General features: G+C 43.5%; 6 protein-coding genes and 1 long non-coding RNA gene across 7 annotated transcripts; 5 read left to right on the plus strand and 2 right to left on the minus strand.

The window, feature by feature from the left end:
* The first annotated feature begins 6,267 nt into the window (after nucleotides 1–6,267).
* On the plus strand, nucleotides 6,268–34,028 carry mxd4 (MAX dimerization protein 4). The gene is made up of 6 exons (XM_076294733.1): nucleotides 6,268–6,494; nucleotides 7,167–7,266; nucleotides 11,500–11,529; nucleotides 26,811–26,925; nucleotides 28,088–28,247; nucleotides 29,659–34,028. Exons 1-6 carry the CDS (start codon nucleotides 6,431–6,433, stop codon nucleotides 29,805–29,807), a joined length of 618 nt encoding a protein of 205 aa, XP_076150848.1. The 5' UTR covers nucleotides 6,268–6,430; the 3' UTR covers nucleotides 29,808–34,028.
* A 69-nt stretch (nucleotides 34,029–34,097) lies between these two features.
* Nucleotides 34,098–45,903, minus strand: LOC143134375 (PRELI domain-containing protein 1, mitochondrial-like). The gene is made up of 6 exons (XM_076294732.1): nucleotides 45,786–45,903; nucleotides 44,747–44,929; nucleotides 44,178–44,403; nucleotides 41,040–41,153; nucleotides 40,224–40,302; nucleotides 34,098–35,600 (listed from the first exon to the last, which is right to left on the minus strand). The coding sequence occupies exons 2-6, from the start codon at nucleotides 44,836–44,838 to the stop codon at nucleotides 35,461–35,463; spliced, it is 651 nt and encodes a 216-aa protein (XP_076150847.1). The 5' UTR covers nucleotides 44,839–44,929; nucleotides 45,786–45,903; the 3' UTR covers nucleotides 34,098–35,460.
* A 4,943-nt stretch (nucleotides 45,904–50,846) lies between these two features.
* On the plus strand, nucleotides 50,847–52,891 carry LOC143135249 (uncharacterized). Its single transcript, XR_012988863.1, has 3 exons — nucleotides 50,847–51,082; nucleotides 51,989–52,078; nucleotides 52,248–52,891. It is a non-coding gene; the product is annotated as an uncharacterized LOC143135249 (long non-coding RNA).
* Nucleotides 52,892–53,976: 1,085 nt separating this feature from the next.
* Nucleotides 53,977–55,463, plus strand: ndufb6 (NADH:ubiquinone oxidoreductase subunit B). The gene is made up of 4 exons (XM_076295969.1): nucleotides 53,977–54,269; nucleotides 54,615–54,707; nucleotides 54,815–54,859; nucleotides 55,295–55,463. Exons 1-4 carry the CDS (start codon nucleotides 54,090–54,092, stop codon nucleotides 55,364–55,366), a joined length of 390 nt encoding a protein of 129 aa, XP_076152084.1. The 5' UTR covers nucleotides 53,977–54,089; the 3' UTR covers nucleotides 55,367–55,463.
* A 1,537-nt stretch (nucleotides 55,464–57,000) lies between these two features.
* toporsa (topoisomerase I binding, arginine/serine-rich a) lies at nucleotides 57,001–61,607 on the plus strand. The gene is made up of 2 exons (XM_076294734.1): nucleotides 57,001–57,490; nucleotides 58,010–61,607. Exon 2 carries the CDS (start codon nucleotides 58,013–58,015, stop codon nucleotides 61,055–61,057), a length of 3,045 nt encoding a protein of 1,014 aa, XP_076150849.1. The 5' UTR covers nucleotides 57,001–57,490; nucleotides 58,010–58,012; the 3' UTR covers nucleotides 61,058–61,607.
* A 470-nt stretch (nucleotides 61,608–62,077) lies between these two features.
* mtap (methylthioadenosine phosphorylase) lies at nucleotides 62,078–84,595 on the plus strand. The gene is made up of 8 exons (XM_076294736.1): nucleotides 62,078–62,148; nucleotides 73,880–73,966; nucleotides 74,095–74,153; nucleotides 74,307–74,474; nucleotides 79,358–79,460; nucleotides 80,266–80,505; nucleotides 83,109–83,231; nucleotides 83,676–84,595. Exons 1-8 carry the CDS (start codon nucleotides 62,125–62,127, stop codon nucleotides 83,712–83,714), a joined length of 843 nt encoding a protein of 280 aa, XP_076150851.1. The 5' UTR covers nucleotides 62,078–62,124; the 3' UTR covers nucleotides 83,715–84,595.
* A 1,349-nt stretch (nucleotides 84,596–85,944) lies between these two features.
* Nucleotides 85,945–87,224, minus strand: cdkn2a/b (cyclin-dependent kinase inhibitor 2A/B (p15, inhibits CDK4)). The gene is made up of 2 exons (XM_076294737.1): nucleotides 86,847–87,224; nucleotides 85,945–86,196 (listed from the first exon to the last, which is right to left on the minus strand). The coding sequence occupies exons 1-2, from the start codon at nucleotides 86,967–86,969 to the stop codon at nucleotides 85,945–85,947; spliced, it is 375 nt and encodes a 124-aa protein (XP_076150852.1). The 5' UTR covers nucleotides 86,970–87,224.
* Nucleotides 87,225–102,500: the final 15,276 nt, after the last annotated feature.

Consider the following 102,500-nt stretch of genomic DNA (forward strand, 5'->3'; position numbering starts at 1 on the left):
GACTTTAGGTATTGCAAACTCTGTTGCATGTGAAACACCATGTCTGCCTTATAACATGATGTATTACACCAGTGCATTAGCAGCATATAGGCTGCTAATGCACTGGTGTAACAGTTACATCATGTTATAAGGCAGACATGGTGTCTCACATGCAACAGAGAGTTTCGAAATACCTAAATATATACAGTACCATGTTTTATTACACGGCTCTTCCCTGTGCTGCAGAAAGTTCCATTCACATGAATGGGCCTTCCCAACGTTCGGAGGTCTGTTCAATCTATATAATTACTGCTGCAAAGTATATAATGACCGGTGTCAATGGCAATGGGGTTTGTGCTTTTGATTCACGTCTTTCATATCATTCTGCAAGAAGTCTGTTTTTCATTGAAAGTGAGAGAAACTGTCAAGTTCTATCTGTGTGGAACTATTTATTTTGTCAGCGGAAGCCACGAAACAAAATAATTTTTAGCCATTGTGCAAGTAGCTGTATAATAAGCGGGATAATGTATTGTCTGCTGGTAATTACCGTAAAATAAGTCCCTTCAGATCAAAGCAAAACCCATCGGTTCTGTTCACACTGTCGGGACTTATTTTTTGATAATTACCAACGGACAATACATTATCCCTTATATATATACACACACACAACACACATACACACACACACACACACACACACACACACACACACACACACACATACACATACAGTATACATATGTGTACGTATATGTTGAGGCTTTCCAATGAGATTTAAAGATATCCTCCCTTCACTAAAATCCGATATGATACGATAAAAGACATTCTCCTTTTTTCTTCAACTATTCGTGCTTGTAGGCAGACATCACATTTTCACAATTATAATCTGGTGAGCAACACATCTGGACATTTTTGGGCTCTTTGCAGATAATATGCTTGGGTGTTGCGGGATTAGCAAACCTAATCCCGATTTAACAGGAAAGCAAAGTGCAATATTGGTACTGGCAAGAGAGCGGCCCACAATGACTTAGGCCACACAAGCATGTCATCGTCGTCACTCAGAGATAGAAAAAGATGGTTGGAGTTGGGGCAGTGGATTAAAGACTAGATAATGATGAGAGAAAGTCACGTCTGGAAATGCAGCAATAGTGAGAAGACAGTGTATCTTCCGAAGCAATTTGCTCCAAGGTTTAATTGATACCCATTTAAGGCCTAATTTCAAGTGTTTACAGGAAATGTTCAGACATTTACCCCACAGCCACAACACTAGGCCTTCATTTCATATTGTTATGTTCAGCTCTAAACCCGCAAAAAAGGAGAAAAAAAGCTCTGGGAAGAGTGTTCTACATATGTTTTTTATGGAAAGAATAAAGATGTGGAAATTCTCATGCAACAAAGAGGGGCACCAAGTTCAGCAGGCCACGAGAGACAGCCAACGTCCTTGTCACCATTTGCATATTAGATTGAATAAACAGACAGCGATTCCCTCAGCGGAATGAAAGTGCCTCTCCCGGACTCTGGCACCTCTGGCTGCTCTCCAACGCAGTGATTGCACTGGCTGGCTCCAGTGCCTCAGCCTATTTAATGTAGAAAACAGTTTTACGAGCCACAAACACGACTGTTAAATGCAGTGAGACTGAGGACTCCCTTGTGACAGTAACCTCAAATAGCTCCCAGCCACACATTCGTGGCTGCTTTCTGCAGAGTTCACTCTCAAAGTGGCTGATGATTTGAAACTCTATCATTGTAGCACCTCCTACCTCCTTCTTCATGTGGAGGAAATAAGTGGAGACTAGTTGGAAAGTCCTGCTTACGCACAAGTTATAAGTTAAATTTACTTCACATGATCATTTGAGATTTATAGTAATGTAACATGTTTAAACAAATGGACTTTAATGCCTGTAATCCATTGTTACAGATGATGTTTCCTTGATGCTGACAAGCAATATGAGTTGCATTAAAAGTGGTAAGCCTGCACTTTTCACCAACAGCTGTTAAAAAGAAATTAAGTCTGGCTTTGCTGATACATCAGGCTGTGCTCATGCTGATTAGTTTTGGATGGGCTGAATACGTTTTGGCCCTGGTGCTCAGACATGTGTGTATGTAAGTGTTTTTCTGTGTGTGTATTTATGTCATGCTGAAAATCCACCCACGGTCCACCCAATGCAACATAAGTAAACAGGAGTGAGAGAGTGGCTGCATGCATGTACACACACACATGCACGCACACACGCACAAACGTACAAACTGACATGATTATATCGTTCTTTTAGGAAATGTACAATAACGTTATACAATACCTTGACACAATTCGCTGCAAGGAAAATGGACTAAAAAATGTACTTAAACACGACCTCATTAATAACATCCTCCCTATATTCGTGAGGAACTCTTCTTTGTGCTGCTGTTGCAGTGTTCAAATACCATCTCCCCAGTGTCCTGCATGGCTTCAGCCCTTAGGCCTCGGTCTCCCCTGCACTGCCTCTTGATGCTGCTGCCGGCTGGTTGGTGACACAGAGTGGGCAATGATGCCCACGAAACACAAGGACACAACGGGGAAACAGGAGGGCCAGCCGGCTGCCAGGGCCGTAAGCGAGAGGAGAGAAAGGAAGAGAGGAGAGGAGGATAGGGCAAGCCTATCTGAGAGCATGCAGATGATTACTATATAAATAGAAACAAGCAGAGAGCAGAAAAGAGGTGGGGGAGGGGGGAGGAAAGAGGAAAAAACAGCTTTTTTTGCATCTGGTGTGGAATTTTCACTGGGCGCTGGGCTGCTTTCATGGGTGCCACAGATGACTCTTTTTTGCATGCACATGCCATGTTCTCCATACAATAAGTGTAGGGTACACAGCAACACATACAGGATACAATACAGACTAAAACACATATTCAGTTCATGCCCTTTTAACGGCTAAATGACTGTCATTTGTGTGGGATGACATCATTGGCGGTGCGCATGTTCGCAATTTTAGAAATGACTGGCACAGAGCTACAGAGGACGTCAAAAATAGCATTGAGACTTTCTCAGATCAGATGATAAGATGATGTTTTCCCCCATACCCCTCAAAACAGGTTATACTTCATTTAGCAGTGCTGCTCATGCATATATCTCTTCTTCAAATCCTTTTAGACACTATGACAGTGTCTAAAGCAAGGCACTTTCTTTACTAATTGGAATGTGAGACTGGGATTGAATTAGTCTGACTGTGGGAGTCTGTAACACATTCAAGTCCCTTAATCAGCAATATTTTTCTGCATTTCCCTTACTTCACCCAAGCACTTCATGTAAAAGCAAAAGCCATCATATACAATCTGTCCTTAGATCTTGTAAATGTATGAAATACTTAGGATTTAGACAGTATGTCCTACCAAACTGCAGTGGAGATCTTCTGAAGGTTGTCCATTTCCTTTATCATTATTATTATCATTATATTAATAAAATGTTAAATGGATGAGTATCACGGATGTGTTAATGCCAAGCCCTCTGCTCTGTTGTGGCTTACAGGCCTTAAAAGGCTTTTAACCTCTATACAGCAATCTGGGAGACTCATAAATGGCTGACAGACAGAGTTCAACCGGGCCAAACAAGCTGTGACATCACTGACTTGATAAAGGAGTGCATGTTATATCATTATTATCACAGAAAATGAAAGCTCAATCACAAATATGTAACAGGGAAAATTAAGAGAGTAAGAGGGAGTTAAAGAGAGTGAAAGAGGTCTTCTCTATTTTGATCGGAGGAAGTATGTCAGGTTCCATTATCTTTGAGTTCCAGCACATTTTGTTGTTTACTCAGCTAAAGTCAGACATGTTACAATTTATCAACCCATCATCTTTTTATCTCTGTAATTATTGAGCTGGGGCTGCAAATGTGCTGCTGCAATACAACCAGTCTATAAAAAATCTCCTTTAGTTATAAGGGAAACAGCACAGCTCACACTTAAAAAGCAAAGCATTCCTAACATGGTAAATGGTGTCTTCAATGTGTTCCAGCCCAAACCATAAAACAAGTGTAGTCCCGATACCAAATGACAAGTGTGTTCATGTGATGATATTTCATAAAAATGCATTTGAGTATGAAACCAAATATTTGGTCTGAGAAACCATACCTCAAAAATGTCAAATTATCACTAAGCTAAAAATATAGCATAATGGAAATAAATTATACTTTCATGAAATGGCTTCCCTGCCTCAGGTGAGCTGCTTTTGGTGCATGATACACAGAGAGATAACTACAAACAGCACAGAGAGACCATCTGCAGCTTGTTGGCTGCAACTCACCAAAATGGTGGGAGACATCAGAGCAAACATGAGGAAGTCACAGCAGAGCAGCCAAGCCCTATGTGACACACAGCATCACCTCATAGGAACAAAGGAAGGCACACAACTGTTGAGTTGTTAATAACCATGATGGGGTATGCGAGTACATGTAAATTTAGATCAACAAAAGCCCAAACGACAGACCATTGTTTTTCGATTTGATTTCTCTGGTTTTCAGTTTGAAGGTGAAGTGATTCATCTGGTGCTTTCACTCCTCTCTTTGATGTGTTTCAACAGTAAAGAATATTTTCATTCAGAGGGAAAAAAGCTATTTGCAAACAAAAATGAAGAATACAGGTTTCTGGTATGCTGTGGTCCAAAGTATAACAAAATAAAACCAGTCTGTTTCATATTGCACATACAATGCATTACAAATATTATTGACAAAAGTTAGGCCTACCAGCATATTGAATGTATATCTAACTGTTTAACTGTGCAAACATCCTGAAGCATGTTTAATTGGTCTCATGGCTTTATTTTCTGGATCAAAAGGTTCCTCATTTCTCATCTTCATAAATGCAAAATCCAGCTTCTGTCCTTCAGACAGAAAGGTGTTTGATCACTGACTTCAAGTAAGGATGTTTGCAATGCCTCTAATAGCATCAGTGAAAAGACACCATGCTTGTGGCAAAGAGTAAGAAATTCACAGTTTAGAAGCAACCAAAGCTGGCTTTAAAGTGTAAGTGTAAGCACAACAGAGATGCATAATATATTTGATCACTGCTACAATTGCAGTAAGATGAATAAAGTTGCCAACTAACATGGACATTATTTTTTTAAATTAAAAAATAATAAAAACAGATATGATAATCCATGTGCACACCCAAGGCACTTGACTTATACTAACAATTTCCCTCAAAGATTGTATTTGATATACAATAATAGTAGATAACTTAGCATACTAAAATGAGCAAAATGCATTGTGCTGTAGTCTTCCATAAAGAAGCTGTAAAGCTGTTGTGTTCTCGATGCTTGCATTATTTATTGACATTTGCATCAGAGGCCATCTCTATAAATGCATTGTGTGCATGCAGGATAATAGCATGCAAGAATCTGTTTCCTCCCTATTGTAGGCTACTACCTTATCCTGAGTCTAGGCTGCTGTTATTTCCCTCTTTGCACCATCCTAAGGTTGCCAAATAATTTAAATCCTCTACAAAGTTATTTTTCTCAAAGTTGATCAGCCTGTGTCTTCTTTAGGTTATAATTACAGAGACCAACACCTCATAGCCTATTAGGCTACTGTAATTTTTTATCTCCCAGCTCAATCAACTTTAGAAGTGGTCATCAATGCATGATGATAATTCAGTAAAATAAAAGGTTGAAAAGGTATGATTGACTTGCATCTGATAAAATCAAAACACATCATCAATGAAAATGAACTTAAACAGAAGAGCTGAAGCAGAGGAATATGCATTATGTGTGTGGTAAGACCAAATAGCCTATACACACAATTTAATAATGCATAGCCTACACACATCAAATCAAAGGTTTGTTTGCCGAGCAAATTAAATAATTATTGTGGCAATTAATCCCTGTCTAGGCTACATTCGTTCTTAACTAGAATTTAAACAACAACGTGACTTCCTTCACGATCCCAAACAGTTGATTTCACTGGCAACCCAGGCAATAGTCAAGTTCAATGTTTGAGGGTTAAGAGGGGCACGCCAAGCATTACACTTCTGCCAATCGGCGATAACTAGACTGCATATCGGACCAATGAAAGATTACGGGGCTGGGTCACATGTGCTGTTGCTAGGGTATAGCTTCTACCTTGTTACCAAAGATTCTGCTTGTTACTATCACAAGCTAACCAATCAAATGTGTATCAACATTCCTCTTGTGAAGCGAGAATTTGAGCCTTTCGATTGGCTGAAAAGACTACGTGAAGACCGCCCACCGGTTTCAACTGTATCCTAATTGGGCTGTGTAGCAGCCACTCTAGCTGTACATGTTAGTTAGGTGCAGTTGAAATTGGCTGAGAGAGTCAGACACAGAACTGAACATTGGCGTTGATTTCGACTGTAACCAATTTTAGTTTTTTTGTTTATTTTATCCTTTACTTTTAGGGCATCGATATCGTGGTGTGTCTTTATTTTATTTTGTATTTTTCACCACAAAAGTCAACAGGATGGAACTTAATTCTCTTTTAATTCTCCTTGAGGCTGCAGAATACTTGGAAAGAAGAGACAGAGGTAACTTGGGATAAATAGGCTACAGTTACCATAAGTTAGGCTACATGCAGTCTTAACTCGGATGTATAGGCTAGCCTACTATTTGAGAGTGTGATAATATAATGAGAAGTTCTGGTGAACGTGCACTGCCACAGTGCAGGTATGATGTCACTTTCAACTGGATCTGACATGATTGTAGGCTACATTGCCGGCTGTTTGCTTATCAAGTGTTGCCGGGTATGTTTTTCTAGTCAATACAACTAGAACGCTATACATTTAACATGTGACCTGTTGTTTATTAGAGCATATTTACAAATCAGCCGTAACATCGAGACATTAGGCTACAACGCTGGTGTCACTTAGCGATTTAATGTGAGTGGCAGTTTTCAGAACCAAATTTGTTTCACTAACGTTGGCTAGCTAGTTGTAGGCTACGTTTGTAATATTGCCATTTGTAAGTATCCAATGACAGTTATTCTAATAAGGCGAGATCTATGTTTTCATGTAGGCTCGTGCCTTTATAAAATCACATGTTTTGCTTTTTGGCTTGGTGCGTCATTTTGAATTGACAGTTCTCTCAAGAAAGTCCTGTCAACTAACGTAAACGTTAATCTATTAATGACTTGGAATAAGTTACTCAGATGAAATATTGTAGCCTAACGTTAATGTGTATTCTGTTTACTTTGTTAATAGAGGCAGAACATGGTTACGCTTCTGTTTTACCGTACAATAGCGACTTTTCCAGAAAGAAAACGAAAGCATCACCAATTTCAAGAAAAACTCAGAACAATAGGTAAATATAACTCTGTTTTTTCGGTTCAGAAATAAGCTGTCTATCTCGAATCGATCTGTTTATTCACTGCCATCCATGTACTCGCCATTTTTCTTGCTGGGCTTGGCTCTCTGTTTTGGTCTCGTATAAACACTGCCACGCGTACAACATCAACTTCAGCTGCTCCCACTCTCTCTTTCAACCTCTTCTTCAGACTGACATAACAGTAACACATTTTATGCGTAGAATTAAAAGATAATTCTGCACCAGCCTGTTTGATTATTTCTCACTCAGAGATTAAATGTTATTGAAGTTAGTCTAACCTAAGTAGTGGTGCGCCCCTACATGCTCACTTTTACACTTGACAGCCTCGGCAGTTATTGACCTTATTGTTTACTTCACAATTTAGATTATTTACCCTCTCAGTTATTAACAATTTCACTCGTAATTCTCGTGATAGACATGATATGACTTCGCAAGGGAAATATTTGCAGACGTTCTACTCGTCTCGATTAGCTACTCAAGTGAGTTTCACTCTTGCTTACGGCGAGTAGACCTGCCCTGCCCAGAGTTTCTGTTTTTGATATTAGCCTACTTTTTCGTTTCGCCGTCTACGAAAGTTCTCACCTTTCATAACACTCTATAGGATAATTCCATATTATAAAGTGACAACACTATGATCTGTAAATAAGGAGATGCAGGCTAGATTTTTCTGTGAGTTCTAATTGAGTATGGACATCTTCTGTTACATTGTAATAAACAGACGAAAAAACTGACAAAACTTTCAACAAATTTCGACAATAATTTATGGTATTGATAACGACAAAACTTAATGTAGGCCTACAAAATTGCATTAAAATTATGTTAACTGTAGGTTATGCAAGGTTTGTTATTTGTAATTATCTGTCAGTGTAGATGCCTCTATATAGAGAGCTGCATATGTCGAATATGTAGGCATGGAAATGTCCATTAATCAACTGCAGAACCAGTTTGGTGCTGGTATGGTCTGTGCATAGCTTGCTTTTCCTTTTTTCTTCATTGTACTTCATGAGTTAGTGTTTAGGGCAATTCATGTGTGAATTCACACACACACACACACACACACACACACACACACACACACACACACACACACACACACACACAGGTGGGTGAGGTGTTGAAAATACACAGATGTCCACATGCTAGCCCTAATTCTCCATGCAGCAACATACCTGAGTGTAGAGTTGGCTGGCCCCTCACTTTCTCTGCAGTTTGGCCCAATAGCTGAAACACACAGCAGTTAGTCAGAGGCAGTGAATGACCTCCCATCCCCCAACCACACACACACACTCACATCAGTGGAAGTAGGGGAAATAGTCTGGAAAAGTTAGCATGGGGGGAACCGTGAATTTTCTCTACATTAGAGCTCAGTTGCCCTCCCCCCGTTTGCAAGTGCTCTTTCCTCTGGGCAGGCCTTTGTGTATCTGGCATTCTGCTTGTTTTTGAGATTCAAGAGAGGGGAAAGCACTGAACTGCAGCACCACACAAAAATCACACATTTGCTGGATTTGTTTTGCTATAAAAGGCATTGCCTGCATTATTCCCTTCTAAAAGCAACCGTTCTGCCTCTCAATTTGAGACCTGCTCTGTGTCAGCCTGGTAAATAAACAGGAGGGAGCGAATTTCAGCTCTCCTGTTTTGGGTTTAGTTTTTGTTGTTGTCATGCAATTTATTGCTGAGCTCTGACTGTTTCTGTTCAGAGAGACAAAAGCATGACTTATTTTTGTAATTTACATTGAGAGAGTGTGGCCTGGTCAGTTTGTCTGAGAGGGCATGTATGTCAGGTGCCATTTTGGACACATAATGCCTTGTGCTCCTGCGCATGGCATAAACTGCATTTGTGCGTGACTTTGCACATGAGACTCATACACTGTGTAGGCAGGCCCAAGGGAGCTACAGAGATGAGGCACACACAAAAACACACACGTTATCACACACACACGTTGCCCTTGCCCGTGGTTCCGTCGGGCTCTCCACACACTGCCAGTGTGAGCAAGTAAGGGAAGATGCGAGACTAAATGAAAGCAGTTGCTTTATTCTCATCCCCTCCTATTCCGAGCTGAACGCCATGGAAGCGTGATTCCACAAGCGGTTTCTCTTCTCCCCTCCCTTTCTCTCTGTCTCTCACAGCCCTTTTGAGGTGGTGATCACGCCCTGAGCTGCACCTGACTGATGCATGGCACAGCTCTCTGACACACAGTATGCATCTGTCCTACGTCTTGCATCGCCAGGCTCGCCATGTCCATATCAGAATGGGTTTGCCTGGGTGTGCATCTCTGGGCTACAGTAGCACAAGCCTGCGGCCAATAGTTTCCTGGTGCCCGTTTCCTCCTGGGGCTGGCTCCTTGCCTGCCCCTAATTTGCAAGTGTTTGAATAGAGAACCTCTCTCTCCCTCTCACCTTGTTCCCACAGTGGTAGGGTATGGCTTGGGTATAGGAAGGCCAGGCCACACAGTGTGCATGGAGAGTCTGGTGGGCTTCTCCACAGTAGACCAGACACTTGCACTGATCGGTATGTGATCTCTGTCGGCCCCACTCTGCACACACACACACACACACACACACACACACACACACACACACACACACACACACACACACACACACACACACACACACACACACACACACACACTCATACTCACCCTCTCACAGACAGGGGAGAGTGGTGGTGCATTTTTAGGCTTGGTGTCATAACTTGCATATTTGCCTATGACTTTTATGACCCAAATTTCCCGGTGTTCTTGCAGCGTATTTTGTGAACGGGATGTTTGTTTAGAGAGGGGTTGTAACCGAGCCTGGGTCGCAGCACAGATAGCATTCTAGCCTGAAATAGTCTGCATGCTGTGGTATGCAACAGCGTCTCGGCTGCTCGGCCTGTTTGTGGATGGCTGGTGCGGTCACACATACTGTGCATGTGTGTGTGTGTGTGTATGTGTGTGTGTGTGTGTCAAACTGTCTCTCTCCCAGGGCCTTCTGTCCTCAGTTAAAAGCTCTCTGGCAGATGTCTGACACACACACACACACACACACACACACACATACACACACACACACACACACACACTCTCTCTCTCTCTCTCTCTCTCAAACTCGTGTCCAAGGAAAGGGGATTTTGTATTTGCGTATGACTGCGAGCTCAGTGAGAGCAGAAGGCATAAGAAGTGCTGGGACGAGAGAGTAGGGCAGAGCAGAGGGGGAAGGGAAAGAAAGCAAGGGGCCTTACAGGCTTGCAGAATGGCAGTTTATTTCTGGACGTTTTCTTTGCATTGTGGCGCAGCATTGCAGAAAGGCGTTTGGAAAGGTTTGGGGGTTATGTAAACACACAGGCCATACACTCTTGCACACATGATTTCATCTCTCTATTGGTCTCTTACACATTACAGGGTATTTTCTTCACTCTTGCAGTCCTGCTGTTTTTGGGCATAGTGGCAGATGCTGCTGTACTAATGCACCTCAGTACCCTACATGTGGCAGATATGTAGCACACCGGCTATCTTTGCTCTGTTTTAGTTATCTTTACATTCATAATATGGATGCACAGGAATATCAAACATGGTTATGTATGTGTAGGCTATGGGTATACCAACAGCTCTGTGCTTAAACATGCATATTAAGTCTATATATCATTGCTGTCAGTTCATTCTTCACACTTCACAAGTGTGAAGGCTGGCTGCTGCCGGATGGTTTTGGTCAGTGCTGCCCATATGGTGCCCACAGATAAAGGCCTGACTGGTCAGAGTATTTTTCCTGCTCGAAGAGCTGAGCTTGCATACTGTTCTTAGTCAAGAGTGTCAACCCCCCCCCCCCCCCCCACCCCCAAACTCTTTGCTCATTGTTGGCGTGGCCCCGCGCTGCTCCTGAGTCTAGCATGAGCATAGGGAAGAAGCCAGCAGCCAAACATCTGTTTCTCATATTAGGGCTCCTGTAACCTAGTTTCTGTTTTTCGGGTAATCACAGTGTGTACCACACAACACCACACCGTCGTACGTACGTGGCTCTCCACTGTTTTTCCACTCCACCTGTCTCTCTGCTCATAACCTCTGGGGATGTTATGCTTAAGTAAACATGACGCTGAAGCTCCCCTTTCTCCTAACCTGTCCTCCTCCATGCTGCATACTGCCCTTTCCGGCTGAGGCACTGTGATGACTGTGGGGTGTGCTATGTGGGCCCAGGCATTCATGGTGTGTCTGTTTATTTTTGCCCTTTCAGGTCGTCACACAATGAACTGGAGAAACATAGGTAAGATGGTTGATGCCTGCCTGGTTCTTCTGTTTGTCTGTCTGTCTTGTCTGTCTGTCTGTGTGTGTGTGTGTGTGTGTGTGTGTGTGTGTGTGTGTGTCTGTGTGTGTGTGTGTGTGTCTCTTTGTCCTCTGTCTCCTTGTGTTGTCTCTCTATCAATATGTGTATCGGTGAACAAAGCATCAGCTGTGCTGTGTGGCTCCACATATGTGCTAGGGCGTACGGTGTGTGTGTGTGTGTGTGTGTGTGTGTGTGTGTGTGTGTGTGTGTGTGTGTGTGTAATCCCCCCATCCACGTGCCTTTGGATGGAGGTTGCTCTAGTAATCAGATCTCCAAAGAGAGCCTTGACTTTGCTATTAGATTTCCATCGTTCCTGTCTCTGCCTCCTAGCTCTGGGTTGTTAGTTGGCCGGGCGGCCAGTGGAGTGCTGGGGCCCTGGCAGTAATGTGATTATCTTGTGGTGACAGAGGTGGGGGGTGAATCTGTGCTTGCGTGTCACATCTCCTTTCTGACAGGCCCCTGAGTGAAAAACACCCGGGCACGCTCCACACCCATCCCAGCATGCCTCAGTCACCCAGGCACGCTCCACACCCATCCCAGCATGCCTCATTCACTCTCGCGTGTCTCTGTCTCTCCACTTACAAACCACACAAACACACGGGCTCTCTCTCTCTCTCTCCTGTGGCCCCAGGGGGATGCCACTCTAGCCGTGGTGGAGTGATACCTTTAGCACCAGTCAGCCAGTTGTTTTTGCCTGCCGTGCCAGCTACAGCAAGACTCACCTAGACTGTCACACAGCAGGCTTTAGACTGAAGAGGGTGGGGTCTTGTTTGAAGTACCCAGCTGAATGACTGCTAAGGGGAGCAACTAAGCAAGGCCAGTCTTCACATCATATGAACACACGCTCAGCACAAATTTCTCCCTCATAAGCCCAACGCGAGCTCCACCAGTTTATGACGCAGCTTAGCGGAATGGAGAAGTGGTGGCGCGACACAGTGTGATTAATCTTCTGCTTTGTTAGCAGTGTGCGTGCGTGTGTTTGGTCATACGGGGTGTGTTTGTGAGTAGTATGTAGTATTTGGGGAGTAACATGTGCGTGTGTGTGTGTGTGTCAGTGGGTGTGTTGTGTATGTGTGTGTGGTTGAGTGAGATGCTGTCACACTGGGAATTTGCCAGTCACATGCTGGTGAAAGAGTAATTGACGTTTGAGCAAGGCCTCAGACATGTAAGGGCATATCCCTGTTTGGCCCGGCTGAGAGCTCAAGGCAGACTGACGCTTCCTGCTCTGCTCTCCCCATACACGTATGCACTTAAGCTAACAGTCCAACTATTGCAAAGGACTAGCGTTGAAATGTCCGAGGTGTGGCTACCAGTAAGGCCATTCCACAATCACCTGAGTCACACGCACGTCCTGTTGCTTGCTAACATCACCAGTAATTTGCCCACAGATTTAGGACATGCAGACACGAAATCTATACCCTGTGGACATAGACTAACCTTATTGTGTGTTTAACATATCCCTGCCTGCCTACAGTAACGATAGGTTGGTCATGTTACAGTTCTCTCAGTAGTGACCAAATTGTTACAAAACTATGAAATTGTTAAAGGAAATGTCTTTTCTCCGAATGAAAAGCAGTAGTGAGAATTACTGTTTTCCCCCCTTGTTGCTATGCTGTTGCAAGAATTCGTCAAGCAGAAGTTGTGTACCACATTCTCTCTCTCTCTCTCTCTCTCTCTCTCTTGGTTTATATTGATTGTGCTGACTAACTGTTGCTCTGCTCTGGTAGCATATTGGGGGCATATCATATCTTCTTTCTCTCCTGATGTTTTTTTTTCATCCGGTGAAAAAAAGAGAGGCCTGGTGCCCTGTGCTTGTTCTAGCCTGTGGCCTCAAATTGCACTGTGCTTTTATAGGCTGAACAGCCAGCTGTAGTTTTCAGGTGGTGGCAGCTCCTCATGCCAAGTTGGAGCATGCTAATCGGCATCGGTTTGTTTTTTGAATGAAATGGTAGAGACTTGAAGATGTGTTAATGAAAAGCCGGCCTTTAGGGGAGGCACTCAGATGTGCTTTTTACTCCTGCGCTTTTGTTGTTTATGAGGCGCTGTGCGAGTGTTTGATTTGTTGACTCTTTCATTCTGCCTGTTCTCTGGTACACAGAGTCGTACAAACAGCTCTCCCCAGCCAGGTCACCTCAACCGATTTACACAGGCATGCTCTCAGATAGCTAGACTTGATCTAACTCAATCTCAGTAGGACTTCCCAAGCAGTCTCTTCCTCTGTACCCTCTCCGTCTCTCTCTTACTCACACACACCAGACGCTGCACCAGAAGAGCCATTCTTATTTTAGTCTCTCGTGACTCACTCACTGTTTGTTTGGTCACATGCTGAGAGAGGCAATGGTTAGTTCATACTATCAAGCTGCTGACCTGTTTCAGAGTCCGTCTGTGGAATCTACATGATTGTGTTTGTGTGTGTGTGTGTGTGTGAGTCAGTCGGTGTTTACCACAAATTGGCTTGGCAGTGTATCATGCCTGAATCTTCTGTTTATCAAGTACCTGACATCTAATTGATTTAGAGTTTCACCCACACACACTGTCCCTCCCTACTGTGTTTGTCTGGGAGCTGGGCTGGCTGGGAGACTGTTGTGAGAGGATGTGTGTGTTTGCTGTCTCGTGTGTGTGTGTACGAAGGTCATGTGTCTGAGCTGAGCCACGCACTCCTCACCCTGGACGTTCCCTGCAGCCAGCCCACGGAAGGCTCCGGTCACTACCTCAGGGCATTCTTCGTGCCGCACCCCACATCACCTCACCTCAGCTCCTCCTGTCTGTGACTAGATGAGGCCTTTTCTTTGAATCATCTTCCCTCTGTTCCTCTTACATCAGTTTTGCTATCATTTCTGCTTGCATGTGTCACTTCGGAGAACAAGTGTAAATGAGGAAACCATGCCCGTCATTGCTGGCAGCAAGGTCCTTCCTTTACTTCACATGAAGCTTTCTCTCTCTCTCTCTCTCTCTTTCCTCTATCTCTCTCACCTGTCTCATGACTCATCCAGGTAGTTTCTCTTTCCAGTTTCATCTCACACTGGGTTTGTTTTCCTCCAGCGCACCTGTTTACGAGAAGGCAGGAGACGTGGCAGGGATCTTGGCTCACGTTGTGCCAGGCCACTCCACTCGCCACGCTTAGCCTCAATTGGCGAGGGATTAGCAACTTGTATTTATAGCTCAGCCCGCATTGTACTCTAGTGTTGCCAGATGAGTTTTTTTGTCTGTAGAAATACTTTTGCCTTTTTGAGAAAGATAGATAGAGAAATTATGTGACAATAATAAAACCACATTTCTGGTACATTCTCTGTGTGTGTGTGTGTGTGTTTTGCCAGTCAGCCTTGTTTTCGATGGTGCAGTTTCTGCCTGCCCAGTATGCTCCTTTAGCTAGTGTGAAAAAGCATGTAGACACTGTAGCTGGTGGTGGGTCAGGGTCAATGTGTGTGTGTGTGTGTGTGTGTGTGTGCGTGTGTGTGTGTGTGTGCGTATGTGTGTGAATGTGGGCCCCCGGCTGTGATGAATGAGCTGTTAGGTGCAGGGTAAGAGGCAGATATACTTTCACCTGCCTAATTTATGATGGCCCGGTCCGCAAGGCTCTCATGTCTGGTCCTCAGTGGAGCGTTTGCGAAGTTTTATTCTCATCCATCAGCTCCTCATGAATGCAGAATGCAGTTAACTCAAATGTTTGGAACAACAGTGTAATTTATTATATAATAACCCTTTTATTGTGGTCTTCATTGAAAATAAATTCTGTTGCATAAGCTTTGTTTCAGCAATCGTACGGTATTTGACTCTTTGACTCTCTGCGCGATGCACTCTTGTTTTGACAACTTTGTTGACGTGCTTGGCTTGCCAAATAGCCGCGCCGAGCCCTGCAGGTCGGCGTGTAAACTAACTCACTGGGGCCTTCTTCCCCTCCATGTGGCCCTGAGGAAGCGTGGGCAAACTAATGTGATCGATTGGGCCTAATGCCGTTATTTGGGTCTGGGCGAAGCTTGTCGACAGAGGGGCCGGTTTCGGCCAGGCTGTTACTTCACCTTTTCCCTGGCTCCTCGCGCTCACGCGTCTAATGCTCTCTTCAGAGACCACATCTGTTTTTTCTGTCTTCTGTTTTTTTCTCCCCGCTCTTTTTGCCCTCTTTGTCTGGTGTTGGCTGGAGAAGCGCTCGCCTGCCTGGCTGAGCTGAGTCAGCAGGAACCTGAGGACAGCGTGGGGAAGGGAGGGAGGAAGAGATGGTGGGGGAAAAAGAGGAGAAGGAAGAGGAGGAGGAGGAGGAGGAGGAGGACAAGAGCCCATCTCAGAGTGGGTCCTGCTCCTCAGTTCTGGGCTGGGGCCTGTCTGCAGGGGCCTTGCCTTCCCTTCTCTTCTCCTCCCTCTCTCGCTCACTTCTCTCTTCTGTTCTCTTCACTTCCCTTCTCTTCTCTTCTCTTCTCTTCTCTTCTCTTCTCTTCTCTTCTCTTCTCTTCTCTTCTCTTCTCTTCCCATCTCTTCTTTTCTCTTCTCTTGTGTTCTCTTCCTCTTTCTCCCTCTCTCTCGCTCAATTCTCTTCTCTTCTCTTCTCTACTGTTCTGTTCTCTCCCTCTGTCTCTCGCTCACTTCTCTCCCCCTGAGCAGAGGGGAGGGTGGAGGAGCAGTGTGCGCGCACTCTGTGTGGAGGAGCAGCATGAGGTCCCTGGCTTGCACTTGTACAGTCTTTTACTGTAGAGGAAGTCATCGGATACAAAGAAAATAGTCTTTTGAGCGGCCTCTTTGTCCTCTTGATTTGATAGTGGGGGGAAGAAAGTGGCCCAAGAAGGAGAGAGGGATAGAGAAAGAGAAGGAGAGAGAGAGTTCATTGAGGACTGTGACTTAGTTCAGTGTGCAAACATTTCTGTACCAGTCAGCCTCATCTGCTCCTGAACCACAGGTTAACCCCCCAAAAGAATCCAGGTGTGTAGGTCTCGGCCCATCTGTTGCACCCTCTGCTCCTAGGCCACAACTCACTGCGCTCTCACAATGGGCCCTGTCTGTGGGTGCACCCGTGTGACCTCCGCCACGTCTGCTCTCTGGCCACACCCTTGCTGACTCATCCCCCTCTTCTAACACTTCAGCAACAGCAGCCTGACTCAAGAGCAGGCCACAGACAATGTGCCATGTCAAGGCACCTCTGTATGTGTGTACGTGATGGGTGAGTGTGTACGTGAGACGTGCATGAGGGCATTTGAGGTTGTGTTCGCTTGTGTGTGTGTGTGTGTGTGTGTGTGTGTGTGTGTACATCACAAGAGTGTGAGTGTGTAGATAGATGTATTTCTGTTTGTGTATGCGTTTTTCTGTGTGTTTCTGTGTGTGTGTGTGTGTGTGTGTGTGTGTGTGTACACAGGCCAGGTCAATGGACAGTGCAGTAACCTCAAGCCTGCTGACCATCCTGAGAGGTGAGAGTGCAGGTCAGGAGGAGCTGTAGAATTCCTCCTCTCTCTGCTTTACTCCGCATGCCCCTCACCCTGGACTGTCTGCCGGGAAACACATGCTGGCCTCAGTTGGACATTAAAGAGACAGGCACAACATGAGACACTCGTATTATCCAAATATAACCTTCGTACACTTACAGAGGGCTGTGGAAACATTACTCTAGAGCTGTGTGCAATTTCACAGGTGTCAAACCACACTCGCTTTGATGACCTACAGAAAGCTTATGTCTGTGTTTGAGGTGGTATGTTAAGTTGAGTGTGTGTAAACCATACAGACACATAGGCTGCGAGAGATTGTCTAAGCCTCTGTGTGGGGTGTTGCTGCCGCAGGACCAAGTCTGCATGCACTCGCTAGGCAAGTCACTTAATCATTTATTTCCTGCCTTTTCTTTTAATGAGCGTAAAGCAGCTGATGCCGCACCCCATAAAAACGACAGTTTAGCTCACATTTTAACAAGTTGTGAAATCATGCCACTGAGGCACACGGAGGGCCTGTGCGGGAGGTGAGCGAGGCTGGCATGTCTAGGGTTAAAGGTTGCACACTACTGCCAGTAGAAAAGTGGCTACATCTATGAGTTACAGTGCCGAATTCAGGTCAGACACACATACACACACATGCTGGAATGTGCTGTTGTGTAACCAGAAGAGGGGAGGCTGAGTGGACGAGAGTGGAGCGGAGGGGAGGGGAGGGGAGAGGAAAGAGAAGGGGGTCAGCCGTAGTAGAGCGTGTTAAAGGAAAGCATGTGGTCCCAGCGGCAGCTCAGAGAGAGAGAGAGAGAGAGAGAGAGAGACCCTCAGCCTCACAGAGCTGCAGTCTGCAGGTAAACTCCTGCCAGTTGCCTCACCCTGTGGCCCAGCCGCCCGGCACTCCTCTCTCCCACGCTCTCAGGCGGGGCAGCCAGCCACAGTGCCCGCCTGAGCCCCTGGTCAGCTGGTTGCTTGTGCTCTCAGTGGCAGAGTGGCTTGCCCTTGTAAGGTAGGGGCCGTGAGCGGCGCAGCTCTCCCGCTCGCTGTCTCGGCCCAGAGTGGCCGAGGCGGCCGGTTGGGGAGAGGGGGAGAATGCGGGGGCTGGAGCAGCGGGCACTGCAGGCTGGCGCGGACGCTGTGTGGGGACGGCGCGTACGGCCCGCTCTCGGGTTACGGCCCCTCAGTGGATCCGCTGGTGTTAAATCATTTACAGAGCGCCGAGCCGCAGGCTGCCCTGTTTATTGAACACGGAGAGATTTTCAGCACAGGCTTGCCATTAAAATCAGTCAGCAGACCTCTCCCTCTCTCTCTCTCTCTCCCTCCCTCGCTCTCCCTCTCTCTCTCTCTCCCTCTCTCCCTCGCTCTCTCTCTCTCGCAGCACAGGTGGTTTTGCTTAACCCACTTTTGTTTTTCTCTCGTTTATCCCCTTGGTTTTTTAATGCTATGATTGAATGTTGTATGACTGCAAAGCGTCAAGGAGCAAGACTTTTGGAGTGGTTTTACAGAAGAGGGGAAAAAGGAGGGAGAAAGGCATGAACTATTAATTTAGCTGTGTGTGTGTGTGTGTGTGCCTGTGTGTGTGTGTGTGTGTGTGTGTGTGTGGTGGGGAAGAGAGAGAGAGAGAGAGAAAGCTCAAGTTGTGCAGACATGCAAAGCCATTCATTTGAGTGGGAGACAGACCCCGCCATGGAGCACGGCCCCTGAGCCTTCCTCCTCGTCAGGGCACACATCTGTTTCTGTCTGCGGAGCACGACTGTAATCTGACATGCCGTTGTAGCTCGAGGGTTTGTTTCTGTTTTGGAAAAAAAAAAGGACGGAGGGAAGGAAAGACAAATGGAACTAATTGACATGCCCTCCAGTGCTACGTGGAAATGCTTGTTTTTGTCCTCATCCTATCCCCCCCTTGTGTTGGTCCCACTACCTTTCCAACTTCTAACCAGTAGGGGATGACATGAGTTGTTGTTGGAGGAGCAGGCAAGAAACTCGTGAGACTCCCTCACGTTGGGCTGGGTGCCGTGGCAGGGCCTTCATTTTGCAGCGCTTGCCAAGGTTCTGTTTGTCCCTCCCTCCCTCCCTCCTACTCGCCTAGCCCTCTGGCTAGCTGTGTGTTGTGGAGTGTTGATGATCGTTTCCGTCGTGAGCGTGTGAGAGTGAGGACACGTGAGGAAAGCCTGTCTCCTGCTCCTGTGGCCAGGCCAGCCCTGTGTGTTTTTGGGACGCACGTCACACACACATGCGTGCATGCACACGTCTCAAAAGCACACACACACACACACACACACACACACACACACACACACAGACAAAAACAAATGTTCTATGAGGGGTGTGGTGACAGGACACAAACACAGCGCGTTCCTAGACAGTGGACATCCCTTATCTGAAAGGAGATCTTTCTTCTGGGCTCCCCGCCCCCATTGGCTCTGTCTCGGTCTGCTGTTTTTCTCTCCACTACTCCTCTGTTGAGGATGACACGTCACATCACCCCTCCCACTCCACAGCCCCCTAAATATAAACATGTGTACGGACAGACTGTGTGTGTGTGTGTGTGTGTGTGTGCATGCGCGTTTATGTGTTTATTTGTGTGTGACGAGCTTTTGTTGATGAGGCGTTGTTGAAAGGCCCTGCAGATGAATATGTGTATAGTCCTGGGGCCTCTCTTTTTCATTCCACTCATTCTATTTTCATTCCCCCTTTTACCTCTCTCTCTCTCTCTCCCTCTCCCATCTGTTTCATGTTCTGCCTCTTGTTGCCGGTGGCCAGATGTGGGCCAGTCCGCTAGTGACCAGCGTCCAAACACCAACACGGACGCACGCACACACAAACTCACACGCAACACAGCATTCCAGAGAGCCAAGCACGCCGTTTTAAGTAGCTCCTATTTTAATATCTGTTTGTTTTGGTTGTTTCCAAAGTGCGCCTGCATCACATAAACAGCTTAGCGTCAGGCTGTTCAGTTTGATGATGGGGCATTTGAAATAGGGCATTTTGCAAAAAACCTGAGTTGGTTGAGAACTGGCATAGCTGTGCACATGCAGCTGATACTGTGTCATGGATATCCTCCGATTGACGCATTAACTGTGTGGCATGGCATGTGCTGTGGAGTGGGAGCCAACAGGAAGCCTACAGGGGTGCGCTGTGCCATCTCTGAGTGCTCTGAGGGCAGCTCGCCAAAATGAGGAGAGGAAGAGGATACCCCGCCGGGGTGTGGGCTTGACCTTTGACCTCTACGGGTGGAGCAGCAACGTTGGCTGTGGGCCAAGGGAAGCGTCACAGGTTGTGGCTCCATAAGGTTCAGACTGACCACAGAGCTGTCATTCCTCTGTACCGGGGTCCGTGAGAGAGGGTTGCTGTGGCGTCACCCTCCGTGTGTGTGCTCATGTAGCCCATGCTGTCGTACGCTCTGTCTCTTTCCCCTCCGGTGGGATCTAGAGTTTCCCTCCCCAGGGGGAGAGACATTGTTTTGCATGTCACAGAGATGGCGTGTGAACATTGACTCCATGTGTGAGCCTGTGTGTGTGTGTGTGTGTCTGAGAGAGTGTATGTGTGTGTGTGTGTGTGTGTGTGTGTGTGTGTGTGTGTGTGTGTGTGTGTGTGTGTGTGTGTGTGTGTGTGAGAGATTGAGTGAGTGTAGAACAGAGAGTGGTTGAGGTCTGTTTGGCTGGTCAGACCATATTGTCTTGTACTGTCTCCTCTAGTGCACTATCCCATTACACAGCAGCCCCATCCTCTGAAGCCCCCTCCCCTCCCGTGGTGCAGTCTGTGTGAATCTGTGTTCTGCTGAAGAGACCCTTGGGCCTGCGTGTATTCGTGACACCGCTGGACAGACAGAGAGAGAGGGCAGGTGATGATGGGCAGCAACTGGGCATGTATGGAGGAGGCAGGGGCAAGCAAGCACAAGAGTTTGGTCAGGTGGTCACTTCCAGGTGGATGTGCGGAGCTCGAGACAGACAGCTTTTACTGCCTTGTTACCAGCCATTACAGCCCATCAGGGACCTGTAGCATCCGCCGTCAGGAGCCCACAGCAAAGCCTCTCACACACATTTATGGGCCCTTACAGTCCCACTGCTCCTCATTACAACCTAAATGTCACCACCTTCACATGGTCCCCTGTGGTGGCGAGTCCAGCATCCTGTGGCATTCTGGTCAGAGAAATCATGACTACGGTGTCCACACTTGGCCAATTAGTATTGCATGTCTTCATATTGCTGTCGTCTGGATGCACAGATTTTTCCGGTGGAAATCTGGTGTAAAATGGATTTTGGATGTGCTTAGCATGATAACGAATTCGAACGTTCGTTGGGGGGCAAATAAACACTAATCCGATGCACTCTAAACTAGCCTGTTTTTAGCCAAATTACAAACAATACCTTGAGTCGTTTGCCGGTCGGCGCCATTTAACAATTTTCCCTTTAGGGTGATGATTCCCGATGATTCAATTTTTTGAGCAATGTTGCTGGGCAACCACATAATTGGTTCCATGTGTTCTGATTGGATGATCATGACAATTTGCACACTGATAATTAAAGTACTCCAGAAAAAAACATGTGGCCCAAAATGTGCCTGAAAACAACACTCAGGAAGACCATTGCCCAGCAACATTGCTCAAAAGTTGCCTTGCGTGTCATCAGCTGTTTGTGTGCTAGGTCACGAGATCAGTCTGTCTGTCTGCCTGATCAGTCTGCCTGTATAACTGTTCATGAGAATAGAGGTTAAGGCATTTGAGTAGCCTAAGAGTGTGTGTGTGTGTGTGTGTGTGTGTGTTGTGGGAAGATGCCCATGAGAACACAGCTCTGTGGGTGAAAGAGCCTCTTCTCACACTGGAATCCTTAACCAGAGTTTTACTGGGCAAAGTGGATCCCGTCTGGCAGTGTAGATATGGGAGCCCAGGGCTGTGTACAACAAACAAGCTGGTGGCCAGGCAGGCCAGGCGGCCCGGATCAGAGCCGCATGTCAGTCCAGGGCCTGTGCGCTGGGCTGTTTAAGTGATCTGATAAACATTGCGTGCGCCGGGCCCACTGTCGGAATAACAAGCAGAACGTGAGTTGAGAGGAAAGGGGAGGGAGAGAAAACACACACGGAGTGGTGGTGCGTCACGGCAGGGGCCAGCATGTGGCCCCGAGCCACTCTTCAGCACAGGGCTACACACACACACACACACACACACACACAGAAAGTGGGACAAAAACATAGTGATGCAGAGAGAAATGAAAAGAAAGAAAGGACAAAAGAAGAGAATTAACTTTAGATGAATTGACAGGAAAGAATGCAGATCACAAGGGATTCTGCTAAATAGTGTGTCATGTATCATGTTTATAGTGCCAAAGGCGCAGGCTTACAAGATATTGTTAATGTAATTGTAATGTTATTACATTTTACATTTATATTAATGTTAATGTAATAGGAGCTCTGGGCCACTTTTAAAATACAGAACTTTGTGGTTGAGTTTAGTTTTGGTCATCTTAAATCAGACGTCGGGCATCTTTTTAAATGTAAAGGCAGAATGAAGGTTTATAGCTATACAAATGGCAAATAAAAATATCTGTGCTAAAGCTAACTGATGTTTTCAAGCATACCAGCATTACAAATGGCTGCTGTTTAGTCTTAATTCGGTCAACATGTTCATTTCCCACTTTAAGGTTTGGAAATTACATTGTTATTCAACTGCTCAGCAATTTATGTAAAGGCAATTATTGTTAGTTTCACGACAAGCTGTTTTCGAAAATGAGTTTGTAAAAAAGGATGTAGATCACGGCAGGATCAAAAGGCGAAATCAAAGGCAGAAAAACAGCCGAGCAGGCAGCCTTCTTTCAGCCGAGCAACAGCGTAAACACACCGGGGAAAAACAAAACACAGAGAAAATGAAAAGCATAACTGCCATGTTCCTATTTCTGCCAGCGCTTTCCGCTGCATGGACCACACCCCATTCCTGCTCCCCTCTGAACTGGGGCCGAAACACTCCCAGCCTTCTCTCTCCTGGTGTGTGTGTGTGTGTGTGAGAGAGAGAGAGAGAGGAGCTGTGCAGGTGGGAGTTGGGCCTGGCTCTGGTAAATAAATAGTAGTAAAGGCGCGGGCACTCGGGATTGGGGATTTGGGGTGGGGACATTCGCTGGTGCAGGGGGGCACGTCCTGTTTTTTCTGGAGAAGTGTGAGAGAGGAAAGGAGGGGGGGGGGGGGGGGGGGCGGAGGCCGGGGGGCTGGCTGTTGGCTCGGGTTACCCCCTCGGATGATGTGAGCGTGTGGAGCCAAGCCCGCCGCAGCTGAGCATACTCACTTGCTGCACTCAATGGCCCCCTTTTTTCCAGGCCAGGGATGAACGTTACCAGTGCTCCCTCTCTCTCTCTCCCTCGCTCTCTCTATCACTCTCTATGTCTCTCCCTCGCTCTCTCTATCACTCTCTCTCTCTCTCCCTCGCTCTCTCTATCACTCTCTCTCTCTCTCCCTCGCTCTCTCTCTCTCTCTCTCTATGTCTCTCCCTCGCTCTCTCTATCACTCTCTCTCTCTCCTTCGCTCTCTCTCTCTCTCTCTATGTCTCTCCCTCGCTCTCTCTATCACTCTCTCTCTCTCCTTCGCTCTCTCTCGCTCTCTCTATGTCTCTCCCTCGCTCTCTCTATCACTCTCTCTCTCTCTCCCTCGCTCTCTCTCTCTCTCTATGTCTCTCCCTCGCTCTCTCTATCACTCTCTCTCTCTCTCCCTCGCTCTCCTACATGGCCAGCACCCCTCCTCCGCTCCCCTGCGGCCAACCTCCCTTTCCTGTCGGCTTCCCTTGGTGCTGCTCCAGCTGCTTGATGTGGTGGGAGCAGGCAGGTTGGAGGTGCGGGCCCCCACCCTACTCCCATCTGAACACTCCTTTTCTCCAGAAAGACAAGGACAAACTGGTGCCAGCAGGTTGGAGGGAGAGGGCCTCAGGGAGAGACGCGGCGGAGTGGTGCAGAGCAGGAGGGGTGTGTGTGTGTGTGTGTTGGGGGTTGGGGGGTTGAGCGGTGGCCCCAGGGGAAGAGAGGGAATGAAAGCGAGCGGGAGGACTTTCACACACTCCTGAAGCAAAGGCCCGTCTGTGTGTCTCTCTGCACCTGCACAGCGCCCAGACCACAGAGATTTGATTCTGGTGTGTTTTCTCTTCTCTCCTCCACTCCCTCCCTCTCCTGACATTTTATAAAGCTGTTTTTTCCCCCCCTCTCTTGTGAGACTCCTGGACTCATGGAAATCTGTTTTCTGTCAGGGGGTTGGAGGGAACAGTGGAGAGGCTGGAGAGAGAAAATGGTGGTCCTGGTCCCTGTGGTCAAGCACTCACTCCTGGATGGCCAACAAAACAAAAGCCCCACACCTCTGTCTCCCAAAACAGTGAGGGGTAGAGAGAAGGAGACTAAAGGCTCATATAGTGTGTGTGTGTGTGTGTGTGTGTGCGTGCAGAGAAAGCAGGAACTCACACAATAAACAAAGTTCCCTAGAAGGGAGGAGAGAGGTGGTCAACACGGGACCCTGAGGCGTCAGTGGGTCTCCTAGAGGAGCAGGGTCCTTCCTGTGAAGTCAACGCCCACACTATATGCATGAGTGGATATTTGTGCGTTTTTGTGCATATAATTTAAACGCCTCTTTGGCATTCATTCATTAGGGCTCATTCACGGCTCATTCACGGCTGCCTGCCGCGTGATTAGGGCTGGTGGTGTGTGTGTGTGTGTGTGTCTTTATGTGTGTGTATGATTGGTATTGGTGCGGTACGTGGGTAAGTGTGAACCATACGTGGTTATGAGGCGGTGAGAGTGTGTACAGTATGTGTATGTAAAAGTGTTTCACATGCTGCAGTGATGTAGATTTGTTTAGAAGGCTGAAGCCTTTAATGAGATAGCACTGGAGACACACATCATCTAGGAGTCAGTGTGTGGGATGGGCTCAGCAGTGGAGGATGGTACTGCTGGTGCTGTGGTGAACCTCATGGGTGTCTGTAGGGGAAGTGGGGGATTCTCAGGGTTTGGAGTGTGTGTGTGTGTGTGTGTGTGTGTGTGTGTTTGGAGTCTCTGTGTGTCTGTGTGTGTGTGTGTGTGTGTGTGTGTGTGTGTGTGTGTGTGTGTGTGTGTGTGTGTGTGTGTGTGTGTGTGTGTGTGTGTGTGTGTGCATGTGTGCCTGTGTTTGTGTGCGCACGCGTTCCCTCAAGCAGAGGTTGCGACCGAGAGGCATGGGGAACAGGATAGAGGCCGATGCGACTGGGGGTTGTGTGTGTGTGTGTGTGTGTGTGTGTGTGTCGGCGTGAGGCCGATGGGACTGGGGGTTGCGTGTGTCTGTGTGGCGGCGTGCAGCCCTGTGTTGGTGGGGCCTGCGTCTCCTCAGGGCTTTGCGCCATATAGCCTCGCATCCTTGCTGACTCTCTGCCAAAGGCCTTTGGGTTACCCAGGGGAACGGGCGTCACTCGAACCTGTGGTCTCTTGTGTAGGGCACGCGTCAGGGGTGCAGGAAAGAGCTGGCGCCACCCCTTAAATATCGAGGTCAGTGTGTCAGGCAGAAGTGTGTGTGTATATGTGTGTATGTGTGTGTGTGTGTGTGTGTGTGTGCAGTTGGAATATCTGTTTCCATGACCAGCCTATACTTTAGTGCAGCTTACGACAGTTCCTTGGTGAGCGTTATAGGCTGGTTGAAGGTTGACGGTTTCAGTCAGCAGGTGGCCTTCTCTCCTCTGCCCTAAATGGACTGTGGTGAGCTGTGATTGCTGTAATCTGTTTAAACCACTTTTCTAATGTTATGTGTGTTTGATGGCATATGTGATAAACAAAGGCCCTGCTAAAGTAACACTCCCACTCTCTCAGATGGCTGTGAAGTGTAGCATGTGTTTAGCTGTGGTGTGGTGTGGTGCACAAGGTGCTGCAGAGGCCTGAGCTGTGTGCTGTGCTGTGCTGAGGCTGAGGCTGCTCTGTGTCAGCTCCTGAGTGGTGACCCTGTGTTGAGTGGGCGTGCCGCCCCGCCGCCCCCCCCCCCCCCCCCCCCCCCCCCTCTGGCTGTGTTGTGCTCACGCTCGTCAGCAGAGTGCCCGGCGTCGTGGCCACAGAGCAGAGTTCATTAGCAGCGTTGGAGCCGGTGGTCCGGCCGCCCCCACCAGCCTGACGTCAGGAGCGGAGAGCCCGTCTCTCCCGGCACCCGCTGGTCGCTGTAGTAACGGGAGTGTGTGGCCCCTCAGCTCTGGACGGTTGCATAATGTTGTCGAAAGAACGGCGCGCTGCCGGCACGCTTATGCAACCCCCCTCGCGGGTGTGTGTACATGCGTGACTGTATTTGCATCGGTCATTAAGCCTGTAAGAGTACCTGGCCCACCCTTTGACACCAAAGAGGCTAGCAGACTTCCACTCAAACCAGACAGCAAAACAGACAGCAGTCATGGTTTGTTTGTGTACAAGAGAAAAATAACAATTCAAATTTGAGCTTCTGTGGAATTTCAATGAGAGAGGCTATTGACATGTGGCAGGCAGACACTGACCTGTGAAGAGTTTGCAACGCAAATCTTTGAATTGATTTGTCTGTGTGGTTGGACTGGGCCTGGGGCAAAGAAGCCAGTTTGCCTAGAGGTTTCATGAACTAGCCAGAGTTAGAGAGGCATTTAATTATTGGAGCAGGACAGTGTGTCTATGTTTCTGTGTATAGTGCGTGTGAGTACCTGTATGCGTGTCATTGCGTGACTCATTACATGTTTTCACCCTGTCTGCCGTCATTTGTTTCTGTTAAAGCCCTTTAGCCATTCAGATTTGACTATTAAGTCCTTTCTATGAAGTGCTTTCCATATTGTTTGCCTTGGTATTGACCATCATGTCTTTGTCCCCTCTGCCTCTCTCCTCACAGACGTGCCAAACTGCGTCTGTACTTGGAGCAGCTGAAGCAGCTCGTGCCTTTGGGTCCAGACAGCACCAGACACACCACACTGAGCCTGCTCAAACGGGCCAAGATGCACATCAAGGTACTGGACCTCACTGATAAAACACACAATGCTTCTGTTGTCTGATAGCCAGGCAGTCAGTTGATTAGCTGTCTATTAGTTGATCAGCTTTGCCGTCAGTTAGGTTGGGATGGGTTGAGTGGTGTGTGTGTGTGTGTGTGTGTGTGTGTGTGTGTGTGTGTGTGTGTGTGTGTGTGTGTGTGTGTGTGTGTGTGCGTGTGCGTGCGCTCTGCACTGTCACTCACTCCCAGGTTGCAGACAGGAGCCGACAGGAAGCAGCTCACAGCAGCTCTCAGGAAGTGTGTGCGTGTGGCGCTGTTGCGGTGCGATTTCTCTGTGCAGCTGCGCAGATGCACATTCAAATCAACCATTTCCATTCCACAAACAGGATGACACGGCCACGAAAAATAGCAAGTGCAGGTGCTAAAAATAGAAAGAGCCTTGGAGAAGGGCATGAGAGGGCAGAGCAAAAACCAGGACATGAAACAGCCACCCAAATGCACACGAGTGATCGGTGCAGTAAAATGGCTGCACTCAAGACGAAAAGGCTGTAACGCCACAAGTGCAAAGCCACAGGTGTTGACCCCGACGACTGGGCCGCACTGCTGGGTCATTGTCTGACAGTGCTGCGAGCGGGCAGGGTTCTGGGCATCCCCGGCGCCCTTTGTCACGCCAGCGGGCGGATATAGCCTGGCGAGCGCGGGCCTGAGAAATGCTGAGTGAGAGTGTGCGGTTATAGGAGCGGCGTCACCAGGCCGCCCTGTTAACTCTTTGCTTCCTGTTTATGGCCTGTGCTCGGCAGCTCAGAGCCGGCTCCTGGTTTCAGTTTCACTCGTCTGCCTGCCATAGACTGTTTCCCACTGTGCGCAGCACTGACCTGTAAGCCAGCAACAAACCATGCTCTGCGTTTACACAGCAGAAATGACATGTCAATGTGACATTTAGAGGCAAGAGCACTGATGTGTTTGTGTGTTTGTGTGTGTGTGTGTGTGTGTGTGTGTGTGTGTATGTATGTGTGTGTGTGTGTGTGTGCGTTTGTATGTGTGTGTATGTATGTTTGTGTGTGTGTGTGTGTGTGTGCGTGTGTGCATGCGTGTGTGTGTGTGTGTGTGTGTATGCGTGTGTGCATGCGTGTGTGTGTGTGTGTGTGTGTGTGTGTGTGTGCGTGCGTGTATGTCTGCAGAAGCTGGAAGAGCAGGACAGGAAGGCCCTGAATGTGAAGGAGCAGCTGCAGAGAGAGCACCGCTACCTCAAACGGCGTCTGGAACAGCTGTCTGTGCACGGCGTTGAGCGCATCCGCACCGACAGTATGGGCTCCACCATCTCCACCGACTCTGAGCAAGGTGGGGAGCTCTCTATCGCTCTCTCTCTCTCTCTCTCTCTCTCTCTCTCTCTGTTTCACCCACCACCCACTAGTGCAAACTCCTGCAAACATAACAAACAGATACAAACTTATCTCCACAACAAACCATACTGCTAGTCTTTCTATTTGACACATTTTCTGAGTAATTTCATACCATTAGCCAGACAAGTAGGATGAATCATTGCCCACAGATCTCTCTCGTCTCTGTATGTCTGTCTCTCTCTCTCTCTCTCTCTCTCTCCCTTTCTCTCTCTCTCTCTCTCTCTCTCTCTCCTGTTTGCTGCTGTCTGGCGCTCTCTCTCCCTTCTCCTCACACGCAAGCCTCTGCTCCTCTGCCCACTCCCTCTGCCCTCAGAGCCACTGGTGCGTTGACCCTTGACGAATGCCACTCACTCTGGTGCCAAGCTGTGCCCATTAGCAGCTCAAGCCCAGGGCAGAAGTGCACAGAATCTGTGTACATGTGTGTGTGTGGTTGTGTGTCAAGTGTGTGTGTTTATGTATTGTTGAGGAACCTCTGGCTGCTGAAGAGGCCAGGTCTACAGGGGTCTCTCTGCACCACAGAGGAGCATATCTGGACTGTTCCCTTCTCTCCGTCTGCCCGCTTGCTGGGGTTTGTTTACTAATCCGTGGCGTGGTAAACATCCCGCGCTGTTTACCACTCCAGAGGATTAGCAGAGGTAGCACAAAGACTGCTCTGTTTGCCCATGGTTAATGGCCGCTTGCATCCCGGCCTAATCCGCCGACACAGAGGGCCCTCGACGTGCCCCAAGTCAGACACAAACAAACTTTTTTCCCTGCGTGCATGTGGGTGTGTATGCGTGCCCATGTGCATAGCTCGCTAAACCCAGAATCCAGGCACTCAGCAGTGATTGAATGTACCCAGCCTAATTGGTTAGGCACTGGGGAATGGACTACATATGTCGTAGGCGGTGCATGAAGTGCTCAGTAAGGCATAAGAGTGCACGTGGCCTTTAAAGAACGCCGGTACAGGTAGCACCGCCAAATGCATGTTTTAAGAGGGATTTTAGACTGATTGGTCTTTGGTTGCAACAATAGTGCTCTATTGACATTATGAAAGTGAGACTATGGACAGATCACTACACACTGCATAGCTTAAAAAAGAATAACAGCAATCATGCAAGACCTCCAATAGCTTAAAATAGCTTATCTTATTACTTTGCACCCAGCAAGCAAGATCTGTGAAACGGTTCATTTGCTTAAATTAGTGCTGAGACAACAGAAAAAAGGTTGCAAACAACAAGCATCTCATAAGAAAAAAAGACAGGTGTATCCTGCTTTTGCAGTTAATGCACTGTGTGTGTGTGTGTGTGTGTGTGTGTTTATTTTGCTGCTTTTCTGTTTCTTAATGACCTCTCCTCTTGTCTTTGTAGATGTGGACATCGAGGGCATGGAGTTCACCCCCGGCGAGGGTGACAGTGTGGACAGTGTGAGCGACGTGGAGGACCACTACAGCCTGCAGAGCAGCTCCAGCGACGGCAGCTACGTACATTCCCACAGACACCAGCCTCACGTCTGCTAGGCCCCTCCACCGCTGCCGCCGCCTCCATCCACACGGCCACCAGCGGCCGGGCCTGGGCCCCAGCTTCAGGAAAGCGGCCTTTCTGCCCGCCCCGCCCCACTCCACCCCTCCCGACCACAAGCCCAGTCCCCCCCCCGCCTGCATCCGATCCATCACAACCCCCCCCGCCCCCCCCATCCCCCTCTTCCTCTCCCAGTCCAGCCCACTACCTATTGTTGCCACAGGCGCAGATAGAGAAAGCAGTTTGTGGTTTTTGGTGGGGTTATTGGTGGCTTTATGGCTTGGTACAACTTTGACTTGTCAACGAATGTGCTGACTGTGTGTGTGTTTGTGTGTGTGTGTTGAGAGAAATGACAAGAGGCCGAGTGAAAAAAAATACTTCCTAATTTAGATGGGCATCAGTCGAATAGGAGCGGTCTAAACTTGATCTTAACAAGAAGCACTCTGTCGCATCACACTGGCAGATTCCGCTGAAAGGGGATGTGTGGGAAAGACAAAATGAGAAGCACTTCCTGTAGTCTTCAGTGTAATAATGCTACACACATGACCTCAGTACCTTATTAGCGTGTACCAGCCCAATGAAACCTCAAACCTGAGTGTTTTTTAAACCCATTCCTCCTAATGGGTTTTGTCTGTCTCTGAATCCCTGCATTGCTGTCCACTCCGTGGTGCACTACTACTGCAAGGATGTCCCACACTGTTCTCAGAACAGGCGTGATGCCTCTAGCCTTACAAAATGTCTTGACTTCACTTTCCAACAACTGAGCTAGGTGCAGACCCTGAGGTGCAAATCTCCAGAACTCTTCCATGACTTTGTTTTATGAAAATGACTTGCTCAGTAGCGCAGTGATGTAGCAATAAAGCAGAAAGCTGCGTGCTTTCTCCAAACTTTGAGTTGGTTCTGGAGATGAGTGAGACACTAACAGAAGAGACGCATTCACTAAGTCACCCAGCTCTCTTCTCTCCTCCTCCTCGGCCTGTTCTTCTGATGCTGCCCACGCTCAAACCACAGGGTGCTTCGACCGAAAGCACTGCACTCCCTATCAGGTCTCTCACCTCTGTGTGTGTGTGTGTGTGCTTGTGGGTATGATCATATGTGTTTTCGGTCAGCATGGAGTTGACAAGTCAAAGCTGTCCTGAGAAAAAAGAATACAAAAAAAAAATGTTGGAGAAAAAGCCAGCTTTTACGACGATCGCTCTCTGTGGGGGAGTGAGTACTATCCATGAAATGTACACTGTTTTACTAACTTGACTCTGAGTAACCCTTCTCAACCTTTCTCTGTCAAATAATGACTCGACTTTCAGGAGCTTTTTGGGCATTGCAAAAGCAGATTGGTAAATGGAGGGTACAGTATGTGAGAAACCTGTAGGAGTGGGTGAGGAGCCTGTGTGGTGTGCGGCCACTCACTCACTCACGCTCACTCGCCTGGCGACAGCAGAGGCACTTACAGCTGCACCTTTCTCCTCTCCGTCGGCTGACAGTCGTAGAGCTTGGAATCCAACACTTCAAAACAGGACCGGTCCATCCCGGCAGGTCTGACCAAAAAAAGATGAAAAGTAAAAAAACAAAAAAACACCTGCATTAAAAAGTTAAAAAAAACTAGCTATCGATCACTAAAAGTGATTTAGAGCGTGTAGTCTATATTTCCTGTATTAAATTTTGTATTATATTTTCCTAAATGTTCCTAAAGAAAAGACAAAAAAGAAGAGTATATCTATATATATGAGAGATGAGAGACAGGTGGCCAGGCTTGTCCAGGGGAGAGCTGGCGACTGCTGGTCTCCCCGGCTCTCCCGCTGTCATTCTGTGCCTTTGGTGAGCCTTGGTGACTGTTGTCATTTTGCCCCGTCCCTTCCCACCCTCGCATCCCTTCTTTCCCTCCCTCCATCCCTCCATCCAGCCCTACTCAGGTCTTCGCCCTGTCGGACACTCCCACTGCCCCCTGAAACTAGTCCATCCCCAGGCCTCTGGGGTGCAGTGGAACGGGCCTGTCGTAATGCCTTGCCAAACAGTGCTGAGTGATGGGTACGTGGGTACATGAAGAACCAACAAAGAATTTCCCATCATTCCTGTGCCTCCATGCAACTGCCCCAGGTCCATCCCAGCCCCCGGCCTGCAACCCAGAACACACAGTTGGCAGCTGTCAGTATCCCTGCCCTCCATTTTTGGATGACAACCCCGCTGCCCCTCCCCCTTCCCCTGCGTAGCGTTGGACGCCGGACACTCTCTCTTTATCCCCCCGCCCGCCTCACACTTTGTGCTTCTTGTTATTTGCAACATTGCTTTGTTTGTTTCATTTCTCTTTTCATATTTGAAAAAAAAAAAAAACAATGATGCGGAGTACACTGGGAGAAGAGCAACAAAATCTAATCAATAATGGCAGCTTGAGGTGTTCTCCTGCCTTCTCCTGGTGGCCATCCCGGCCATAGTGTTAATGTGTGCCCCATGGGATCGTGGGTACTGATCCCCTCAGTTACAAGGCGCAATACAGCAATATGACCATCTTGTGCTTTCTGTTCGAGGTAAGAGGGGGGTGTGGGGTGACAAGGGGGATTGCTTCAACTCTGTGGTGCATTTTGTGACCAACTCTTTTGACATTTCTTTTTCATATTGATTTGTTTTACCTCTCCACTCTCTCATACACTGAGGTAGAGAGCAAAGAGTGTTTTGTTCTTTTTGAAAAAGCTAAAAAATGTATGAAGAGTTTACATTCATGTTGAGAAAATACATGACTGTTAGTAGCAAAAATTTATTTTTTTTCAGTTTGTTCAACTGAGTGACATGTAAAAAACAATTGAAAAAAAAATCATAACTCTTGCACAGAACCTCCCGTATGCAATGTTGAATTGGGATTTAACTGAATGGTAGTTGTAGGCCAGATATGAGATTTTGTTTTTCAGCAGGCATCATTTTTAAAGGTCACATGTGTCACTTTCAGTGTTTGTGATGAGTTAGCTCAAGTGTGATACTGCGCACTTCTGGAAGACCACTGAATGCACGACAGTGTCCATGAAAGTCCTTTTGGTGATGTGCCTTCGAAAAACAACATGTACCGAGATTGTACATTGTGATTAGAGACTACGGACACAGCTTGTGTTGTCTTGGAGCTTCGGAACACTAAGCTAGTGAGTGACCACCTATAACAGGTTGATCGCAACTGGAATCACCAAGGTAGTCCAGATCTGATACATCAACAGTCCAGTCACAATGAGAGAGTGGAAGACAGAGGAAATTGATATCGAATGATTCTTGTGGTGCTGTGCGATCGTCAACCCCCCCTTCCTTCAACCAAATGTCACCAACTGAGCCAGCCAATGGGCTGCCAAGTCAAAACATGTCAGCTCTTGTGAGCGCTGAGAGAGGGCTGCCTAAAAGCCCTCAGCACTGAAATCCATCAGTGTGTTACTTGTGTACGTGTGTGTTAGCATGTTTGGAACAGCACAAAATGAACAGCATGACGGCGATTGAGGTTGTCTGTGTGATGAGAGCTGCCAGAAAAGGGAGGGGGGAGAGTTAAGTTGGGGTGGATGCAAGATGGCACTCCAGACGTAGGGCTAAGAGGAGAGGGTGCACACAGGGACAGGGACACACTGGGACATTCCTGCTGTTCCTCAAGTTCTCTACAGATAGTATATAAGAAGAAACGAAACCCTCACTTCATAATTATAAAAAGATATTCCTGCCAAATAATTTGTCACTTTGATTCATCTGCACTCACTCTTAGAGTTGTTTGAGAGGGTGTCTCATGTAATTCCATAATAGCTTTACATATAAAATGTAGATTTCTATTTTAGTGGATGTATTCTCTTGTTTACCCCCACCCCCCTGTCATTGTCAGATTAGAATGTGTCCTCCATGGTGGAGTCTGGAGTGTCTTTCCTGAGCTTTTGCTGTTGTCCTGTGTCAAGTGGAGAAAGAGCAGAGAGCTGTGCACGAGTGTGAGGTCTCCTCTACGAGGGCAGGGCTAGAGATTCTAAGGGCAGGGGAAGGGAAGACAGGGTGGACCGGCAAACACTGAGCAGGGAGTGTTCTGTGCCCGAGACCTGTGAATATGTTTCCTTTAGAAGATGTGTAATATGCATACAGAAGATGTGTTATATTATATAAGTTCTTTTTTGTGTACACATTAAGTACCTGGTGCTAGCTACATTTTCTAGCACACACTTGAAGGTATTGTGTATTCTTTCATTGTAATATAAGTAATTAAAATGTTTTATACATACCTGTGTGGCTGTAATTGGTTTACTCGTTCTATAGTCAAAATCATCAAAAATCACGTTATCAATGAATGAACATATACATCTTTAATTTAATGAATACTAGTAAAATAGGGTACATTTACAAAATAATTGTAATGCAGAGGGGACAGCTCTGAAATGATTTTTAGATTGTGAATTTGTATTCTGTAACAAAATCTGTCTAGCATTCACACAACACATGATATAACTAACCCAGTGTTCCAACTCTGAATCTTTTCAACCAACCGCCCTCTGCTGTTTAACAGCTGAAAAGACATTCTGAACCTTGAACGATCAGCACACACAGAAGATACACATACTGATATTTTGCTTACATCAGTGGTTCTGAAACCAAAGACAGAACTAACCTGCTAGTTCTTCAATTTAAGTGGATTAAAGCTATACCACATGCCGGCTATAGGCCTTGCATAGTATAGAACATATCTTTCCTCATCTTTTAGAATTGTACAATATTAGTAGTCACCAAGTCCATAAACCCAAACCGGCACATTCCAGCTATTCCAAAACAAATGTGTTCAGCCCGGCATAGCACAGCACAGCAGAAAAACATGTTAACATTTTCATATGTGTACACAAAATGCAGTCCCTTTCGTTTTCCAGAGATTGTAGTGATTTCTGTATTGCCTTGACATAATGTTTCAAATTAACATATCCAGCCATAATTGCCATAATTACCATCATCCTCTTGGGATGGCATCATTTTTTTTTGGGAAGGCAACATTTACCATACACTAAAAAATAGGATTAGTAATCACACATATCACGATGACTCAAATCAATACTTATTCATACATACAGATCTAAGATCCTGATATAACAAAATAATTAGAATTAAAAAAAAAAAATCCAATGATATCCATCGACATGGAATGCAGGCGTGTCCTTCAGGACACCTCAGATACATCCCATATCTGACCAAATCACTTTGACTGATATAACTAAAATAACCCCCATTATCCACATGCATGACATGATTCATATTTCGAAATTAAGTAAAATATTCTAGCATAATATGTTTCTCATGAGAAACTTTGTCTTCTTTCTCTGTGCAATTGAAATGTGTGTGCATCCTTGCATTGAAATGAGTCTCATGCGCTCCGTCTCGGAGCATGGGAGAGGTAAGAAGCAGAGAACAGTCACTCTGAAGAGAGATTGCACCACAGTGCAGTACCTGAGAGTCAGTGCTACGTCATTTAAAAGGAGAGAGAACGAGAGATCAAGAGACTGAGAGAGAGATATAAATATATAGAGAGAAAGAATAGATAAACAGGCTTGATCCCATTAAGGCTCCGATCAGAGGAAAGGCACACCTGTTTGGTTCTCTGTGTGTTCGTATTGTGTGTGTGTGTGTGTGTACACTGCAAGTCAAGTCCCAGTGAGTGGCGTGTCCCAGTCAAACATACTGGCTGGGTTTCTGTGGGCTGGCGGCCGAGGCTAGTGTCTTGGCCTTCTCTGTGGCGGCCATAGCGGCCCCCTTGGCCTTCTCAGACGCGTCCTTCACCGAGTCCCTGAGGAGCCACTGGGGCACTTCTCCTGAGACACAAAACACAAAACAACATGTGAAGAAAGATGTGGAGGTTTTCACAAACAAATAGAATAATTTAGTGCATTACTAATCATCCTCCTATGTTACACTTTACACAGCTACCTTCCATATTTCACTCATTACAGGTATCATTTTAGTACTGAATAAACCTTTTTGAAACACAAAGTCTTTGGATAATTCAATTCAGTTATATTTTATAAATACAGCCCAGCTTGACTTTGAACTCAAACCCTCTAAAGCAAGTACTAAAAGCAACAGGACTGTAACCATTTCATCTTATATAAAAAAAAAACACTTGCCAAAACACAAAAGCGCTTATAAAGGCCATATATATTAGCCTGCTTATATGGGTGAATGAGTAAGGTGAACTCCATGAGGTGACAGCATTGCATATGACCTTTGGGTGCACATGCAGGGGTAACTCCAGGCGTCTGGTATGGCATTGATTACAGGGCCGCTGGCCTGTCATCACACACTGCCAGAGACAGCACTGTCTGGGCAGCCCAGGCATCTGGAGAGCCCACTCCAGCAGGAATGCCATGGTGAAGATTCATCTCATAAACCTCCACGGCTCAGCTTACGGAAGGTGAGCACTTGGGATGTGTTGTATGACATGTTAACTTATTCACCAGATCAGGGGAGGCAGCAAAATCACAACAGAACAACTGAATCACACAACCAGCAAAATATAAAACAAAACAATGTCATGACGATTGAGGAACTGGACAGATCAGTGTGGTGATGAACCTTCCATCTCCAGAATACAACAGAGGCCACAGTAAAAGGGAGAGCCTCGCACACACAGTGGACTGTGGAAGCCTGGGGCCTTATGGGAGAGCAGCAGCCTTCAGTGCAGGCAGGGTTCTATTTCTGGTGGAGAGGGGGGTTTTCGGCTTTTTGGCCGAGCTGCTGGGGTCAACGTGCTGCACGCCAAGCCCCTGCACTCCGCCACCAGCAGACACTCAAGGAACTCAGGACACAGAGTTCTGGGCAGGGAGACAAGGCACGACGGATGCAGGACACAAAACAGAGAGGGGGGGGGGGGGTGATGGTGAGTGCAGGAGTGTGCTTTGCGATGGGGGTGGGGTCTCCTTTAAGTGTCCTGAGTTGCTCTCTCTGCCAGAGGGACAGTGCAGGAATGCAGGGTGCTGTGAATGGGGCTGTGAGGGGCTCTGTTCAGGCTCAACTTCAAAAACATGACACACCACTGGCTGCGCACACCACTTTTAAAAACAAAGACTTGGACATGGGTTATGAATGACTGCTGCTTTGTAACTTTAAACCAACGCCTCGCATGTGAGTATAATTACCCCATGAGTATCTGATGTCTGGACCCCCCCCCCCCTCACCCCCACTCCTCGACCCAAACGCTCTCAACCTCGACCCTCCTCTCCAACAGGAGGGCTGAGCCACTGACCAGAATAGCTCGAGCCCCGGGGTCCTCGGGCGACGGACGATGCGTTAGCGTAGCCTGTAGGCAGGGGTAGGAGGCGTGAGTGGAGGGGCCCCTCTCTCCACCGAGGAGCGCACTCAGAGGGGTTTACCGCCCCACCGTGCCTGCGTCTGACGAGCTGCAGGGCAGACGAGAGACACACACCACACCCCCTCCCACTGGATGACAAAAACAGCAGTAAGAGATGAGCGGGCTGCCACTGACATGCACAGACCAGCGCCATGATCTGTGGAGCCGCCCCATCATCTCCAGAACTCACGGACCCATGAGAGCGGATTAAGGCTTTTGCAAAAGGAAAATGAAAGTAAACTGGCCTTTGAAGGTGGGCTGAGACGCACTTAAAAATACTGTTTTTTGGGATGTGGAGAGAGAATCCCAGTAGTTGAGGAGGATTTCTCTATTTTGCATCATCCCAGCACTTGGTGTAGAAAGCAGTCCTTCCCAGGACGCAGCCTCAGCCCTACACTGTAGCCCTGTTGCAGGATGTCCGGATCAACACAAGTAATAATTAAGCATGGCAGTGCAGCACAGGGGTGGGAGCCACATTGGACTGAATTAGATTTCATATATTGGCATGTATTGAGATTTAAAATACTGTATGATAGTGATTTGTGATCGTGGTATATTTGAGATACAATACTCAATATTTGTCTCTAGTGATATAATTACTTTCAAGCATCCAAACCAAAACCCAGCAAAAAAATCATCTATAAATCAAGTAACCTAATTGCCTGAAAGGGGTGAAATTTTAACATTTTTGACCAAGGAGGTCTCCAGACACACAAGCGGAGACAATGGAGAGGTCAGTGTGATGGCTCAAACCACGCATGCAATGGAGGTTGTGTCAGTTCAACTTGAGGTTACTTTAGTCTATTTGTATTGCAAAATGTACTTTTTGTCCCCACTGAGGCACAAACAAGTAGCCTTGGAAAACCATTGACGAACTTCCGGCAAATTTGAGATTTGCTCTGCAAGTCCGTCTGGCCAAGAGCCCATTCAAGCCCATTTCCAATTTTCCTAAATCCAGGCACCAATCACAACCGTTGAGGCGGGCTTTACACGATGACGATAGAGCAATGTTGAAGCCGGGGTTTTTTTTAAATATCAATGATGACTGTTGCCAAGGAACAGCGCTTGTTTGAAGCTGCTATCACATCGGTTTTAGACAGGGAGTTAAAAGAAAGTTTCCCATACTGTTTCCTTATGTTTGAATGTGTGAAAATGTACAAAAATGGAAGGGATACCTATATGTGATATTCTGCAACAATGGTAGGCTACTGAAAAGTGTTTGATATTTTGTTAATTTATGCAGTAGCTTAGGGTGGACAGATGACACCTAGCCTACAGAAAACACTTAATTCTGAATTGATGTGCTATGCTGACTTGTATGTATGCCACCAATGGTTTATTAAAACATCACAGTAATTTATTTCGTCAGTCATCATGTTCATTTCCACAATATCTGGTCAGCTTCTTTATCATCAACTACACCGTTTCAGCCAGAAACTCTCAGAATGCTAAAAAAATTAAGTGAACACATTGCAACATCGAGAGTTTTTATGGGAAGAAAATTATTTACAGACCACTAGCCGCTGCTAAGCAACACTTCAGTGTTATTTGCCTCGAAATAATTCCGGCATAATTGCTTTGAACGTTTCAGAGTTTCACAAAGCCTTGCTTTGCCCATCCCCGTCAAAGATGTTGGTCGAGTGGCGGTGGAGCCATCAGATGCATTGCTAGCCTACATCCTCTTTGAAATCTAATATTGTGGGACGTTTACATAGCTTAAACTAGGCTATATATTTATTTCGTACCCCATGCCTGTTTTATATGTCCCGGCCAGAAAGGACAAATGAAACAAAATGCACGTTCGACTTTTTGCTAAAATAACTCCTGAACGGTTTTGTTCAGAGCTGAAAATTCAATTGTGTTTGACAGAGGACAGATGTAGGTTGCTAGTGACAAAATATTAGCTTTCAGTGTGGTACGACGTCTTTGTAAATTATGTTTAATTAAAAAAGTGTTTCATTCTTCCCCGTTCTCCCCTAACCTACAACCAGACAGTAAACTGTTGCAAATTGTGTGTTCCCGTCTCTTTCGTTGCTCTGATTTGTTTTGGTCTCTCCAATTGTGTCCGGATGCATTTTGATCCTTTGGAAATGGGCTGTGAATTAACCTTCCCCAGACCCACTCTCAGTTGAGAAGGGTCTGGTGTCAACCGGGCTAACAAACAAGAGTCTCTATGAGCGTGGTACAGCTATGGGGAGTGGCATGACAACGGTCCAACTAAAGTTATTCACAAAACATCTTCTGGATGGGAACTAGGCAATAGGACAAACAAAATAGAGGGGTTCTAGCTACACCAACTCAAAAACAGCTATTGTGTATACAGTACACTGACAATTAAGTCTGGTACATTTCTACAATTGGAGCTAGCAGAAGAGATCTAGAACAGTCTGCCAAGCAAAAGGCTCTGGCATGCATTATGACCATATGCCTCAGAATAAAGCCATACAGGAATACTTACCACCACTGTGAGCCTAAAGCAGAGTCCTATACTTTAGCGTATGTATGCAAGAGACAGAATTACACACAGATAGCGATCAGCAAAACAGCCCTAGACCACTCTATGGGCCATGCTAATGCTTAGAGTCCACTAATATAATCTTCAAGGCCCTCTACATAATGCTCACACACTATGAATTAATTTATCACTGTCTATGTGGCACACGGACTAAGAATCGTCAGTCAGAGATTCATTGCCTCAGCGACATTGCAGCTTCCTCCATAGACAAGCAGTTGTCTAGGTTCTGACTTTTTCCATCCGTGCGGACGTGTGCAGGAAATATGAATTCAGCCACAGAAAAGGGAAATAGGCACACTGACTTTAAAACTTTGGAGATATTTTCATACAACACTAGACACGCACACAGATTTCTGTTGGCAACTCAGAGTTGGTCACCAGAGGATGAGCCAATTCAACAGTAATGGTGCTAGAGCTATTACTGTCCCTAAGGATTTCAGGGAGTGCTCTTAAGACATGATGGAAAATGTGATGCATAACCAGCATCTAACCCATCCTAGAGTACTGGTTATCATTTCCTATGGTTCTAAAAGAATGAGGATAGATGCCAGAGTGTGAGTGCGGTGGACATACCGTGCATGTTGGCCAATACGTATTCCAACCCCTTCATGGCTTTCACCTGGTTACTCTTGAAGCGTGCCAACCCAAACTCCTGTGGAAAGACAATTGAACGCACAATTGAGAAATGTGTTGTTAGTGTGGATAAAATCCTTTAAAGGAAAACACTCTCACACACACAAACACACACACACACACTTCCTCCATCCCACAATCAGCCTCAACACAGACAGCTCTCATTTGCCCCTTTTCCTCTCTGGCCCGTCCTCCTCCCTCCCTCCCTCCAGGACATCTAAGGCTGCCATACAGCACTAATGTGGAGACCAAAATAACAGTCTGTAGTTCTTCCCCTCCACTGCTCAAGATTTACATCTCCCACTCTTGGCATTCAGAATCCAGCTCTCCTCCACCTGGCTCTGGTGCCTGACCCATAAACTACCCATATTCCCCTTTCCATAAATCTGGGTCAATATTTACAAAAATAATAAGAACAGTGCTTGAAATATCCAACAGGGAGGAGATATTTGGCCACTGGGATGTCATTCTCCAAACAAGTGTCAAAATCTTTGGTGATTGAATGCTAGTAGGTTTAACAGGTGGCCCATTTATGATGTGATCCCCAGGGCCATTTCATCTCATATGTTAAACGGCACTGAACACTCACTGGAGTAGAGACTAGGAGCTGACAAGAAGATGGCCGGCACAAGCAACTAGTCAGTGTTGCCTCCCGACTGGACTGGGGTGCTTGGTGTGTTGTGTGCAGGGTGCGGTCCTACCTGGATGGGACTGGACTGGGGTGGTTGGTGTGTTGTGTGCAGGGTGCGGTCCTACCTGGATGGGTCTGGAGAAGCCGTAGATGCCGGATGAGATCCAGGCCTCGCGCTGGATGTCGGTGCAGTGCGGCCGCTCCTCCGACTGCTGGAACACGCAGCGTTCCCGCACCGTCTGCACACAAGCACGGCTTTAGAACCAGGACTTCACACAGGAAACAACATTACTAGAAAAGAACTGAAAAAAATAATAACAAAACCGAGACGTGCAACAGAGCCATTATGTCTTTGTATGGCATTCCTAATCCAATGATCAAAGTTACGTCACTGCCTGACTGACCTGCAGGCCCCCTAAAAGAGCTATCTGGCGCATTTGCAACACGGAGAGGGACAGTCGGTATAAGAGCGTGGAGCAAGTCAGACAGAACCGCATGCTGCTTGTTGGACAACAAGTCCTCTGTAACCTTAACAAATAGACTAGGTGCACGAAAGGCTTTTCCTGTACTCTCATGTATTTCCGGTGGACCGTTAACTGTGTTGTAACAACATCTTCTGTTATATTCTGCTCCTTACCTTCACTCCGACACTGAATATCTTGTTTGCCCAATAATAACTATTTTAACACGCATAAATCCTTCTTTATCGTAACATGCTGATTCCCTAGTGCAACCCCCAACCGGGTCAGTGTGTAGACACTAATTACATTAACAATAGCAGCAGGTTCAAACATACCTGACTCCACTGGAAACAAACCAACGCACAGAGAGCATTTTGTGCACGTAGTCTATTCTTGCACTTCTAGGTCTTAGAAGATCCACTACCACCATGCACAACTGGTTTCCAGGGCAGCTGGCAGGGCTTGATCAGCCATTTATAAACATGTTACTAGTGATTTCAAAGAGGTGATTCATGACTTATGACCATAACATATGGTCTAATATCAGGACAAAATAAAAATAAAAATAGATAAATTTGACTAAGTAAGAGCAAATAGATAAGAGCATCAGCACCAGGAACCATTTTCCTACTTGGCCCAATAATCTAAATCTTAAAGTTGGCCAACATTTTTGCATACTAAGTGGCATAATTCTGCAGCTGTCTTGGGGAGAAAAACATATAAACCTTCCAATTTATACACAATGGAAAACTTTGTGGTTTCCGAATCTCCCAAATCAAGGAATTTTCCTTACACAGAGGCGTCTTTGTGGTCTGTGCCAGGATGCCGTTGCTAACCAGCACAAACAGGCCTGGTGTGTGAGAGTGGCTGAGGAAAGGCCTGCTGGGGGAACGTGCCCTCTGACTCGTGATCTGGGACACCCAGGGCCAGCCACTCAAGAACACCCACCAACCGACACATACTGACCAGAAATCAAATTTAAAAAGGCTAAAAACACACAAGTTTAGCCAGTCATAGGTTGCACGAGGCTTTCGGAAGAACACTTAGTTCTGCTTTTAACCTATATCTGGGGACAGTATCAACTTGAGAAAACAGAAATTAGCTATTTTAGGAACTAAAACAAAAGTACTTCAGAGTCTGTTGTGCAAGGGGTGTTTGAAGGGCCAGTTAATGTGAGAGTTTGAGGAAGTGTTAACTGCACAGTCAGATTTAGGAGAGATATATGCTTTCAAAACTGGCAAGGCGTATTTTTTTTAAATCTGTTTTACTGCTGAAACCTAATCAATTTTGGTCCCATATTTTTGCATATTTATTTTATTTATGTTGACTTGTATAGGCATTAACTGTAAAGTAAAGCCAACCAAGGCCTATCTCAAAATCTCTAAGGTCATGGTTGAACAAAGCTTCTTATGAACCCACTTTCCTGCAGATAAGTTCTGTGGGACTAAAAAACATGAGGATTAAAACTCCACTCAACGGCTGCTTTCTTAAGCACATCTTGCTAGTACTAGGTTGGACCCCCTTTTGCCTTCAGAACCGCCATAATTATTTGTGGCATATATTCAACAAGGTGCTGGAAACAATCCACAGAGATTTTGGTCCATATTTACATGGTAGCATCACACAGTTGCTGCAGTTCTGTTGGCTGTACATCCATGATGTGCAGCCTCCTGTTACACCACATCCCAACGGTGCTCTACTGGACTGAGATCTGGTGACAATGGAGGCTATATTAGTACAGTGAACTACTTGCACCAGTTTAAAATGACTGAAGCTTTGTGACATGGCGTGTTATCCTGCTGGAAGTAGCCATCAGAAGATGGGTGCACTGTGGTCATAAAGTGATGGACATGGTCAGCAACAATATTTAGGTAGGCTGTGGCATTTAAATGATGCTCCAGGGGCCAAGAACAGATTCACCACACTATTACACCACCACCACCAGCCTGAACCGCTGAAACCAGGCAGGATGGATCCATGTTCTCATGTTGCTTAGTCAAATTCTGACCCTGCAATCCAAATGTCGCAGCAGAAATCAAGACAACTTTTTCCACTCTTCTACCGTCCCAGTTCGGTGAGCCTGGATCTCATCTGCTTCACGGTTCAGCATGTTGTGTGTTTAAAGATGCTCTTCTGCATAGCTCGGGTTTAATAAAATGGTTATTTGAGTTACTGTTGCATTTCTTTCAGTTCAAACCAGTTTGGCCATTCTCCTCTGACCTCTTGACATCATCGGGCATTTTTGCCCAGAGAACTGCTGCTCACTGAATATTTTCTCTTTTTCGGACCATTCTCTGTAAACCCTACAGATGGATGTGTATGAAAATCTTAGTACATCGGCAATTTCTGAAATACTCAGAAAAGCCCATCTGGCACCAACAGCCATGCCACATTCAAAGTCACTAAAATCACCTTTCTTTCCCATTCTGATGCTCGGTCTGAACTTCAGCAGATCATTTTGACCATGTGATTGGCTGATTAGATATTTATTTTAATGAGGAGATGTAACAGGTGTACTTAGTGGCCAGTGAGTGTATTTCATATAATACATCTACTGATGAAAATATAATATTTAAGCATTGATGTTTTCTAATATTGCAATGTAAACTCTGTCACATTATGTGAACATCAAGCCCCTGTCATAAAAAGTGAATCCAGCAGCACTGTCACAGTCAGATTGATTGCACAACTACAGTACCAGCACCATTGCACACTAAAGTAATTCCTGTCAGCACGAATTCACCAATGATGGTTTACAACTCAACCTCACCCCTCTCACTAATGAAAATACTAGCTGCGTACCATCAGTGTCGTGTGGTTGAGGTTCCACGTGTACGTGGTGAAGCTCTTGCTGACTGGGTCAACAACAGAGTCCTCCAGGATGTAAACCGACTGCGAAAGGTTGATGGGGAAGAAGCACTCTGCCCACCGCGGGAGCCGATTGGTCTTCGTGAGAAGGCGCCGAGTGCGGAGCTGATGATCTGCGGTCACCTCCCTGAACACAACGTCCTCCGTGAGGACATGAGTGCTGAGGATCAAACAGAAGCACAGGTGTACTCAAATTCACTAGATATGCATTTGATCCCTGTAGTTGGCAATGAGTGAATAAAAGCATGTTTTGGTGGATGTGTGATGAGTTACACAATATCTAAAGCTCAACTGAAAAGCTATTATGCAGAGTAAGATGTGGAAAGTGTAAGATCTTAAACACAAATAGTAAATGAGATCAATTGTTCCATCCACCTCAGAGAACGGTGCAATCTATACCTTTAAAAAACACACACGCCAGACACACACAAGTGCTCACATGGAGTTCAATACACAAGTTTTAGTGAACTAAAAGTAAACTGAACTGTGCTAAGGAAACTTACCTGAATGGATTGGGATACCTCTGCCAAAACGCAGTGGTAACATGGTCCCATGAACTTTTGATATCAGTCTCATTAAAGAAATATTTCACCATTATCCCAACAGTCAATGGGTTGTTTTGAGTGTATATGGCCCACTTGTTGACATAACAGTTGTCCTATTCATGTGAGCTTCTATCGTAGCGCCTGTGGAAGAGAACACAGTTTAGTGGCCTCACTTTGCAACCACAGATTCCTTGTTAATTTTGTTAGGTTGAAGAAAAAGACTGAAGGGGTAACAGGCTTGACCTGTCTAAACTCCAAAAAAATAGATGTATTGATATAGGTCCAATGTGGACTTTGAAAGGCAAAATATGGGGAACTTTTTCAAACGTCAATCTCCTCTGGAATAATTGAAACCTTACTAAATTCATCTGACTAGTTACTGGGGAATGACTTTGATGACTATATGCAAACTCTATGAGAAAACTTCCATTTAAATATTACCATGAATAACTTATAGCTCTTAGCTAACATTGCCTAAGATGATAAGCTATAACGTTACCACTGACCTTCCCAATCAGCTAAGAACTTCTCAAAACGACAGGTTGTATAGCTTGACAGTTTGCCAATTACATAACTGATAACCTGAAACGCAAACTTCTGATGACTTAAGTTAACGTTTAACACTCAAACCTACTTTTCACCTTGACAGTAACTTAGCTAACGTTAGTGCAACCATCAGGCTAGGTTATCTACACATGAGCTAGCTAACGTAGCTAGTCTGTCTGACGTTGTTTGCCAGGTAACATCTGAGAACAGAAGTTCATTGGGGATCTCATCTTCTGATGTCAACCGGCCCTTAGTGAAAAACGCCAGACCGTTCAAATAGCAAAATATAACGTTACCATGAATGCTATTACGACATTCATTAACTATTCATGCTGCTGTCTCATAAAGGGCTAGCTAACATTGGCTGAAGTTAGCCCGATAGCTATCATCATCATCATCATCATGTATTAATGTTACATAACAATACCAAGAGATACTAATAACAACTTACCAAATTCATGTGGTCAAAACCCATATGTCGCTATCCCCATATTACAGTACCGTTCAATCGTTGTCATTTATCGGTCGTCAGCTACAGCTAGGCGATACTGGTTTGTCGTTGGCCTACCTCAATGACAGATTGTTGAATGTTTTACGGTGGGGAGGAGTTCGACGCTATGTGCTCATTGGCTGAAAATACCACCATCGGTAGACTAGCTGATCCCAAAGTTGTGTAGTAGAAAGCATTTCTGTGCTGAGCCTCGTCTACCATCTAGTGGATTGCCACATCTAGACCAAAGATTCTAGAACAGAGCTCTGTTCTAGAATCTTTGATCTGTTTTGTATCCGTTTAGCTAACTCTTTTCCTGCAGACACATCTAGGCCTACTAACAAGACATTTCCAACATGACCCACTACAGAGCCCGTCTACGGAGACATTCTTTGCCCACTCAGTTATATTGCGAGTTCATGATAATGTCTTCTGTGAAAAGATTGTAAACGTCCAGGAACACTTTTGGAAGTGAATGGTAAGCATAAAGACATGCATTTAATAATTCATTCATACTGCCATGGCAGGCAAAGTACACTAAGTAAATATACACACTAAAATGCTTATTGGATATATAGACATGTTATAAAGGTGTATGGATAGGGCCTCAAAATATGAAGGATTTTATACTGGCCAACAGTCTGCCCCATTGGTTCCATCTTTTACGGAATTTCCAAACACAGATTTGGAAAAAACTTGCAATACAAACTGTTCTCTAACCCACTACACTGGCGACAGGAACCCAGATAAGACCAAAATAAAAATAAAACTGTTCGATTCCATTTTCCCTAGAGCATGTACATCAGACCACTGTTTCATAGTCCCATCTACAGTCTCTGGCTTTTGTGAAAGTCCAGTAGAAAGGCAGGCATGTAGCATCTCTGTCCTTTTCGCAGGAAGGTACAGCAGTACTGAATGCTGCATGTTGCATACCAGCGTGGACCATATTCTCCATTGGGGAATGCACCTTCTCAAACATGCAGTAAGTAGAGACACACCCAGTGGCAACCAAGGCACTAGAGGGGTGGTAAGGTCCTATGTAGAGGAGTGTGTCATCCTTCTCAGTTTTATGTGTAAGCCAGATGGACGTTCTCATAGCAGTGGAGGATGATGAAGAGTCCTCACCAGCCTGAAACTCTCCCGATGTTCCCTCCAGAGTTTGTTCTTTAGGGATTGTAGACCGGGTTTGCCCCACTTTTGGCTTCTTCTTTTTCTCTGCACAGCTCTGCACAGGACATTCCGTGCAGCCATTGGTTTTGTTGGCCAATACAATGGCTAACACACCAGGGAAGCAGATGGCAGGTCCGATGGCAATAAGGGGAACATTACCAAGACTCTCACCCTTCAATCCTGACACTGTAAACATGAAGCCGAAGAAAAGAAAGATGCTGCACAAGGCTACCACCATACCTGTGCGTGGGTTTATGCCTTCCACTCTAGTCATCTGGGAAATATACTTATTGACCCCCTTCTAAAATAAATGTTTCCATCTGATATGGATCAATGGCCCAAATAAATTCTAATAACAGAACCTGAAGTAAGTAATAATTCTGTAATTGAATCTACATTGTCTTTGAGTTTCCATTAATCGTTTGCTAGCACGAATGGTTATGGTAAACCTAGTTTATGTCTAAAGTCGACGGGTGCTTTTATAGTGACAGGTCCACCTCCTGGAATATCCACACACAGAAACCTGAGAATCCCACAGGCCACTAGGGAGGCATCCACAGGCTTTCCTGGGAGTGTGCATGCTGTCACCGACTGATGGTATGCACGGACTTCCGCATGCCAAAAAATTGCATTGCAATTACACATCATATGAAGACTTTCATAGGTGAGGTTGAAACTTTACATTGCATGCCCAAATGCCTTATTCAAATGTGTAAATCCTCCACTAACCATTTTTTTATCACCTCATTAAAAATAATTTCAGTACATTTCTGTGTAGGTTGTACTTAGCCTCAAATAGTTCATTCATGGTTTACTGAAACTGACATTGGATACCCGATCCATCAGACTGGGTTTGGAGTCTTTGAGTCTTTGGCATAATGTAACACATCTAAAACACTTCCGTCCATGCAGTCAGCCAGAAGACACCTTGTGCCTTACCCAAACTGCCGACAAATATAGAGGAGCATCTCTTTGGACTCTTTGCCAGGCCTGAGGCAAAGGAGATACCCTTAAGACACTAATTAAAGCCTTTGAAGTATTAAATATGGAACCTTGAAATGCTGGATTGGCTAGTGGTACCAGCTATATTTTTTCAAGTATTATTTACACAAACCTCTGGTTGACCTTATGTTGCAGGGTGACCACATGTTTAAAACTGCTACTAGCAGAAATGGCACTCAGTTCTCCTGAGATTATTCTTGCACGCACACATCCATTAACTCAAAGTAATCTCAAATGATATCGGACCCCCCATAGTGTCAGTAACAAGCTCTTGCTGTAAATCAGACATAAGATTCACTGGGTATTATGTGTGAGTTGAATCAGTGTCTTTCTGCAAACATTATCTATGAAAATGGTTACATTGAATCATGATTGTGATTGTCACTGCGGAAACTAAGAGTTGATGGATCTCAACCACGTTGGTATTTTGTTTAAGATTTACACATTTGTTGTTGTATGTTAGTTGAGCTCTTTATAGCCTGGGGCATGAAGGAAAAAATAGCCTTGTTTAGAACTGTGATACTAAAGTATTAATAGCTATCTCCCCATCTTCACTATGGTATGTTACAGCAACATGTGAGGCTACTGGTCAATAATGTCAACCTATGTCTGACAAAGAAACCCGGCATAATGTGAAAGCCTAGCCTGGTGAGCCAGACCCACATTAAAATGTAGGGTCTGGGCACTCACCGTTCGCAGTGCTCAGTCCGAGGGTCGGGATAATCAGTTGTCTTTCAAATTCCCTCTGCACGCAATAGGACGCAATAGGATATTTGTTTTCAAGTAGCAGGGAATTCAAGCCAAACCGTTGCAACTCTGCCATCAATCATTATGTTAAGCCCAACAAACGACTCTATACACGATTTCAATGCCAGATTTAGTTTCGATTTCTAGAGCTCACAAGTCAATGGAGAGTTGCTAGACTAGCCCTGGCAGCAAATGTAATTGTAAAATTGTAAAATGTAAATGTAGATTTCTAGGCTAGTGAAAGCCTACAGTATCTCACAAAAGTGAGTACACCCCTCACAATTTTGTAAATATTTTATTATATCTTTTCATGAGACAAAACTGAAGAAATGACACTTTGCTACAATGTAAGTGAGTGTACAGCTTGTATAACAGTGTATGTACAGTACTGTCCCCTCAAAATAACTCAACACACAACCATTAATGTCTAAACTGCTGGCAACAAAAGTGAGTACACCCCTAAGTGAAAATGTCCAAATTTGGGGCCCAATTAACCATTTTACCTCCCCGGTGTCATGTGACTCGTTACAAGGTCTCAGGTGTGAATAGGGAGCAGGCGTAAATTTGATGTTATCGCTCTCCCACTCTGTCATACTGGTCACTGGAAGTTCAACATGGCACGTCATGGCAAAGAACTCTGAAGGATCTGAAAAAAAATATTGTTTTTAAATAATTGGGGGGTCAGCCTGTCAGTGCTCAGACCATAACGCCGCACACTGCATCAAATTGGTCTGCATGACTGTCGTCCCAGAAGGATGCCTGCAAACAGTTTGCTGAAGACAAGCAGACTAAGGACATGGATTACTGGAACCATGTCCTGTGGTCTGATGAGACCAAGATAAACTTATTTGGTTCAGATGGTGTCAAGTGTGTGTGGCGGCAACCAGGTGAGGAGGACAAAGACAAGTGTGTCTTGCCTACAGTCAAGCATGGTGGTGGGAGTGTCATGGTCTGGGGCTGCAGGAACCATGAATGCCAACATGCACTGTGACATACTGAAGCAGAGCATGATCCCCTCTTCGGAAACTGGGCCGTAGGGCAGTATTCCAACATGACAACGACCCCAAACACACCTCCAAGACAACCACTGCCTTGCTAAAGAAGCTGAGGGTAAAGGCGATGGACTGGCCAAGCATGTCTCCAGACCTAACCCTATTGAGCATCTGTGGGGCATCCTCAAACGGAAGGTGGAGGAGTGCAAAGTCTCTAACATCCACCAGCTCTGTGATGTCGTCATGCACTGTAAAAAAATATTTTGGGGGGTGGTAAATACAATACCTGAACATTGGTTAAAATGTACTTGCCTTTATTAATCAGCAGGTAAAATAATAAAAATTGGGTAAATTCTGCCTACACTACTTATTTTTTAACAGTAACAACGTCTACCTAAAAAACTATGATAAAATATACCCAAAGAAATCAGTTTTGCTCTAGGCTACAATGCGCATGCGAACGACGGTTGGAGATGTGCTCACTCGTCGGCTGATGGAGTTACTGGATTGATGGTAAGCTATGATTCCTGTAAACTGTACCGTGTAGCTGTTATATATGCCTATGTCCTATTATATCAAGAATGATATGATTCCTGTAAACTTTACCGTGTAGCTGTTATATAGGCCTATTATATCAGGAATGTGAAAAACGTCAACGTTTAAGTGGTGGGAGCAGTGGCAAGTTCAACACGGTTCAACAGGGCGAAATAGCCTAGCTATCTGGCCTCGAGTGCGTGGACCTAGTCCTGAATGTGATTGTGAATATAATGTGTGTTTATGAACATAATCCATAGGTCTATCCATGTATCGAATAAGTTGAAGTCTCAAATACGCAATAAGCTTGTGAACACATGGCTAACATCAAATGTACAGTAGCCTAGTTTAGCTGCCTGGGCATAAATTTAGCGGTCCAAGGCAAACTAGCTTAAAATGCTAGTTGGCCTGTCGGCTAGCTGAAAAACGTTGAGTAGGCTAGTACTAGCCTATTTAACGAGTGGTCTTTGCGGTCTTGCCCTAGCCATATCCGTGTGAAACAACCCCACGTTCATTCACATCTTATTTAATGTGACGAAGTTAAATGATCACTTTGATATAGGCTACATCAGTTTACAACAGCTGTTGGTGCTGGAAAAGCATCAAATGTGTAATGTGTGTAATATGTGAAGCAACATGTATCTTATTAATGTCCCCTGTCGACTGTTTCTAATCTGTTGTGTATATTAAAGTCAACATTTTGGAATCATGACAACTATAACAATCATTGCCTGCCTGCCCTGTCCATTGCAGGTTTTGGACAAGAAAAGAAAAGAAGAGAGAAAGGAGAGAAGAGAAAGAGAACAGAAAACGGTATGTGAGTGCTTCAAATGAACTGGTTGTGCAAAGTTTGTAGCTTCACCACATCAAAACGATTGGATCTATTGAAGCATTATAGATTGCAACATGGGCATTTTGGTCGAAACCAGTCCATATCCTGTCTTCATCATGATTGCCCTTGCACCTTTAAGACATGGGGTGCTTTAAGGACACATTTGTCCAGATATCACCCACAGGAAACCAAACCAGGCCAGCTACTCTCCTTCACGTGCCTAGTGTGTAATTATGTATTATGTGTAGTTATGAAGATAATATGTATAACCCACTAGTATATTGTCTGAATAAATCCTGGAAACAGATTCCACTTTAGAATGGGAGCCTATCTCCCAGTTGTTACGTGCTGTTTGTCACAGCAACCTGGGCAGTGAAAGTACAGCAATGAAGTGGAGCTTATTCTACAACTGCTCTCCCACTATTCGGGATAGATTCAGACAGTATACTAATGGGTTATACATATTCTCTTTTGGGACTAAGTACAAATTAGTAAGTAGAGATCAAGGCTTACTAGGTCATTATTAAGATTATATCAAGAATGAAGGCCTAATTCATCATGAACAAGACATTTGTGAATACATGGCTAACAAATGATTGCTGTTGCCTAACATATGCCTTACAAGTCTCTAATACAGGCATTAATTAGGTATGTATTAGTGGCTAACATATGAACCTTAAAATAAAGTGTTACCTCTTCTTTCCTCATCTCCTATCACCCTCCTCTCAACTCCTTTTCTATTACTCTCTTCTCCTCCTCTTCTCATATTCTTCTCCGGTCCTCACATCTCCGTTTCACATCTCTTATCCTTCTCCCCCCTTGTCCTCCTCTCCTCTTCCGCCTGACTTCAACTATAAGTCCTCTCACTAAAATGCATCTCTTTTCAGTCCCAGAGCATTGACAAAAAGAGGGATGCCGTTGTCTGCTGCCTTATCGAGTATCTTGGAGAACAGCAAGAACAGCTCTTCCAGTACCAGGTATGTTATTAAATGATTGATTAACACAGGGTTCTACGGTGGCCCTAGATTGCGAAACACACCAAATATTCATGCAACACACTACAACACAACTGACATGTATTGGAATAGCATATTGTTAATACTCTAAAAATGCAAATGCTTTTATTTGTTTCTTTTAAACATGGAGGACCAATCTGAGGGACACACAAACCACACAATGAAGGTGATCGTCTGGAGCTTGATGGGGCGAAGCTAGGCAAGAAAGCCCACAGCCTGAAAATCAAACTATTAGAGTGATTTTCGTGTCAGATTTTGAGATTCACTCACTCACACACTCACACACACACACAAACACACCAACCATACACACACAGCTGTGAATGTGACCAACATGCCCGCACACACGCACGCACACACACAAAGAAACAAAGAAACACATACGCACTCACTTTTTTTGAGGTTTAAATGTTCTGTTTTAATATTACCAGGCTGCAGAAGACTTTTCTGTGTCATGGTTACTTGTGTGTTTAACAATGTTGGTTACATGTGTGTTTAACGTGTCAGATTGACTGACTCACTCACTCACTCACACACACACACTCACTCTCTCCATCTCTCTCTCTCTCTCACTCACACACACACTCTCCCTTTCTCTCTCTACACACTCTTTCTCTCTCTCAATCTCACACACACGCTCTCTCTCACTCACACACACACACACTCTATTACACAAACACTCTTTCTCAATCACTCACACACACACACACCCTCTCTCTCTCTCTCTCTCATATGCACACACAAACTCTCTATCACAAACACACACACACACACACACACACACACACACACACACTCTCTCTCTCTCTCTCACACACACACACACTCTGAGTTGTACTTACATTTATTTTTTCATTTCCATAGTGGAACACTAGTGTGTTTTTTTTGTTTTTTTCACAGTATTGTTTAAATATATTGTGAATCTGTTTGCTTGAATAAACAAGTTGATCAATACTATCTGCTGTGCCTGAAAATAACTTCTAGTAAATCTAACCTTCCCTGAATAGTTAATAGTTAATTAGTCATATTAGATAATTATTACTAAGAATTATTAAGTAGATTTATAATGCCTAATAGTCTTAAGTTAAAATTACCCAATTATTGTGAGTAATTTGTATGTAAAATGTACCTAATTTATTTTAGTATTTCATAGCTGTTGAATGTAGGTAGTCTTTACTCAAAATATCGGATTGAAATTTACCCAACCAAAGTAGATGCAAATTGTTACCTTAGATAAATTGAGTAAATTCTATAGGTTTTTTTTTACAGTGTGGAGGAGTGGAAGAGGTGTCAACCTGTGAAGCTCTGGGGAACTCCATGCCCAAGAGGGTTAAGGCATTACTGGAAAATAGTGGTGGCCACACAAAATATTGACACTTTTGGGCACAATTTGGACATTTGTACTGCCTTTTGTTGCCAGCGGTTTAGACGTTAATGTGTTGAGTTATTTTGAGGGCACAGCAAATTTACACTATACAATTGCTATACACTCACTGTACAGATTGCTGTACACTGCTGTACAGATAGGCTACTTTACATTGTATCAAAGTGTCATTTCTTCAGTGTTGTCCCATGAAAAGATATAATAAAATATTTGCAGAAATGTGAGGGGTGTACTCACTTTTGTGAGATACTGTAAATTAACACACTAGCCTGGCACTAATCTATCGTTGATGGCTTCTTTACACATTAAAGGAATCAAAGGAATCCAGGAAAAAGGCACAACCGAAACAAAGACCCTTGATATAGCGAAAGGGCCTTTGGGTCGGCCTTTTTTGCTTAAGCTATTATCTTCCGATTCAATAGGTGTCGCTCTGGCAAACTAATGGAGTTGTCATGATATTGTTTATTTCAAGAGTACACTCTTTCCTGCATGTAGCTAGCTCCTCACCTAGCAGTGAGTGTCCTCCGGTGTCATTGTGATCAGGTTGACTGATTTGATTTTAAGGTTTGCTTATTTACAGATTGCATCATGGTTGGCTATACAGCGGACGAGAAACTCCGCGTCGACCAACTAACCACTCTAAGAAGAAAATGGTTGAAGGACCAGGAACTTAGTACTAGGGAACCTGTGGTTGAACCCAAACCGCTCGGCCGCATTCAGAAATTCTGGGCAGGCTTTTTGGAGCCTAAGAGCTTGTGGAGACTTTATGTAAGTTTGATATATCTTGGGAGGTATATTATATACATTTATAAATGACGCCGAAACAGTTTAGTTCTGCTTGTAAATAACAAGGTCGCAGTGCGAACTAGCTGCTAAGTAAGCGTAACGTTAGCCAGCTATGGAAATAACGTAAAAGATGTCAACAACTGGCTAGCATGTTAAGCCTCATATCTGCTCACGTCAACTTCATAATTTGTGGTTAACAGCACCTAGTTAACTTTATGCCTTAATGTTACATGGTAAATCTGTCATAACATTAGACCTAACGTATGTTATATGATTTACCCAAGATATTTATTGACTTAAGCTGAAGTCTTGTTAACATTTTGACAGACGTTCAAAGCCTATAACGCTGGTGCTTTCGCCGTTACACGAGTGCTGATTCCTGCTTGGATTGTGCACTACTATGTCAAATACCACGTTTCTGTAAGTAATGTTATATTAATTCTTCAAATATGTGTGTTGATCTCAATTGAACGTGTTGACAGAAAGGTGTATTACATTGAATATTGTTTTATATGCTGTCTTTTCAGACACTGCCATATGGTGTTGTTGCTTTGAAGCCCAGACTGTTTCCAGTAAGTAACTTACTCTGACAACAGTGGTTGGATCACAAGTAATCTCTTTAGTAAAATTAAAAAATTTTTGGTTGGAATTCATGATGGCACACATTTATTGATAATTACAATAGTCAATGTAACCATTCATTTCAATTCAGAGTTAGACTAATGACCTATTGAAGCCTAATAGGTTAATTATAGATAATAGATATGGACTTTTGTATAGTAATATGCAACGGTGAACACAATTAAGGTCTTGTTTTAGCATACATCTGACAATTATTTGGTTTATATTTCAATCCCTTAGCTGGGTGTAGATATTTGCCAACACTGTGCTGGACATCCTCTTCACAATTCACTTGACTAGTCACTTTTGCGTATAACTGTTGTACTTTTGAAATGTGTCTGTGATGGTGGTGTGCTGTAATGTGTCTCTTTTCTGCTTCATCTTAGGGTGACACTGTTTTGGAGACCGGAGAAGTTGTTCCTCCCCTTCCTGAAGCTGAGGACCATGGACATCACTGAAAAACAGCAGATGTGATCAAAACCTTGATTTGTCTTCATTGTACAAATTTAATGTGTATATATATATATGTCATTAAAGATATTCTAGCTGATCTTACAGTGCATGATGGTTTCCGTTATTTTGATTATTCCACGTCACTTCTCTATTACATAGTGTGTCAATGTAGCCTGACTAGCGCCACCACTTCTCAATGAGACGTGGTCTGGGAACCAAACGTTAATTTTCTCGTATTTGAAAAAAATGCCCAGATCCGTTTATTCGGTGCCACGGATGTCTATCAAATGCGTCTGTGCATAGCTCATCATCGTCTTGCGTTCCCCCCTGTTCTGTGATTGGTTCCCTATCTGAGGCAAAAATTAGGGCGGTAGTTTCCAGGCTGCCTTAGCAGTGTGAATCAAATCGCGCGCAAGGCGCAGGTGCCTGCAGAATAGATCACTTTATGCCATCCTACTGATGTAGCAATAGGCGCAATAAGAATGACTCCTAAAAGTACCCAGTGTATGTATCACTAAATGCAACAAATAACCACATAATGTAATCCTGAGTTTGCGTTAGTGCGGCAGGCATGTTCATATTGAGGAGCCTAACAGCCTTAGGAAACTATTCCTGTTTTGGCCCTCAGACTATTGAATATATCAGTATTCAGAGGAAGAAGTGTCTGCAGGAATTGTACTGAGTGTAAATGCTGTGGAAGGTTTATCTGTCCTACATTTATCTGCAAACATAAATTGAAGCACAACACTGGATAACACAAAAGTTTGAAAAAGTAAGTACTATTCTAGAGAAGCCCCATATTAACCAAGGAAATCTAGCCAACTGATGTCCTGCATCTTTATGTTCCCACCTTCCAAATATTTCAAAAACTACTTGCATTACTAAGTGCATTATTATACAAATGCAGCATTATTAGGTGTCAGCTTGTAGGACCACAAAAACAGCCCTAATTTGTTGGTCACCAATATTGGTGATCAAATGGTAAAAAAATATGTATCTCAGTACTTGTCCTTGGTGCACAGCCTTGTCAATCATGTATCATCAAAGTCTGAAAAAGAGGCTTGGACACTCAGGTAAAGTGGACATAACTGTAAGTGTGCAAAATACGGATTATTTGTCTGCCTCTGGATGTTTGTTCAAACTCCAGACAGCCATTTTAATTCGGGACAGCTATTGAAATAGGTAGCAAACAAAATATGTGGAAAACTTTTATCAATTAATTCGTTCTGCTAGATATCTAACAGATTATTGTTACATTTCGAAAATCACTGTTATCTGGCACACTCAGTAAGCCTACACATGAGCTTGGGATAGGAGAAATGTACACGTCCATCAGCATTCATTTGGTAAAAGCATTGTGCTGTTCTTTTTTGTTTTTTGGTCATGATTCTTCAGCTGTCAACATGATGTTCTTTCTCTCACGATTTACCATGTTTACAATGGTAGAGCTTTAAACCCAGTGGGAAATACCTATGACATTACATTTTCCTGTCAAAATATTTATTGTAAAACATCGGCTATGATGAATAGAACTACATAGTCCATTACTGTTTATTATGAAACACTTTTGTTGCTGTCAATGTGGAAGACGACCTTTATTTTGAAAGAATTTCTTGTTACACCGGAAATATTTGATACACTAGGCTAGCCTCTGTTGATTTCATCGGTCTCTTACTAAATTGAAAATAATATTGCTCTATGTATTCTAATACGTTACTCTGCGAATAGTTACGGGCAGTACTTTCTTTATATTTTTGTTTTGTGTCAACAGCAAGTGGCACGGGACGTTGGATTAACTTTTACGTTAAATGAGGTATCATAACGTTAGCTTCATTGGCTGCTCAACTGGCAGCTTTAGTGGAAGGCTTGCTAGCTAGCAACCTTTCGTGGTTCTTTAGTTATGTTAACAAGCTAAGTTAGCTCTTCTGTGAAATGTGTATCTAGTCACGAAGACGTAGGCCTATGTGTGTCATATATGGTTAGGCTAAAACATGGAGACCTTACCGACGACGAATTGATTACTAATGTTGAGCTAACAAAGTCAACATACATCCTTCTCCATTTGACGAGGGGGGTCACCAAAAGGATCTCCTTTGAAGAACGGTCAATGTTTTTATGGATGTGATTGCGTAAGTACACATATTTTCGTATTTTGCTTGTCAAACCAATCAATCGAACTCCATATGTGGAATTTATCTTGTACGGTGCAGAGTATCTTATTTCATTATTTTGCTAACTAACCTTCACTGACACCGATTGCCATTCGTGCGCCGTCACGACGTTCATTGGTTGTTACAATGGCAAGGTTGTGTATCCCAGAATTTACAGCCATGTTTTAAACGGAATGTTTATGAATTATCTAGATGTCTTGAGACCTAGATCAACATGCAAGTGAGTGGATGTGTTTACACCGGCTAATCGACACTTCCTCCCCCTTAATGTTTTCATGTACATGTTGTGTCTAAATTAAGAGTGGAATGCAACAACAGTTTGTAAGTTAATGTAACCCCCCGCCCACACATTATTAAACTAATTTGTTACATAGAGTGTTACCTCTTGATCTCCTGTTCATTAACACATACATTACTTGTTTCCTAGTAGTTGCTCATTTCAGTAACCTGTGCATTCTTTCTACATCTCTTTGGCAGATAATGGCAACAACAAAGATGAAACTGCGGGTCCGAAAGAAGGCTCCAGTTAGCAGTATTTCTCAGGCCATGTCTGCTGAGGCCTCACCAGACTCTAAATGTCCCATATGCCTGGACAAGTTCAAAAACATGGCCTACCTTGACCTATGCCTGCACAAGTTCTGTTTCCGTTGCATCCATGAATGGTCTAAAAACAAAGCAGAATGTCCCCTATGCAAGCAGCCATTCAACTCAATCTTTCACAGCATAAAAGCAGAGAATGACTTTAAGAAGTATGATCTGCGGCCTACTGAGAATGGCTCGTTTGGGAACCTGGGTGGCCAGAGGTTCAGGTATCGTACCACAGTGACTGGTGACCGCAGACGACCTCAGCGAAGGACATCCCCACCACCTGATAACGGGGTTATGTTTGAGAGTCTGGCATCTCCTGCTTCCCCACGACAGGACCGGAGCCTTCACCGCATGATGATGAGACTGGCAGCGAGGCGTAGGGCTGAGAATGAGGGTAGGGCCATGCGAGCACTGCAGGAACAGGAATTGATTAAGTTCAGGCGTGCCCTATACCGGAGAGGGGTGCGTGTTCGGAGTGTGCGGGATAATGGACGTACCCGGGACACGTCAGCAGAGTTCTTCCAGAGGAACCCAGCTTGCCTTCACCGTCTGGTGCCTTGGCTAAAGCGAGAGCTGACTGTGCTGTATGGTGCTCACGGCTCCCTCGTTAATATTGTTCAACACATCATTATGTCACAGATAACCAGGTACAACATGGAAGAAGATGCCATAGTCCAAGAGCTTAGGCCTTTTCTTCAAGCACGTACTGAACATTTTGTGCACGAATTTATTAATTTTGCCCGTTCTCCTTACAACATGGAAGCTTACGATCAGCATGCTGTCTATGACTGCCCGGCCCCCTCTTCGGAGGAAGACAGCAGCTCAAACTCATCTGTAATTGCCATCTCAGAGGATGAAGAAGACTCTGTGGGTTTGAACTCCAACCCTAACTCCATGACTGGCAGCACACTGAGCCAGACGCCGTGGGATGACGAGACGCCAGGGCCCTCCTACTCCACAGAGCCTGTCCAGACTATGGCACTGTCAGTGAGAGACTCGGACTCTGAGAGCAGTGTTGAGGAGGCTGATGGGCCCGTCGCTACACAGGGAAGCCCCCCAGTTACAGTCGATGGATCTGCACAGGCGAGGGACCATGCCTCTTCTGGAGAGGACGACTGCCTCATTGTGGGGTACGTTAAGCCAATGGCTGAACGGACACCAGAGCTGGTCCAGCTTTCATCTGACTCGGAGGAGTCTGTACAGGATGAAAGCACAGCAGCCCCCAAGCAGCCCATGCACATCCACTTTGGCTCTGAACTGAACTCCCCAGCCTCCGTCAGCTCCTCATCAACGAAGCACAAGTCCACAGAGAAAGAATCTCCCAGACTGACTGGTGGGAAAGAAAATGAAAGGAACACACCAGAAAAAGGGAGGGATCCAGGTTTGGTTGAGGGGTCCCCATCATCAGACCAGCACACTTCATCAAGCCTGGCTCTCAACCGAGATAAAGGGCCAGAGGACCGAAGTGACAGAAGACACCGAGCTCGAGACCACACAAGATCACGGTCAGGGTCGTGGTCTAGGTCCAGAAGTCATGACCGGTCATCTCACAGCAGCAGGAGGCACTCCCGGTCCCGGTCTCAGAGCAGAGACCACTTCAGAGAGGGGAACCATCCAGACAGGAGGCATGACAAACAGGGGGGTGATCACTCCGTTTGTGGCCGAGAGGCAGCGCCACATGCGTACCATTGGCACTCGTACAGCCACTACAGCTGTGAAAGGGACAGAAGCCGAAAGCATTACACAGAGAAAAGGTCCTCCTACACCAGCTATTACGTCAGCCCAGACCGCCATTCCCGGCCGCGGTCGCGCAGCCGGAGCCGAAGCCACAGTCGGGAGTCACGCCGGCGGGAGCGGCGACACTCCAGAAGCCGCTCCAGCAGTGACTCGCGGTCCTCCCACAGGAAGTCCAAGCATGACAAGCCTGGGGGAAAGAGGAAGTACAAAACACGCCACTTGGAGGAGCCCGCGCCCAAGAATGGAGCTTCCAAACAACTTGAGTCTGCAGAGGATGGTGTGAAGGAGCGAAAATCAAGCAAAGAAAAGCATGGAAAAAAGTCAAGAGAAAGATCTATGAAGAGAAGTCCAAGTGTAGAAATTGTGTATGAGGGCAAGTCTGGAGATCAAACCAGGAGACATCACAAAAAAAAGAAAAAACACAAGAAGAAGAGCAAGAGACATAGGAGCAAGGATCGAAGTAGTAGGCATTCACCTGTTATAATTACCATAGATAGTGACAGCGATCATGCTACTAACACTAAAGACTTGACTTGCCCCATTGGCAGCAACAGTGATGTTGATGACCCTATCCCAAACCTTTCTCCTCCTTTAGTCCCCTCCAGCAATCCTGCAGGTGGCTGCTTATTAGACTCTATACTGCAGCACTGGGAACAGCAGTTTCCCACAGTCAGTCAAAGTGTTGGAGCCAGTGTCATGACTGATCCACCAGACCCTTTGACAGGGGAAGCAGATCCAGTGACAAGTCAGCCAAATCCCTTGGCTGGTTCCCCACATCCCCTGACCAGTCAACCAGTCCTCCTGATAAATCAATCAGGTCCGTTGGATAATCAAACAGGGTACTTGACTGATTCACTAGATTCCTTGACAGATCCACCCAGCCTCCTAACCGATCCGCCACATTCTTTGACAAGTGAACCCGATCCGTTGGTAAATCAACCAGATTTTTCTGCTAACATGCCAGATGGTTCGACTGAAAAATTAAATCCATTGATTGATACGTCAACCACTTTGTCTGATCCACCACACTCCTCTACCGATGACCCAGGTTCTTTGACACATCAGCTAGAGACATTGGTTGAACAGTCAAATCACCTCACTAATCAACAAAACCCCTTGACTGAGCCACATACTCCTGTCGCTGACCCTGCAGATAAACAGGAGTCTTTAGGTGGGGCGTGTGATGTGCCACAGTGCTAATGACTGTTAACATTTAGCTGATGGCCTTCAGTGGTAGAGGACTCTTCAGGAGCAACCACAGAGTAGTAGTAGAAGCAGAAAGATGGCCTTCACTCTGCCCCTCCAGTGGAAAGATATGTTGTTCTGCCAAACATTGTGTGCTATTGTCGCTAGTGTGTTCATCGAAGATGAAAGACATTTTGTTCGGATGTTAAATGATAACAGGATTTGACTTTCTCTGGGAAGACAGAATTTTTTTTTTTTTTTTTTTTTTTTTGTAATTGTCAGATGTTAAGTTTATGTTTGTATATTTCAAATGAAAAGATTTTTTACATGCCTTTCATGCAGCTTATGGTTATCTTTGATCCACTCTCAGGGAAAATGGATTGATGCTGTTGATTTAGCTTTTATAAATCCTCTTGAGACCAAACTCCCTGCTGCTCTTGGATTCTTGGATTTTATTGTGCCCGGTGTTGACAGTATTTGAACATAGGACTCCTACTTTAGGAACTTGGAAGGACTCTTTAAATCATTCTGTCAAATGTAAATTGCAATAAAAGGCCCAGATCCACCCCTAGTGTAATAGTTATTTTTTTTTAACGATGGAAGGGTAGTGGTATTTAAGATATTGCTTCATTCAAAGTGGTCAATGAAAGCAAGTGACAATGTGTGGGATTCGATGAAATAGGCTTACTTAAATTCACCTGCAAATGAGCAGTACTTTCTTGGCCCCTGTGAGTGAACAAGGCTAGGACCTACACAGACAGCAAGTTGGGTTTAATGTGTATTACCGTCAGGAAATGTCAAATCACCACCCACGCCCATTTTTTTTTTACTTTTAAAAGACCTATAACAGACTGTACAATAAATGTGATCCCCAGACCACTGTCTGCTTGATCATCATCAGAAAGACAGCCAACATTTTAACCGGTTGGGTAAGTAATGCTAAATATGATGTCTAGGCAGCAGTGAGTGATGGTATAACAACCCATCACATCCAACCGAGCTAAGAAGTCTCCGCCCTCTTCTGACGTGACAGGAAGGAAGTAACCGATCTGAACTACAGGGGGGAAATAATCGAAGAAAATATGGCACCTGGTTTGCAAATTAAGGTATGTGTATTGTCGTTACAAGTATGTGAGAGAAATTTGGAAGTGAGTTGAATTTAGCACACAATTACATGGTGAGCGTGCAAAAGCAGCGTAAATAATGTTATCCTTCAAGTTCGTGGCCACTGTTGGATTATTTTAATCAGCGTTAGTCTGGGAACTGGGCTACACAAAAATGCTGTAAAGTGCATTTCTGAAATGTACACTGGCGGTTCATGCCGAAAGATGAACTGCGATAGAGTGCAGAATTAGTTTAGGAGCAAATGTCCTCAGAATTGTTCACCGCACGTGTCTGGCACATTGATTCCAAACAGCCCTGAACAAATTTAGCTAGCTTAAATCTAACAGGAGCAGCATTTTATAGAAGATAGAATTAAATCGCGCATTTTCACAGTTGTAAGGAAGACAAATGATTTTTGAAAAATACCTGAAAATCCTCTTTAGCGTTAATGTTTATAAACGATGGAACTGCATATTTGTTAAATGTCTTGGTGCATACGAATGTTGATGGAATCCACCATTGGTGACCCGAGTGGTTGCAGCAAAGCCTAGAACAGGCTGTTCACGTTTTAGAATCGAAGTTACTTCTTAGTGGATGCCTGCATCCAAGTTGCTCAGTGGACTCATTTACAAAAATCCCCAAAGACCATACACTATGCTATCATCTGAATGAAGTGAACCGATGTGACACAATAAAAATAAAAAGTAAACCATGAGTGCTTTAAGCCAAATAAGGCCTAGAGCAAGCTGGACCCTGTTAAGAATAGGAATTGATTTTTGGTGCCATTGTCGATTCTGCTTATCGGTCTGATTTAAAAAAAATATAACTTGGAAAAGCTTGTCCTTTTTTAGCATCAGAATACAGAGTGACCCCTCAGCAGTTTTCCAAACGCAAACTGGTGTTGTGTACCAGCTGTAAAGTTCAGTAGCCTAAACCTAACCTGACAACGCCTCTTAGGTTTAAAACCCTTATTACTGCTTCACAAAAACATGCTTATAATAGTGTATATCCTGCTGCGTTGGCCAACACAGCTGCTTCGAATAAAGTAAACCATGACCACCTTGACGCACTTCAATTTGACTTTCTGTTCACTCTCAGAAAGAGATATTAGGCTACAACGGCTAAGCACCGGAATCGTTCAGTTTTCGCAGAAAGCATGAAACTTTGCACAGTTATACTACCCCTAGTGATCAAAAATTGAAATGGACCCCAACACATAGCGCCCCCTAGTGGCTGCCACCTTGAATTCAAATATGGCTATCATTCTTAATAGAATTGTTGCTACAACTTCAAAATTAAACAAGATAAAAACGTCTTTTAAGTTCTAACACTCAATTTTTAGGGTCAAGGAAGCTATTGACATGATTTCCAAACAAACTTGATGTTGGCCATTTTGAAATCCAATATGGCGGATAACAAATGTCAAAATATAGACCATCTCTATTGATATTCATGATAGAAATATCATTCAAAAACAATTTCAAAGTTTGAACAGTACGAGGCAGTATAATCTGGTAAGATTCCAATATGGCCACTATGTGTAAGAAAATAAGCCAATTATTCTATATCTTGGTTAATTAAAGTAACTACCTACATCATCAATACATTCTTATTCTACTTTCTTCTCTTTCTGGGCAAACCTCTTACTATACACTGCTCAAAAAAATTATACACTTTAAAAAATAAAACACATCAGATCTCAATGGGGAAAAAACATCATTCTGGATATCTACATTACATTACATTTGGCTAACGCATTTTTAGCCAAAGCGACTTACAACCTGGTAAACAGTTTAACGCTTTTAAAACAATTCTAGAACAATTTAAAACAATTCGAAAAGGTAGAGTACAATAGGGAAAAGTGCATCAGTGAGTGCTGTTTTTATACAGTCAAGTCAGGTGGTAAGTGCTAGAATTAGCTAGTTGCAAGTAGTGCTACGAGAGGAGATATTCTATGAAGAGCTGGGTCTTCAGGAGTTTTTTGAAGATGGAAAGAGATCTCTCCATCTTCAGCTCTAGTAGGAACTGGTAGCGCGTTCTACCAACAAGGAATAACAGATGAACAAAGTTTGGATTGACCTGAGTGTACCGGTGGCAGAGCTAGACGATGTTTGTCTGAAGAGCGCAATGTTCGGGGGGTAGCATATATGCCAGTATGAGGGCATTCGAGTAGGTGGGAGCAGTAGTTTTAGCTGGGAGGACCAGCAGTTTGGTTTATGAGTGGTTTAGCAGGAGGTGGTGTGCCTTCATCCATGTAGATATGTCTGAGAGGTAGGGCTGGGATAAACGATTATTTTTTAAACGATTAATCTAGCGATTATTTTTTCGATGCATCGATTAATCTAACAATTCATTTTTTCAGTCCGATTCGATTTCGATTTCGATTCGATTATCGATTAACTTTTCCATTTACATCGGGATTTTGCAAACATTCAGAGTCAATTATAAAATGAGCCCTGCATGAGTAACGAAATACAAGCAGCTGTAAGTAAGCATGCAAACTTGACATCCAAACAGTATTCTAACGTTAGCTTTGAAATACTGATTGATTGCATACTGTAATTTAACTTAGTTTAGTCTCCTCAATGTACTATGTTGTGATAAGACCTTAGAGTTTACTTTAACTTTAATGCAGCAGTTTTGAACAAATTTGCGCAGCATGGTCACGATGCTAAGCGGATTTAATAGCAATTTAGCCCACTGTGTTCTATGCAGTGCTTCTATGTGGCAACAACAATCCTTCAACAATCGTGAATATTGTAGCGATCTCACCCTCAGACAAGATTCACCTTTGGCCAGGACGGCCATTTATTGGAACAGGAAGACTCATACGGACACAGACAGACTACATAGGGCAACACAGGGGTAGTCTCAGCCGCACATGCTACACACAATAAGGGTTTACCACACACATCAACACGAGGATAAACACATGAGGTACAACTAAAGAGACTAACACGCTAACAAATACACAACATGGTAAACGTAACTACAACTATTATAACCGACATTACACATTCTACCATTCACTCGCACTGCATTCTGGGAGACACTCATTCAACGTTAAACATGTACATCCACCGACGCTACAATATTTTGTTAAATGCACATGCAGAGGAGGAGCAGCGGGCTCGTAACGAGAGAGAGCGTGCGGGGCGAGGAAAGGCTGCGTGAGTAAAAAAGTGGCTCAATGAAATTATTTTATCTTATCTTTAATTTAAATAGTACAACATAGAACATCAATGTGTGCTGGCCGGTTTTGATTTTCGTGGCACCCAGCCACAGATTAGTCAACGTCTGTAAAACACTGAAGGTGTAAAATTTGAAATATTAAGCAGCACACTTGACGAATCGACGCGCATATTTTGCGTCGACGTATTTTTTGCGTCCACGTCATCGATTACGTCGACGCGTTGTCCCAGCCCTACTGAGAGGCTATCCGAGGTCCGTGCCGAGACCAAGGGGTCATCAGGTGGAAAGAACAGATAAAGCTGTGTGTCATCTGCATAACAGTGGTATGAGCAGAGGCGATTCTAGAGTCTGTGGGGGCCCCAAGCAAAAATTCCAAGGGGGCCCTACCGACAAGTGTTATCATCATTATGTTATACCACCATTAGGTTATTATGTTAAATAATAAAAATACAAAAAGCGTATTATAAAAATTCTTATATTTTGACATGTATCTCACCACTGCAAGCTGGACTTGCCTTACATGTGTGTGTAGAGCAGACTGTCCTGAATCTGGCAATATCATTGCCATGGTCGTGGAGGGATTCTCTGGGGCTTAGCAATTTACAGACATATGTGGTGTGCGCCTTACAGAAATAAATGGCATTTTTTTATTTAGTGATGAAAAATGACCTTTCTGCGCTCCATATCTGTGACTAACTGATCTGACCTGACTTGACCCGAGTTTGCGTGTTAGACTGTGTGTGCCTGCCTATAGGGTGTATGCACTCATAGATTCTCTACAACAACTTTTTACTGCATTGCCATGAACAAAGTAGAGGCAAAAAAGGGGTTTCTTTGTTGAACAAATTGGGATGCAATGTGAGCCTTGAATTGGATGCCATGCAGGAATTTGCTAGGATCTCAAAACCGGATTATGAACATGCTTTGCCATAGAGAAACAAACATATAGCATTGGATTATAAACATGCTTTGCCACAAAAACAGACAAGTCCAGCTATATGAAGTTATTATTTTGCTGTCACTTCGTCTGTTTTATAACCCAGAAGGATGTACTTGGTATCAAATGATAGCTCCATGTCCCCTCTTTCATCTGACATGCGTGGCATAGGCTATCTATCTGATCACGGGTCCGCGAGTAATTCAAACGAGAGTAATGGTTGTGCAGCGTTGGTTTGTGTACATGACGTTATTATTTTGCAGTCACTTCGTCTGTTGTTATAAGCCAGAAGGATCGATATACATGGTACCAATGGACAGCCCTGTATCTCCTCTTTCATCTGATATGCTTTCCATATCTATGCGATCACGGGTTCGCGAGTAATTCAAACGAGAGTAATGTGTGTGCAGGTGAACGCAGAGAAGTAGACTGTAAATATGATGCAATTTGATTTAATTTCATGATCCCCCCCCCCCCCATACTTCATCATACAGATAAGTGTGTAGTCTCGTTGGAAAGCCCCACTTCTGCTCTGTCACGCAATAAATGTCTCGCTGCGATGAACAATTCCGGAGCAATGTAACAAAGAAGAAGGGGTGTGTTTTTTGACGCACTTTGCATCAATCAGGTTCTAAAAAATGTACGCGTAGCCTATATGCTTGGTCCTTACTGCATCGCGATTAACATGTTATGGCAGACAGCCCTAATACAAACATAGAAACGTTAACCATCTCCTTACTTAACTAGTTGTAACTGTCGCTAGCTAGCTGAAGTTTACTGTCGTAGATGTAGCAAACCATGTTCAATCTTTCTGCCAATTAACATTAGCCTACTATAACTTCATTGAGTAGCCTAGGCTAAATGCCAAACTCCGATGTTGATCCGTCATCACTGCACCCTCGATTGACGTTTACCACAGTAGCCAAAATATGTGCGGATTCTTTGAACTCTTTTGAACACAGATCTGCTGTTTATAAGACCATAGCATAGGGCCTACTTACAGATGTACTGTTTGTACAACAACAGGACAGGAGCACGCAAAATACATCATTCAATCTCTACGGACGAAAATCTCACTTGTCCCACCGGCAAACGCGCTAAAGACCAGGTCGGGGCCCCCCTAGCGGCTGGGGGCTCCAAGCAGTTGCTTGGTTTGCCTGTTGACAAGGTGTGCCTCTGGGTATGAGAAGCTGTGCGAATGAATAATCTGTCCCAAAGAAGTGGTGTGGATAACAAAGAGAAGGGGGCCCAGTACTGAGCCCTGGGAGATCCCTGTGGTGGGATGGTGAGGTGCGGACAGCTCTCCAAGCCATGATGCGTTAAACGAGCATCCTGTGAGGTAGGATTCAAACTGATATGGACTGGGTAATATGTTAGGAACAAAACGATGCCACTTCGTTATTTGGGAATGAAAATGATCAATCCACAGAGGACTGAATTAAAAGACCCCCCGAAAATCTAAGTGAAAAAAATGACGTGGCAAGCTAGTCCATTTTGCTTGAATTTCAGCGCAGCAACTCATGATGGTACTCAGTAGTTCGTATGGCCTCGACATGCTTGATGGCATCGGGGCATGCTCTTAATGAAACAGCAGATGGTGTCCTGGGGTATCTGATCCCAGATGTGGACATGGCCATCACTGAGCTCCTTGACAGTCGGTGTTGCAACCTGGCGGTGTTGGATGGACCAAAATATAATGTCCCAGAGGTGTTCAATCGGATTTAAGTCAGGGGAGTGTGGGGGGACAGTCAATGGTATCAATGCCTTCATCCTCCAGGAACTGCCTGCACATTCTCGCTACATGTGTCCAGCCATTGTTGTGCACCAGGAGGAACCCAGGGCCCACTGCACCAATACAGGGTCAGACAATGGGTCTGAAGTTTTCATCCTGATGCCTAAGAGCAGTGAGGGTGCAGTTGTCTTGCTCGTAGAGGTGTGTGCGTCCTTCCAAGGATATCCCTCCTCAGACCATCACTGGCCCACCACCAAACCAGTCATGCTGAATGATGTTGCAGGCAGCATTACATTCTCCAAGACATCTTTAGACCTCACATGTGCTCAGGGTGAACCTGGTCTCATTTGTGAAAAGCACAGGGCAAAACTGCCAATTTTGTATTCTATGGCAAATGCCAATTGAGCTGCACGGTGCTGGGCAGTTAGCATAGGTCCTTCCAGAGGCCATCGGAGGTCATTTTGTAGGGCTCTGGCAGGGCTCCTACTGTTTGTTGTTACACAAAAGAGCAGATACTGGTCCTGCTGCTGGGTTAAGGACCATCTACCATCTCCTCTACCATCCTGCCCAGCTCTTCTAGAGCAACTGTCTCCTGGAATCTCCAACATGCTCTTGAGACTGCGCTCGGAGACACAGCAATCCTTCTAGCAATGGAACGTTTGGTGTGCCATTCTGGAGGAGTTGGACTACCTGTGCAATGTTTGTAGGCTCCAGGTATTGGCTTATGCTACCAGTAGTGACACTGACCCTAGCCAAACTAGTGAAAAATCAGTCAAGGAGGATAAAGATGGAAAATGTATAATTTGCCACCAACTCTAAAACCATTCCTGTTTTTACAGACCTATCTCCCTTCCTTTCTTGTCAAAGTTTTTGGAGAAAGTGGTCTTCAAGCAAGTCTTGGACTTACTATATCAGAACAACCTCAACTTTACCTGTATTGAGCTTTTGGTGTTTCCACCACAAAGCACACCCAAGGACTGGGCACTGAACGCACTAGCAAGTGTCCTAAAAGTGCTGGTTCACTGACTAGCATGAGCCCTAATGTGTCAGGAGGGAGATAAACTCATAAGGTATTATGTATTTAAATTAGCTTCATTGACAGGCATAATCATTTTATGGGATGCAAAATGTTAAACTACAATAAAACAAAATGGACCTTTTCAAACAATCACTATAAACCTTAAATTAGCATATGCTAATTGGCCCCACCCACCTCAATTGAATTAGGCTAACAGTAGAATGTGTTGGACTGGGTTATTTATCTAACTATGACTGGGTGTATGTACTAATTTATCTAACTCTAGGATAGAAGACAAGCTAATGCTTTCCCAAAAGGAAGCATGTTTCTTAAAGAGACGCTAGCATCCATGGGTTTAGCCTCCTTGCTAGCATGCCAGCCTCTATGGGGCAAATTAGAAGAATTGGGTCCAGGCAAGTGCAGGGTTTAGTCACACAGTCAAAACTTCACACATAGCCTAAACGCACCCCAGTTTTTGACTCCGTGTCAGAATGTATGGCTACTTCTTTAAAATTCAACATGTCTGCCATTTTAATTATGCATGATTGTCTCATTATATATTTCATAATGCTGAAAGATGGCTATAGACGTCATATTATGTGTTAAAAGCAGCATAGCATTATAAATGTAGAAAAAAAGGGCATATTTTGGTGGCCATATTTGAAGTCAAGATAGGAGCCACTATGGGGCGCTATGTGTTAGGGTCCATTTAAATTTTTGATCACTAGGGGTAGTACTATAACTGTACCAAGTTTCGTGCTTTCTGCAAAAACTGAACGATTCAGGTAAAAATCTGGCCTTAGCCGCGGTACTATATGGTCTGAAAAACATGTCGGCATTGATAAGAGGAATTGATAAAGGTGGAGGAATCCGATGGATTGAAAAATTTGGAACTGATTCTCTTGATTCGCGATTACCACATCTCTGATGGGGGTCATTGCCATGTTTTATGTGCTATCAGAAATTCATCGTAATACTTATGAATTCCGAGCACACGAATGCTCAAACAAATTTGAAATCAGCAGTGGAACACTTGCTTTTTTCTATAATATGCAAGATGCAAAACTGCTTGTTCATATCCCATAAGCGCCTAGACACCATTCTTTTGAGCAAATATGTAGTTTGATGAGTAATGTTGTTATAAAAATCCATGTCCATGGTAAAGTAATGTGACAGAAACTGGCATGGAAAAATGAAAATGTTTATTTGCCATTTGTTCCAGAATAAAAGACCCGTTGTAAACAAGTTAGTTAGTTTATTAGTTGTCCCCTTAGGGAAATTCTTTTTCACATTTTCCATACCGCTTTTCCTCCTACATGGTCACAGGCACATGATGGCACATACATGGTCACAGACACATAAAGACATACATATTTCATACACCATAGACATTTGACACAGACATAACATATATTATCGGGGGTTCATGGGGAAAACATATATTATTGCACTGCATATATTTATCTGTGGGTCTTTGTCTTGTTGAGTATTTGGATTGCTGAAGCGGGCTTTATTGCACCTTATGCTTCTAAACCTCCTGCCAGAAGGTAGGGGTGAGAAGTAGCGGTTGAGTGGGTGAGTAATGTCTAGGGATATTACATGAGCAATACGTGCAATGGCCTCAGTCTTTAGTTCTTGTACATTTGGGATATGCAGACCTATTATTTTGGTGGCAGTATTGGTTAGCTGAGTGATTTTGTTAATTTTTTTTACAGTAAGCATGTTGAAGAAGCAGGTGGAACAGTATAATAGGATGGGTGGAACAATGCTGATATACAGTAGTAGGAGTAGATGGGGGGGCAACATGAAGTCCTTTTAGTTTGCGCACCGCTGACAGTCTTTGATTTCCTTTTTTCTGTATTTCTGTTTTGTGATGTTCAAAGGTCATTAATTCCCATTAAGAACACAATCTGATGTGTTTTTTTTTGGGGGGGGGGCTTTTTATGCCTTTAATTATACGACAGTGGAGAGTGACAGGAAGTAAATGGGAGAGAGAGCAGGGGTGGGATCCGGAAAGGACTACGGGGCAGGAATCGAACCCGGGTCGCCGGCGTACGGTGCAGGTGCCCCAGCCAGTTGCGCCACAGCTGGGGCCACAATCTGATGTGTATAGTTAAGAGTGTAGAGATTTAAGATGTACAGTGGCAAGAAAAAGTAAGTGAGCACCTATAAGTGAACTGCTAAATGAGTCATTTACAAACCTGGAGTCCATGAAACAAGTTTGAATGTGTGGGTTAGAGCTACTTTAACTTAAACACTTCAACCTAAATATTTCAACTTTGCTCTTTCTGAGAAGTATCTATTGTGTGATCCTTGCTTTGCAAGAAAAAGAAAGATCTCTCAAGACCTACAACACAACTGTTGATCTGCATAAAGCCATACAGGGCTACCAAGTAATTTGAAAGACTTTAAATATTCATCAGCCCACAGATCAACAAACTGTCTATACATGGACAACTAAGAGCAGTTTTTCAGTGGGATCGTGCAAATGTGGTGCTTGTATCACTATTTGCATGATTTTTCTATTATCTGCCTGCTGTGGCTAGAAGTGGAGACCAGAGTGACTACAAAGAAGAACAAAATTGAATCCGCACACTGAACTCCACCCATTTGGGTGATTAAATAGTCAACGTGGAGCTCAGAGTGACTACAAAGGCACAATGCAGAGAGCTAAACACAAGCCGTTTTTAGATAGAGATCACGCAACATTCACAGGGAGAGGAGACGTCTTTATGCCACATTGTGTATCTAAAAATCTTTTGGGGAGCCAGGAGGCAGGACCAGCTAGCAAATCAAATGTGACGTGCAACAGGGGGCGTGTAGAGTGATAGGCGTAGGCCTATAACGTATGCATGGGCCCTCAGATGCAGCAGTCAGGTGTGTGATTTTCAAAAGAATGGCGGGAAAACCGACTGCACTTTGGTTTGCTGCTGCGCTCATTTTTAGTACCCTACAAATTCAAGTGAAGTTGCTTTGCATCATAGTAATACTAATAAGGATTTACCTGGTTGGTTATTGGTGACTGATTGTTAGTTTTCGTTGTTGGAATTACCAGTGTCGGTGGCAAAAGAGACACAGGATGCTGCTCCCCCAAATAGCACAGCAGAGGTAGCTAGGGACCATCCTTTACTGACCCATTCATGTGGCGCTTCACCTCATCTTCTGCCCTGAGGGCAAGGATCACTCGAATTTCTTGGTCTCCCCAGTTTGCCATGTCTTCTTTCTCCTTTGTTGTTCCTCCTTCTGATCAGCTGATCAGCTGTTGGTGTTTTTAACATTTTTGGTGTTTGGGAAATTATGGTTAAAGGACATCATCCCAATGTTGAAGGACAGTGGGGAGACGCTCATGATTTAGGGCTGCTTTACTGTCATGGGGACTGGACAGCTTACCATCATTAAGGTGAAAATAAATTCCCAAGTTTATCAATATGTCCTACAGGATCAGGGTAGCTGTCTGCCAGCTGAAGTTTATGTGGAAGTACTATTGGCATTCTAAAGGCTCTGGCACGGTCCTGCGTCATATTTGCGCATGTCCAAGACGTGCGTCATTTTTGCGGACGTTAAGCATACTCCAACTTATGCTGTCCTGAATGTGCGTTAAGTCGTTAAGGTTTGCGCCTGCACACTACGGATTAACTGTGATACTCTGCCCAACCAACTGGGGGCGGTACGTCGAGCCTGAAAGTAGGACACAACCACCAAAGAAGCCTGAAACGCCTGAAGAATAGAAGAACGTGGGATGTGCGAGCACTGAACGAAGGAAGAGCTGCATTTGAAATAATGTCGCGCGTCAAAAAGCTGGCCGATGCCCAGCTTTATGCAAATGAATCCGTTGAACGCTATCCAATGAAAGCATGAGGTTGTAGGTCCTTTGTACTACCACAAGTGCCTGTAAAACTTTGATTCCGCTGTCAAGTCAAGTCAGTTTTATTTGTATAGCGCATTTAACAAGACAAATAATGTTTTAACGATCTCTTCCACGACCACCCAGTAGGCCATAAAACAAACGTAACTAGGATTTGGATGAATATATTGACTGTTGGTCTTTCTGGTGAGGATTTGAGATTCCATTGAGTAGTTTAAATAAAACAGGATTTCGAAATGGCTTGCATAGTTTGTTTAGGCTATTAATGTGTTGTATACTGTTAAGTACATGCCTAAATTTGTGGTCCATTTGTGGAAAAACACTTAAGATACGTTAAAACGAACTGAATATGAGCTGGTAACTGACATTTTAAACGAAACGCCCACACACGACTGAACGAGGGGAGGCAGTGCGACCCCATGCGTATGACGTGTCGTGCAAGTGGATCGGTACCGTCAAAGATGCGGCTCATGCCGTAAAAATTACGCATTTCTCGTCACGCGCTCACCAGTGCCGCGTGCGCGGGACGCAGACGCGGGAGCGTACCATAGGCTTAAGGCTGCACGATTTGGGGAAGATATCTAATTGCAATTTTTCTGAGAGATATTGCAATTTGATTTGTGATATCATTTTAACAACCTTTTTGTTTTTGTTTATTTGTGAAGTGACCATGGGTGACATGAAAGGTGCTCTAAATAAAATGTATTATTATTATTATTATTATTATTATTATTATTATAATTTTGGAAGTCAAGCTTCAGTTCAGTACATGCCAAATTTCACCTTAAGTTGGACTACTTCTGATTGGTCACACAAGGAGGATGACCTGAATATAACAATTATAGTGACAAGATTAACTATCGGCACAGAGTTGCGAGCTGTATGCTTAATTGGAGCCTTTGCAGCTAGCTAATTGCATTAGTTCAAATTGCAATTTCGATTAATAATCAATTAATTGTGCAGCCCTACCTCCTACTCTTCATCTTTAGATTGGAATTATTGGAGGGTCAGGCCTTGATGACCCAGACATCTTGGAGGAAAGGACAGAGCGGTATGTGGACACACCCTTTGGGAAGGTCAGTCTTAAAATAATCAGTCTAATTTTCAACTGCTGTACATGTGATTTAAAACTATTAACAGTTAATGTAAGCTATTAAGTCATTGACAGAAATACCTTGCATTTTCCTCTGTTTTCTCCCACCAGCCTTCAGATGCACTTATTGTGGGAAAGATAAAAAATGTGGAATGTGTGCTACTGGCCAGGTAATGGTGCATAGATAGAGTTACATTTTAGAAGAACTCCTTTGTGTGTCCTTCCATGTTTTTGTGATATTATTTGGGTATTAGTGCCATCTTCTGGCCACTGAGAGTTTTGCATGAAGTCTTTTATTCACCAAATTGCTTGATCTCCCACAGGCATGGCAGACAGCACACTATAATGCCTACTAATGTAAACTACCAGGCCAACATCTGGGCCCTGAAGGAAGAGGGCTGTACCCACCTTCTGGTCACCACAGCCTGTGGGTCTCTACGAGAGGAGATTCAGCCTGGTGACATTGTTATTCTTGACCAGTTCATTGACAGGTAAAGTATAAGTATGAGTAAGTATATACTCTTTTGATCCCGTGAGGTGGTCATTTATCCCAATCTGTGAATTAGTGTATACACACTCGGCACACACTAATCCTGACGCCTGCTACATCGGCGCTCGGGGAGCAGTGAGGGGTTAGGTGGCTTACTCAAGGGCAGCCGTTCCTACTGGTCGGGGTTCGAACCGGCAACCCTCCGGTTACAAGACCGAAGCCCTAACCGGTAGGCCACGGCTGTCCCCAAAACAAATCATGCTCATATTCAAACACCACCACCACAGAAGTATTTTTAACATGTGTTAAAGTCATTTATTTTTCAGTGAATTGAGTGGTTTAGTGTGACTATTTTTATGTTATTCTAAGATTTTCATGAGCAAGACCCTAACCTGAAACATCGGTGGGTACGTTCAAAGCCCTCACATACCACATGATGCTTTAGTTCATGCACAAGACACTTTGTTATTTACTGACTTTGCACTTACATCCGCCATTTAAATTGGGGCTGCTATTAAGCACTGAACTAATTTGGAAGAGCGGACTGAGAGTGAAAGATCAAACCCGCTGCCTGCATTGTACTTAGTACTGTTTTATGTAGCTGTTACTTTTCTAAGTACCATTGGTACCACAGTAATAAGAACAGGTGGTTAAATTCCAAACATGCCTAACAAGATCGACTCTTCTATCTATCTCTTTCTTGAGGGGATGAATCACTTCCAGCTATTGTGAAAGGCCACTTCCAAGGAGTACTTCCAAAGTCCTTATGGTCTTGGATGAAGTTGTCATCAGAGCAACATTTAATCACTGCTAGAAATCTCTGGATTGCATAGAAATGTCAATGATTTTGCTCAGGCCATTATAATGAGTATAGGCTTATACACTTCATCTAAAGGGAGATATCTGCACTACAAAAGTTGCCAAGTTAAGTTGTTGCAGTCAGAAACAAACCAGCTCACCTCTGAGTTTAAAAGCCCATGTTATGGGTGGACAAACATGTTTAGTTTTCTGTTGGTATTTCCATGGTGTGTAACCTTAGCACATAGTCTCTCATTACAAACACAGTCATAGACAACCTCTTTCAGAGTGTTTCTCATTTCATTTCGGGAGGTTATCTTCGTGAGAGACTCCCATGTGCAAATGGAGTCATCCCTTTTATGTAAATATGAAGGAGATATGACTAACAGGTCTAACTCCTTTTCTGCACCAGTGAGTGAATCAAATCTATTTGGCCCAAATGAGAGAAGGGTGTAATTCAGATATGTGTTCCTGTGATCTTCAACCACATTCTATCTGATTTTCATTATGCTTTGTCACTGTTGGTGGAATTTCTTGATCTATGAGAGATGTATTTTAAGGTGACATTTGTACAGCATTTCTTGAAGAAGTCCTCCATAGGTTGTTGGTACTATGGTGTCAAAGTTCCTTCGGTATTTTTTACTTTTTATTTTTGTGAAGTGTTTTTTAACACTTCACAACAGGTTGTGTGTATATATACTCTTTTGATCAATTTGGTCTCTGCATTTATCCCAATCCGTGAATTAGTGAAACACACTCAGCACACAGTGAGGTGAAGCACACACTAATCCCTGCACAGTGAGCTGCCTGCAACAACAGCGGCGGCGCTCGGGGAGCAGTGGTTAGGTGCCTTGATCAAGGGCACTTCAGCTGTGCCTACTAGTCGGGGTTCGAACCGGCAACCCTCCGGTTACAAGTCCAAAGCACTAACCAGTAGGCCATGGCTGCCCCAAGCTCCAGGTTGTAGTAGGAATATTTGTAGAATGCATGAACTCCTGTGTAATAAGTTGTTATTTGAATATGTGTCATCAGTTATTGGAACAGGAAACATATTTTTTCAAGAGAGTTCATACCCCAGGCTATTACATGTCATCTCTGTGCAATTAGTCAGGCATCATACCTTTAGGTATTTACAATCGGATGCAGTAGCGCCATTATGAATGCCCTTGAGTCTTCTATGAATCCCTGTCATTTGATACTGGTTGTCATTCTGTTGCACTGGGTTCACAAGAAAGAAGAATCTTTGGTATTCTACTAGCAAAACTCATGCTCCCCTGCTATATTCGTCTAGGTGTATTGTGGGAAAACACCTTGTCTGTTCCTACATAGCGTCTGCAATAAAACAGCACACATACAGACAGTAGTGCAGTGTATCTGTTTTGTCATTTGATCACTAGGGAATGGAATTGAGGAGGCCCAGGATAGTTTTTGTTTGTTTAACAGCCTGTTTCACAAACCAAGGTACAATCCAAAATGAATATGTTTTAAATGAATGTTTTAAAAACAAAATGTTTCATTAATATAATTAGTGAAGTGCCTGTTCAAACATGCTATTCCTGTAGAAAACCTGTAGCCCAATTACATGCTCGCAGGTATGCCTGCTTTAAAAATGGAATGATAGGGAAAACATCATTCCAGCTAAGCATTCAATAATGAATACTGAATATTATATTATAATGAATTAGCCTATAATAAATGTGCAGTGAGCAGAATTTAGGCATGGCTGCATGTGACATTTTTTACAGATCAAAATTACCTACAAGCCGCATGTTTTAGTTGTAATAGAAGTCTCTCAAAGCCATCCACAGAGGTACAGCTACAGGTACTGTCCTCTGTCTAGGATGAGGTAGCTATATGTTTATTGTTAAGCCTTTTGAATAACGTCATGATGGAGAAGACAAACCATTTTGTGGAATGATGCATCATCTTGCAATTATGTGACTCAAAAACAATCTCTGGTAGCCTATAAGGGACATTACGCTCTGTCTGCCACTCATTTTCTGTAGCTGAACGAAATTACATAAGCCTAAAGATTTGATGTAAGGCTATATGTTTAGCCTAATAACTTAATGATATAAAAGACAAACCATTCTGTAGAAAGATGCATTATCATATGAGATTTGCAACAACTCAAAAATATTTTTTGGTAGCACAAGTGACATGTGACACTTTCTGCCACTTGTTGTCTGTAGCTGAGGCCTTCTGAAATGTCCTTAAATTCGGGATCATTAACCTATCGTCCGTTTCAATTTGGAACCTTGCAGTCGGAATTGTCGTTTGTTTATTCAAAGTCTCCAAAAGTCCAAAGTGACTTTATTGCACGTCATTTTAACGTCATTTTGAATAGCCACTGCATACCCTTGTTTGTTGGCCTGTTTCAAATTCCGCAGAATCATTTTAGGCAAGCAGACCACATACAGGGAGTATTTATTGTTGAGGTCAGGCATGATAATCATCCAAACATCTTGCGTCTTGACCTGTGCTGTGCCTCATTCAGTGATGCCAAAACTCTGCTTACCCTCCAGCTTTGGTCCTGCGCTGTGCTTTGTGAGAGGGGGGAGTGGCTACAGTAGAGCGGAGAAAGCCAACGTGTGCTTCTTTTACCGATTTATTTTGCATTTCTTATCCAAACAATGTCAAACTTGGCACTGCACTTACTCATGCCCGTAGCAAGACACCTGTCAAGTGTGAAATCAATCGGATGAACGGTTCGACAGATGCGGTTAATACAAACACACAAATATACACACAGACAGACGTTTCTGTCATTTATAGATAGATAGATGGTTGTAAACATCTTGTTGGTAAATTCACAAGTTTGTGTAGTCTGTCAGATGATCCCACTCCCACTTCATCCACACCCAAAATTCACATAGCATGTCACAGATGCCACCAAGGAAAGCAGCACAAAATACCTAGTCTGCAGTTTAATATAATTCCTGTCATTGCCAGACTAGTCATGATTGCTCAATGTCTTAACTTAAGATGGGGATACAGCTTTCTCTGAGTAAATTGGAATGTGCCTGTCAAGGCATTTCATTGTGCTAGTTCCAGGATTGCCAAGCCCCTTATAGGAGGAATGTTGGATTTGTTGTGTTGGTATGTTGTTCTGAATGGTCCTGGCCTCTTTGTGGCTCCAGAACAGATGCTCTGGTATAAGAGTCGTGGAGGTTGGAATGTTTCGGTGGATGTCAGCAAGACCTGAAAATCTACATCAGATTCATCAGTGTGGCCAGCATGCAGGCTACACTTGCCCTGGCCTGTCCTGCTGTGCCAAATACAGTGTGAATTTCTTTGGTCTTATCCTTGGGTTTAATGCATACTGTTAATTTAATAATGTTAGTTATTATATATTATTATATAAGCATAATGTTATTTAACTTGTGAGTTGGTTTGGGAAACTGAACACGAGAAGATTATTAGGGTATGTAGTTAGGTAGGAGTTAGTAAGGAGTTAGGAAAAGTCACATTCCTGTCCTTAACACAACAATGCTTTTGAAGTCCCTTATGTACATCGTACAAAACCTGTACTTTTTAAACACATTATCCACAAATTAACAGACGCCTGAAAGACGCGTGCTTGTTGTCTGTCATTAGCTAAGGATCCTTTTCTGTGGTTTAGCCTTTGAATAACTTGCTAGATACGTACATTTCAGACATAGCTAGTTGTTCAGTGATGGTATGACTTCGGAATTTTCCTTTGTAATAGTTGGCATGGAAACAAAACCATACTTTTTCTTCTCTGGAAGTTACCTCCATTCTTTGTCCTCAAGAATTTGCTTCTTAAGGGCTTTTTGGCTTGCACAATGTGATTCTAATATGTTAGAAGAGTAGTAGCCCACTGGGGAAGTGAATGAAAACTAAGCATCAACATTCTGTTCTGTTCAGTCTTTTTGCCATATCTTTTCATCACATTTCTTTTGTTTCTTCTACTTTCAGCTTTTGACTACCAAAGGGCACAAACACATATAAATGATCTCAACAAAGCGGACAGTTGTATCTTGTATGGAGCTGTGATCTGAAATATTGTCTCTTCCTGAATACTCTTCGTCTTCTAAGTGGTTGTTTTTGGTCCATTTTTCTTAGGACCACCAAGAGACCTCAAACATTTTACGATGGTAGGCCGAGTAGCCCACCCGGCGTGTGTCATATTCCCATGGCCGAACCTTTTTGTCCCCGTACTAGGGAGGTGAGTTGCCTACTGCCTTTGAAAGCACCACAGTATTTCTGAATGAATCCTTGTTGACCTTATATTATGTTGTTTCATTGTTACTTGTGCACTGCAGGGATATGTTGTAGCTCTGCTGTGGGCCTTAATAGTGCGTTCATGAGCAACTGGGAAGTGGGGCAACGTCACTTGAACGTCCATTGAATTAGAAACATCCCATTTTAAAGTGCGAACTCAGCATAGTAAAAGATAAAAAATATATTTGTTCCATGTACAAATGAGTCACTTCATTGTTGATTTGCATTAGGCTTATATTTCTAAGCACAGGTGATGTTAAACAATACTTCTCAGTTTACTTTAGTGTGACTATGTGATGTTAACCTTCTGGCTAGGAAGCCTTTGAACATTACCAGTGTCGCAGTTTGTTGCTGTCAAATGAGCGCTCTCACTAATGAGTGTGAAGTTCTGAAATGGGAACTTTGCAACTTCCCAGTTGCATTAACGCACCATCATTCCTTCTAGAATTGTTTTTTTTGGGGGGGGTTTCGGTTTGAATGGCTATTGTGCTGCATGATCCACTATGATCCACAAAAACACCATGTATTTATGTATTCATTCATCAAAGAATATATTACAATAAAGCTCAAAAGGTATTTTGTTTCCCATCCCATACTTTTAGATAGGAAATATGACTTGGTGCCTATGGCATGGGTCATGGTCCTGTCACACAGGCCTTCTGGTTTTGTTCATGCTGGTATGTGTTTGTGTGTGTTCATGTCCCTCTCATCCCTTCTCTCTGCCTATTACTCTTGTCTGCGTGGGACAGGTGCTCCTTGAGGTGGCCCGTACCCTCGGGGTCAAGTGCCACCCAAGGGGTACGATGATTACCATCGAGGGGCCGCGCTTCTCCTCACGGGCTGAGTCTCTCATGTTCCGGCAGTGGGGTGCCGATGTCATCAACATGACCACAGTTCCTGAAGTGGTGCTGGCCAAGGAGGCTGGCCTGTGCTATGCTAGTATTGCCATGGCAACTGATTATGACTGCTGGAAGGAACATGAGGAGGCGGTGAGTGGGTGTGTGTGTGTGTGCATGTCTTTGTTTACTAAATAATGAATACATTTCCATTATATTTTGGTTTTCAGCAGGTTCTTGGCAGGCTTGCAACATGTGAGCAGTCATTTAAAAAAAAGAAGAAATCAGCTGTTCTGAGCCCTTTAATATGCCTGCTGTATTGGTCATCAACACTTTTGCAAGTCCAAAACACTCCATAGAATAGTGATAATATTATTGGGGTAATGTCAAAGGTGTGCGAAAAGTAACACTACTAATTTATAGCTTATTTCCAAGCCAGAGTTCACAGGCACTGTGCCGGCATTCAGGTCTGGGCTGCTGAGTTAAGATTAGGGATGTAACGATTACCGGTATAATGGTAAACTGCGATAAAAATGTTGACGATAATAATTACCGTTTTCATTTCAAACATCATGATTATCACTGTTGATTACCGCGGTGTGGAAACCGTGTGTTTAATCCTTCCCAGCTTCATCCGAGCCTGCTTTTGACATACAGTAGGCCTGGTACAATGGAAGAAAACTGGTACCCTACTGATTCTGTTGTCTAATTGATGGTTTTAACTACGATTCGGATTAGGCTACACCTGATTTTAAAAGGCGGAACTTTTTCACCGCAAAATGTGCACTGTATCATGTAGCCACTCTGCGTCTTTTTATGTTCACGTCCACATTAAATCCATTCCACTCACGTTATCAGGAGAATACAGTAGCCTAAAGTTTTATTTTGAACGCTTACTTTGGTCTCACTCATTGCATCCAAATAACAGAAATAGCAAACTCCAAGTTATGGTAGGGTAAGTTAAGCTATAAGCACATAGCCAATTAAACATGAAGAAAAAAGTGAACGGGACACTTTTTGAAACTATTTAAGCTTGTGTAGGTCTATCAGTGCTTTCTGAACATAATGAACACACTTTTAGAAATACCGTGATAATACCAAAAACCGTGATAATTTTGGTCACTATAACCGTGAGGTTAAATTTCCATACCGTTACATCCCTAGTTAAGATTGATAATGATGACATGTAATGGCTTTGAAAATTTCTGATAACTTCAGGCACAGAAATTTCCTTTACTTTAAACCCTTTCTGGCTATTAGTAAATACTTTAAACCCCCTATTGTGTTGGTTACATAATACTGAGTCTTCCAGCACACAGTCTGGGTTTTATGGCTTCCGATTAAGGAAGTGCCGGGCCATATCACTGGGCATACTGTATCTGGGGGAGGTCGGACTTCCTTAGTGTGTTCGCAAAAAAACAAATTCTCCTTCCGACTCTTGAGTTCCTGCCACTGACCTGAGATGCTCTGGCCTCCCACTGCTCTCACCACATCCCCTTCCGCCCACCACCTCGCTCTCTCTCCTTCCCTTTATTTCTTTTTTTCTCTGTCTCCTATTTCTCTCGCTCTCTCTCTCGGGCTGTCTTTGCCTGCCAGCCTCCGGTGAATATCCTGCCAGCGGAGGCTGAGTCAGAATTAGGTCTGAGTCACTCGCTCACAGCTGTGGGGCTGCTCCGCTCACCCACCCGCCCACCCACTCGCTCGCTCGTTCGCGGCCTGACCGACTGCCTCAGGAGAGGCTCGCTGGCCTGTTATGGAATGCAAATCCGCCAACGGCCAGAGGAACTTCACCCCCAAGCCACCTTTGCGATGGTTACCTGCATGTTTAGCGTTCTCACCAAGCAGTCTGTTATAAGGCTGAATTAAGTAGAAACATTTAAGACTCATTAGGAAAGGGGTATTCTTTTACTGTACACAAAAATAAATCTCACTGTTGTCCCAGCAGAACTTGGATCCATGTGAAGGTTTGACCGAATTGAGGTAATGGGACTGAGTTTTAATAACTGAATGGAATTTGACAATATTTTTTTGCTTTACTGACATTTCTATTTGTGCAATAGCGTGGTATGCCAAAATCCACTACTGTACTACAAGCTTATTTTTACAAGGCATGAGAGCAGTGACTAATGCTCATTACAATACTATGACTAATGCATTAGTTTGGTGTCAGCAGAAACTGGTGTCAGCAGAACTTGTTCATCATTTTGTACATTCATTACTCTGTTCATCACACATACGTAGTGTATGTGTCCCCAACATGCCATCTTTTACCTTAATTAAGCTCAGTTGGAGACACATACACTACATATGTGCCAAACAGTATAGATTTACTTTGGCACTGTTTTGCCCAGCAGTTGCTCAGTGGTGTGTGTGTGTGTGTGTGTGTTTGTGTTTTGTTTACACTCTTAACACACACAAACAGAATAGGTATCACTATGCTAAAAAAGAAAGTGGAAACAAAACTGCAACATGAAAAACAGGAATGGTAATGTATGTCACATAATGGTTTGAAGGAGCATTAGGTCCTTCCTGTTCGACAACGAAAGAACATAATTGCCTATGTCAACTGAAGGTCCTTAGACCATAAATGTGTAATGAGTTGAAACTGACAGTCACCCCCATCCGACCTTTTGGAGTTTTATAGTTTTAGTACCTCTGTGATTTAGGTACATATGAAGTGCAAGCAGCATGCTTTTTTGCTCTGTTGACCGTAAACCAAAGCTTACATATCTGATATAATATTTTGTGTGTTTTAGGTATGTGTTGACAATGTTTTGAAAACTATGAAGGAGAATGCCAATAAGGCCAGCAGTATCCTGCTCACAGCAATCCCTCAGATCTGCCAGATGGACTGGGAAGCGACCCTAAAGACCATGAGTGTAAGTGTGGTGTCTGGATAGAGACCTCTAAGGGTAATGAACTACTAGGGTAATGAGGCTACTCTGCCTGCTGACACCACTGCTGCTTCCTCGGTCTCAGACCCAGCCTTAGTCACTCACAACAGGCGGATTAGTGTACATGATTCAGTAGTCAGTCCAAAAAAAGGATACTTCTCTGATCATCTGATGCCTCCCTTCCTCATGAGTTACTTATGGGTTTTTTTAGGGTTTTAATATTAGTTTAACATAGTGTGTGTGTGTGTGGTGGGGACTGAAGAAACCTTTGTCTGATGCCTCCCTTCCTCATGAGTTACTTATGGGTTTTTTTAGGGTTTTAATAGTAGTTTAACAATCCTGATGCTGGTGTTAATGTAAATATTTAAAACTGCTTTATCAGAAAGCCGTATTTTGCTGTAGATTAATCATCTGAATGGTCTTTTCCAGGCAATGGTGCAGTCCTCGGTAATGCTGCCCAAACACTGAGATAAGGTGGTCACCTCCTGCAGCGCCGACCCCGCAGCCTGTCTTCCGTCTTGCATCATAGTTTGAAAAAGTACAAAGTGCCTGATGTGCATGTTTATGTGCATGTGTCATTCATTCTTTGTACAAAACCACTATCATTTCTTTCAGACCGAGTACATATGTTTATTTGTTCAATAATTTACATTTTCTTTTAAATACTCAAAACTTGATTGTGTATGCAATAGGTCAAAGTCTGACAAAATAATAGATCGTGTCTGTTTCAACATATTTTTTCTTTACAGAATAATCATCAAAACCAATAAGTTGCGGACCAGCTGCATAGTTGCACATAATGTTAGAGTACAGCAGGGACAAGGCCATTTCAGATTGATGTACCGTCCATGAGACATAAATAGATGTCAGTGATATCGGAGGATAAAAATGAGGTCAGAGTTATGGGGTGAAACAGTTGCCGTTGAAACCTAGGGCAGTTCTCGAGTCACGTGTTTTAGACTGCTTCATGTAAAATGGTAACATTTCTCCATTTTCAAGGCACACTCATATTTTCATTCTTTCATTGGAAAATAGTTAAAGGAATGAAACTATGGTTTAAAAAACTGAAATAATACATGTGTAGACATGCACTACCTGAACAATTTGAATTTGACTGATTATGTGTAGGTGCTGTTTCGGTAAAATATCTATTCTCTCTGAATGTTGCCACACTCATTTTGAAACCGGAAGTTTAAATCCAAATGGTGGTCAATGAAAACAAGTTTGTTTGCCATGTTTCAATACAATACAAAGGTCTGATAGATCAATGTATGCCTGCCTTTGCTTTACTTATAAGCCTTACTTTTATGACATTCAACTGAGTGAATAAAACTTCACAATTCCCTGTCCCTGGGTATCTTCCTTAAACATGCTTTTAAAATAAATATATATTAGAACTTTATCAGTTTAGAACTGAATCAGTAGGATTCAGGATTAAGAATTCTAAAGAGTTCTGAATGTATAATATTTTTTATTGCAAGTGACTACTGGTAAGGAACTACAGTGTCTTTCACTAAGGCTTGAAAATCTTTACATATTTGCACAAGGACAGAAAATGACATAACGTCTTAGTCTCCTGATTGCAGCAGCATTTCGGTAAAAATGACCATGGTGAATCATGTATGCATATGTTATATGTCATATGGCCATGGAGAAATGTTATAAAACAATGAAAACACAAAACGGAGGCCTCTGGGTGTCGTGTGTATGTAGCATTTTGCACAGATGTTACAGAGTTATTTGCGGAGAGCCATGATCTGGTGTGAAATGATAAGAGCAGCCTACTGAAGGGCGTCACACGAGATGTTTTATGTACAGATCGGTGTAGGCTACCTCCCTTGGCTAAACAACATTATTGCGACCCTAACTAAATCGCGATGAGAAAATATTTGTTTACCCAAAAACATAGCACTTTCCTTTGAACATGGCATGTGAAACATTCAAATTTCTTAAATTATTGTAAAACAATTAGTTGCGCATGACATGGTCAAAATCCCTATATGTAGTTATACCACAAAGCATTTAAAATAAAGGCCTGCTTGAGTAATAATTCATTAAATCCGCTTAAATTAATTTTAAGTCATTTAATTTGATGGTGACGCCTTGTTAATTATTAGGCTATACGTTTTCATCGAATAGCGTGTTCAGCAATTTATAGGACCCAATCGAATGGCAAAATTCTGAGAATAATTTTAAATAGGCTAAAAGACTGTGCATGGGTTTAATGCTGCATACATGGTCATTTGAGAACGGCAATTAATAGCCTAAAAGAAATATAACCTATATATAGGCTAATATTAACAATATTTTAAAATAAATAAATTATTAGTTTATCGTTGAGAAAATAGTTGGCTATAGCTACAAAATTGCAAACCACACCAGCAACACACAAATGCAAAATGATGCAATATTTTCTCAGGACAAAGATTTGTATCTACATCACTTAACGACATAGCCTACCCAAACACTGCAATTATAAATGTATAACTCGTGGAAGCTTGCACTTATACCCGTAAAGCTTTGTCTTGAGTTATTCGTGTGCTTTTTAAATTATTGGCAATTAGGATAAAATATCCCACTCTCATAAAACCAAACCGTTGTCTCATAGTGCAATCCTCAAGGGAAAATAAATAACGATATGCTTAGCCTATAACAGGCGAAGCCAATAAGTTAGAAACGTAAATAAATAAAAAATCTGTCACAAACTCTGAAGAAAATGAACAACCTCCTGATGTCCATTCAACTGTGCCAAGTCGACAGGTCGGCGATTGTTATTATCGGTCGCTTGAGCATCAGCCTGGAACTCGACAAGGAGCCGGACCGTCTCCAAATAGCCTGTTCTTGCAGCGTCATGTAAGGGTGTAGTCCCGGTGGTACTGTCCCGTAGGTTAGGGTCCGCTCCATGCTCAAGCAGTAACCTCGCAACAGGTGTGCTACCCATCATCATTACCTGCAGAACACCGTTGCATAGAATTAATGTTAGCCTCCAGTAAAGTTTACACGTCTATGCGCAACATGAACAATTAAATACAATGAACAATTTGACATTGGATATCGGGCCGATTATGTTGCCCTCTGTTTTTATAGCCCAAATCCATGAACCTTTATTCTACAGCCCTGTGACGGGGCCTAGGCCAGTATCCTCAAATGAATCTATTTGTTTAATAACTTGTGGGTTAAAATAGTGCAATAAACAAATTAGCATAATGAAGCTGATTGACAATATGGCAAACACGATACATTTCTTGATTGTGACACTGACTGGAAGACAGCAATGGAAAATTGACACACACACACAAATTAATGGACATGAGGCAAAGTAGGCCTATAGCCTATTTTCCACACTATAAATGATGGCAGTATAACCTAATAAAGGCAGATGCAATTAAGGTTGTCCATAAAATATTAAGTTCCCAATATTTCAAGACAATTTCATTCAAAAGATTTGACACTGAAAATCAGTATTTGTTAGTGTCCTTAATCTCAGAGCAACCCTCAAATATGTTTTTTTCATGAGCTATAGCCTAGTTATTAGGCTACGTTGCGGCTTTAGTGTAATTATTATAAGAACGACTGAAGTTATGACAAAAGATACGCTACCTGTAAAGGTGTCCTTTGAAAACGGTTTACTCCGTTGACATCAACTCCATTTTGTAACAAAATGTTCACCCGTTCAGTGTTGCCAGTTGCGGCTGCTGATGTTAACTCTTCTTCGGGATGCATCGCAAAAACTGCACAGCGACTTGATCGGAACCAGCGGATAGGCTACTCTTTTGACAGGTAGGCTACTAATGTCAAGGCACGAACATCGTCGTTGGCCTATAGGCAAAATAATGTTAAAACTATTTTGCAGATATGATTGCAAAGTCCAAAATACTTGGGTTCTTCTTTGTGTTTCAAGGAAAATAATCTGTCGTGTGTCATTAATTCGCCACACTGCGTATGCGCACACGATATTGTGAGATCTGTTCAGACTTGCCTCTGTTTTGAATTGGGACACACGACGCGAGTTGGTGCAGTCGCTTGTTCATTGCACATGCGCGCCGCTTTGTTTCAGGAAGTAGTCAAGCAAACGCTGTGTGGATAGAGGCAACTGGTCCAAGCGGCTACTCGACTCCTCTGGAATTATTCGTCGTGGTTCAAACATGCTCCTCCACGGTTTCTAAAAATCGCCCAGAGGGTCAGTTTCCCCTTAGAGGATACAAATTCAGTCTTTGTATGTGCTATCCTAAATGTTTTTAGCCAAGCACACTAAACGAATGCCATTTCATTCATTCAGCCACAGATTCGTGATGTAGGCTACACGAATACTCCTGCGTTAGCCTATGTTTTTATGTTGAGTAACGTAATTGTGTTGCTATAAATTTAAATTATTAATTTCCGTGTATGAGGAGCATCATCAGGTAGAAGAGTTGAGCAGGTGATATTCCAGTTTTCAGTAGGCTAGGGCCCGCGTAGCTTTGATATTTTTCTTCGCTTGAAGAGAACAACGAAAACATTTAATCTCAGTGCTCCAGAATTGGCCAAATTTAGCCAGAATGGCCTACAGCATAGTCTATGCTCTTTTTTTTTTTTTTAAAGGCTAGGTTAAAATATAAAGTCTTGTAGTTTAGAGAAGGGAGCCCCTAACGAAAAAGAACTAGCCTATAGGATTATTATATTTAATAGTAGGATCTTATAGAAATGCTAGGATATAGTAGGCTTATTTTGGGACATAGGCCTAGGCTACTATAGAAGTATACATATTTAGGGACACAGCCTAGATAGTACTATAGAAGTACTATAATACTGTAGGCCTATTGAACACAACATAGGGTAATAATAGTATAAAGGTATTACAGAACATCATAAATATTATACCCTTAGGGTACTACCATAGAACTAGGCTATCTAGGAGGCTATTACTATTTCTTTTTGGCAAAGATATTTCGATTATGAGATGCACCACACACACAAATACACACAAGTCATTGGCGGGGCAATCAAAGTAGACAGGAAACTTTGGGGAATTCCACTATGCTTGCTGTTGAGCAACGCCATAGAGACTGACATCAAATGTTAACAGTGCATGGCTGGGCAATGTGGTATACAGTTAAGAACAAAATTATTCATACGCCTGGCAAATATTGATTTAATGTTGTTTTCTCTTTCTCAAATATGTTTGCTCTGACTGAAAATGACACTCCTACATGCCAAAAGGTTGCTAGACAATGGTAGAAACATGGAATCAGAAAAAGAAGCGTTTTCATCTTTTTTTTAACATTTGTATGACAAATGGTGTGTCCAAAATTATTCATACCCGTTTTAAATAATCAATTGAAACATCTTTATTTGCATTCACAGATCTCAAAATGGTTCTTGTAATACCTACCAAGCCTCTTATGTCTCCACAATGATTCTGGGCCGCATCTTTTTAGCAGCTGTGTTTCCCTCAGAATTGAATTCTATTTGTGGTGGTAGGTTTGCAGAATGCAACAGTTTTTAACAAATTAGCACAGTGTGGTTATGATGCAGATTTAAGCACAATTTAGCCAGTCGACTTTTATGCCAACAATCACAGGATTGTTAATGTTTTCTTTAAACATGCAGGTCGGTTTGTTGAGAGAGAGAGAGAGAGAGAGAGAGAGAGACAAGGAGAGGCTGTGCAAAGGTGCACATAGCTCTACAATGAATCCAGTTGTAACAGATGCAAAATCATGCCGGTTTATGCTTTACAACATTAGGAAGATCAGACCTTATCTGACACAAGATTCCACACAACTTCTTGTTCAGACCATGGTCATCTCTAAGCTGGACTATTGTAATTCACTATTAGCTGGCTTACCCGCTTGTGTAACAAGATCATTACAGCTGATTCAAAATGCTGGAGCACGCCTGGTCTTCAATCAGCCAAAGAGGACACATGTAACTCCTCTCCTAGTTACTCTCCATTGGCTCCCTATAGTAGCCAGAATTAAATTTAAATCTCTCACTTTGGCCTATAGGACACTAACTAGATCTGCTCCTAGTTATTTTAATTCAATAATCAAGCCTTACATCCCCAACCGCCCACTGCGGTCTTCTGGTGAGCGTATGTTGTGTCGACCAGTCATAAAAACTGGGTCTAATTCCAGACTACTCTTTTCTTCAGTGGTTCCATGTTGGTGGAATGAACTGCCCAGTGCTCTCCGTTCCTGTGGTAGTTTTGGGTCGTTTAAGAGGGGTCTAAAGACATTCCTATTCAACATATACTTAGTTGTTTAAGCGCTTATGTGTTATGGTTTATATAATGTTGTTTTATTTTAATTGGGCTGTTAATTAATTTGACATTATTGTTTATTATTGATATTCTCCTTAATGTAGTCTTAGCATGTTATTGTTTTTATATTATTGATTGAATTGACATTATTGTTTTATTATTGCCTTTCCCCTTTTTTACATTGCTTTTTTTATTAGGCTATTGATTGAATTGATATTATTGTGTACTACAACTATTCTCCTTACTATATTTGACCTAGATTTTAATCTGTTCCCTGTTCATTTTTAAATATTATTATGTTGTTTTGTATTTATATGTCGCTTTGGACAAAGGCGTCTGCTAAATCCATAACCATAACTATAACCATAACCATAATAGTAGCCTGGAAAAATCCAATACAATGAATCCAATTTAAATAGTAGCCTGGAAAATCATTGTGTGGTGGTCAGTGTTGATATTGTGGTGGACTGCCACAAATAAATCAATGTATGGGAAACACTGAGCAATCAGGGTTTTGATACAGGAACGATTCTTTGCCATCACTCTGGCCTTGTGCTCACTTTCTTGATGGATTGAGGTGTGAACTCTGGCTGGGCCACTGTAAAATGTTGATAGCGTTCTCTGTTAACCATTTCTTACCTTGTTTGGTTGTATGTTTTGGATCATTTTGTGGTTTAATGGTCCAATGCCGCCTATTGGTGCAGGTCTCTTGGCAGTCTGTCTGATCTTTTCCTCCAAAAATCTTAATGTAGTCCCTTGTTTTAATTGTGTATGTTTGGAGACGAGTGATCCATGATCAGCATCCATGATGACCATGGTCCATTTTGGGATGGAGTGAAAATTTCAACCACCAAAACACCATCCCCAATGTGGAGAATAGCTATAGAAATGTATTAGTTTTGGGTGTTTTTCAGACAATGGGACCTGACCTTCTCAAAGTGGTGAAATAGCTGTTACTGGTACATTCCCCAATGTGTTTGTGATATGTTTCTGACCCATTTTACATATTTGTTTTCATGTTTAGTCCCTCTAAATAATGAACAAATGTAGAAAACGCCACACAAAGTATGAATAGATACTGTAGCTACAGAATCTAAAGTATAAGTATATATACTCTTTTGATCCCGTGAGGGAAATTTGGTCTCTGCATTTATCCCAGTCCGTGAATTAGTGAAACACACTCAGCACACAGTGAGGTGAAGAACACACTAATCCCGGCGCAGTGAGCTGCCTACAACAACATCGGCGCTCGGGGAGCAGTGAGGGGTTAGGTGCCTTGCTCAAGGGCACTTCAGCCGTGGCCTACCGGTCGGGGTTCGAACCGGCAACCCTCCGGTTACAAGTCCGAAGCGCTAACCAGTAGGCCAAATGTCTAATATGAAGAACTTTAAATGTGTAGCCTACAATACAATAATGACATATTTCTTTTTTTTTTGTTCTCAACAGGCAATAGCTAACATTTAAGCTACTTCAGGCCTAAGTAATCTTTCCTCATAATTCAGTTTCTGTAAGATTGCAAAAGGATTATATTTCAATAGGAATGCTCCACATATTTTTCACCATGCAAAGCTAGAAATACTTTACACTTCTGTTCTCAAGGTCTGTTACAGTCTCACAGCAAAGTCGCAGTAAACATATCAAACACTTTAGTGTTATCAAATGAAAACTGGTATTTGAATGTTTTTCATTACAATGAGATATAGTTCAGCCCAAATACTGCATACAGATTAACTGTGGAATGCTCTGAACTGACCTAACACATTGCTTGTGTGAAAATGTAACAATTCACTTCCATTACCATGATGAACACATTCATTTTACAGTTATTGCATATAAACAGACAAACTGGGATATTATGCCATTGGGATATTCAGAGAACTATTTTTCTACCACTGTGAATGGTGGCTGATCATGTGACTAGTGTCATTAGCCTACTGCAGAGACCTACACATTGCTAACATAATATGAATATGCATTCTCACGAGGACATTTTAATGGTCAATGATGTAGTTTCAGACAAATCAATAATTGCGGAATTTCTTGAACTCAAAGTACAGCATCCATTCATGATGCAGTCATGCTGGCCTATATAGGTGAAATAAACAGTGAGGTGAGGTTTGCACCTGATAAAAACAATCTAAACTGTAACTGTATTTTAAGTACATGTAGCTCTTGTAACACAACTGTCTGGAGAACGTAGATGTTCATGTCACATGTGATGTTGAACCAATGATATGCAGTGACTCTTAACAACACCTGTGTAGCCCCCGGGTCCATGGGTCCTAGTGGCATGGCTCCTTCAGTGCTGCTCACAGCTGGGTGTGATTACATGTGACCTGACTCATAAGTTCTTAGTGGAGGCAGGCAGCCTGACTATTTTTAGCCTTCAGATTTCATCAGAGGAAGCAGAAGACAGGAGAGCTCACTGACAAAAGGGACATATAGCTACATCCATTTATTTCTCAATTTTAGAAAACTCTCTCTTTGCAGTTAAGGAATACAATATCATCCATCTTTTTGCAATGTCCATGTAATCTTTTTGTATCAGGTCTCAGATGTGTTGTTGAAGTGTCCATGCTGGGCATGGACAAGCTGTTGAGATCCATCAATCCTCTGTGGGAATGGAAACCTTCCCCCTCCCTAAAGGGTTTTAAGGACTGCATGAAGAATCTCAAACATGTCAAATCTTTACAGTCACAAATCAGAAATCTAAAACCAAAACACCCCACGAGTTTCACCTGATATGTATTAGTGTCATTATTTTAAATACAAATCTGTTTTAAAGATGGCTCTTATACTGCTTTCAAAGACAAAAGAAAACAAATTTCTTTGAGTAAATATAACCTTGATCCATGGAGTGAATAATAAATATTTGTGTTACAATTCGATGTTTAGAAAGAGGCTCATACAGAAGTGGTGAGGTGTGGCCTCAGGGTCCACTCTGTCTTTGAACAAGACATTTGGACATGTGTGCTGTCAGAGGCAGATATTGACTTTCCCTCATTTCACTGAATCTATTCGAATCTATTCTAAATTCAGACGAACTTTCTTTAGTATCTTTAAACAGATATATAATAAAAGCAGGAGATTGAAATCAGTAGGTTTGATTAGTTTTGTCTTGTTGGATAGATAGATACTTTATTGATCACCAAGGGGAAATTCACTTTCATTAATGTGTAATTGCAAAAGTCATTTTCAAATTCCTCTCTCACTGGTCAGCGGAATTGAACAAGACACTATTTAAAACTGGATTTAGAATCTCTGTGTTGGGGCTGGTGAAGGCTGAATTTCATAAAATCTAAGACACACGCCTCTATGTTCAGTCCAATCACCAAAGGGAAATAGTTTTCTCAGTAGTTCTCAAACTATTTCTGATCAATGGAAATTGAATTATGCATTTTGCAGAGTTTGTATGTAAGCACAAGTGTGTCTGCGCACGAAAGAATGGGTCAGATAGAGGCCACAAGTGATTGTGGGCTGTTTTTGGCATCTTTGGTATGTTTCTTTGGGGGGGGGGGGCACTTTTCCCCCTGGTTGCTCAATGAACGTGAATGGTCTTTTCTGAACAGGCGTGTGTCTTAGAGCTTTCACTATTGCCCTTTTATGGTTTTATTTGTTATGTTTGCTTTTGTTTATGAAAAGCACATTGAATGACCTCTGTGTATGAAATGCGCTATATAAACTATATAAATAAACTTGATTTGACTTGACTTTTCAAACAGACACATATTACTTTTAATCATATCCATAACCTTCTACTACACCAGACACGCCTCCAGACTTCACCACCTTTCAGGCCTTGTGGATAACAGTTGTATATGCTCCTCTGTATTGAAACCACAATTGTGATGGACACCATGAACACACATGAGCTGAGTAAATGTCTCTGTTGAAGTCCAATGGGGAATGTTTAGGTTAATATGACGTCCTCATGGCGTTGTCCTTATTGGGTGTATGCTACACTAAAGTAGAATGAAGAGTGGCTGTCATGTTACTTTTATATTTTGTGTTTTTAGAAATAAGACCTTATAATAAGTAATTAGACCTTGCAAACTTCACCACTACAGTTCAGTTGGAACTGATTTAAGAGCATGCTGCCGTCTTTTGGCTATATTGTTGATGATGTCATACATTTTTAATGGTGTAATCCGACCTTAACCACAAAACCATAGAGCAAAGGTCAGATGGCTTGTGGGAACAACGGTTGTGTTTTTGTCCTTCACATGACCATAACCCATCACAATTCGAAAATGATACCAAATTAAGTATAATCATACCTTAACATGTGGCATAGGATGGATATAACCCAAACAAAATTGAGAACAAAAGTATAAGAATAGATCTCTTGCCTGTTGCTTTGGTCTGAGGGGGAAAAGATGGTGGTTTTGCCGCCCTTCATCCGTCACACCCTCATGATATCATTTGGACACAAAGGGCTGTTTGTGCGGATGTCTGTCAGGCAGGAGAGTACCAGCCGTTACTAAGGCTGAAGCTGCAAGGGCTTCCTCCTCCTCTCTTCAGCCAGAGCCCTCAGCGGTCACATGACCAGCACTCATTCATGTGTGATTCCTCCAGGACCCCGCCAGCTCTACCTCTGTTTGCAGTCCACAAACAGTCCACACCTCTCTCACTGTACCCTGTATCTCACTGCTGAACACGTAGGCCTCAAATTATCTTGTAGTGTATTTAAATGATAGATTTTTAATTTACTTGTGTGTCTGTCTTACTTTTGTTTTGCATGCCTTTAGTTTTCAACCAAAATGTTGTAGCACTTATTCGACATGTTCTAATATTCATGTCTCAAAAATAATAAAAATGGCAAATGGATACCCTTTAAAATAGAACTTCATCATAAAATGTCTATGTAATTATGACTCTTTGGAAATTTAGTTTAGTTAGCACTTAAGTAATGGAACTGAAAAAAACTGGCATCATAAGGGACAAAATGGCTTGCATTGTTTTCACAGACCATGACATCAGGTTTCTCTAGTTTCCCTGTAAGCATGCTATGTTGGGATGCATGAAAAAAACTATTTACAAGCAATTGAAAAGCTGAGAGGGTAAAAACTAAATTACAATACATAGTGTGCTTTTCTGTTTGATCACTGCTTGCCTTTGGCTTGCTTTTGCCTTAACTGGGTGTGAGTCGTGTGGGTGTGGGTGTTTGTAAGTGTGTGGGCGGCTGGCATCTTGCCCCGCTTTTGTGGGATGATGGTTTAGAAAAGGAATCCATTATATATCACAGGAAGAGGAGGAAATTAAATGATAGCACCAATGAGACAATTACAGGAGATCAGGAGCAAGAATGAACAGGAACCAAGCATTTCCTAAATCTTAGCATGTTGTCTAGTCCATAACCTGATATAATAACGATTAATAATAATGATTATTTGAAGACATTCTGAGACAGTAGTCCGTTGGAATAACACACACACACACACACACACACACACACACACACACACACACACACACACACACACACACACACACACACACACACACACACACACACACACACACACACACACACACACACACACACACACACACACACACACACACACACACACACACACGGGATACGGTGCGCCGCGCTGTAACCGGACTTGTAACCGGAGGGTTGCTGGTTCGAACCCCGAATGGTTGAAGTGCCCTTGAGCAAGGCACCTAACCCCTCACTGCTCCCCGAGCGCCGCTGTATCAAGGCAGCTCACTGCGCCGGAATTAGTGTGTGCTTCACCTCACTGTGTGCTGCGAGTGTTTCACTAATTCACGGATTGGGATAAATGCAGAGACCAAATTTCACTCACGGGATCAAATCAGTATATATACTTATATACTCATATACACACACACACACACACACAACAGCGGCAAGATAGTACAGTTTAGGGAAGATAGGGCAGAATGTTTCTGCTTTTGTGTGCCAGATGAAAGGCTTTTGACACCTTGAAGTACAGTGCTCCACTGTCATCTGTAGAAAGGTAGGAGTGAAGGAAAAACAATTAACAATGAATGTAATGAAAGGTCTAATTTGTGAAGCTGATCCCAGCCGCCTGACGTGTGAGCTAAATATTACACAAGAGCGTTCTCCTTATGTCTGAGAGTGTGCAGGTGTGAAACAGAGAGGAACAACATAGTGGCTGTGCTGCTCTCGCAGGGTCCTAGGCTGTAAATATTTGGTGGGTGTATAGTTTTTACATTGCAGGGTTTGATGGTTGACTGATCTAAATAAATGTATTCCCTGTAGCTCATTCTGTGCACACAGAGATTGGGGATGTCTGTCTATGCTCAAAACAGCTCTTAAGTTGTGCTGGACTCATTCAAAAAATATCTAAGAGTCTCTAAGGTCTACAACCACAAGCATTTTCATGTTCTATGTTCATATTCTTTGATTAATTATTTACATGTAATAGTCCTATACATACAGTATACTTGTCACAGATTATGTGTTTGAATACTTGAGTGTTTGAGAGAGAGGGAGAGAGATGCTGAGTCACCGGATGTGTGGTTGAGTGTATCTGGGGGTGAATAGAGACTTCTGCATAAGCCAACCCTTCAGGGATGGTAAATAGATCTGCCCGGAAGGGGAAATATTGTTATTGTCAAGCGGTATGGTCTGTTTGCTCTGAAGCAATAATTTATTCTTATGTAGTATTGGTTATGGTTATATGATTTTGACACTTTTGTCCAAAGCGAATTACAAATAAAAACAATACAATAGTTTTAAATGAACTGAACAGTTTTAAAATGTTGTATAAGACTAAGAAAAATAGCAATAATAAACAATAATGTCAATGCAATATCAATGATCAATAACCTTATGGAAATAAACAAATACCATAATATGGATAGATAGATAGATAGATACTTTATTGATCCCCAGGGGAAATTCAAGGTCTCAGTAGCATACAGACATCACACACACATTCAACAGCAGAAAAAAGTAATTAGTATATAATATAAAAAACACAACTAAGCAATAAGGACAGTAGAAGATAAAGAATATACTTAATATACTACAATACAAATTATACTAAATAACACAATCTAAATCAATTCTAAAAACAGTATCCACATAGTGGGTGATTAATCAAGAGGCGCTTGCAATTACTGAGGCAGGGACTGAGCCTGTGATTCTCTGTGCATAGTAAGGTAAGGTAAGGTGCTCTGTGTGAGTGAGTGTCATGGTGATGGTACAAATGAGTAAGTTTAACAGTGCAACAGTGCAAGAAAAAAGTCTAGAGACCATCATAAAATAAATATGGACATATTAGCGAGTAGGCAAGGTAATATAAAAAGGTATAAGTGTGGCCACAATTCGGCATGGAGGCAGGGGTTATGCATATGTGCTAATATAGCACGCAAACAGTGAGGCAGTAAGACAGTGGTAAAAAGTGGCTAGTGGACAGACAGTATCCAAACATGGAGGGGGAGAAGCGGAGAAGTCTATCCTCTTCCCTTAAGTGAAGCATTGAACAGTTCAATGGCCCTGGGGACAAATTACTTCCTCAGTCTGTCTGTTGTGCAAGGCAGTGAGCAAAGTCTCCAGCTGATCAGGCTCTTCTGCTTTACAATAGTGCTGTGGAGTGGATGACACTCATTGTCCAAGATGTTGATCAGTTTGTTCAGGGTCCTTTTGTCAGATATTGAAGTGATGCACTCCAGTTCAGCTCCCACTACAGAACCAGCTTTCCTTACCAGCCTGTCAATTCGCCCCACATCCTTCTTCTTTGTGCTTCCTCCCCAGCATACCACTGCATAGAAGAGGACGCTGGCAACAACAGACTGGTAAAAACATCCTGAGGAACAAACCAAAACTCATAAGAACCACTTAATTAATTGAGTGTGAACAGATATGTCTTTAGACCCCATTGAAAGACCCAAAGCTATCAGAGGAATTGAGAGCACTGGGCAACTCATTCCACACACGAGGAACCACTGAGGAAAAGAGTCATGAATTTGACCTAGTGTTTGTTGACACAACAGACGCTCATCAGAAGACCGCATCTGGGCGGTTGAGGATGTAAAGCTGGATCATAAAATTGAAATAGCAGGGAGCAGAGTGCCTATAGGCGTGAGAGGTGAAAGATTTAAATGTTATATTGGCCACTATAGGGAGCCAATCAGCCAAAGAAGAGTAACTAGGGGAGGAGTTACATGTGTCCTCTTTGGCTAATTGAAGACCAGGCGTGCTGCAGCATTCACAGCAGGCCAGCTAACAGTGAATTACAATAGTCCAGAGATAATCACAGCCTGTACAAGAAGCTGTGCAGATCATTTAAATTTTGGACCAAGTTACTATCATTCCTCCTCAAAATATTTCATCTCAATAAAGTTTTAATTTCATTTGGTGCTGTAACCAAAGCTGGCATACTGTATGAGAGAAGAACATATCTTTAAGTCCCAGGGAAAGAGAGGTACCCTAAAATAGTGCAAAGTGGCAAACTCACGTTTTCCCAATTAAATGTATTTGTTTGATCATTTTCACAAGTATTCATTTTTGACTGTGATAGTTGCTGTGGGCATGCAGGTATATGCAAAATTAGCTGCTTTATGTTCACCTCATACAACTTTTCATCTAACAACGCAATATTTTTTTTACATAGATACACATGCATATTCAGTAAGTATACACTGTACTGTACTGTACTGTGTGCATGTATGTATTAACTGAGTTAACTGAGACATTTCATCACAAGCACTTGTCCCAAATGACGTTAACAAAGGTCTTTCAACAACTTTTCACCAGGCTTTGTTCACATTTGATGTTGTCCGTATAGCATGATATTCAGTTTGAATAACAGGATTTAAAATAATAATAATAATAATAAAAAACAGGAATGTTTTATAGAAATGTGAAATGTGGTTTTTGAGGGTGTCTTTTATGACAATTGTAGAGAAAAAAAAATCTCCTCTAAAAATCTTCCTCATAAAGATGAGGAAGTCAGTTATAATATATATTGTAACCGATTTCCTAATCTTTATATGAACAATAAACTGTTCTACAATTGTCATAAAAGACACCCTCAAAAACCCATACAAATGAAGACTGTCTTCATTGGCAGTCAACCTGATGGTGTTGAGTACTAATAACAAATGGCCACCTGATGGACAGGAGAGGAGAAGACCACTAGAGGGCAGTCATGAGTCATTTTGACAGTCTTGGGAGGACACAGTGAATGCTGGAACAATAAAGCATGATTGCAGAGCAAAGAATGATAAATCCACATATTTTGCACTAAGCTGGCTCAAGGACTGAAGAGCTCAATGGCTGATGAGGTCATGTGATTAATGGAAGCATTAGAGTTTTTCCTCTTTATTTCCCCAGCACTTATATTGATTACATGTGTGGTTGCATTAGCCTTAGTGAATGGGCATGGACAGGTAATGAACAGGTATGCATTAATAACGGCAATATTTGCATTGGATAACAAAAACAGTTGACAAGCAACTTAAATTATGTCTGTAACAATGGCTACAGCGTGTGCAATGGAATTTTATGTGTAAATCTCTTATCTCTTTTTGTCTCTCTTCATGTAACAGTGTAAACACAACATAATTGTTGTCTGGCATCCCACATCCGTTCAATTCATAGATCAGATCAATTCATAGAGAGAGGAATTACGTGCTGTGTGAAAAGCCTGAACTAGTCACATGCAATATCCAGTTGCCTTTCCAGTCGCGTATAATAAATAAGTATAGAGTGTGCAAAGTAAGGCCAGTTGGTTGTTCTGTATCTGTGCATTGTGAGTGCTGTGGGTGGTGTGCTGTGTGCAGCAGGAGTGTGGTGCTGTTCTGGTCTGTGAGCGCAGAGCTCCAGACGGATAATGTCTGCCGGCACCCCACCCTGTCCCCACGGGCCACCCGACACGTCTAGGCGAGCAGGGGGTGAAATCGGAGAAACGTTGCAGGCAGTGGCCCATGTAATAGAACGATACAGTGGACGTGTGTGTGCACCAACCCACTCAGAGCCTGACACACACGCACGCACACACACACACACACACACACACACACACACACACACACACACACACACACACACACACACACACACACACAAAAGACAGCTGGATGGATAGTTGGTCAGGCTGCTGGTGGAAGAGTGACTATCACCCATCTATACTCATCTGTCTTGTCTGTGTCCTGCCTGAGACAGGGGGGAATTATGAATAATTTTACTGACACAAAATATCCCAGTCTTACTTTAGTTTGTAAAACAAACCCACTAAAAATGTGAACTACTGCAGTTTGGTAACCTGAGTTTCTGAAGGGACTTGTTTGGCATGTTTAGTACTCCGCTAATGTTTTCTAGAATTCAGACAGATAGATTTTCTTCTCACAGTTGCATGACCAGACATAAGAAGATTAAAATATTGCTTAGAGGGGAAACTGTTATCAGTTCAGTGGAGTTTGTTTACAGTCAACAGCATTTTAGGGACGTCCTGTCATGTGATGTTCTCCTGCTGAATGGCCTGAGCCAAACACCTGTGGAAAGGACAGGGCAGGAAGTCATACATCTCTCATTACTGTACACTTGCTACACACACACACACACACACACACACACACACACACACACACACACACACACACACACACATGCACACTCACAGACACAGAGAGAAAGAGAGAAACACCCAAAGAAAAATGCAAACACACATTCTCTCTCCCTCCCACTCTTTCTTGACATCCTGTCTATCTGTCTGCCTGTCTGTCTGTAAGTCTGTCTCTCTCTCTTTTCATTATTTTGGTATATGTATATATGTATGTTTGGAGGGGGAGGGGGTGCAATCCCTCCCATGCCACTAGATGGCAGTCTATGGATGAGAATGCTGTGAAGTGTGACCTTATTCCCTATCTATCTAATTACACATTAGCCCGTAATATGCCATTCGGCTGCCGTGGGTTTCAGATGAATGGCTTCCCCTCCTCCTCTGCCCCATCCCTGTGCTGTTCCGGCCAGCTTCCCTCAATTACTGTCACCGGCAGGCCGCTGCTCCGCACCGCACCGCACCGCACCGCGCCACACCACACCACACCGCTCGGCTCTGCTCTGCTCCTCGCCCAATCTGCCAGACCCGCCGCAGCGCCCGCACACTGGAGGAAACACTGGAGGATGTGTGAGCCTGACATTTCTGCTATGCCAGGGAAGTGTCAGTGCCGCAGAGCGTGTGGGATAATGTCTGTGGCTGGGGTGAGAGAGAGAGAGAGAGAGAGAGAGAGAGAGAGAGAGAGATTAGATATACCCAGGCACAGCACACAGACCTGATTCATTGACTTGGGCTCTGGCATGTCCTGGCCAAACAAGTTACATCACAGACTATAATTTGTAATGACTTAAGGGGAGGACTTTACTTGTTTTCATTTAACATTTACCTATATGGCTAGTGTTGCAGATTTTAGCTGAGAAATCACTGAATGTGGTTGATTAATGTCAAGAGATGAATAGAGAAGAGACATCCTCTGTAATGATTGGAAGATTTTCTCATAAGAACTTGTCAGTGTGTTTGTGTGTACTTGCATGAACGAATCTCATCGGTGTGTGTATGTGTGCGTTTTAGTATGACAGTACATGAGCATGGTTGTGCAGTCTTTAGGTGTCTGTATATGCTTTATTTTTTGCCTCTGTGTGTGTGTATGTCTAACTGTTTCTCTCTCTCAATCCATTTCAATTCAATTCAAAGGTGCTTTATTGGCATGACAAAAAGGGCATTTGCATTACCAAAGCAATCAAAACAGTGCATAGACATTTATGTGTAACATATATAGATCTAAACTTATATAAAATATCCATAGGTAATAGAGGATAGGAGAAGAAGGATGGAGAACAAAGAAAAAAAGCAACACCCCCCCACACACACACACACACACACATAGACCATGCATGTAGACCAAAAAATAAATACATTGTTTATGTCTGCATGTGTCCATGTCAAAAACATTTATATTTACATTAAACTATTGTCCCTCAGGTTATGACATAATGATATAGCAGATATGTGTCACAAGGACCCTCTCCTGTGGTGGTTTTAAATATATGGAAAATGAGTTTTCTTAATTCGTCATACTTTTTACAGTAAAGAAGAAAGTCTCTCTCTCTCACTCACTCTTTTGCTCTCTCTGTGTGTATGCGTGTGTGTGTGTGTGTGTGTGTGGCAAGCATTAGATCCCGTCTATGCCCAGAGGAAGGAGTGTGTGGTCAGTGGTCAATGGGATCTGCTCCATTGTGTACATTCACCTCCACCCTCCAAGCTGGACATCTTCATAATGGCCAACGCGTGTGGAAATACCCACGGCCCTCTTCATTAAGAGCTCATTCCTGGAGCCTGACACAGCGCCTGCCTGCCAAATACCTCATACATGAAATCCCTAATTTCCTGTCGTGGAGTGTGAATAATGGAATCATTTGACACAGCAGATATGTGTCACACGCCTCGCTGGAGAGGATTCTTCCTCATGCCATGCCAGGGAGCTGGGGCTGTCCTCCCCACCGCCTCCCAGTCCCAGCCATGGACCTCCAACGCAACTTGTCCCCTTGAGAGTGTCAGGGCTGCGGGAGGGGTGGGGGGTAGAGAGAGAGAGAGACAGAGCATCGCTTCCCTCACATCTCCTCACATGTTTCTGTCCAGGGTGCCAACCTGTTAACTCTAGTAGGAGCCAACCTCTCTCCCCATAGTGCGTCCCACTCATGTGCTTATCCCTTAGGAGCCAAGCCAGATGACGTAAGCAGTGGCCATATAAGTGTGTGTGTGTGTGTGTGTGTGTGTGTGTGTGTGTGTGTGTGTGTGTGTGTGTGTGTGTGTGTGTGTGTGTGTGTGTGTGTGTGTGTGTGTGTGTGTGTGTGTGTGTGTGTGTGTGTGTGTGTGTGTGAATGAACTCAGCTCCTTTGTGTCTTTGTGGGCTGGGGTACAGAGCCAAAGCTCTCCTGTATTTATCCTTGTCCGTCTTGTCCAGAGCTCGTAATGACTCACCCCTCTTAGTTTCCACTCGACAGGGACAAGGGGTAC

This window comes from Alosa pseudoharengus, unplaced genomic scaffold (genome assembly GCF_046254945.1).
Source record: "Alosa pseudoharengus isolate Yale_2024_CS ecotype anadromous, Long Island Sound unplaced genomic scaffold, YU_APseudo_1.1 YU_APseudo_1.1_scf_2, whole genome shotgun sequence".
Taxonomy (NCBI): Eukaryota; Metazoa; Chordata; class Actinopteri; order Clupeiformes; family Clupeidae; genus Alosa; species Alosa pseudoharengus.

Bases quoted from the DNA above. Each gene is read 5' to 3' on its own strand.
- mxd4 (XM_076294733.1), top strand. From the start codon at position 6,431: ATGGAACTTAATTCTCTTTTAATTCTCCTTGAGGCTGCAGAATACTTG. The intron at 11,530-26,810 runs GTAAGATGGTTG...CTCTCCTCACAG, and splicing joins AATGAACTGGAGAAACATAG to ACGTGCCAAACTGCGTCTGT. The intron at 26,926-28,087 runs GTACTGGACCTC...GTATGTCTGCAG, and splicing joins GGGCCAAGATGCACATCAAG to AAGCTGGAAGAGCAGGACAG.
- LOC143134375 (XM_076294732.1), bottom strand. From the start codon at position 44,838: ATGGTGAAATATTTCTTTAATGAGACTGATATCAAAAGTTCATGGGAC. The intron at 44,404-44,746 runs GTAAGTTTCCTT...TTTGATCCTCAG, and splicing joins AGGTATCCCAATCCATTCAG to CACTCATGTCCTCACGGAGG. The intron at 35,601-40,223 runs GTATGTCCACCG...TTTGTGTCTCAG, and splicing joins CGTATTGGCCAACATGCACG to GAGAAGTGCCCCAGTGGCTC.
- mtap (XM_076294736.1), top strand. From the start codon at position 62,125: ATGGCACCTGGTTTGCAAATTAAG. The intron at 73,967-74,094 runs GTCAGTCTTAAA...TTCTCCCACCAG, and splicing joins TGGACACACCCTTTGGGAAG to CCTTCAGATGCACTTATTGT. The intron at 79,461-80,265 runs GTGAGTTGCCTA...TGCGTGGGACAG, and splicing joins TTTGTCCCCGTACTAGGGAG to GTGCTCCTTGAGGTGGCCCG.
- cdkn2a/b (XM_076294737.1), bottom strand. From the start codon at position 86,969: ATGCATCCCGAAGAAGAGTTAACATCAGCAGCCGCAACTGGCAACACT. The intron at 86,197-86,846 runs GTAGCGTATCTT...GGTGTTCTGCAG, and splicing joins TTCAAAGGACACCTTTACAG to GTAATGATGATGGGTAGCAC.
- ndufb6 (XM_076295969.1), top strand. From the start codon at position 54,090: ATGGTTGGCTATACAGCGGACGAGAAACTCCGCGTCGACCAACTAACC. The intron at 54,270-54,614 runs GTAAGTTTGATA...ACATTTTGACAG, and splicing joins AGAGCTTGTGGAGACTTTAT to ACGTTCAAAGCCTATAACGC. The intron at 54,708-54,814 runs GTAAGTAATGTT...CTGTCTTTTCAG, and splicing joins ATGTCAAATACCACGTTTCT to ACACTGCCATATGGTGTTGT.
- toporsa (XM_076294734.1), top strand. From the start codon at position 58,013: ATGGCAACAACAAAGATGAAACTGCGGGTCCGAAAGAAGGCTCCAGTT.